Genomic DNA, 144,179 nt, shown 5'->3' on the forward strand with positions numbered 1-144,179 from the left:
TTTAATTTGATAGCAACCTCCACAGGAAAGAGTGTAGCGGTCAACTAACGTTTTACGTTAGTAAGTCACCGTTTGCGGATACCATACAAATGAATCGCTTTGGGAGAAAGATGCCTTTGGTTGTTCCTTGCAGGGATCAACCATACAGACTCCATATGGTTAGGATTAGGGTGGGGGTGGGGTTAGGGCATCTGCTGCTTTCCAATAACTAACTGAGGCCCCTTTGTACAATGGGCCAAATGAATGGGGCATTAGGCACAAAATTGTCCAGGTGTTCTCTTATAAAATAGCAATTTTACTGTAGTAAACGCCACATATATTTAATTCCAAAAGGATTGTTTAGTGTAAAACATGTTGAAGATTAGCAGACAAGCGGTCAATGCATTAAAGTTATCTGCCGGGTTCAATACAAATTAAGCTCAATCGACACCATCCTTTTCTTAAAAAGAAAAAATGGAGGTTACAGTGAGGCACTTACAATGACGGAACCGATGAGTCGCTTCGCTGAGATCTAGTCGGAAATATTTTCAGGCTGCACAAAAGCGTGGAGACAGGAAAATAAATATCAAATTTTTGTCAACACGGGATGTCAGGATGTCAACGAAACAAGTGACCTGCAGGTAAAGACAACAACCAAAACTGTCGTCATTTGGCCACTGATATGTCGTTTTATTAAAGGTCATTGGTAATGTCAAACATGACTTTGACACGATGTCTGACTGCAGAAATTGTATCTCATATTATATTTAACACATTTGTTCTTCATGAACTTCCATTCGTTCAACTTGGATATTAAAGCATGAAGGTACTCACTGTTTAAATTCAATGATCTTTTCATCCTGTTTACATGGGCAGTTCATAAAGAGCCTCGTCTTCAAGCTTTGTTTCACATGCCTTGTCACAGACATGTTGTTTGATGATATTTTCTGTATATATGTAGATATTTCCTCCATGGTGTTTGTAGGGAGGGCAGCAGATGCATGTTCTCTCATGATATGACCACAAGCAAACCTTCAACTATCTGCAAATACTACCAGAGAGGAGTTTGTGCCTATGGAGACAGGTGCAGGTGAGTTGCATCTCGCACATTGTTATTCTGGTTGTGGTTGTGAATTAAACGGGTAATTGTCAATATATGCTGAAAAACATCCTTTGTGTTTCAGTCATGAAAACATTTAAAATGGTTTTAATTTTATTTATTTTTTTAATATATTTGGATTTGGCCTGCAAACACCATTGCCCCCCTTCATGTGGTATACAACTACTATGACTTTTACAGTTATTTATGATTTAAGTTTATTTTTTTCATTTTGTTTTCTCAGGTCATGCATTAGTGCAAGGCCTGACAAGTGTGCAAAATAATTAATTGATAATATAAATAATTTAAAAGAATGTTTGTCCCTTGATTTCTTGTCATTGGTGTTTTCAATGTAACAAATATCTTGTATTTTGAAAATACAAAAAGGTCAAAGTTCAGAGTAGGAAGAGGCTGCTTAAATATGCATAGTGATATATATATATATATATATATATATATATATATATATATATATATATATATATATATATATATATTTATTTTATTTTTTACATCGTTCATTTAATTATGTAATTTGGGTTACATTGTTTAATGTTCATGTGAAAGAATTTGAGATGCACTGATATGTAAACTTTTGGCTGATACAAATACTGATTTGAACAAACTATAGGCTGATAGCGATATTTTGCCACTTCCCTTATTTTGTCATCAGATCACTGATGTTGTTTTACTAAGGAATGCATACAAAATGTATAAAGGAAACAAAAGCTTTTCTAACAATAAATAATTTCATATAGATAGATAGATAGATATAAATATTATTTCCAGTGTCTAAGACTTCTGGTTTCAAAGCATTTTGGAAGGTTTCCCTCAACATGTAGCTTATAGGTAATTGCCACATTCACCACTGTTACGTCGGATTATGGCGTTTTATTTCTGCATTAATGTGAGAACAAGAAGAATAAAAATGTAAAATTACATGTTCTTAGAAGTTCCAACCCTTCTACATATTGTAACTATTGTTATTTCCAGATTGTGCATTTAAATTCACAAATGTTGTTCACAAGAGTTTTTACAAAGTGTTACTAGTAATTAAAGGATAATTCCAGGTTTAATGGAAGTTAAGCACAATTGACAGCATATGTTTAATAATGTTGATTACCAAAAAAAAAAAAAAAAGTTATAGTGAGGCACTTACAATGGAAGTGAATGGGGCCAATTTGTGGAGCGTACAATTTTAACCAAAGCAATTGCATTAATTGTTCTGTTAAAACTCATGTGTTTTTTGAGCTGTAATGTTGTTTGAATCTGTATTTTTAGGTTTTTTTTTAGATTTTTTGACATTACATCGTCATGGTAACAAAGTTGTAAAATTGGATATAACTTTACACAGAAAAGGTTAGTATGTGGTTTAACCAAGCAATAATCATGTGAACACACATATTGCGTGTCTTGTGGCTATACTTTTGAAATAAGTTTGTTTAACGTTTACGAATTGGCCCCATTCATTTCCATTGTAAGTGCTTCACTGGAACCCAGATTTTTGCTTTTTTTATTTTTAAAAAGGTGGGGCAAGTCAAAATAAATTTGTGGTATTCAATATTATGCCACAAATGCTGTCGATTCAGTTTATCTTATAATTAAAGGAATATTCCAGGTTCTTTACAAGTACATTTTCAAATTTGACAGATATGCTGATGGTTTTAATTTGGTCAATAATTGGCCACTAAATATTGGCAGCCGATAGATTTAATTGTATGTTTTATTAATTTTAGTCTGATCAGTGGTGTTTGATTTGTGATTGTATTTGCACCACACACAAAAAAGAAAATTCAGCTTTTAAGATAATTTGTCACTGGTGTTATCATCACTGTTGTAACAACTCTTGCTTCATAATTAAAAATAATGATGTAAAAAAAAAAAAAGTACTGTGATTTCTGTGGTTCTCACAGCGCTGTTATAATGGTCCACTTTTGGAGCATTTGCCATTTTGATGTTTCTCATAAGTAATAGAAAATGGTAGCCAGTAGTCAAAGAGAGTTGGCCCACTTTGTAGTTGCACCAGTGTGACCTCTAACTAAATTTTAAATTTTTTTGCAGTCTGGAGCCCTGCTCGGATAAGACATTTTTTAATTCATATAGATTTTTCATTTAAACTTAACTTATTGTTATGCTGATAATAATTTTAATAAAATAATAAAAAATTTGCTAGTGGTCAAAGACTTGTGGACCCTACTGTATAACTGTAGTGTTGACCAGCTTTGATTTTTCATTTGAAGCTTACCATGTCTTTGTATTAGATATGACCATATCAAACCTGGTCGTGGCAGTGGTCCACCAGCAGACCACCCTAACCGAGCCAGCAGTGTAGAAGCACCAGTGCCAGGACCTTGTCTCCCACCAAAACATGTAAAAAAAACACTAGTGTTGAGAGAGAAAGGTAGGCTTGTGATTCAAATCCAAATTGTTCAAGAGAATCCAATGCTTTTTTTTTTACCCAGACATTTTATGTTTATTGGATAGTTTTAACATATTGCATGACATGCCTTGTTTAGATTTAGTCATTTAGCAAAGTGACTTATCCAAAGTGACTTACAAAATGAGAAACAAGCAATTTGCCATACAAAAGCCAACAATATCCACAGTATTGCTCTGCCAAGTTCTATTCACAGCTGGTGTAGTACAGAAGTTAGCGCAGAAGAAAGACACAAAAGACAGATTTTTTTTTATTCTTAGTGTTATATGCAATGTTGCGATATAAAGAAATGCATGAAATATAGTCATTTGCAATAACATGTTATTTGTTGTTAATATTATCAGTAATAATAAATCAAATTTGATTTATAAAAATGTTTTATTAGTTGTTTAAATGTATTATTCTATTACAATTACAATTATTATACATGTTGGTAATATTAGAAATTATCAATATTATTAATATGATCAATAAATTAATAATAATATTGATTTGTTTTTTATTATTATAAAAAGTTATTATTACTGCAACAATGAAGCTATGTATATCCATAGACCTTATTCACTGTAGCGCCATATAAAACATATTCTATGTTTTGTCAGCGGAACGATCCAAAAAACTAGCACAGGTTATTGAAGAGACTGTAAGTCTATCCCTCAAAGCCTTGTAATTCCTGTCAAAAATTAAAGATGAATTCGGTCCATTACTGTTGCTTTATTGTGGCTTGTATAAACAGCATTATGAGGACATTTGAATTTGTTGTGTCTCTTGTTCAGCTCTGGGCTGTGAAAGCAGTGGTCATGTGTATAGTGGTGAAAGCACGGAGGTTGGGGATTGCTGGGACTACAGGGACAACAATGCTAGCAGCAAACCTCATACTTACCTTGATGCCATCCGCTCTGGGCTCGAGAGTTCAGCCACTGCCAGCCCTCATCCAGACATGAGTCAACAGCCTCAGCTGTGCCCTTACATGGCGGCAGGCCAGTGTCACTATGGCAACAGGTGCCCATATCTCCACGGCGATATGTGCGAAATATGTCAGCTGCAAGTTTTGCATCCACATGACCCTGAACAGAGGGAAGCACATGAAAAGGTGATCCCAACTTTAGCTATGTTCATGTTACACTATTCATTTTGAAAATCCCATTCATTTTTTCCACAGAGAAATGTAATTATAGCAAAAAAAGTTATGATATATGCTTACGAAGAAGCATATATACAGATAGAAGCCTCAAGATAAGTGTAATTTCAACTTAATAGAAAATAAAAAAAATAAAATCACTTTTAATTGCTAAATTACTGGTTAAGAACAACACTACCCACAATCCTGAAGAGAGTCCCACCAATCAGATTATTGCTGCCTTCAAGGGCACCTGGGAAGCTCCCAAGTCTGAAACAAAATATGGATAAAGAACAGAATAAAGAATGATAAAAGCTCTTTTTTTTTTTTTTTTTAAACCAGTAAATAGGCATAAGTGAATACACCTGTAGCACTTTTACACAACTTCTATCATTCATTAATGCTTGGTATCTAGAAATTTGCATAAAACTATCAGCAAATGTTAAAGGGACAGTTCAACCAAAAATGAAAATTCTCTCATTTACTCACCCTCATGCCATCCCAGATGTGTATGACTTTCTTCTGCTGAAAACAAACGAAGATTTTTAGAAGAATATTTCAGCTCTGTAGGTCCAATGCAAGTGAATGGGTTCCAAACCTTTAAAGCTCCAAAAGCACAAAGGCAGCATACAAGTTGTCCTTAAGACTCTGTGGTTAAATCTATATATTGAGAAGCAATATGATAAGTTTGGGAGAGAAACATATCAATATTTAAATCCTTTTTCACTCTTAATTTTCCTCCCAAGAGGTGGCGATATGCACAAATAATGCAAATGCCAAAAACAAAAGGTGAAAGTGGTGATTGGTGGTAAAAAAAGGACTCGAATGTTGATCTTTATCAACAATACTTATTATATTGCTTTAGAAGTCCACTGGAGTCTCATGGATTACTTTTATGCTGCCTTTTATGTGCTTTTGGAGCTTCAATGTTTTAGTACCCATTCACTTGCATTGGACCTACAGAGCTGAAATATTCTTCTAAAAATCTTCAAGTGAGTCTCCCTACACTCTAAGAATGACTTTTGTATATATCGGAATATTTAATTTTTATAAACTTCTGATATACGGTATTTTATACTGATAGTCAGTGCCTGACTGTGAATAGTTTTAGTTACATAATTCGCAGTGCTTCATGGAATGAGCAGTTCATTCCCTCATAAATTATGCGAAGTACACAATCTTGTATCTTTTTTCAGATTTTTTTTATCAAAATACAAGTTTATAATGTTTACAACATGTTGATTTAGTTCATGCCCAAGAACTCTTTATTGAAAAATAAAATCCCTGTGGAGAAAATGAATGGGGAAAATATTGGAAACTGTTGGCCTTCTAACTATTATTGTGTCACATGATTATGATACTGTCTGGTCTCAGGTGTGTATGATGACATTTGAGATGGACATGGAAAGAGCGTTTGCAGTGCAACATAGTCAGGATAAGGTCTGCAGTATCTGTATGGAGGTGGTGTATGAGAAAGCATCTCCGTCTGAGCGACGGTTCGGCATCCTGTCCAGCTGCTGTCACACGTACTGCTTGAGCTGCATCCGTCAGTGGCGCTGCGTCGAGCAGTTCAAGAACCAGATCAGAAAGTGAGTCACCCAGTCCAGAAACCCTGATATTAGCTCTGGCTGGAAAATTAAATCGTGTGAAATAATGTGAGGTCATTGTGTGCAGGTCTTGTCCTCAGTGCCGTGTGGTATCGGAGTTCGTCATACCCAGTATGTACTGGGTGGAAGACCAGGAGGAGAAGAACAGACTCATTGAGGAATTCAAGTCTGGAGTCAGGTGTGTTTTACATGGCTTTCCAGTTTTGAACCAACTATTAAACAGTTATGTTTTTACCAGATTTACCAATATAATTAGAAAAGTTGCATCTAAAGGATCCTAAAGTTTCAATAAAGAATGCAGTGTTTGCTACAGATTCTGTATAATACAGTGGCAAGAAAAAGTTTGTAAACCCTTTGGAATTAGCTGTTTTGTTTTGCATTAATTGGTCATAAAATGTGGTTTCATCAAAGTCACAAGTATAGACAAAACACAATGTGCATAAGCTAACAACACACAAACAATCTTTAATCATAAATAATCTTTCATGTCTTATTGAACACTTTCAATTAAACATTCACAGTGCTATGGAAAAAATAAATGAGGCCCTTTGCTGAGCTGGCATCCTTTTACTGAAACAAGATTGGAGATGTGGGTTAGATCTAATTTGGCTTATAAGAAGCACTCAAACATTTTGAGTTTGCTATTCACAAGAAGCATCTGCTGATGTGGACCATTCCTAACAAAAAAAAGAGATCTCAGAAGATTTTTTGTTGCTTTGCATAAAGCTTGAAATGGTCACAAAGTTATCTTGAAAAGCTTATATATTCATCTGTCCACAGTTAAACAAATTGTCTATAAATGTATACGATATAGTACTGCGGCTACTCTCCCTAAAGTGGCCGCCCAGTCAGAAGGACTCTAAGGGCACATAGCAAGAATTCTAGAGTGACAGTTAAAGACTTCGTTGGAATCACTGGAACTGGTTAACATCTCTGGTCATGAGTCTACTATATGAAAAACTTTAAACAGGCATAGTGTCCATGGCAGGACACTATGAAGGAAGCCGCTGCTTTCCAACAAAAAATTTGCTGCATGCCTTAATTTTGCCAAAGACCACCTTAAAACTTCACAACGCTACTGGGAAAATGTTTTGTAGACTGGCGAAACTAAGGTTGAATTTTTTGGGAAGAAAATGCAGCACTAGGTAAGGAGTAAAAAGGGCACTGCATACCAAAATCATCCCAACGGTGAAGAATGGTGGAGGGAGCATCATGCTTTGGGCCTGGACTGCTGGAAAAATTAATTCCCAAGATATCCTACAGGATCATGTCAGGGTGGCTATGCACCAGATGAAACTCTGTAGAAGTAGAAGCAGGACAATGATCATAAACATCGAAGTAAATCCACTACTGACTGGCTTCAAAAAAATAAAATCCAGTCAGAGCCCAGACCTTAACCCAATAGAGATGCCGTGGAATGACCTCAAGAGAGCTGTTCACACCAGACATCCTAAGAATATGCTGAGCTGAAGCAGTTCAGAAGGAATTTTGGAACATAATTCCTTACAGAACATTGTGCAGGTCTAATCCACTGTTACCAGAAATGCTTGTTTGAGGTTTTTTCTGCCAAAGGAGTATCGACCAGTTATTATATCCATATATAGAGATGAGGTAGATTGCATAAAAGGAAGAGGGGAAAAAACGTTGAGGAAAGACCAAATAGAGATGGTGTTTTGATTGCAGGCAGGGTAGAACTTCACTCTCAACAAAAAAGGAATGGCAATAGTCTCTTGCTGCAATCAATGGCCACTTTCACACATTTTATTTTGTTTTTACAGTACATTTCCTCACCCTCTTTCCAGAGAAGGAGTAGGAACTAGAAATGTTATGAAAACACATGGAAAAGGGTCTTTATTGTGGATATTTATGATAAATTATTTGAGCTGAAAATATTATGAATTCAATAGAGAACACATCTATAGTTTTGATGTTAGGGTTTCATTTTATAAATGTATTATCAGATGGATTACAGAGCTTCATTGTGCAGTGAAATTGAATTGTTCTGCAAAATTAAGTGTTTAGTTGATTAATTGGTTTGAGAGCACTGACTAAAGTTTGGAGAAATGTAAAAAAAACTATTGAGAAAAACTGTAAAGGAATGTACTGGGTTCAATATAAGTTAATCTCAATCGACAGCCATTGTGGCATAGTGTTGTCCTTTTTTTATTTATAATTTTTTCTTTTAAATACACACAGTTTCAAAAGTAAAGCCACAAGACATTATTCATGTTAACGTGATTTTAGTGTAATGATATTGCTTGTGATTGTAAAATGGTATCCAATATTACAACTTTGTTCTCATGATGATGCAACGTGGGTAAAACGTATTATCTGTTAAAAGGCATAACACCAGTAAATCCCTGACTGTATGTCTTGTGGCAATACTTTTGAAAACGTGTGCTTTTTAATGTTTATGTACTGGCCCTTTTTCCCTTCCATTGTAAGTGCCTTTCACTCTGTGCACACAGGACACATCACATCAAAAGCAAATAGCTCTCATTATAATCAAGGATGCTGTTTACACTGGATCTATCTGTCGCACCATGTAGCGTCAACTGTAAACGGTTGGCTTGTTCTATTTCTGACACACTGCACTCGCTTGGTGCTACAGCTCACAGCAGATTGTCCGTGCACCAAACATTCGCTTCTAAGTGTCAAGTGTAGACCGCCTCAAGCCATTGTGGTGATTTTCAGGGTTCCCATGTGTCCTGGAAAACCTGGAATTTGTCATGGAAAAGTTAGTTGAAAATTAGAAAAATACCTAAATGTCCTGGAAAATAATTATTTGTCCTGGAAAATATTTCAGTATAATAGAACTGTTTGACTGTGTTGCTAACAAGGTTTTTGTTAAACATGGTAACGATTAATACTCTGAATAGGAATCAAATACACAAATTATTAGCGTTTTGTCACTGCCGGCGGCTACGCGTTGTGAAACAACATCAATGGCTAATGGCCATGAACTAATCACTGTCATATACTTCCTCTGCTCATCAGCTGTCATCTCCTCTTTGCTCCAGTGCAATAGTTTAAAGATTGATATAGTACAAAATAAAAATTTTGCGTTCCAACATTGTTTTTGTGGTTGACACAATAGCATAGTTTTACACTTTAGACAACAATGACAGTTGGACCATTGTTTTATTGTGTAAAACAGTGGTAGCTTGTTGATTCAGCCTTTACACCTCATGATGTGAATTTATGTTCAATAATTCAACAGAGTCTGCTTATATTGCAGTTACCACGTAGTATGCGGAAAACCCAGACAGAATCATGAAATCTAGTCATAAAAATGTCATTAGCTATAAATGCAGAATGTCATGGAATATAACCTATTTGGATTAAAATGAATGTAAATTGCGCTATGTCGTAGTGTGATAATTAAACTGTAAAAGGCTGTGATGTAATTGAATAAATATATAATCTGTAAATGAAGTGTGCTTCAAAATGAATGTGTGAAGCTGGCTGCTCATACACTGCATACACCTCATTATGATCATCATATGCACTCTTGCTTGTGTAAGATTACAGAAGGCAAAACACTTAAGTGTGCTGCACATACATACAACGTATTAATTAAATTCACAGCTTTATCATCTTCTGGCTGCTCCTATTAGGGGTTGACACAGCGGACCATCTGCGATCCGCATATTTGACTTGACTCAGGTTTTACGCCAGGTGCCCTTCCTGACACAACCCCCAGTGGCTGGGGTACTCTCACTCACACCTATGGGGCAATTTATTCTCCAATTCACTTAACCTGCATGTTTTTGGACTTGAGCACCTGGAGGAAACCCATGCGAACAGAGAACATGCAAACTCCACACAGAAAGGCCCAGTTGAGCCAGGACTCGAACCCAGGACCTTCTTGCTGTGAGACGATAGTGCTAACCACAGAGCTACCATGCCACCACAGCTTTATGGTGATTAATAATACATGTAGCGAACTCCTTATCTGGAGGTAGGAGAATCTACCACCTAAATGCCAAAATAAAAGCTTGATTTAAATGGCGCATGTATTTTTGCTTAAATTTACACTTGTTGAGAACAAAATGTCCTGGAAATGTCCTAGAACTTTGTGCCTTGAAAAGAGTAAGAACCCTGGCTATTGCTTTTATTTTAAATAAAAGAGAGACGATTCAAATTCTTTTTTTGTGGTAATCAAAATTATTCCACAAATGTGTTCGATTGAGTTTAACTTGTATTGAACCCAGAACATTGCTTTATTCTGGGCATTTATTCAGAACATTTCTTTAATTGGCTGGATAAATGTTTTGAAAATGTATGTTTTGCTAAAAGTTTTATATTTATTCCAGAACATTCATCTGCCACCCCTTAAACATCTTTTTCAAAGGCTTCAAAAGATATTCACTAAATTATTTTGGAATTATTGATGTTCCAGACTCTTTTATACTTGCCATATGATAGAGGAGGTCTACAGTGTTCTAATATATGTTGGTATTATTGGGCTGTTCAATTTAGAACAATTATGTTTTATTTTTATCTCAGAATTGCCCACCATGGATGGATATAGAATCTTCTGCTGTCAAATCGGATCTGCCTTTAAGTTCTGATGAGTATAGGTATAAATTTAAAGATCTAAAAAAACATTTTACAATCCTATAGTTCTAAACATGATTGCAGTATGGTATGATGTGATATTTAGGTGTCCCCTATCCTTTTTCTTTCTTTAATCCCATTTGGAGCAATACAAAGTTTAAACCAGGTAGATTAGATGCAGGTTTCAAGATTTGGGCTAATAAGGGGATCAGAAAGATAGCAGATTTGTACCGTAATAATGCTCTTTTGTCATTTGAGGAAATGGTCAATACATACAATATTTCTACAAAACATTTTTTAAGTATCAACAAATAAGAAATTTAATATTCAAATCACAAAATAATTATCTTGATATTTCACCATTGTCTATCTTAGAAAAATAAATAAGAAATTGTTTCAATAAAGGTTTAATTTCATCATTATACAATATGCTGGTGTCAGGATCAAAAGAAGCTTCAAACTCCAAATTAGAGGCTTGGAAATTGGATTGGATGGAACCTTGTAAAGAAGCTCCGACACAAAAAATGAACACGCATCCAAAATTGCTACAATATAAATGGCTCATGCGGACTTGCATAACTCCAGTTGTATTGCATAAATATAATGAAAATACAGTATCTCTGACACTTGCTTAAGATGCAGTGAGTTTAAAGTGATGCTATATCATTGCATATGAGAGTGTGAGGAAGTCGAGAAATTTTGGAAAGATGTGAAAGTTCACTCTTCACGAGAAGATCCTTGATGTTAATATTCCACTATCACCTTTACTTTTTTATTTAATTTATATCCTAAGGAGATTAAGTTAAAAAGAAGGAATATGTATTTATAAACATGGGTATACTGCAAGCAAAACGGCTTATTTCTTTGAACTGGAAAAGTATTTGTGCACCAGATATAGGGCGTTGGTTGAAAGAAATGGTAACAAATATGTCGATGGAAAAGAAAACTTCTATTTTAAGGGATAAATAGAAGATCTTTGACAGTCTGGGGACCTTTCAAATATTTTCTCAAGCATGGTGAATTGGGAGAAGTGTTAATAGAAGATTAAGAGGTAATATCGAAGATTAAGAGGTAATATCACATATTAATGTAAGGTACTGAGAAGTGTTTTTGTTTCCTGTGTTGTTTTGTTTCTGTTTGTTTATTCTTGTTCTGTCTGTTACATGGAAATGTATATGTGTGAAATAAAAATTATATTAAAACAATTAGGAAAAAAAAAAGAATGTACTGGATATTGTTTCATAATCCAGTAATTGATATATGACTATTTTATCTTGCAGTAAGAAGCCATGTAAATACTTTGATCAGGGCAGAGGCACGTGCCCATTTGGAGGAAAGTGTTTTTACATGCATGCTTACCCTGATGGGGCGCGAGCAGAGCCTGACAAACCTTGCAAACAACTCAGTGCAGAGGGCAACGTTCGGGTAAAAAGAACACACACCATACACAAAGATTTATTACACAGCTCCCTGGAATACTTGATTCTGATGGGTCAATTGTGCATTTTGCAGTCAGATATGTTGTGTATAATGACATACATCTAAGGTCTTGTGTCACAAAGAATTTACAACAGGGTTAGGAGTGTCATGCGAAGACAATATGATGAAAGAAGTAATATAGTTTATTATGCTAACCTGTTGTTTTTTCTTGTCGTTTGGTTTTTCAGTTTCTTAACTCAGTGCGTCTGTGGGACTTTATTAATGAGCGTGAGCATCGTGGGGTGCCTGGGTATGAAGATGAGGTCAGTGAACTGGGTGAACTCTTCATGCAGCTCTCAGGGGCCGGTGATGGGAGCTCCACCTCTACATCATATTGATCACGTGAAACACGTATTCGCCTCTTTCATGTCTTAGGTACTGTGTAAAATATCTGGACAATAAAATGTATTAGCAGGCAAGCGTTTCAAGTTTACATTTGAGATGATTTCCTCAGAAGACATCAAATGGTGCATTTTTATGCTGAAGCATATACTACATCTGTATGAGAAACTACTGTATATAAAACACCTGTATCATGTGTAGGCTGCTATATTCTCCTCATCTGCATTAGGATGTTGCCAGGTTGAACTGATTTTTTTAATACAATGCCCAAAGTGGAATGTATCCTAAAAGAAAAATCTTGTGTATGAAGTGTAATAAAGAAATATTGTACAAAATAAAATAAAAAAAAAAGATTGTTGCACTTAGTTCAGATTACAAACATAAGTTTATTATTTTGGGTCTCATGCAAGATCACTTATTAAAAAAGAGTAAATAAATTTTCACCATTCATTACCAGTGACTGAGAATATCTATATTTTAGAATCATTTGGATATAGATACGTCATTTTGGACCGATATTATTAGACTTTAACTCATCTGGTTTAGCCTACTCTTGAATCTGATCTGATATGATCTGTAAACATGTAAACAAGCAGCATACAAGAGCCGCTACTTTCTACTTGAATGGGGAAGACCGAAATCTCCAAAACAGTTTGTCAAGATTATGATCAAAGAACATATCAGCTGTACAATCTGAAAACTCTGGTGTCATAAAATGTGCTTCTTTGCATCAAATTACAAAAAACAAAACAAAAAATGCAATTTTCCTGGCTTGTATACCTAATGGGCATTCATTATCTGTATCTAAAAGGTGATTGGCTCTCACCTGTAATGGGAAAACAGAATTAGTAGCAGGGCTACAGGTTTAGTTGGTTTTAAGTTATTGATTTACATATTTCATATTAAAAGTGTGTGTAAATTTAAATAATTGGAATGAAATTGAGGTTACTTGTTTTCTTGCCATACGGTGCATCTGAAAAGTATTCACAGTGCTTCATTTTTTCCACATTTATTATGTTACAGCCTTATTCCAAAATTGATTACATTATTTTCCTCAAAATTCTACAAACAATACCCCATGATGACAACGTGAAAGTAGTTTGTTTGAAATCTTTGCAAATTTATTAAAAATAAAAATGAAAAAGAAATCACAAGTACATAAGTATTCACAGCCTTTGCCATGACACTCAAAATTGAGCTCAGGTGCATCCCGTCTCCACTGATCATCCTTGAGATGTTTCTACAACTTGATTGGAGATCACCTGTGGTAAATTCAGTTGATTGGACATGATTTGGAAAGGCACACACCTGTCTATATAAGGTCCCACAGTTAACAGTGCATGTCAGAGCACAAACCAAGCCATGAAGTTCAAGGAATTGTCTGTAGATCTCCGAAACAGGATTGAATCGAGGCTCAGATCGGGGGAGAAGGGCTTTAGTCAGGGAGGTGACAAAGAACCTGATGGTCACTCTGCCAGAGCTCCAGTGCTTCTCTGTGGAGATGGGAGAACCTTCCAGATGAACAAACATCTCTGCAGCACTCCATCAATCAGGCCTGTATTGTAGAGTGGCCAGATGGAAGCCACTCCTCAGTAAAAGGCACATGACAGCCTGCCTGGGGTTTGCCAAAAGGCACCTGAAGGACTCTCAGACCATGAGAAACAAAATTCTCTGGTCTGATGAAACGAAGATTGAACATTTTGGCCTGAATGGCAAGTGTCATGTCTGGAGGAAACCAGGCACCGCTCATCACCTGGCCAAAACCATCCCTACAGAGAAGCATGTTGGTGGCAGCATCATGCTGTGGGGATGTTTTTCAGCGGCGGGAACTGGGAGACTAGTCAGGATCGAGGGAAAGATGAATGCAGCAATGTACAGAGACATCTTTGATGAAAACCTGCTTCAGAGTGCTCTGGAACTCAGATTTGGGCGAAGGTTCATCTTCCAACAGGACAACGACCCTAAGCACACAGTCAAGATAACAAAGGAGTGGCTACGGGACAACTCCGTGAATGTTCTTGAGTGGCCCTGCCAGAGCCTAGACTTGAACCCAATTGAACATCTCTGGAGAGATCTGAAAATGGCTGTGCACCAACTCTCCCCATCCAACCTGATGGAGCTTGAGAGGTCCTGCAAAGAAGAATGGGAGAAACTGCCTAAAAATAGGTGTGCCAAGCTTGTAGCATCATACACAAAAAGACTTGAGGCTGTAATTGGTGCCAAGGTGCTTCAAAAAGTATTGAGCAAAGGCTGTGAATTCTTATGTACATGTGATTTTTGTTTTTTTCCTGTTATTTATTTTTAATACATTTGCAAAGATTTCAAACAAACTTCTTTCACGTTGTCATTGTGGGGTATTGTTTGTAGAATTTTGAGGAAAATTATGAATTTAATCATTTATGAATTTTGGAATAAGGCTTTAAAGACATGAATTGTAATTTTGCAAAATATGTAGGAAATCATTAACACCTGCATTTAAATGAAGACTCCAGTAATATCAGTAGCCTTATAAAAACTGTTTTATTCTACATGGAGAGGGTCCGCACATGGGCGCTGCCATGTTAGAATCACATATCCGCCGAATACTACTTGGTTAATCTCAGTAACCTTCCTGTTATTTGACACTTTCACTCATTAACAACGGCAGCCCATGCATTTTTAGTCAAGGCCTTCAGTGTGATTCAAGAAAACACAGTTTCACAATGAATAAGACACCATAATGTATCATACATTACGTGGCAGTCAACTAATCATACCAATTGACATTTTAAAAACACGTCCATGCACGAAAGCCAGAACGAAGGAGGTCTAATAAGAACAAGCGCTCTAATAATATTTTCAATTTAAATTGAGTTGCTTGTGATACATTTAGTTCCGTCAGGGTACATGGTTACTTTTCAAAACTTGATCAGACACTAAATGCTCCAGTAGGCTAATTTACACTTAGAAAACTCCTGATGTTGCTACAACAGTGCAAAAAGCACTTAACAATTTGCTTGAAGTGAAAATCAGCCTCATTTCCTGTTTAATTAATCAATCGCACAATGCAGAACATCTCAAGTTTTTAAACCCATAAAGATCTATTTCTCAGTGGTGATGAGGCAGTGATGACAGCCATCTTGTCAGTAAGATCTTGTGCTCTTCACTTTCAAATTACATACATCACTTAAAGCGTGATTGTGTCACTCAAGGCCAGCTAGAAGGCCTTGACTGGCATATATCCCAGACCATACCCACCAAGAACAGATAAATCAATCTGATAATAATTTTCACATCAATTATTAATCATGGCTGACTGTGAATACTACATTTCTGTAATGCATCCGAAACTGAAAACTGCTGATTTTAAATGATGCTGCACCCAAGCCGCTAATATACAGTGTAAGCCCAAGATGACACAAAGACCAAAGTGACTGAGTGCACCTTTAATGTAATGTTCCATATGTTTTAAAAATTAGGAATTATGCAGGGACAGAGTTGTGCACAAAATTTCAGCTGAGAGACAGCTAATATGTTTTTGGTAATTAAAATAGAGTAATGAAGCATATCAATTGAATTCTATATTAATGTGCAAGCTATATATTTACAGTTTATCAAAAACACATGCACACCAGAATGATGTAAGGTGCCAAGAATAAACAATGTCTCAAATCCAAAAAAGAGAGCTGAAGGGTGAGGGTCAAAATCCCTTGTCTCTTCCGATATATCAATACATATATATATATATATATATATATCCTTTTATATCAATATCTATCTGTATTCTGTTGCTTAACTTCTTTAATAAAGTGATGAATTAACTATATGCATGATCACATAATCAATTCTATTTTCTTATGCATAACTGAAATATACTTTGAATCATATGTGTGTTGAATGCTAACTAGTCTCTTTTAGGAACATTCCAAAGTCTGTCTCTCTGTCCTGCACGTAGGCTGAAGGTCTTTTGGGGATAAGCTTATCTGTGATGCTTTCCAGCCTCTCAGGGGAGGGGGCAGGGCGAATGCGTTAAACATAGGTTCCAGATGTATTCTGTGTTTGATTGTTACCTTTCCATGACTAATTATATGGTTTAAAGTCCTATGTAATAATACCTGAATAGTAGAAGTGTGATTTTCTCTTATTATTTCTTTAGGGAAGAAATGTATGTTATTTCTACCCCTCTCCTCTGCCCGAGGAGTGAATATTTTATCTCTCTGTTTTGGTTTAAATGGCCTGATAACGTTGTGCTCTGGCTCTCTTGTGCCCAGAGAAGAACTGTCGTTCGTCAGTGTTTTGTGTGTGCGTCTGACCTTCTACCCAGGTTTTGAACCCAGGGATGCACACCAGGCCGACTCGAAGACGCCCCGCGACCATCTGCGAGATCACTTCAGATGTAAATCTCGGGCTCGGACGACAAGTGCGCTGATTAATGTTGATAGGCCGCATAGCTGTCTATATGTTGTGACTATGGTCTTTTAGCCAATCAGGAGTAAAATAATGGAATGTACGTCCTTGCAAATGGTATAATTGATGTAAGATTTTTTGTAAGGTACGAGTTGGCTTTCGATCTCCTCGTGAGACTTTGCCGCTGGCTCTACCAATTTCACTGCAGACTATACTTCAGTAAATTTTTGATTCTTTAATTGAACTTCTCGACTCCTGGTCTTCTTTCTCCATATCTGGTCCGGGTCATAACTGTTATACCCCTAACAGTTTGGTGGAGGATTTGGCGGGCAATCACTCCGTGGTGACATCTCTGGCAAATCAGCAAACAAGGTAGGAAGCTTTTATTAATTGTTAGGGCTGTCTGACTGGAAGAGATTTTGAAGGGGAGCGGGAGAGCTTCACTCCAATGAGGCGAGTGAAGAGTAATTTAATTATACTATTGAAAGTATAAGAAGTCGCTGAGAGAGCTGTTAAGGGTTAAAACAGCAAACAGCGCAAGTGAAGCGTGCTCTGTGGGGGCCCAGGTGGGCATTGGTGTAGCACCACCCCGGCAGAGTGCGTCCCTGGACGGGAGGTCCAGTGGCACCGTAAACCTGCTCAATCTCTTCCACCTCAGATAGGGGTACCCCGAGCTTAGTGAATCAGGTAGTTAGGGATTCAGATATTAGGTATAAAATAAAATAAAATACAATAGGGATTGTTTTGCCAGGGATGCATCAGGAGCGGTCCCAAGTAAATAAATAAATTATGACCCGAATTGGTATGGATCAGTATATGTGACCAGGATGTTTGTGAAGAATACTTTGTGGTGTATTGTGTAGAAATCCAGTATTGTTGCTGCTATAGTTAATTTATCCGCGTAAAATATTTGCTGCTAAAATCTTTTCGGTAGTGATTTTCAACTGTGACCAAGAAAAATGACTGATAAAGGGAATTTTCTGAGTAGTTCTGACCAAAACGAGGAGGGCACACGCTGTAAACAGCTCTGCTCTGACGAGCTCAAATCAAAGAAATGTGCACAGCTCATTAAGAAAATGGTCAGTCAGGGGTTTGATTCTGATTGGAACGTCATGCAGCAGATTGACTGGCTGCAGAACAAAAAAGACACTGATAGGGCCAAATATCTATCCGTGTTTGCCTATTCATGGATTTGTAAACTGGGTGGTATACCTTTAAGCCATGAAAAGGCAATTCCAAATATGATGGACGGATGGTCTAATTTGATTGCCCAGCATGATAGAGTGGCAAAAATTATTGGGCAGGAAGTCGGCTGTGATCTGTGTAGTTTGAGTAAGGGTTTCGAGGCTGTTTGTGAAAAGGCAGAAAATGCTGTGAAAAATGAGACAGTTCCCAGTGCTCCATTGGCCCCCACCTTCTCTTCTCAGAGTGCTCAGGCAGCTGCTGCTTTCAGCGCTGCTGATCAGACTGATAATCAGAACGATGGGCCATATGCTGAGGCACGCGGATTGTTGAATGTGGCTGTTTCGCGCCCCCCACCTTATGACATTTCGGAGATTCCTGCCGTGCAAGCAAAGCAGATTAAGCAAAAACCGGGGGTCGGAAATCTTAACTTGTCCCCCAGAGAAATGTCTAAACCCATTGAGACGGCATTCGCCACCCCAATCCGACATCAGGCTTGGGGAGGATTGAATACTGAGATGGGTGCTGGCTGGGAGGATGGTCAATGGGTCAGACTCACAGCGGCTGAGAAAAACAGTTTGCTTGCAGAGTTGGAACCTTTTAAGTTGTATAACCCAAACAAAATTCTATGGGACAGGCTAGAGGCCGTTGCTAGGCAACAGAATCTGGGGATGGCAGATATACAGTCTTTGGTTGAGGGTTTGGTTCCCACCAGCAAATTAAGGGCGGTTCAGATTGCTCCTTTCCACCCCAGAGTCCCCACAGATTGGCTTGAGTTTTGTGAAGCTTACTCCGATTACAAGTTACGCGTGAAAGATATTTTGGGTCGGGGGTCTTTTCCCTGGACCAGTGTGACACAGATTAAACAGAGGGCTGGCGAAAACCCCTTAGAATACATTGAGCGCTTTCGCATAGCCTATGAAACGTACTGTGCTGCAAACAACAACGCAGAAGATCTTGATTCTGCCATAGTGATAGAATCCGCTACAGGCGGATTGAATAAACAATACCGAGACATGTTGTTGAACAGTGCCATTGACATCAGATATTGGGAGGATTTGCTTCGTTGGTGCTCTGTAAGCTGGAGCCGTTTGCAAACATGTGATGATGATGTTAATGTGGGTAAAGTATCTGCTGTGTCAGTTGAAGTGGAAATGAGTCCCCGCAATAACATAACCTGCTATAATTGTGACGAGAGAGGTCACACCTCTAGAGATTGTACCAAGCCTGTTGCCAGATGCAGAAATTGTAACAGAGAGGGCCACATTGCTAGACATTGTCGTAGTGGTAAACAAAACAAAAAAATCACAGAAATGAGAAAAAGGAAGGTCCTAAAAATGATGTTTCTGTCAACAGTGATGCTCCGAAGCTTAACTCTCTGACTACAGCTGAGCTCAAAAAGCTGAGGCAGCTGATAGGGGACGAATAGGGGTCAGCGGCCTCCGGTTCATGTAATTATGCAGACACCCACCCATTCATACATGCGTTGTTAGGAGGCCGGCAATGCCTTATTTTGATTGACACGGGCGCGACTATCAATTACAGATCTCGATCTTGAGATCACTTCTGAAACTTTGTATATAGAAGGTCTAAATGGCACAAATGTATATCATAAATCTGTTCCTATCCCTCTAACCATTTCTAACTCTGAAAAAGTCTATTGGACTGAATTTTGGGTAGGGAAAAATACTGTAGGGACTCTAATTGGTGTTGACATTCTGAAAGAACTTCGAAGCTGATGTTTTGCTTTCTCAAGATAAGCTAGTGCTTGGCTGCAATGAAACAATTCAGCTTATCTCAGAGTGGCCCCCACCATGAGCAGAGATGTGCAGTGGCTGAACCTGCTAGTCTAACTGAAACTCGCCCTGAGTGGAAGTTTATAATTTCCAAATTTCCTGATGTATGGGCAAAAGATAAATATGATTGTGGTTTAGCACAGATTCAGCCACTGAGCATCCCAGGTCCTTTGCATGAAGCCAGAAGACAATATCCTTTGAAAAATGAGACTCGAGGGGGAGCTGACACTGTTGTAGATGAACTATGCAAACGGGGGATTGTGATTTCCTGCTCCTCTCCCACTAACTCTCCCATGTGTTCTGTCAAAAAGCCGGATGGGAGCTGGCGTTTGACCATTGATTACACTTCTCTGAATTCAGTGTCTGAGAAAATGCACCCTCTGGTGGCCAACCCCGCAACTATCCTACACGAGATAGGATCTGAACATTGTCTTTTTACTGCTTTAGACATTTATAATGGTTTTTGGACTTGTCCCCTAGCCAAGGAGGACCAAGGCAGATTTGCTTTCACCAGCAGGGGTCGCCAATGGACATGGAGTCATTTGCCACAAGGTTTCTGCAACTCACCCACACTGTTACATCAGGTACTAGCATCCTTCATCGATCCGGTAAGAAAACAAATTGAATATGACGGATCTGTTGTCCTACAATATGTGGATGACATTTTAATTGCTAGTCCAACCAAGTTCAAACGTTTGACTGCTGTACAGACTGTTTTGAATGCCCTCCAAAACGGGGGATTCAAAGTGAACTTGAAGAAAGCACAGCTAGCACTGCCTGAAGTGACTTATTTGGGGCAAATTGTGGGTGTGCACGGCAGACGCATCACTCCTGAACGAGTTAAAGCTATCATTGAACTTCCAAAACCAAACACGGTTACTGGTCTAAACTAATGATTGTTGATCTGTTTTCCAGATGGGTTGAGGCATTTCCACTGAGAAACTGCACCGCAGATGCAACCGCCAAGATTACGTTGAATGAAGTTTTCCCAAGATGGGGTTTGCCCTTACAAATTGATTCAGATCAGGGTACACATTTTACTGGGAAGGTGATGAAAAATGTCATGAAATTGATGGGGGTGAGGCAACACTTTCACATTCCATTTAGGCCCCAATCTAGCGGATCTATTGAACGCACTAATCGTACGCTTAAAACTTCATTGAGAAAGAGATTGTTGGAGTGGGGGAAAGGGTGGCATGCGGCTGTCCCAGCGATTTTGTTAAGCATGAGAGCCAGCCCTAACAAGACTACACAGCTCAGCCCTTTTGAGGTAATGACAGGTCGCTACATGCGGCGGCCCTGGGATGCCCCCTTGCAACATGAGGGACCATTCGGGCCTTTGAAAGATGCTTTACAAAATTATCTGAAAGCTTTGGATGACAGTCTGCGAGACACACGGGTTAGTGTTAGCACACGACAAGCAGATCGAGATAATGTTGAGCAAAAAGGCATGCCTGCTTTGCCTGAAATAGGTGACAATGTAATGTTACAGCGGGAGATAGTTTCCCCCTTAGGTCCGAAATTTGATGGGCCTTATCAGGTGGTATTGACCACTAACACCTCTGTTCTACTGGACAGGGGGGTTTTGGGTACCGTATGGAGACATTGGTCACAGGTGAAACCACTTGAAAAGTGTAACAACTTACTACCTTGGGATCATTAAATGTCTGTCATGTATGTTAAAATTCTAGAATTCTAGAACAAATGTTTTATCATTACAGATGGCTGAATCCGACGACATACTGAAGCTGCTAATTCTTCAAGAAGAAGTGCGTAGTGAGAGACGACTGAAAGTGAAATGAGCTTTCATCCGATTGGTACTTCCGCTCTCGTTGGTATTTTTAATTCTGATCACTTTATCATTTTTGATGTGGATTCAAATTTAAATTTGGACAGGGAGATTCCATGCGTTTTCAACTCATTGGGATTGTGAGGAGATCGATAACCGTCCATCATGGGTACAATACCCATGTCTAAATTCAACTGAGGGTCTAAATTTAATTCCGACCATGTACCAAAAGGTAAATGATTGTTGTTATCGTCTGAACGGAAATGAGACAGTGACCTATTGGCTTGGTCACTCCCCAAATTATCCCGATACTACCCTCATTATGCAAAAAGGTCAGTGGATGAAGAGTGGAGGCGTTGACCTGTTTGAAGGAGATTTCAGTTCAATGAGCTGGATCCCTGACCACATAGCTCGTGAAAACATGAGTGCATGCTCTATACGAATGGATATGGTTAATCGATATTTGTTAAAATCTAGAAAAGGTGAGAGTAGAGCAGAACGAAGGAGGCGTCAGGTAGCAGATGTGAATGACTCCCACATGATTTTAGGTGGAAAAGCAGTGAAACTTCTGTTATACCAAGTGCTCCTGATCCTCGCCACATCATGTCATACTATCTTCCCAAAGCTAAGAATGAACTTGGTTACAACAAAGTCGTTAAAGATGTAGCCCAAAGCTATATATACAGCAATATTGTGATTAGAGAAGAACCGGGGTCTGATGAGTATCAAACAGCAATAAATGATAAGGATTTGATGAGATGGGGAGTGTTAGTCCCAACTAAATGCCACATGATCCGATGGGACACTAATAGGGCTTACGGTGCAGTCTGTGATAGGTTAGGACGGATAGATAAAACTGACAGGGACAAGTTCGATCTGAATGGCTTTGTCCCTCTCTTGGCCCAGGTACACTAGATTCGATGACCCTTGGAAGGAGACTGCACATGTTGAGCGTTGTTTAGGTAAAGAAATTCAACAGTGGTTTGTTAAGATGTTTCCTCCTGGAGATGTTGATAAATGTAGAGAAATTTCTGAGAAGCTCACCGGTGTGAAGATGATGGAGATACCCTGGGAGGTGTGTAATGCTTCTTTTGTTAAGTCAGGTTACACTTGGGCTAGTTTTTCTGATGTGTTGCACCAGTATGAGTTTGCTAGGAACCTTGCTAACAGAACTGTTTTCAACATGGATCACTTGCATGATTACCTTGAAGATAAATGTTATAATCCTACATCGATGGCTTATAATGTGACAGCATGGATGCACTTGCAAGTGTTTAAACTGAATATTGAAATGATGTACACTCGAGCAAAGACTAGTCTGGTACCTTTAAAGTATGAGGAGCTGTTGTGGGACAATTATAAATCATTTCAGGTGAGGATGTGGCCTCAGTTGTCCGATGTAGCTATTGGAGATGAGTGGTTTGACAGGGCAAAACAATTTAGACAATTTCTGAGTCCAATTCCTTCAGTACAGGAAATCAGAGATCTAGAGTCTAAGACTCCATCAGAGGACTGTGCTAAACACAGGTTGACACACCCCATGGGTCCTGCATGGCGTCCAGTTGATAAGAGTAAGAAAGCTAACGAAGCAGAGCTGTCTCTTTGTGTTGCAGAGTTGAAGCAGAAGACTGAATATTTTCCTCAGTTGAAGGCATAAACAGCTCGGCAGAAATTTATCACTGCATTTCTGGAACAGATAAAAACTAATGATCCATTTGCAGGTTATGAGTATTTGAATTCTGTATGGCTTAAATCTAAGGGCACTCCATGGTATACTGATTCGGAACCTCCGTCTGCTATAGCAGTAGCATTGGTTTTGGCTTTTTTGGTTGGAGCAATATTTATTGACATGACGGAAACAGTGGAGGAATATGTGGAGGAAGCTTGGGAGGAGTTTGTGGCTGCGTCAGAGGATTTGGTCATGGGCGCTGTTAAATATGTGTTATATGCTTTTGGAGCTCTTTTGGGAGTGGGTGTCCTCTGTCTGTGTGTGTGGATGTGTTTTCGTTTATGTTTTTCTTATGTATGCAGGTCTGCTTGCAGTAACTTGAACCCTTCCGAGGAGGAAAACCGACTGAGAAAACTGACGACACGCTTGAAAGAGAAACTTAAGAAGGATAACATCCATGCCCTGTTGTGAGTGGAAGGTGGGAGAGCCTTCGCGTGGGGACTGGGAATTTTTAGTATCCAGCATGTCCACAATGAGGTGAAGAGACAAGTGTGACCCGTCAGGGAAGCATGCGTTACCACTCCACCTTCCGTAGTGACCTCACTTGGTAGACCAGACGTGGCGGTATTGGACCCCACATTGGTCTAAAACGGGGGACTGAAGGGTGAGGGTCAAAATCCCTTGTCTCTTCAGATATATCAATACATATATATATATATATATATATCCTTTTATATCAATATCTATCTGTATTCTGTTGCTTAACTTCTTTAATAAAGTGATGAATTAACTATATGCATGATCACATAATCAATTCTATTTTCTTATGCATAACTGAAATATACTTTGAATCATATGTGTGTTGAATGCTAACTAGTCTCTTTTAGGAACATTCCAGAGTCTTTCTCTCTGTCCTGCACGTAGGCTGAAGGTCTTTTGGGGATAAGCTTATCTGTGATGCTTTCCAGCCTCTCAGGGAGGGGCAGGGTGAATGCGTTAAACATAGGTTCCAGATGTATTCTGTGTTTGATTGTTACCTTTCCATGACTAATTATATGGTTTAAAGTCCTATGTAATAATACCTGAATAGTAGAAGTGTGATTTTCTCTTATTATTTCTTTAGGGAAGAAATGTATGTTATTTCTACCCTCTCCTCTGCCCGAGGAGTGAATATTTTATCTCTCTGTTTTGGTTTAAATGGCCTGATAACGTTGTGCTCTGGCTCTCTTGTGCCCAGAGAAGAACTGTCGTTCGTCAGTGTTTTGTGTGTGCGTCTGACCTTCTACCCAGGTTTTGAACCCAGGGATGCACACCAGGCCGACTCGAAGACGCCCCGCGACCATCTGCGAGGTCACTTCAGATGTAAATCTCGGGCTCGGACGACAAGTGCGCTGATTAATGTTGATAGGCCGCATAGCTGTCTATATGTTGTGACTTTATGGTCTTTTAGCCAATCAGGAGTAAAATAATGGAATGTACGTCCTTGCAAATGGTATAATTGATGTAAGATTTTGTGTAAGGTACGAGTTGGCTTTCGATCTCCTCGTGAGACTTTGCCGCTGGCTCTACCAATTTCACTGCAGACTATACTTCAGTAAATTTTTGATTCTTTAATTGAACTTCTCGACTCCTGGTCTTCTTTCTCCATATCTGGTCCGGGTCATAACTGTTATACCCCTAACAGAGCTCGCACTTATTGCTCATTAAAGATATTTTAATAAATATAAAGTTTCAACCCACACAATAGTCTTCTTCTGAATGCGTGCAAGCTTACCTTTTTTTATTTTTATTTATTTGTGCCCATGTATATACACAACATCACCTACAGTTGGCTAACAATCTATATTATTCTGCGGAAGAATTTTATATTTTGGTGTAGTGTGTGAAAGTGTGTAAATCTAGTTTTAAAACTGTTCAAGTCTTCTACTCTGATTGGACAAGCAGCATTGCAAAAGTGCAGATATTTAGTATATGATGTGAATTTAGAAAAGGGGAGTGATACAAACTGTTAAGTATTTCCATGCTAAGCTGTGGAACCATTTTATTTAGTCGAGCAAAAAGAATAAAGTGATTACCACCCCTGGAGTCGCAAGTTAGAATCCAGGGCATGCTGAGTGTCTCCAGCCAGATCTCCTAAGCAACCAAATTGGCCCAGTTGCTAGGGAGGGTAGTCACATGGGGTAACCTCCTTGTGGTCGCTATAATGTGGTTCTCGCTCTCAGTGAGTTGTGCGTTGGATGCCGCAGAGAATAGCGTGAAGCCTCCAAAAGGAATCGAGCTCAACAAGCCATGTGATAAGATGCTCAGATTGACGTCTCAGACGCAGAGGCAACTGAGATTCGTCTTCCGCCACCCGGATTGAGGCGAGTCACTGCACCACCAGGCGGACCTAGAGCACTGGTCATATTGTGTCTGAAATTTATTTCCTGTACTCCATTTGAAACTCTTGTTTATAGAACCGTGTATAAAAGCAATATCACACTCATAAATGTGCTATTGTACTGAATATCAGCTCGAATGAGAGTACCTGCAGTATTCCGAGTGTCTTCCTTTAAACAAGCCTGGTTTAAACGAGATGGCCTTCGTTGGACAAACTGAAACGGAACGTATCATGGTTGCTATGACAGCACGCCACTCTTTAACAAGTGCGAGCGCTTTGAGTGAGAAGGGAACAAAGTCCCTTTAGAAGGGAATGTATGAGGTACATTTTAGGAGAGATATAATGATGATAAGAGAAAAGACAATTGATTTTAAAGTTGTACTTTTTGTCTAATACTTTATTTTAATAATAATAATAAATAAATATATATTTTATATCTGCACTCATCTACATGAGAATTAACATTTCTTGCCTTTACATATTGGCATAATTTCAATGAAGCAAAGAATTGTGGGTTACGAGTGCCCACGAATTATAAACCTCCTGCGTCCTCCGAATTCCCGTGAAAGGAGGTTGCATTCGAAGTGTCCTAATTTCTTTTCTGAAACGAGACCGCCTCGATGACGTATGCGGCTGACAAATGGAGACATATCCAGCTGCAGACCCGCAGCACCATAGACATAATAAATACATAGACGCCCTATTGGCCGCTTTGGAACGTTGCTGCGATACGTCAACGCGTCCGCCATTTTGCGGAGGGCAAGACTGCGCTGTAATCAAATGCAAGTAAACGGGTGAGTTGCGGTTTTTCTGGATAAAAACAAAAATAACGTTTACATTTATCAACCGATTTCAGTGGTTCGTACATGGTGTAACGAGTACTTGTCATAAAAGTCGGTTTTAAGAAAATATTTAGATTTTCAGGAAATTTACTTTATAATATAAAATATAAGATAAAACTATACTATAAATCATGTCAACTCATGTCTCAACTTTCACAGCTCGCAAGCAAGCTATTTTAGTCTGACTAACTCCGGTGGCCAACTAACATTACTATTACTAATTATATAACGACCAAATACAACCAAAAACAAATGTTCAGTCTTACTTGTGAAAAGTAATTCCCCGAGACCTGTTTTCAATAGTGCGGTGATTTGTACAGCCCCAAGCAGCACATGAGGCAGGCATTTTTCCTCAACTCCCGTTATGAGAGAAATGGGAATGTTGCCCTCCGCAATATGGCGGCCCGTTGACGTACGCTCCAGCGGCCAATAGGGCGTCCATGTATTTATGTCTATGCGCAGCACCACCAGTTTCAGAACCCCACTTTCAGAACCCCAGCGCCAGAACCTGAAGTGAGGGGCGGAGTTATTGACAATGAGACAAGCATGGCGGAGAGCATGGTGAGTTGTGTAACGTTTTTGACATCATGTTGTGAAAAATTATCGCATATATTAAGTTCAGCGTTTATCTGCTAAATATTTAATTTGTGCATAACTTTATCATCTTAATGAAGCTTGAATATGTTGTCATACTTTACTGTATTAAAAAAAAAATTCTACGGATGGTTCGATACATTTTTGCGTGTTGTAAATGAGCCTTGCGGTGACGTTTTGAAGACATCTTGTGAAGGTGTTAAAGTGTTTGTTCCACGTTCCTCTGTTATATGCATTGTTTGTGAGTTAATGTTACCTTATAGTTGAGGTTTTTTTTTGAGGTTAGAGACATTTCGAATGAATGAAGACCACAAGGAAAAGGCCCGCAACAATCTCCTGGAACAGTCAGAAGCTTCCAGAGAGCCCTTTCGATTTCATTTTGTGTTCAGGGATGACATGGAGTTATTTTAGCAAGAATGTAAGGACAAAATGGGCCTGAGAGTGAATTCCTCATTTGATACATTAAGTTTAATTTATACAGGATTGTCATGATAAAATGGGCCTAGGGCCCATGTTTTATTTTACATAAAGAAAAATGCATGCTGCACATGTTCTTGTGAAATAAAGTATATTTTATATAAAATGCCCATAAGTTTCAAGCATTTTTTTCACCATCATGATCAGGAAGTATCTCTCATAATACAATGAAACGGAAAACTATATACAATTATATTACACAAGATCAATGTTTTAAAATGCTTATTGTACTGTACCTTAAAGAATCATTATAACATACGTATAAAGTATGATGTTTCGTTTGTAATAAAAGCAAAGTACTCTCCAAAACGTTAGGTGGCACTACTCGGTTTCGAACGTAAGCTCCGCCCCTCACTTGAGGTTCTGGCGCTGGGGTTCTGAAACTGGTGGTGTAGCCTACTCTCCAAAACGTTAGGTGGCGCTACTCGGTTTAGAACGTAAGCTCCGCCCCTCACTTCAGGTTCTGGCACTGGGGTTCTGAAACTGGGGTTCTGAAACTGGTGGTGCTGCGGGTCTGCAGCTGGATACTATTGGACAAATGCGACCTCCGGAGGACGCGGTCTTCCAAGCGAGAGACTTTGCCATTGGTGTATTTTCTCATACTGCACTCACTGGTTGCCATTTGTATGAAAGAAAACGGTCATGATAGTATGCTTCAAACTAAGATGGAGTTATTTTAAATATAGCTTGTGTGCTTTAACTTAATTTTATTAAAATACAATGGATAAACAATCTGTCAAGTTTACAATTTAATTCTCAATGACAAGCAATAACAAGCCAAAAAATATATGAATCCCTAATAAGTTTAATAATAAAATGGTAATACCCACTCTTCTTTGATTTTTGTAATAAAGTACAAATTAAAAGAGACAACAGGACACAATCATAAAGTGCTCCCCATACCCTCCCCATTTTATGGCGCCTGATAAAAAAACAAGACCAACTTCATGTTCACAACCACACATGGCCATTAGCAGTACTGGTACTTAGGGAAAATATACAACATGCTACACGTCTAGCCATTTTATGAACCACTGATTGTGAAATTGCCTATAAGAAACCCATAAAAATGTTTATGATACTACATATGATCAAGGGGGGTTTGTGAAGTTATTTGTGAAAATAACCATTTAAAGGAATAGTTCTCCCCAAAAATGTTATTCTGTCTTCCATGAAACACAAAAGTAGTAATCAATTCCTGCAGAATATACAGGCTGCTCTTGTCCTTCCAATATAAATGGATGGGGTCCAAGCACAGCCTCATTCATTGGACCAGAGCAGCTTGGACATTGACAAAAATAAATAATTTTTCTGTTCCACAGAAATAAATTCATACAGGTTTGGAACAACATGATGGTGAGTAAATGAAGATAGAATGTTTCTTTTGGGTGAACTACTCATTTAAAATATACAATAAGACTAGACACAACTGATAAAGTCTGAATGATGTACAGAAAGTGCTATTTGCTGTTCTCTCTCTCTCGCTCCAAGAGTTCCTTGGCAACATTTAAGACCAGCAAATCAGAAGAGAGATTAGCATCATTAGGGTCAGCCAGGTCATTTTGGGTGAACTATCCCTTTTACATACAGAATACAATAGACAAAGCAAATAAACAACTAGCACATTAGGTTGGTGAAAAATAAAACATTTCAGAGTGGCCACCAGGATGCTAAATTCATCCACTGAGAATCCATTCATAGCTTGAATATGTTTGAGTCTGTCAACTCGTGTTTCTAGAGCGTCTTTAGCTGAAGTGAGCATGTTGGCTTCACTTGAAGGCAGATGTGAGTGCAAGAGTGCAGACGTTGATGTCTTCGGTGTGTGAGGCTCTGTGCAGTGATGGTTCAGACGCGCTGCGATTTATCTTAGGGAGGGAGTGCTGGAGAAGCTCTATTGAGGAAAGAATCTATAATAGACAGCAATGAAAATAACAATGTCATTAATGACCCACTGAGAAATATTGTACTGTGTGTGCAAATGCTAACACAGAAGAACACGAGGGGGAATCCCTTAAAACAAGAACATGTTTGGGTAATATTTATATTAATTCAATTAAGCCTATATTTAGGACGATATATCAAAAATATTCATAATGTTGATTAACAAACCTTTATTTAGAGTGAATGGTGCCAATCTGTGAATGTTAAAATACTCAGTTTCAAAAGTATAGCCACAAGACGCAAGCAATATGTTAGTTAACATGAGTTTTGTGCACTGACGTGCGGTCTGGGTAGGCAAACTAGGCACTGCCTACCCTGCCAAAATTCAAAAATAAAATGTTTATTAAATAATACACTTGTATTTGTATTTTTACTTTTTATTCTTGTGATTTATATATCCAATATGTGTGTTATTCCAATTGTTTAGACGTTATGATGACAAATGTAGCAGTTACGTATAATCAACTAAAAACAAATGGTAGAATAAGCAGTGCTTTTACGGTCCATTCATTGCAGACGACACGCGGAAAACCCATGTTGCGCATGCGCACTTCGATCCTGTATTCTTTAACATGTACGGCAAAAAGCACATATCTGCTGTGCCTTTTGACGTAAATATGTTATGCCCGTAATCATCTCCGTTACGTATCAGACATGGACCAATTAAAATCGAGATATTCCTGGACATTTGCGTAGCTAACGTCATTACACCACAGCTAGCGTACATGCCTAATCCCCGCCAAATTCAAAATCAAAATCACAGCACCGGCCGTAACCACGGAATTAAGAATTTTTTCCAACTTCCAAGCTCGATTTTAATTCCAAATATGAGTTAATTGCAAGAGGGAGGTCTACGCCAGCCTTAGATGGACTAGTACAGCAAAAGGGCTCAAAAATTATCCGATCATTTCAAACTGATTGGTATGTAAGAAAAGATTGGCTATGTGGCTGTGCTAACAATCAGCGGCTGTATTGCTATCCCTGCCTGCTTTTTTCAACCAGTCAGACTGTTTTGACTTCAGCGGGATATTGTGATTTAACAACCTGCCCGCAGCTTTAACCAAGCATGAAAAGTCGTCAGCTCACATCCAGTGTCAAATTACACTGAAAATCTTTGGAAAATCTCGGATCGACCTTGCACTTGACGAGCAAAGGAAGCTGTATATAACCTACCACAATGAAAAGGTAAAGGATTGTTGTATTGTATCTTCTGTTATAAAGATGAAGATTGCACATAAAAAAATAAGCACATAATGTTGTATAAAATAAACAACTTATGTTCTGTTATATGTTCTGTGTTTTGACTATTTTGTATAATAATATCTAATGAAGATATATTAACAAAATCGTATATATTATATATAAAACATATATAAAATACATATACATTTCTTGATATGCCGCGCTTGTGCGTAACGTTCACTGTTTATGCGCTGTGTGTGTGTGTGTGTGTGTGTGTGTGTGTCTGTGATAGAGAGAGAGAGAGAGAGAGAATACACGATATACATCCTGATTTTTACATTTCTTGATATGCCGCGCTTGTGCGTAACGTTCACTGTTATTACGTATTATTAGCTTAAACAATAAATCAGGTAATCTGGCTTTCATAACTCAGTGCCTAGCCTCTTTAAGACATCACCGCACGTCACTGGTTTTGTGTGATAAAATCGCTTACTAACCGTGTTAAGTTGTAAACAACTTCATTGCCATGAAGACATTACACTGTAAACCCTAAAATGATCGTAAAAACTGAAATAATACACAAGTTTTAACAGAAGAATTAATGCAAGTGCTTTAATAAGTTTCACATTTCTGCCTTTAAAGGAATATTCCGATCATGACACTGGTTAAGTCTTTATTTTTCTACTTTCAATGTCAATGACCGCCCCATCACCCAAGATACAAAGTCTGGGGCAAAATGACACCTGAATGCACAATCACCCATCAGACTCTGCACCTTTAACCAAAAATGCTGTATTTCAACACCCCCCCCCCCCCAAACGCACCCTCCTCTGTTTGGCATCGCCAGCAGGTGGGTGTGTCTTTAAGATCAAGCCTATACAATTTAGAGGGGGCCCAATAGAACCAATGCAAAATCTTGAATTGTATAAGGCGCACACTAGATGCAGTTATTTTTTATTTTATTTTTTTTTTTTTTATCCTAGCCCATTCTCCTCCAAATCCAAATTTAAATCTTTTTCCCATAATCTTGAGAGCGGTCGAGAAATAACAGGGTGTGATTGAACTGCTCTGGTTAGATTAATGGAAAGGCTTTGCAATGGCAAAATAGGTGCAAGAACTTCTTGTTCAATGCAGAACCCGGGAGGGGCTCTTTCAGGTGTAAACGACCAATGAGCCAAATGTCTGAGTCCGAACATATAATAATAAAACTAAATCTTGGGTAAGATTTCAAATAAAAGATATACTCTCAAATTGCTTGAAATAAGAGAGGGGGACATCTACCGGGATAGACTGTAGCAGGTAGTAAAATTTTGGGATACAGTTAATTTTAATAACTTTAACCTTCCCAATCATCGATAAATTTAATGAAGCCCACCCATTTACATCACTTGAAAAGCTATTAAAAAGGGTATTAAAATTTGTTTGAAACACTGGAAGGCACCTGGCTGAAAGACTGTTACTGGACAGTACGCTGTCAGAGCCAAAGCTTTGGATTTAGACCACTTGACTGTATCCTGAGAATTTGGAAAAGGAATTAATAATTCTGTGGAGGCAAGGCATAGATTTAGTAGGGTCAGAGACAAATAATAAAATATCATCTGCATTAAGCAGAAGCTTATGTGCCATGCCTCCCACCACCACCCATGAATAATCATCCTCCTCATCACGGCTGCTAATGGTTCAAGGGCAAGACAGAACAATAATGGGGAAAGACTGCATATCACTGACGGTTGTCACTATCCAGAGTATAATAATCTGAAATGAATCCATTTGTTTGTACCGCTGCTATAGGGTGTCTATAAAGTAACTTGATACAACCAATAAACGTATTCCCAAACCCATACCTTTCAAAAATGTTTAAAAGATAATCTCATTCTACCATATCAAACACCTTTCTGGCATCAAGTGAGATGGCGCGACCAGAGACTGATCATTCGCTACTGACCACATGATATTGATGAAATGCCCAATGTTATCAGAAGAGCTGCAGCACCAAATAAACCTCACCTGATCTATATGTATAAGAGATGTCTTAACTTAATCGGTTAGCCAAAATTTGTACAGCTAGCTGATTCAGGGAAATTGGATGGTAACTTTTACACTCACTTGGCTCTTTGTCTTTAAGAATCAGAATGATCCGGTCTTGAGTCATGGTTGGCGGAAGCTTCCCATTCCCAAATAAATTTCTAACAAAAGTGGAGCCATTTCTGTAGCATAAGATCTAAAAAATTCAGCGGCCTGTAGGCAAAAACTTGGAGGAGCTTGGCGAGGTAATTAAGGTCATCTCAGAATCAAGAGTTTTTTGCTCAGTCATCAATTTAGGGAGTTCTAATGGTTCCACAAAATGTATAATATCTTCATCAGTAGACGAAGACATGGAACTATAAAGATCAAGATAGAATTCATTAAAGGCATTATCAATATAAATGGCCGAGGTAAACATTTCACCACCAGCAGATTTCACAGAAGGAATGGTAGAAAAAGAAACTCTCTGCTTTATATATAGCCAAAAGCTTCCCTGCTTTGTCCCCTGACTCAAAAGTATGACTGTCTTGCCCTGAATAAATAAAACAGTTTCTGCGATAAAATAGTATTATATCTGTATTTCAAATGGGTCAATTCTCTGAGGCCATTAGACGACATTCGGCGCTTCAGCTCTGCCTTGGCACAAGTTCCCGTGTTTTGGATTTTTTGATGAATGAGGCCTACTGTATGATCCTGCCCCTAATACCGGCCTTAAGTGCCTCCCAAGCCATGCCCACAGATGATACTTAGGACCAATTGATCTTTGCAAAAGGGAAACAATCGACAACAGATGAAATGAGGGACTTGGATATAAAAAAAAATCTATTCTAGAATAAATCTTATGGACTGATGAAAAGAATGTATAGTCTAACAGATCGGTTCAAAAGTCGGCAAACATCTGCAAGACCAAGATTTTTGCACATGCTGTGAAGTGTCAGTGTTGCTCTAGGGGGCTTAGACGCCTTTGCTTTGCTTCCTATGATCAAGGACTGAGTCCATCAATAGATTAAAGTCTTCTCCCAATATTATATCATGAGGGGTGATCCAACATCCTTTCAATATCAATTAAAAAAATCCCTGATCATCAACGTTAGGTGCATAAATATTAGCCAAAACCAACCTTTTCCCCTGAATTTTTGCTAAAATAATAATAACTCTTCCTGATTTAGCTTTAATCTGTTTGAGAAATTTGAATTGTAGATATTTATTTATCAATATAATGACCATCCTTCTCATTAGGATGGTCATTGAGCATTAAAAAAACATGCCCACCCCGTATCTTACCAAATTTTTCAGCTTTCAAATGTGTTTTTGAAGAAACCATCACATTTCCTATGCTTAAGAAATAACCTTCCTTCTTTTTAGATTGCTCAAGTCAAGTGTTTCTATACAGATTTTGTGAGGCAAAATTACATAACAGAAAATATTTTGTAAAACAGAACCAAGCCAACACACAGAATAAACACAAAGAACGTGTAGATTAATTCACAGAACTGTCTTGAAGGCGTGTTCCTCCACAAAAAAAAACATTCCAGCTGATATAAAGCAGTTCAGTTTCCTCGGACAGACAAACAAGTGTTACATATGTTCAGTGAGCCAGCTATTATGAGTCCAGCAGATGACATAATAATTCCAATACTCCACAAAAAGCACAAGAGACATAAGCACAAGGGATGAACAGATTCATCCACAACTGTCCCGAAGCAGTGTTATTCCACAAATCAAACTCCAGCCACAAGGCGGAACCAGCACAAAAAGAAACAAAACAGGCGTCTCGGTTCCTCGGATGGTCAAGAGTCAAATTCATTCAGAGGCCGCATAAAAAAATAAAATACATCATGTCGGGAACAAGAAAATATTGTGATTTCCACCTTATGGCCTGTTGAGCAGACTCAGGAAGAGTTCGTCCAGGAATTTCATGATATCTCTGCCCTCTTCATGCTCAGGAATTCCAACAAGCCGTATATTGGTCCTTCGATTCCTATTTTCGAGATCTTCCAATTTTTCCAAAATGTATTCAAGTCTGTTTTGGATGCAGGCAGATTAGCAGATAATTCCCTTTCCGATGACTCCAGATAATCGATCCGTTTGCAACATCTGCCACTCATGACCAACTCAAGAGAATTTTGTTTCCCATCACCACAATAGATCAACGTATTACAGAGAGATCCTCCAAGTCAGCAACAGCCTTCATCAGCATCACTGAGATGTTGGACATTTGACGCTGAATTTCTTCTCCCACTGCGCTTTCCAAATCGAAGGTTTCAGCTAGAGCACGCAAGTGTCTTTTAATGTCTCCAGAGTCTAAGGATTTTGACTTCTTTGCCATGATTACCTCAAAGAGCAAATATGTATCTGGATGTATCGAATCTCACCGGATTATAACATGAAAATAATACAAAAAACTAGCAAAGTGCGCAGAGCTCGTGGCTCATGTGTCTGTTTCTCGCATGCCATCACATGACTCCCAATTGAGCTTAACTTGTTTTGAACCTGGAATATTCAATTAAACCCTCCAAAAATTGGGTCCATTCACTTCCATTATAAGTACTCAAAGCATACTCTATGCAAGTATGTGAACGCAGATGCTAGCACTTGTTATTTACATTTTTTTTTTTTTTTTACAATAAATAGACTAGCCTATTGTTGTTTCAAAGCACTGTTTAAGTTGATAAATTACTATGTTGAAATTACGTGCATAAAATTTTATGCATTAGGCTATACAGGTTAAATATGTCATAAGCACCCGGTTAGGTATCTGACAGAAACTTTACAAAATGTTATAATCATAATATTATTGTTCTGAAACTAATTTTTTTATGAAAAATATAAAACTGAAATATCTTGCTTGCATAAGTATTCAACCCCCACACATTAATATTTGGTCGAGCCACCTTTTGCTGCAAAACCTGCTTTAAGTCTTTTGGGGTACATATTTACCAGCTTTGACAATGTGATTTTGGCCCTTTCTTCTCCGCAGATTTGCTCCAGGTTGTTCAGGTTTGTTGGGTGACGCTTTTGGACTGCAATTTTCCAATAGTGCCACAGATTCTCAAAAGGAATGAGATCAGGCCTTTGACTGGGACACTGTAGGACATTTATCTTTTTGTTCTTGAGCCACTCCAAAGTTGCACTGGCCTTGTGCTTGGGATCATTATCATGCTGAAAATTTCCTTCCAAGCTTCAATTTTTTAGCAGACTGAAGCAGGTTCACTTGTAGCATTTCCCTATATTCCATTCTTCCTTCAATTCTAACAAAATGCCCAGTCCCTGCTGATGAGAAGCATCCCCACCATATGATGGTGCTACCACCACAAGTCACTGTAGGCATAGGAAGTTTTAGGTTTGCTCCACACATAGCGATTTGAGTTTTGGCCAAAATGTTTGGTCTCATCTGACAAGAAAACCTTATCCCACATCGCAGCTGGGTCACTCACATGCTTTCTGGCAAACTCCAGATGGTTTCTTTTTCTGCTTTCAGATGGTACTTTTTAAGTAACGGCTACTTTCTTGCCACCCTAGCATACAGGCCAGCATTATGCATTGCTCTTGATATGGTTTCTTTCATCGGTGTAACCTGGCAGCTTCCACAGCACAGGGGTTGAATACTTATGCAAACAAGATATTTCAGGGTTTTTTCTCCCCAACATAAAACCCAACAAAAACATTTTTTTTTGAGTTCCAGTATTTTAAAATAAAAGATCAAACAATTAAATTTCATTGCACCATTTGTAATTCAGTAAATGCGTTAACTGGCTTGCACACGCTTTTTCAGTTCAACCCACATATTTTCTATCAGATTGAGGTCAGGGCTTTGTAATGGCCACTCCAATAACACAATAGTCACAACTTTGGACATTTTGGATTGCTTGTGGTCACTGTTCATCTGGAAGACCCATTTGCGACAGAACTTTCTTCATGGCTGATGTCTTGAGATGTTGCTTCAATATATACACGTCATTTTCCTTTCGCACGATGCCATCTATTTTGTGAAGTACACCAGTACCTCCTGCAGCAAAGCACCCCACAACATGATGCTGCCACCCGGTTAGGATGGTGTTCTTCGGCTTAAAAACCTCACCCATTTTCCTCGAAACATAAGGACGGTAATTATGGCCAAAAAGTTACATTTGTTTAATCAGAGGAAATTTCTTCAAAAAGTAAGATCTTTGTCCCCATGTGCACTTGCAAACTGTAGTCTTTTGTTATGGCGGTTTTGGAGCATTGGCTTCTTCCTGCTGAGAAGCTATTGTCGATAAAAATGTCGATATAGGACTCGTTTTACTGTGGGTATATATACACTTGTCTTTCTGCTTCCTCCAGCATCTTCACAAGGCCCTTTGCTGTTGTTCTGGGATTAATTTGCACTTTTCGCTTATATAAATGAAGGACACATCACCTCTAAAGTCTTTTGTATCAAATATGATACATATACAAATTTAATGATTATTTTTATTTTGTTTAAATGGTACTAAAAATAGTTTCAGGTCAAAAAACTAAAATGTTATGCGTTATATGTCAGACTTTACAGGGTTAAACTGGATGTGTTATTATTCAGGTAAATTGCTATAAATATATTGACTTTAACTTACTTGCTCAGCAAAATTCTCTTCAAACCTTTGCTCCCCAATAACAGTGGTTGAGTTAAAAGCAAAAACTCACAGCAGAAATGGACAGTTCACACCAATCTTGCTATTGCACCCCTTGTAGCAACATTGAGAATGCAATGTGTAGTTGCATTAAGTTATGAATTGTTGTCTGACACATTTCAGAATGCAACAATGTGTGAAATCGAGCTTGCGTTGCAAGATGCTTCTGCGTATTTGCGTGGAGTACGCTTCGGCCCTTAATGTAATCTTGATGTTTGCTTTTTTTTTTTGAGAAAAGGATGGACGAATATTCTGTTGAAACCACAATATTCCTTTAATGTCAAAAATAATGTCACATTGCAAAATAAACTTAATGGTCCTAAAAATAGACTCTATATGCATTATACAGTAGAATTTAACATTTCTTTATTTTGATTTTGGGGTGAAATTTTACCCTGACATGTTCTTCATGAGATTCACCCAAGAGCCTTTTATTCAACAGCAACAAATGCAATAACACTTGTAAGTAAATTATATTTACCTGTGGAAACAAGGGCCTGTCATCTTTGGACTTCTGTATGCAGTCAGCGACAAGTCTCTTCATGGCTTTAGGACAGCTCTTGTACAGTTTACTGAGATCTGGAGTAAGATAGCCTCTGCCAACCATGAAGATGATCTACATGCAAACCAAAAGGAAGACGTTTTTATTACATAACTAACCCATTAAAAAAGTTTTTTTATTTTCAGAAGAAAATGTGAATGGTGCTTGCCCACGCAAAACACCAGACCACAGGGTGGTTGCCAGGGCGTTCCAATGTGGTTTCTAAGATATTCCAATTTGTTTTTTTTTTTTTACCTATAGCTCATGAGCAACTACAGAGCAAAAGTGAATTTAGCAGGCTCTTTCCTCTAAACAACAGAGCAGTGTTAAAGGCTACACTACCAGTGACCGTGGTTTCAAAATTGACCTTTAGCCTTTGGGCTCCTAAATATAGCAGCAGGGCCCCAGGGTGACTACCCAGCCAGCTCAGACTCGCTGCCAAACACATTTCTGCTGCATAGAAAACCACAGCTGACCAAAGCTTGAATCATGCTCAAGTACAAGCTAAATACATAGCACAAACTTACATTGAATTCAGTGAAAAGAGCGGCCTCATGTATTTGGAGCTAATGCTGTACATTAACATTACCATTTTAAGCCTAGTCTTTATGCAAATAATATAATCAAAAGAAATCTTCAAATATATTTCTGGTAGATAATAATACCTGCCATTTCACATCTAATATATATTTCTTTAGAAGATTTATTTTGATATATATATATATATATTATATGTATGTATATATATATATAACCAGGTTAGCCCATAAATACATTTATGTTTTCAATGACAGCACAGGCATATTCCAGGACGACAATGCCAAGATTCATTGGGCTCAAATTGTGAAACAGTGGCTCTGGGAGCACAAGGAATACTTTTTACACTTGACTTTGCCACCACAGATTCCTGACATTAAGCCCATTGAAAGTTTTTGGGATGTGCTGGAGAAGACTTTACAGAAAGTTTAAACTCTCCCGTTGTCAATAAAAGATCTCAGATGGAAATAAATGTTGTGGTATTGCATAAGGTTCTTAATGTTGTGCAATGTTACATCATCTTTGCCAAAAATGTATGCAATTCTGGATGGATATAAATGAAGTCAAACCACTCCTTAAAGTCTTCTTCAGCACATCCCAAAGAATTTCAATTCAGGTACATATAGGTACTCAGCTTACTTCACTTTATTGCAGCATAACATTGCTGAGCCTAGACCTGACCAATTGAAGCATCTGCTTGCATATCTGCTTATTTAAATCCAAACAGCAATCTTTTTTTTGGCCAGGCAGTGTATATAATGTCTACAGACAGTACCATGCAAAAGTCTATTTTATTTGTATTTTCTTATTATATATTTTTAGATGGTTCTTTATATACATTTTAGACTATCAAACATTCCATTTGCAAATAGAATGGAATAGAACAGGGAGCCCTGGAACAGATGATACACCTCCACACAGCCCAACCCCCTGGTTCATCCTTTGGAGAAATTTCCAAATGCCCGAATCTACCACGATCATCTGTACAAACAAAATTTTCAGATTGATGTCAGGGCTTTGTGATGCGATTCCAATACCTTGACTTTGTTGTCCTTAAGCCATTTTGCCTCAACTTTGGAGGTATGCTTGAGGTCATTGTCCATTTGGAAGACCCATTTTTGACCAAGCTTCAACTTGCTGGCTGATGTTTTTAGATTTTGCTTTAATATATCCACATAATTTTCCTTCTTCATGAGGCCATCTATTTTGTGAAGAGCACCAGCCCCCCTGCAGCAAAGTACCCCCACAACATGATGCTGCCACCCCCATGCTTCATGGTTGGGATGTTGTTCTCTGGCTTGCAAGCCTTTACCTCCAAACATAACAATGGTCATTATGGCCAAACAGTTAAATTTTTTGTTTCATCACACCAGATGACATTTCTCCAAAAAGTACGATCTTTGTCCCCATATGCACTTGCAAACTATAGTGCTGTGTTTTCTTGCTAATCAGCCTTTCAGGTTATATCAATATAGGACAAATTTTACTATGGATATAAATACTCGTCTACCCGTTTCCTCCAGCATCTTCACAAGGTGCTGTTGTCCTGGGATTGATTTGCACTTTTCGCACCAAACTACATTCATCTCTAGGAGACAGAATGAGTGTCTTTCCTGAGCGGTATGATGGCTGTGTGGTCCCATGGTGTTTATACTTGCATTCTATTGTTTGTATAGATGAACGTGGTACCTTCAGGTGTTTGGAAATTGCTCCCAAAGATGAACCAGACTTGTGGAGGTCCACAATGTTTTTCTGAGGTCTTAGCTGATTTCTTTTGATTTTCCAATGATGTCAAGCAAAGAGGCACTGAGTTTGAAGGTAGGCCTTAAAATATTACCAAAGGTACACCTCCAATCAGAAACTAATTGGCTAATTGTCTAAAGGCTTGACATAATTTTCTGGATTTCCAAGATGCTTAAAAGGCACAGTAAACTTAGTGTTTGTAAACTTCTGACACACTGGAATTGTGATAGTCAATTAAAAGTGAAACAATTTGTCTGTAAACAAATGTTGGAAAAATTACTTGTGTCATGCACAAAGTAAAAGTCCTAAATGACTTGCCAAAATTATAGTTTGCTAATATTAAATCTTTGGAGGGGTTAAAATATTTGTTTTACTAACTTCAATCTAAGTGTGTTGATGTAGTGCCATATCGCACTCTTGCTCGTGTGACACACACATTAAAATATTACTGCAATATACTGTATTTTATTATTAAAATCAGGATAAATTAAAATACAACAAAATTACACTGTAAAAATACTTTAATGCAAAAAAACTGTATTCAAATTATACAGTAATGTGAATATTGTGTAAAAAAAACGTATGTCACAAAACATTTTAAGCAAATGTTTATTTCTTATTTCTCTCTTCATATCTTCGTTGAACTCTTAATTACGGGTTGAAAATTCAGAATTGTATGAAAGCTCCAACGGTGTGAAGTCATTGTAAAAAGTACAAAAATGTCAGCAGCCTCAAGTGTTAAATGAAGTTTCAACAAATTGCTGTTTGATATGCCATTGCAATATAGCCAGCATTTTAATTGTTCTTAAACATTTTGCTAGGACATATAGGAGGTTAATTAATGAATTAATGCAGTGATTAAATATTTTTCTGTCATTAACAACAAAGCCGCATGTGGAACATTTTGTCATTGTAAGCATTGCCATAGAAATGAATAATTCCCAGAATCCCAGGACGAGAACGGTTGAGTAAAATCTCAAAATCTCTCTAAAATGATCATCTTGTATTTACATGTTCTTGACAGGTTTCGTGAGATTCACCCAACAATTAAAATTATATTATTTGCATAATTAAGAGCTAGTTGAATGTTTTAAGGCAGGGGTCCCCAAACTACGGCCCGCGGGCCGAATACGGCCCGCCCCCACATTTGGACCGGCCCTCTGAACAATGCCATGCAGAGAAATATTTGTACAATTTAATTTTAAATATGTTTTAATCATATCATATTTGTATTTGATAATACATATTGGCTTTCAAAATAAAATTTCCCTTAGTTATAATTATTAAAGTAGCCAAATTATTTGTTAGATTCACCCGGATTAACGTTCCATCGTGATCGAGCGGGTGCACGCGATCCAGCAAGAAAATTTAAAGTGACAACAAAATGGCCAAACGGTTGGGAAAGAGAAAAGTTGATTCAGAATGCAGGGTATTTAACCAAAAGTGGACAAGTGATAATTTTTTGTTCAATGCAAAGAAATGGCTGTTTGCCTCATCTGTCAAGAAACAGTCTCCATGTTCAAAGAATACAATCTCATGCCGACACTATGAAACCCCCCACAGAGACAAGTATGCGAGTTTACAAGGCCAAATGAGAGCAGACAAAGTGTCGAAGCTAAAAAGTGGACTATCTGATCAGCAAAATACGTTTGTACGGCAAACCCAGTTGAACCAGTCATCCATTCGAGCTAGCTTTCAGGTAGCTAAACTGATTGCAACCTGCGGTAGGCCATTCGTAAAGAAATGTATGAATGCTGTTGCGGAGGAGGTGTGCCTCGATAAGAAAGACGTCTTAAATGCGGTGAGTCTGTCCGCAAGTACAATCACCAGACGAATTGAAGAAATGGGGTATAATGTATATGCCCAGCTGAAGGAAAAAGTGAAAGAATTAGATTTTTTTTTTAAAGTAATGACGTGCAGGACACGGCACATCTGCTCATTTTTCTTCGCGGAGTTAGCTCAAACTAACTAAGTGTCCGAGGAGCTGGCAGCCCTAAAAAGTCTCAAAGGTACTACGACAGGGGAGGATATTTTTGGTAAAGTGTGCCAAACGATAGAAGAGTTGGATCTAGACTGGTCTAAGCTGGCCAGCATCACGACTGACGGAGCTCCTAGTATGGTTGGCGCGTCAAGGGGACTGATAGGACGCATGAATAGAGAAATGGAGGAAAGAGGTCTCATGCCCCCTTTACAAGTACACTGACTAATTCACCAGCAAGCACTGTGCTGCAAAGTTCTGAAGTGGGAATCGATTATGAAAGTGGTGGTGTCATGTATAAACTTCATCAGAGCAAACGGACTTAAACACAGGCAGTTCCAAGTCTTTCTGTCCGAGCTAGAGAGTCTTCTCACGGATATGTGCTTTAAAGCCCGATGGTTAATCTGGGGCAGAGTTGAGGCGTTTTTACGAGCTGCTACCCGAAATCAATGTTTTTCTTCTGACAAAGGGCAAAACTGTCCCAGAATTGATCGACACAAAATGGAAATGGGACCTCGCCTTTTTAACAGATGTGACAGAAATGTTGAATGGCCTCAACATGCAGCTCCAAGGCAAGGGGAAACTAATATGTGACATGTATTCCCACATAAAAGCATTTGAGGTGAAACTAGCACTGCTTGTGGGACAAGTGCAAAAGCAAGACTTCACCCATCTACCTGTTACCCAAAGCCTCTCAGCTGAGAAACCAGTGGTCCCATTCCCAGCTGAAAAGTCAGTGGAAGCGCTGGAAATGCTGAAGGCGGAGTTTGATGTGCGATTCCGTGAGCTACATGTCCACGCTAAAGAAATCCGCCTTTTTCAGAACCCTTTTGCTGCTGACATTGACGAAGCCCTGCCTTCTTATCAGTTTGAGTTGGCTGAGTTACAGAACTGTGATGTTCTGAACACAAGCCCAACAGTCTCATTGAATTCTATACTGCCCTCCCTAACGAGACCTACCCAAACATCAGAAGGAATGCAATGAAGATGTCCACACTTTTTGGCACATATATCTGTGGGCAAACCTTTTCACACATGAAACTGATGAAAAATCCGATGAGATCAAGACTCACTGATGAACATTTGCATCAGTCTTTGAGACTGGCTGTGACAGGAATGGAACCTGACATTGGACTTCTCACCAGCCAGAAACAAGCCCATAGTTCACACTGATTAGCCTAATACGCATAAGTAAATAATTTGATTTCAATAGCAATGAATATGAAAAAATGTCATTACGATAGTAATAATGCTCTTTTAATAGGCTATACAGGTCCTTCTCAAAAAATTAGCATATTGTGATAAAGGTCATTATTTTCCATAATGTAATGATAAAAATTAAACTTTCATATATTTTAGATTCATTGCACACCAACTGAAATATTTCAGGTCTTTTATTGTTTTAATACTGATGATTTTGGCATACAGCTCATGAAAACCCAAAATTCCTATCTCAAAAAATTAGCATATTTCATCCGACCAATAAAAGAAGTGTTTTTAATACCAAAAAAAAGTCAACCTTCAAATAATTATGTTCAGTTATGCACAATACTTGGTCGGGAATCCTTTTGCAGAAATGACTGCTTCAATGTGGCGTGGCATGGAGGCAATCAGCCTGTGGCACTGCTGAGGTGTTATGGAGGCCCAGGATGCTTCGATAGCGGCCTTAAGCTCATCCAGAGTGTTGGGTCTTGCGTCTCTCAACTTCCTCTTCACAATATCCCACAGATTCTCTATGGGGTTCAGGTCAGGAGAGTTGGCAGGCCAATTGAGCACAGTAATACCTTGGTCAGTAAACTTTTTACCAGTGGTTTTGGCACTGTGATCAGGTGCCAGGTCGTGCTGAAAAATTAAATCTTCATCTCCATAAAGCTTTTCAGCAGATGGAAGCATGAAGTACTCCAAAATCTCCTGATAGCTAGCTGCATTGACCCTGCCCTTGATAAAACACAGTGGACCAACACCAGCAGCTGACATGGCACCCCAGACCATCACTGACTGTGGGTACTTGACACTGGACTTCAGGCATTTTGGCATTTCCTTCTCCCCAATCTTCCTCCAGACTCTGGCACCTTGATTTCCGAATGACATGCAAAATTTGCTTTCATCTGAAAAAAGTACTTTGGACCACTGAGCAACAGTCCAGTGCTGCTTCTCTGTAGCCCAGGTCAGGCGCTTCTGCCGCTGTTTCTGGTTCAAAAGTGGCTTGACCTGGGGAATGCGGGGATGTTTCTACTCCAGACTCAGTCCACTGCTTCCGCAGGTCCCCCAAGGTCTGGAATCGGTCCTTCTCCACAATCTTCCTCAGGGTCCGGTCACCTCTTCTCGTTGTGCAGCATTTTTTGCCACACTTTTTCCTTCCCACAGACTTCCCACTGAGGTGCCTTGATACAGCACTCTGGCAACAGCCTATTTGTTCAGAAATTTCTTTCTGTGTCTTACCATCTTGCTTGAGGGTGTCAATGATGGCCTTCTGGACAGCAGTCAGGTCTTACCCATGATTGTGGTTTTGAGTAATGAGGCTGGGAGTTTTTAAAAGCCTCAGGAATCTTTTGCAGGTGTTTAGAGTTAATTAGTTGATTCAGATGATTAGGTTAATAGCTCGTTTAGAGACCCTTTTCATGATATGCTAATTTTTTGAGATAGGAATTTTGGGTTTTCATGAGCTGTATGCCAAAATCATCAGTATTAAAACAATAAAAGACCTGAAATATTTCAGTTGGTGTGCAATGAATCTAAAATATATGAAAGTTTAATTTTTATCATTACATTATGGAAAATAATGACCTTTATCACAATATGCTAATTTTTTGAGAAGAACCTGTATATCACTTGATATGTATAGTGCATAAATAATAAATTAATCTAGCATTAGGAGGCATAATACTGTAAATCCATTTAAAATCATAATAAAATCTCCACAATAAATCACTCCGGCCCATGCCATTTTCTATTAGACTACGGCCCTCCATTATAGAAAGGAAAAATGATGTGGCCCTCATAGAAAAAAGTTTGGGGACCCCTGTTTTAAGGTCCATGATCATGCGATTTCTATAAAATTATACTTTAGTCTTACCTGATCTCGGTTTCCATTCATAGAATAAGGCAATTCTCCTGTCATCAGCTCATACAGAACGATACCGTACGAGTATACATCTGACTGAAAACTGTACGGATTATTGTCCTGCATCCGGATGACTTCAGGAGCCTAAAGCAAAGACATGTTTACTCACCCGCTACTTGTTTTACACAGCATTACACAAAACATTGTTTCTTATGTATAATATTAAGGCATATTGTAGTCTTAATTAGTTCTATATTAAACAATGTCTTGCATAGACATAATAGGTCTCAAATCAGATTCCATATAGATTTAACGCACCATCCACAGAACTGATCCGGAGGGCTGCTCTACTCTATGTGAGCCGCTCCACCTTGCTTTCACTGTGGCCAGACCAAAATCTCCAATCTTCACTGTCAAACCTTCATGCAGGAAGATATCTGAGCATTGCATTAAGGGAAAATATGACTGCTAATGCACAAGCATAAATTAGTCATGTATAGTGGTGAGCACAAAAACAAACACACTTCTCAAAGAAAAATATCACAGTATGCCACAATTGATCGGAGTCAAGTATTCCAAAGAGCTGTTCAGTCAGTAGTCCTAAAACCTGAAAGAAAATTGGCATTTTCGGGTAATGCGTTTCTCCAGAAACAATACGAATAATTAAAAAAAATGGGTTTTAAAAATACCTAAATAGGTTTAATTAGGTCAAAATAATGTTTAATAATAGTAAAATACAGTCAGTGGTTAACATTACCCAGAGACTTGTTATACAACATAAATATATCTTAGATTTAATAACTGGTCGATCCTACTTTGGCAGCAATAACCTAAATCAAGCATTTCCAATAGCTGTGGATTAGACCTGCACAACATTCAGAAGGAATTTTGGACCATACTTCCTTAACAAACTGCTTCAGCTCAGCCATATTATTAGAATGTCTGGTGTGAACAGCTCTCTAGAGTTCATTCCACAGCATCTCGGTGTTCTGACCGGGCAACTCCACAATGTGGATTTTCTTTTTTTTGAAGACATTCCGTAGTGGATTTACTTCAGTGTTTAGGTTCATTGTCCTGCTGCATCAACCAACACCTACGGAGCTTCACTTGGCACACAGCCACCTGACATTATCCTGTAGGATATCTTGATAAACTTGGGAATTTTTCCCTCGATGATGCAAACGGTCCAGCAGTCCAGGCCCCGAAGCAGCAAAGCTGCCCCAAATCATGATGGTCCCGCTACCATACTTCAACATTGTGATGATATTTTCATGTTGGTATGCGGTGCCCTTTTCAACATCATACGTAGTGCTGCGTGTTCTTCCAAAACAATTCAACCTTAGTTTTATCAGTCCACACATTGTTGAGTGTCAAGGTGGCCTTTGGCAAACACAGCAATGTTTTTGTTGGAAAGCAGCATCTTCCTTCGTGGTGTCCTACCATGCCTGTTTAATGTTTTGGAACTGGTTAACATCTCCATTCATAATCCTACTATATGCAATGTTCCCTTAGAATCTTTAGCTGTCAATCTAGTGTTCTTTTTTACTAAATTGAGCATTCTGCTGTGCGCCCTTTGAGTCATCTTGGCTGAATGGCCACTTCTAGGGAGAGTAGCAACAGTACTAAATCATCTCCAATTATAGACCATTTGTCTAACTGTGGACAGATGAATATCTAAGCTCTTCGAGATAACTTTGTAACCCTTTCCATCCTCATGCAAAGCAAAAATGATTGATCATAAGTCTTCTGAAATCTCTTTTTTGTGATGCATGGCCCACGTCAGCAGATGCTTCTTGTAAATAGCCAACTCAAAAGGTCTGAGTGCTTTTCATATGTCAGAGTAGCACTATCACACACCTCCAATCTTGTTTCATTAATTAAATGCCAGGTTTCCCAACTCCTGACTCTAATCAGCTTTTTTTTTTTTTTTTTTAAATCATTAGCCTAGGGGGTTCACATACTTTTTCCAAATTGCACAGTGAATGTTTGAATGAAATATTCAAAACGTACAACACCAATAAAATAATATAAAAACAAAAAAGAATACAATAATTTGTTATTAGTTTAAATAGATTGTGTTCATTGTTACTTCGATGTAGATCAAACCAGATTTTAAGACAAATTTATACATAAATGCAGGTAATTCCAAAGGGTTCACATACTTTCTCTTGCCACTGTATGCAGTATATGTATATATATTTATTTTTTTTTTATATATATTGTACATTTGATTGCACAGAGTCTGATCTGTAGCAAAATACATAAAGTACACAATTCCAAATTTCACATTTGTGTTAGCTCTCTGAATTGGCCTAATAACTGACTTAATGACTGAATAGCTCTTTAAGAATCTATATTACAGGAATAACAGTAAATAAAATGGGCAAATTCTTGGTAAAAGATACTGTTAGACTTCATATCCCGATGGATGATATTCTTTGCATGTAAATAACTAAAAGAGAGAAGACATATGGGGTCATAAGATGTCATTTTCTATCAGTATTATCAGAGGTCATATTTAGTTTTATGACCATGCTGGTAGTAAAAAAACGGTATCATACGTTAACTAACAAAACCTTTTAAATAAAAACACCCCTATTTTGTGCTATTTTTTTCCCTGTTCCACCTCTATTAAAAGGTGATGGTATTTTGCGATCAGAATACAAACGTGTGACTGAAAATATACTATGCTGTCATATACTATGACAATATGCTGTGCTATACATATTAAACAAACTACAGCGGATCTAAAAGCACTAACATTAGAGGTTCTAGTTTGCCCTGGGCTAATACAACCTCAATTCCAAAAAAGTTGGTACAGTATGAAAAATGCTAATAAAACAAAAATAAGTGATTTGCAAATTCTATTTACTCTGCTATATTAAAAGCACTACAACTAAACATTAAATGTTGTTTTACCTTGTGAATTTCATTTTTTTTTTATTTTTTATTTACGCTCATTTCAAATCAGATGTTTGCAACACACTCCAAAAAAGTTGAGACAGGGGCAATTGAAGACTAATAACAATTTGACAAGTTAAAATAACAAGGCAATGTGAAACAGGAAAGGCAATCATGTCATAGTATATAAGCAGCATCCAAAACAGCCTAGTCCTTCAAAAGCAAGGATCATTCGAGACTTGACAATTTGCCAACAGATGCTTCAGCAAATAATCCAACACTTTGAGAACAATGTCCTCCAAAGACATATTGGAAGGATTTTGGCCATATCACCCTCTACAGTGCACAATATAGTTAAAAGTTATAGTATAAAATATTCAAGGAACCTGGTCAAATCTCAGTGCGTAAAGGGCAAAAAGAAAACCACTTATGAATGCTTGTGATCACTGATCCCTCAGACATCACTGTCTTAAAAAACATAATTCATCTGTAATGGATATCATGAACATGGTTTGGGATTATTTTAGTAAACCTTTGTTAGTCAACACCATTCGCCGCATATACTGCCACCCAGCACCCTCTATTCCAGGGACGTCCCAGAATTTTTGGCAGAACAATTTACCACATACCACAAACCACATATTGTCCGAATAAGCAGAGAGTGTGGGTGCTAGATTGGCCTGCCTGCAGTCCTGACTAGGGCTGAAACAATTAGTCGACGTTATCGACAATGTCACCAATAAAAAATTGTCGACAGAAATGTCCGTAGTTGAATAGTCATTTGATCACATTTAATGTAACAGGAGATCACTCTAATGATGTCGCGTGAGAGGAGCACTGCAGTTCACGTCTGACTGAGGAACAATTATGCAGCTCAGTCCAGACACACTCCAAACAGCTTTAGGTGATGTAGATTGCAAAGTATGAGCTAATTATAATGCAAAAATACAAAATAAGTAAATACAGAAGCACTCTCGTTGTGGAATAAGTGGAGCTGCCATTCCGCTGAAGCAAAACTTGCATGTCGAGCATCTTCGAACACCTTGGCATTACATCTTTAATGCATTTATATTTAATGCGTTATAGCTTTAATAAAAGTTAAAATAATATGAAAGCAGGCCATGTAACAACACACTCCGAAACTGGCATTTCTCTGTGCAGTCAGTGCCTCTTCAGAGTTGCGCGAACGTACCATTCTAAAGGGATCTTGCTTTTGGAGAATAGATCATGAATATACTCTGACAGCCAAAAGTTTGGACTAATGTACAGATCACTTGTCATTATATAAAACACAGCTGAAATCCATTTGGTTCATTCAATGAAGCTTAACATTGTCTTTGTGTTTGTTTTTGAGTTGCCACAGTATGCAATAGACTGGCATGTCTTAAGGTCAATATTATGTCAAAAATGGCAAAAAGAAACAGCTTTCTCTAGAAACTCATCAGTCAATCATTGTTTTGAGGAATGAAGGCTATACAATGCTTGAAATTGCCAAAAACTGAAGAGTTTATACAAAGGAGTACACTACAGGCCTTAAAGACAAAGGCTCTAACAAGGACAGAAAGAGATGTGGAGTACAGATGTACAATTAAACAAGAGGATAAGTACATCAGAGTTTCTAGTTTAAGAAATAGATGCCTCACATGTCCTCAGCTTACAGCTTCATTGAATGCTACCCGCTCAACACCAGTTTCATGTACAACAGAAAGACTCAGGGGTGTAGGCCTTATGAGAAGAATTGCAAAGAAAAAGCCACTTTTGAAACAGAAAAACAAAAAGAAAAGGTTAGAGTAGGCAAAAAAAAAAAAAAAAAAAAGACACTGGACAACAGAATTGGAAAAAAGTGTTATGGATCTTAACTCCATTGAGGTTTGTGGGATTAGCTAGACTGTAAGGTGCGTGAGCAGTGCCCGACAAGACAGCCACATCTATGGCAAGTGCTACAGGAAGTGTGGGATGAAATGTCACCTGAGTATCTGGACAAACTGACAGATAGAATGCCAAGCATCTGCAAAGATGTCATTGATGCACGAGGAGGATTTTTTGATGAGAAAACTTTGAAGTAGTTTAAGAAGTTCTGAATATTTTTATCAAATTGTAATAGTAATTTTTCACATTATTAATGTCCTGACTAAACATTGTAATCATTTGAATGCCACTTCGGTGAATAAAAGAACCAATTTCTTTCCATAAGAGCAAAATCTGTACATTATTCCAAACTTTTGGTTGCCAATGTAAGTATATGTCATCTTTACAGAACTCGCAGTAGTAAAGCCAAGTGAAAAAATACACAAACACTTATATTTAAGATACATTCTCTGAAAGCAAGTCTAAATATCTTCTATGTTGCTTCTAAAGTAAATGTATCTTGTTTTAAGGATTTTTAGACAATTTTAATTGGAAAACCAGACAAAAACACTTGATAATTAGTTTTTTTGCAGTGAATTTCTTACCAAATTAAACTTAATAAAAAAAAAAAGTTTTTTCCCTTTAATTCAGTGAATGTCATTTAGAGGCATTTTTAAAAGATGATGTTTGTCCTCTTTATTGTTAGTAAGCACGTTTAATACAACCTTATAAGTCGGGGCACAAGCTGAATAATTGATAAGAGATAAGGACTTTCTTCCCATCCACCACTTGCCTTATCAACAAGGCCCGGTACCCACCCTGACACTCTCCACACTCCACCTCTGGCTCTACATGCCACTGTACTTACTCTGCTGTACTGCTCTCTTTTATTTTTATTCTTACTTTTAATATATACTGTGTGGACATATTTATATTGCTTATATTTTAATAATTGTTTCTTATATTTAGAGAATGTGTGACACGAGCCTACAACACCAAAACAAATTCCTTGTATGCGTAAAAAACATACTTGGCAATAAAGCTTTTTCTGATTCTATTGATTGTTCCAATAATCACAGAATAGTTGAATAATCATTCTAATAAATAGATGCATCAATTATCAAAATAATCGTTAATTGCAGCCCTAGGCCTGACCATCTCCAATTGAGAATGTGTGGTGCATTATGAAGCGCACAATACAGCAATGAAGACCCAATACAGTTGGTAGCTGAAGACCTGCATAATGGATGAATGCGGGGAAATTCCACTTTTTAAACTTAAACTAGTGTCTTCAGTGCCTAAATGCTTAAGTGTTATTAGAAGAAATTGTGATATTTATCAGTGGTAAACACAAGATTGTCCCAACTTTTGCAATCATCTGATTTGAAATGACTGTACATAAAAAAATAAAAATAATAATAATAATAATAATAATAATAATAATAATTCACAAGGTAAAACATATAATGTTTAGCTGTGGAGCTTTCACTATTGCAAAGGGTGAATATAATTTACAAATCACTCCTTTAGGTTTTTATTAGCATTTATCATACTGTCCCAACTTTTTCAGAAATTGGGTTTGTAGTGACACAATATTTGGCTGATGCTGTAGTTTATGCATTTAAAAAAAAAAATTATAATTTGCATTCAGCATGGGATGTTATTAATTTAGCATATTCATGGGTATATTTTGTTAATACTGGTGATACTATTGGTACTGTGTTGGGTAACCACATGTACAATGTGAAAACCAATTGAGAACCACTGGTTCAGACGGAGTACCCTTTATGTAACTCACACTATATGTGAAAAGTATAGTCACTTTACTTATGAAAGACTTACTCCATGCCCTGTGCTGTCTGTCTGGCGATGTCAATCAACTGAAACATCTGGAAGTTTGTCTCTTGTACGTGCAGATGTTTGTAGAGACTATTTCCTTCACACCACTGCGTCACAATGGCCAAGTTTGCCTTGGTCATGTATCCCATAAACAAAACAATATTGACATGCCTGGTCTTCCTGCGATGAAGAAGAAACTTATTCAATAGCATCACTAATGGAGATTGAGATTTCTTGCACATGTTAAGAGTGTTGTGACATGTGGGTTGGAGAAATCTCATGTAAAACCTAATTTTACAAATTTTCCTGTCATTTTACCTGAGAACAGCCACTTCATTGCGAAAGGCCTGAAACTGCTCTGGTGTCGGATCTGTGACTTTTAAAATCTTCACAGCAACATCACCTGAAGGGAGCACACTCATTAAAACAGGGGGGGGGCCTTAGAAAGCAGCTACTTTCTAAGGCAGTACCCAAACGGAAATGCATAAACATTTGTCAATTCTGCTTATTATAAGCGACTTTGGGCTTGTTTTTTCAGAAAGTCGCTTTCAAATATGGGCAGTCGTGGATTGTTTTTTGGGGGGGCTTATTTTCAGTATTGAGTCTGTGGTTTTTGGGCTTGCTGGAGCTTATTACCACTTAGCACAATATGACCCACCACTAAAAGCAGCTGTCAAATATCCCCATTCACAGTTTAAGCTGCACTCTACACAAAGTCTTTCTAACAAGTCAGTCTATTGTCTGCCATATTTGGAATGCTCTCGGGAGGCTATTTCCAGTCATACCAATGCAGCTACTATCCACCTGAATGAGAAAAGACCGAAATCTCCTAAATGGATGGTCAAGATTACGATCCAAGTACATATTTCAAAATCAGCAATAATATCTGACAACTGGTATAATAAATTGTGCTTCTTTACCAGAGTTGTGGGAGCACAATAAAACCACGCTAGCATCCATTAAGCATCTTTGCTCAAGAGAGGCAATGCCAGTTAGGTCACATGTTTTTAATGTAATCAATATTTATGCAATATATCGATTACAATATTAGAACACACAAAATGGCTTGTTTTTTCTTCATAAATGTCAGTTTTTATTTTGCTGGATTATGTTGAATAATTACAAATAAATAGTATTTTAATGAATAATTATAATATTTTTTTTAAATAGCCATTGGAATAAAAAGTGTGTCAACTAGCCCGTGTTGTCTGAAATTCTGGAGAAAAAAATAAATAAATCCCCCTTCCTCCGGCTGGAAAACGAAGGGTCATTTATACTGGGCTTGTTTTTCCAGCCCAAGTTGCTTGTTTATCAGGAAAATTCTAACACCACAGCTCATAAGTCAAGTCACAGAATTTTGAATTTTCACATTTGTGGGTTTGTAACTTGCAGGGTAAACCTCTATAGCGTTGAATGGAAGACCACAGCAAATATAATTTGTGTTCCCATTTGCTCCATCAGCAAAAGAAAAAAAAAAACAACTCGCTCCCGTGAGCCATGATTGCAATGTATGAATTATCGAAGATGTGATTTGAGAGAAGTGCCGATGCATCGCCGATGTCAGCGAGATATCTAGAATGTTAAATATCTGGACCTGTCTGAGACTCAATCACGCAATGTGAAATGTGTTTTGACGGAATACAACTGCACCGTTGACCAACAGCCAATTACAGGTATCAAGAAAGTCTCATTGGACCGAAGAAATGGAGGAAAAATTAGTGGAACATTGGCAGGAGCACCAGTGCCTTTTTGATGTTTCATCTGAACAACTGGGTGGAGAAAGAGAAGAGTTGGTGAGAAATTGCCAATTTTCTTGAAGACAGTCAGGTAAGCAAATGGGTAGATTTTTCAGGAGGTGGTACTTTTTCAAATTGTAACCAATAAAATATATGATTAAAAACATACACATCGTATTCTGAAATGCATAACATATGATCATGCATTTGTGTTCATATCTCGTATCACTTCTCATGTGTACGCTGCCCGGACTCCAAATTACGTTTCACAACAGAGTGGTCGGAGATTCGTCAATAGTGAAATGTTTTGTAATGTGTTCACCGCTGTCGCTGACTCCTCATGTAATTTGAAAACTATGACTCGAATGACCAGACAATTGTTTAATATAAATGGTACCACAATCCGACGTCTTTGAAAGTCATGTAGGAGGCATTAACCAAATTAATTGCATATCAATATTTACTTAGAAATGCCACCAAATAATATATCACCAGATATCTTGTGTATAGTCATTCAAATAAATTATAAATATATAATAAAATCACTGATTCTTGAAATAAGGAACAAAAAGAACCATGTAAGTGAACAGGTTTTTAAAAAAAATGCTTTTCTGAAAATGGACACTTTTATAACTTACATCTTACTGTAATATCAGTCAACTCCATAAGACACACTAAAAGAATGCTATTTTAATTTTATCCATAATAAGAATGTAATGTCTTTAATTATCTAATAATTCACGGTATTCAGTACAGGAGTTAAGTGAAAAAACACATTCTATAATTGGGTTTTTTTTCCTTTTCCATTTTCACACTATTCAGAAAGAAGTTGACAAAATTGAATATCTTTCCATCTTAACCATGTGTTGTGCACTGGAGCCATTTTGTTTTTTACTTAGTTGAAGCTGCCTCTATTACCTAAAATGCCAAACTAAAATGCCAAAATTAGTCATAACAGAAATTATCATAATGGGATTATGGTGTTGACATGTTGAAGCTATGACTGCAGGGACTTAAACATTGTTTGTTTGAAATAAATAAATAAAATAAATGACCAGACTATGAGTCCTACTGGAGCATCCACCATAAGCAGAAAGTGGGAAAGTGTTACTCTGTGTTATAGCTGACCATGACATTGTCTGATTTATTCAGGATTATCCAAAAATCATCATTTTAATTTTAACTGTTTGATATCCTAAATACCCCTACTTTCAGTTGATATTTATTTTTATGAATTTGTTGCATTTTTAAATGCTTTGTTTGGCAGTTAAGTTACAAGTGCTTCCAATGCATTTAATTAATTCTAATGAAATTATTTAAAAATATACAGTAGAAGTAAGAAGTTTACATACAATAAGGTTGAAGTCTTCTAACCACTCCACAGACTTCATTTTAGTAAACTATAGTTTTTGCAAGTCTTTTAGGACATCTACTTTGTGCATGACAGGAGTAATTTTTCCAACAACTGTTTACAGACAGAATGTTTCACTTTTAATTGACTATCATAATTCCAGTGGGTCAGGTGCCTTTTAAGCAACTTAATGATGTCAAGCCTTTAGCTAATTAGCTTCTGATGGCCTAAATGTAGTCAGTTGTACCAGTGGATGTACTTTAAGGCCAACCTGCAAACTCAGTGCCTCTTTGCTTGACATCATGGGAAAATGAAAAGAAATCAGTGAAGACCTCATAAAAACAACTGTGGTTCATTCTTGGGAGCAATTTCCAAATGTATGAAGGTACAACATTCATCTGTACAAGCAATAGTATGCAAGTATAAACACCATGGGACCACCCAGCCATCAAACCGCTCAGGAAGGAGACACATTCTGTCTCCTAAAGATGAACGTAGTTTGGTGTGAAAAGTGCAAATCAATCCCAGAAAAACAGCAAAGGACTTTGTGAAGATGCTGGAGGAAACAGGTAGACAAGTATCTATATATTCACAGTAAAACAAGTCCTATTTCGACATAGCCTGAAAGGCTGCTCAGCAAGGAAGAAGCCACTGCTCCAAAACGGAATAAAAAGCCAGACTACAGTTTGTGCACATGGGGACAAAGATCTTATTTTTTTGGAGAAATGTCCTTTGGTCTGATGAACTTTTTTTTTTTTTTTTACTGTTTGGCCATAATGACCATCAAATCAAGTTTGGAGGAAAAATGGTGAGGCTTGAAAGCAGAAGAACAACATCCCAACCGTGAAGCATGGGGGTGGCAGCATGTAGTGGGGGGTGCTTCGCTGAAGGGGTACTGGTGCGCTTCACAAAATAGATGTCTTCATGAAGAAGGAAAATTATGTGTATATTTTGAAGAAACATCTCAAGGTATCAGACAGGAAGTTAAAGCTTGGTTGCAAATGGGTCTACCAAATGGACAATGACACAAAGCATACTGGTTGAGGCAAAATGGCTTAAGGACAACAAAGTCAAGGTATTGGAGTGGCCATCACAAAGCCCTGACTTCAATCCGATAGACAATTTGTGGGCAGAACTGAAAAAGTATGTGCGAGCAAGGATGCCTACAAACCTGACACCAGTTCCGTCTGGAGGAATGGAGGGATTGAGGAATTCCAGCAGTTTATTGTGAGAAGCTTGTGGAAGGCTACCCAAAATATTTTACCCAAGTTAAACAATTTAAAGGCAATGCTACCAAATACTAAAAGCACATGTAATCTTTTGACCCACTGGGAATGTGATGAAAGAAATAAAAGCTGAAATATATAATTTTCTCTACTATTATTCTGACTTATTATTATTGATCCTTACTGACCTAAGGCAGGGAATGTTTTCTACTATTAAATATTAGGAATTGTGAAAAAAAATAGTTTATATCGCCAAGTTGTATGTAAACTTCTGACTAATAAATGCCCCGAGTATACACATTTCCTTTAGATTTAACTTTTTCAGTATTTATATTATTGTAAAACTCTTGATTCTCTTGAGAAATTTGTACATAGGGCATGTTTTGTCCCTTATCTCAAGAATTTGTGAAATATTATAATTCATAAAATTCATTACATCATATTCATTTATTTTGGCAGTAGACAAGTATTTAGACAGTACAAAAAGGGGCTTCAAGTGTCAAAATATTGTTTAATTATTGGTCTAACAGGGATAGCAATTATTATTAGTAGTAGTATCTTTTGGAACAGCCTTCAAGTCAGATGTGCACCTATGATGCCTCACATTTTTAAACGAAGCTAATGATTCCAATAAAAAACTAATAAAATGAGGATCTTACCATGCCACTTCCCTTTGTAAACTGTGCCAAAAGACCCTGAGCCAATCCTGGAGAGGAAGACCACCTCTTTGGCCTCAATCTCCCAATAATAGCTGGAATCTCTCTTCTCACGAGGACGCTAGTAAACAACACGTTATCCTTACTACAGAGATCATTTGACAAAGTATGCGTTCTACAGTAAACTAATGTTTATATTACTATGTTTATTTAAAATTAGGGATGCACTGATGACAGATGAATCTATACCGTTTGACTGTTGTTGTTGTTGTTGTTTTGTTTTTTAAAAAGTGTTCACAATGTGAATTTTCCATATAGAATTTTTTGTGCTTCAAGTAAAATCAGACACTGAAACATTAAATGTACAATAAAAAATATGGACAACACTTAATCACTTTATCATGGCATAGAAAAGTTGACAAGAATACAAATAAGGAAAAAATAAGCACTGACATTGTCTGATTTAGATGATACTGGAAGCAGATAAATATTGATATAAACAAATAAAATAAAAAATGCTAACACTGGCAGATACAATATATTAATTGATACATTGTGCATCCCTTTTCAAAATTATTTTAAAACTTCCACTTGTATACAGAAACTAATCTGATGATGACATTTGTTTTATTCTTGTATGGTTCAAATAAAAATTACAGTAAAAAAATAAACTGATATTTCCGGCACTTACGATTCTGTTTTTCTCCTGAGTGTTAGTTGAAGGTGCTTTTTCCCTCTGAGCTGGCACTGGGGTTTTCGACCACTCTATTGGGCTTCGGTTTTGAGGGCTTCCTGTGAATTAATATGGCAGGAAGAGAGAAGAATGAGCCCTTATATACAGTGCATCTGGAAAGTATTCACAGCCCTTCACTTTTTCCAAATTTTTTTGTTACAGCCTTATTCCAAAATGGATTAAATGAATTATTTTCCTCAACATTCTACAAACAATACCCCATAATGACAACGTGAAAGAAGTTTGTTTGAAATCTTTGCAAATGTATTAAAAATAAAAAAATACAAAAAATAAATCACATGTACATAAGTATTCACAACCTTTGCTCAATACTTTGTTGAAGCACCTTTGGCACCAATTACAGTCTCAAGTCTTTTAGAGTATGATGCTACAAGCTTGGCACACCTATTTTTGGGCAGTTTCTCCAATTTTTCTTTGCAGGACCTCTCAAGCTCTATCAGGTTGGATGGGGAGCATCGGTGCACAGCAATTTTCAGATCTCTCCTGAGATGTTCAATCGGGTTCAAGTCTGGGCTCTGGCTGGGCCACTCAAGGACATTCACAGAGTTGTCCCATAGCCACTCCTTTGTTATCTTGGCTGTGTGCTTAGGGTCGTTGTCCTGTTGGAAGATGAACCTTTGCCCCAGTCTGAGGTCCAGAGCGCTCTGGAGCTGGTTTTCATCAAGGATTTCTCTGTACATTGCTGCATTCATCTTTCCCTCAATCCTGACTAGTCTCCCAGTTCCTGCCGCTGAAAAACATCCCCACAGCATGATGCTGCCACCACCATGCTTCCCTGTAGGGATGGTATTGGCCAGGTGATGAGAGGTGCCTGGTTTCCTCCAGACATGACGCTTGCCATTCAGGCCAAAAGATTCAATCTTTGTTTCATCAGACCAGAGAATTTTGTTTCTCGTGGTCTGAGAGTCCTTCAGGTGCCTTTTGGCAAACTCCAGGCGGGCTGTCATGTGCCACTGACTGAGGAGTGGCTTCCGTCTGGCCACTCTACCATACAGGCCTGATTGGTGGAGTGCTGCAGAGATGGTTGTTCTGGAAGGTTCTCCTCTCTCCACAGAGAAATGCTGGAGCTCTGTCAGAGTGACCATCGGGTTCTTAGTCACCTCCCTGACTAAGACCCTTCTCCCCCGATCCCTCAGTTTGGCTGGGCGGCCAGCTCTAGGAAGAGTCCTGGTGGTTCCAAATTTATTCCATTTACAGATGGAGTCCACTGTGCTCATTGGGACCTTCAATGCTGCAGAAAGTTTTCTGTACCCTCTCCCAGATCTGTGCCTCGATACAATCCGGTTTCGGAGGACTACAGACAATTCCTTTGACTTCATGGCTTGTGCTCTGACATGCACTGTTAACTGTGGGAACTTATATAGACAGGTGCGTGCCTTTCCAAATAATGTCCAATCAACTGAATTTACCACAGGTGGACTCCAATCAAGTTGTAGAAACATCATGCACCTGAGCTAAATTTTGAGTGTCATGGCAAAGGCTGTGAATACTTATGTACATGTGAATTTTTTATTTTTAATACATTTGCAAACAAACTTTTCAGGTTGTCATTATGGGGTATTGTTTGTACAATTTTGAGGAAAATAATGAATATAATCAATTTTGGAATAAGGATGTAACATAACAAAATGTGGAAAAAGTGAAGCGCTGTGAATACTTTCCAGATGCACTGTATATAGCCCTATATAGAAATCTTCGAGGAACAAGTTAGAACAAACTCTTACCTGATTCTTCACATCCTAATGCTTCCTATAAATGAAGAGAGAAGTACTATATTAACGTATGGAAAATCTGACAGCACACAAAAATTGTTTATCCATAAAGGGGCCATATTCTAAACTTAGGATATAACATAGCTCTGCAAATCAATATATTTCTAATTAAGGGGTCATTTTGAACTGAGTATTGATGTCTTACCCGATAAGCAGCTTCATCAACTGGTTGGGCAGTGCTGACCATGTGGACATTAGGGGTGGATGTGGACAGCACCTTATTATGACTGAGAGAAACACCAGGCAACGGAACGGGGGTGATGTAGTTGAAAGCATTTGGTGTGGAGTATCTGTGATAAGGACTGGAGAAGTGTTTCTGCATCAGTCAGTGAAGTCTTCGCACTTGGTCACAGCATGTAGGAGTGTTACTTTTCTGAAAGGTCTTATGACAAGTTTGAGTTTGGAACCAGATCTTTCCACTGACTGGAACATCATAGGAGTTTAGAATTACATGAGGGTGAGTAGATCACAGCAGAATTATCATTTTTGGGTGAACAATCCTTTTAAATCTTTATTGATGGTTTAAAAAGATCATTCAATCTTAATTGGCTATTGACAAATACCCTTAAACCCTGACAGGCCATTAAGTTTCGCAGAAGTTTCTATGTTCATTCTTTTCAAGGCAGATGTGATGTTGGTTAACCTGCTGGTTATGGAGTAATATTTGTGCCACAATACTGCACACGCAGGATTATATTTTGAGAGTGTATATTTTGAAAAACATACATTACAGTAAGTTAAGCCTTGCAGTATTCCTAGTATGTCTATAATCCATGGGGTAAATATCTCTTGTAATATATATTATATTTATCAAGTGTGACCTGAACTTGGAGCAAAATTCTTCTGAAAAACTTCTGCAAAATTTACACAGAGATGTTCATGGTTGCTGTAGCTACCTCAACTGTCCAATAGCAGAGCACTTGTTAGCAGCTCCTTATAGCCAATCCTGATTTAGGAGGCAGGACTTGTCGGAATACAGGTGGAAAAATCAAGTAAGCAGTCTAAAAGAGCACATGCAGAACACATACGAGACCAAGCAAGATCTTGCACAAGCAAAAATCAATGGAGTAACATAAATGTCAGAATTCTGTGCAAATGTTGACATCAGCACACATTCATACTTTGAGCACAAATCTTATTTTTGTTTGTTCAAAATGATTAATCTTTGCAAGATGATACATTGCTTTGTTCAACTCAATGCCGAGTTAAAGCACATGCAACATAACTTTTTGTGCACTCAAAATATTGTCTTGCGCATGCAGAGCATTTTTGTAAGATCAAAATATCTTGCATGTGCAAAATTATATTTTGAGCACAAAAAATTATCTTTCACGCGGAGAACATTTTTGTGCTCTCAAATTATAATTTTACACATTGTGGCACAAATATAACTCCATAGCTGGTCACTATTTATAACTAACAACTAGTTAGTTGTAAAGTGTCATAAAATGAAGAATTTTCAGATAAAACCAATAACATGGCCATGTCCTTAAAGATGGAAAAATGGACCGGTATAATTAAAAGGTGTAACTACATTTTCAATAACTTTTAAAAGATATCTTTACTGTAAGGAACAACAACCATTACCAAATACATTTAGTAACTATACCTTTTAATACCCTCAATACAAGGAACAAAACATTCGAAAATCCAGCATCAAGATGGCAGCTGGGCATGTTTTAATTTTCATGAGGAATGGTGAACTGTTTGTGTCAGATCAGTAGATATAAGCTACATAGAGAAACAGGCATTTACCTGAAGGGGAATCGAGAGTTTTGCATCCGCCGGGATGATGGGGGAGGGAGGGATGTAGTCCCATTCTCTCCTGGAGTGGGGAACAGCCTGGAAGATGAACACGACAAAGGTGTTTGACACAAAATGTCTCTAAATTGTTTTGAGAGTGCACTCCAAAAATTACAGTACTGTGCCAAAGTTTTAGGCAGTTGTGAAAAATGTAGTATGGTGAGAATGTTTAAAAAAAATTATGCCATGAATATTTATCAAATAGCTTCATGCAAAGTGCAGTATACACAACCTTCTCCAAGGTACACTTGCGCACAGTTTTTGAAAGTTGTTTCAAGCATCTTAGAGAATATCACAGTAATATGAATTTAGTATATGTATAATGTATTCATGTCTTAGACTGACTTGATGTTGAGATCTGGGCTCTGTGCAGCCCACACCATCTATTGCAGGACTCCTTGTTCTACTTCTATTCTATTTGTGAAAGGAATGTTTGAGAAACTAAGATTGATATTTCCTATTGACACATTAAAGCAGAAGATATAAAATAACCATCTTAAGACAAATGGTTTTGTGAAACAGCTAATGTACCTGAGACTTTTGCACAGTACTGTATATTAACAGTACAGCAATCATAGAAACAAATTCACTGGTATGCTGGACCAATAAAGATTGTCCTTATTACGGTCTTTTGCATAATTCTACATTGTAAAAGGACAGTTCACCCAAAATATGAAAAGTCTGTCCTTAACCCACCCTCATTTTGTTTCAAACATATGACTTACTTTCTCCTGTGGAACACAATTTGTTAGGCTGAATGTTAGACTCAGTCACCATTCACTTTCATTGCAAACTTTCCATTCAATGAAAGTGAATGGAAACTGAGAAATAACGTTATATAGGTTTGGAACAACATGAGAGTGAGTAAATGACAGAATTTATATTTTTGGAGATTATATTTATTTTTATAAAGGAGGGCTTTGGGAGGAATTCAGGATGAAGTAACAAGCATCAGAAGAATGGACCATTGTACTATGCATGTCTGATTTTCATTGATAGACATCTATAAAGCTCAAAGTATAACAGGCCACTATGCAAAACACTTTCTGTGCACTTTGGATCTGTGGCATCAAGAGACTTCTCTTGAACTAAATCTACATGTCTATCTTCACTTAAATACTGAATGTAAACACTGATTATGAAGCCTTTGGGGTTATCTAAATGCTACATAAACCCAGGGTTACACAAAATCATCCCATAAATGAATACATGCATATATTTATAATGGAAAGTGTAAAGACTAGGTTTCAATAACTTTTGCCATGATTTTTATAGTCATTACTGGATACAGATTTTTAAAAACATAATTTTATAGACTGCCATCACCAAGAACAATTTATAGACTTTACATGAAAAAAATTATTGTGAGGTAAATTATTATTGTAATCATTATTGTAATGATAAAGACAATGGATGCAAGAAACACTATTTCCTCCTCAATATTTTAACTGAAGCTGAGGTACCCATGTCCCTATTGAACTTCCGAAGTAAAGCAAAGCAGGTTGCACATACATTTTGCTCTGCCATTTCTTTGAATGTATGTCTGCTAAAGGTGGCGTTTCTAGAAGTGGTCTTTAAAACTCACAAGAGCTGTCGAATGTTGCTCCAGTCCACACACATGGTGGGCACTTTGGTGCTGCAATGCTCGTGAAATTTGTAGCCACATGTCTGACACCTAAAGCCGTGTAGGAGAAACTTCTGACATATGTCACAAAAGGCCAACTTTAAAAATGTTTTTCGTACCTGTGAAGAGTCGATGAACAAATTAGACAGATAATTTATAAACATGACAAACACTCAGTTTTAAAAACCTAGAACTACCTACATAGACAACATTTTAAAAAGGTACATCACCCAACAATGAAAATAATAAAACATTTAAATTTGTGTAAACAAAAGTTATATCCCAATGTGCAGGTTAGTCCAAAAGGTTGGCAACAAAATTATCCTGACTTCTAAGATAACTTGTTTTGCCCAAAATCTAAAGCAGAACATATATATTTCATTAAATATCATAAAGCACTGTAATTCGTAACTGTAACAATTTTCTAATACAAGCAATGTACTTATTAGTAGGGTTGCCAGCTTTGGTTAACTGGTTGGTTACATGTCATGGGCTGACATTAAATGGATTTTTCACCCAAAACTGAATATTCTCTCATCATTTACTTTATGCTATCCCAAATGTGTATGACTTCCTTTCTTCTGCTGAAAACAAATGAAGATTGAGGAATATTTCAGCTCTGTAGGTCCTTGGAAGCGAACACTGTGGTACCAAATCAAATCTTAAGCTCCAAAAGGCAAATGAAGGCAGCATAAATGTAATCCATATGACTCCAGTGGTTAAATCAATATCCTTGGAAGCGATATAATACAGTACGAGTAGGTGAGAAACAGATTAATATTTATGTCCTTATTCACTATAAATTCTCCTCCCTTCCAAGTAGGTGGTGACATACACAAAAAATGCAAATCGGCAAAAACAAAAGAAGAATGTTAAAGTGAAAATGGAGATCGATGGTAAAAAAGGACTTAAATATCTGTTTCCACCCTCACTTATCATTTAGCTTCTGAAGATATGGATTTAACCACTGGAGTCTTATGGATTATTTTTATGATGCTTTTATGTGTTTTTGAAGCGTAAAAATTCCGGTACCCATTCACTTGAATTGTATGGACCAACAGAGCTGAAATATTCTTTTTATGTGCCAAGCAGAAGAAAGTCATACACATCTTGGATGCAATGAGGGTGAGTAAATGATGGGTGAACTATCCCTGTAACACATTAATTCATACAGTATGCAATTAAAATTAGTCATAGGATAAAAAAAAATTCTGTAAATTCACAGAACATCAAAAGCAGTATTACACTAGACACTTTTTAGTTTTCCTACTGTGCTAACATTTGGTGCTTTGCAGAGCTAATATTGCATAATAATTATTATGGATAGTATGTGAATTGAGATGTAGGGCTTTCTCCCAACCTACATGGCCTGACGTGTGTTTTTAACTTTTTTTGCCACTGGCACGTTAGAGCCAGCTTTACGGGTCACACATGTTGTTTCGCCAAAAATATTTAGTATCCGTCACTCTTTTGCAAAAGATTTTGTGAACTCATGCGAGCTCAAGGAGAGGACTGGCATGTGATCCGAAGCCTTCTTGGCCAGGAGAGAGAGCCCCGGCCGTGACCCCAGACAACCGCAGCCCCCTGTCCCCACCCACACTCCTGAACACGGGGGCGGAAGATGACGCTGAGGTGTTTCTGGACCTATTTGAGCAGACTGCTGAGGACTGGAGCTGGCCACGTGAGCAGTGGCTGGCCAGGCTCCTCCCGCTACTGTCCGGGGAAGCCCAGCATGCTGCTCAACAACTGCCAGAGGCTAACCTCCTGGCCTACGACGACCTGAAAAAGGCCATCCTGTAGCGGGTGGGTCGAAGCCCAGAGCAGTACCGGCAGCTCTTCCAGTCCCTGAAGCTGGGGAAGCCTGACCGCCCGTTTGCCTTTTCCCAACGGCTCCGAGACACGTGTCAGAAATGGCTGCTGGCGGCGAACTGTGACGTCGTGGAAGTCGTCGATCAGGTGGTACTGGAGCAGACCTTCGTCTACCAAAGGGAACGGCGGAGTGGGTCCAGTGCCACCGCCCGGCGTCGCTGGAGGAAGCCGTCCATATGGCGGCGTACCAGAGGGTGGAATAGCGCTCTTCTCTCTCCCTTCCCCCTGTGTGTTCCCCCTACAATCTCACTCTGATCTCTCTCCAGAGCCCATTCCTGCCACGAGCTCCGCCACCGCGGCCAGTTCCCCGTGCAAGGTGGTGGTGATTGGCAATGTACGGTTCTGTGTGTATAATAGAAAAGTCAACGCGATGTCTAAATTTGATGCGTACCCGATGCCCAGCTTTGATGAGATGCTCGATCGGCTAGGTACTGCTCGTTTTTATTCGATATTAGATTTAACAAAAGGTTAATGGCAGATCCACTTGACACCAATTTCCCACGAAAAAACAGCCATGCCATTCGGATTGCACAAATTTATGATGCTTCCGTTCGGTTAGTTTTAAGTTCAAGATGGTCCACAGAACGGGGGCGCAGATGGCTGTCGCAGACTTCCTGACTGTTGCTAACTGAGTGGTACGCAGTCCGGATGAGTTGGGCGGTGGAGGTATGTGGCAGTGGGGGCGTTGTCAAGCACCCATCTGGAGAGAGAAAACGGTAAGGGCGCTTGCACCTGAGCTAAATTATTTCTAACACCTGTCTCTAATTCCAGTGAGCATGGGGAGAGCGGCATATAAATTGCCACGCCAGCACCACCAGACGAGAGAGAGACAGAGCACAAGAGTCCAGCTGACAAGCTACATGTGGGCTGTTGCCTTTTGTAAGAGAAAGCCGTTTTCGTTGCGCTTAAAGCGTACGTTCGGTGTATAATAAAAAAGACTGACCTGAACAAGTCGTGGGCCCTCCTTTCCTTGAATCTCTACACTTTGTTTCTTAAATTTCCATTTTGGTAAATTTTTACACATTTGTTTTAATTTCCTTGATATTTGGTATATTTGATCAAATGTTTTTTTTTTTTTAGATTTACGATGAATTATGCTCAAGGTTAAATTGGTCTGGAAATATGTTCCTGCACCTTTGATAAAACACCTTTGTTGATCCATTCCATTTCTTCTATTGTCAGGTCCAGTTTTTGTTCAATCCATTTTACACGTTCCGTCGCCATTGAGCATGTACAGTATATTTGCTCAAAAATCCTTACATTACATTCATTGCATTAAGCACCAGAAGCGGCCTATTCAAGAGCAGCTGGAGACAGCGCACCCCCACATACAGGCATGCTTCAGTTTTCTATTTTTTTTTTTTTACAGTTTTCTCCACGGTCCACTCTCTGTTCTTTAGAAAACATGAAATATGCAACCAACTGCATCCCGGTTTCTTTCATCCACTGATATCCAGTAGCAATATCGCTTGAATCCAGGAGCAGTCGCATCAGAAGCAAAGATCACACCACAGTATATATTGTGTTTGCTCCATTTTTGTGCTGTTTTTTTTTTTTTATCTTTTGGAACTTTTTGTTTTCTAGCAAATGAAAATGCTTGTATTCTTCCATCTACACTGCCTGGCCAAAAAAACCAAAAGGTTGCATACACTAATTTTTAGTTTACCTTTGATTACAGCTCACATTCATCATGACATTGTTGTGACATTACAACATAATGCAACGTTACAACCTTTATTTCCTTCCAGAGTTGCCAATTTCTTTGGCCGAGATCTTGTATTTATGGCGGGAGAGTCAAACCACTCCGTAAAATCTTCTCAAGCACTCTGTGGTGGCCAACACAAGTGTGAAAATGATTCCCCATGCTCACTGAACCACTCTCACAATTTGAGCTCGATGAATCTTGGCATTGTCATCCTGGAAATATGCCCGTGCCGTCAGGGAAGGAAAAAAATCCATTGATGGGATAACCTGGTCATTCAGTACATTCAGGTATTCAGCTGACTTTATTTTATTGCCACATAATGTTGCTGAGCCTAGACCTGACCAACCATTGAGCATAAACCCCAGATCATAACACAGACTCCTGAGGCTTATACAGTGGGCACTATGCATGATGGGTGCATCGCGTCATGCACTTCCCTTCTTACCATGACAAGCCCATTGCTTTGGAATGGGGTAAATCTGGAATCATCAGACCACATGAACTTTTACCATTGCTCCACAGTCCAATCTTCCACGCAGCTGTTTATCCTAATCCTGTAAGTTCTCGTCACTTTGTGCATGTGGAAATGCTCTTACTTTCACTATTAAACATAGATGTGTGTTCTACTGTCGATCGTGATCATTCAAGATTTTTTCCACGAAGGTGATGGTTCACCACTAACCTTCCAGGTTTTAATAATGCATTGGACAGTTCTTAACCCAATTCCAGTGATTTCAGCAATCTCCTTAGTCGTTTTCTTACTTGATAAAATAATTGTTGCCAGCTGAATCATATTGATCACTGCAATAATGATCCAAGCACTCTGCTTATTTAAATCCAAATGGCACTTTTCTTTTGACCTGGCAGCGTAAATAGTAGTTACTAAGCCTTTAATGTGAATTTTACATCCCAACTTAAGTGAGACCTCACGCAAATCAAAGCAAAGCCAATAATTTGCCCCTTCTGAAACACAGTAACATAATTTCCACGACCACAGGATACATCTTCCGAAATGGTTTTTTAAGCAATGTGAAGATACACTGCATCAGTTAAGGTTAAAATAATTGTTGCCAATTATGATTTCATGAAACGCATGAAATCACTGCAATAATGATCCAGTCATAGTCTCTTAAGCATCTGCTTATTTAAATCCAAACTGCAACTTCTTTTCTTGGTCACGAAGTATATTTTTATAATTTAATACAAATAACATAATTACAAATTATATTATCAGCTTAACAATGAGTAAAAGTTTAAAAATCAATTTCAGAATTTCCTTACACCAAGATTTTTGGAAATTAATAGTGAGACAAGTCTGCCATACACCTTGCGGCATACCCTTTTTTTTATGACACAGATTAAAATCAGTCAGTTATGAGGTTCAAAATTGTTATGATGCTGCCTTAGAAGCTAGCTGGCTATGTAGACAGAAACAAAAGAAAAAAATAAATCAAGAATATTATTCCAACCCACAAAATTGTGCGTCGTCAGGGGTACGTGATCTAAGACTTCAACCAGTAGCTCCTCTCCCACGAGTGAGGTAGAATCAGTGTTCCAATCCATCCGGCACTTTTTACTAAATAAAAGAAAGTGTTTGCATTAATTGAGCATAGAATGAAATCGGTTATAATATCTTAAAAAGTTGCTTACGACTTCTGCACTGTTTTCAAAAGTATTCTGAAGTCCTATGATAGCAACAGACCAAAATGTAAGGCTTTATTCACTAATAATCTTCCTCTCCAGTGAGCTGTTAACCACTATGCTCAATGAGTCGGATCACTCCAATTCATGAACAAATAATTTCAGACCATTTTTGTGACCACTTTCTGTGTTTACTTTAAAGGTGCACTCAGTAACTTTTGTCTGTGGCACATTGTATAGATTTAGTATTCACAGTCAGCCATGATTACTTTAATCAATGAATGAAAGTGTCAAATATCAGGACGGTTACTGAAATTAAGCAAGTAGTATTCGGCTGGTCACGTGATTCTAACATGGTAGCCCCCATGTGCGGACCCTCTCCATGTAGAATAAAACAGCTTTTATAATTTTACTGATATGGTGGGAGTCTTCATTTTAATGTGAGTGGTCATGATTTCCTACATATATTGCGAAATTATGATGTCTTGAGTCAAACGTTTTTAATGAGGAAAAAATTACTGAGTGCATCTCTACATAAAAAATAAACAAACTGTTGAAGTGTTCAAGGGGAGACTGGTGGCGCTATTGGTGGTTTCAAGATTGTGGATGTCTGGGGGCCTGGGTAGTGCAGCGATTATTGACACTGACTACCACCCCTAGAGTCGCAAGTTCGAATCCAGGGTGTGCTGAGTGACTCCAGCCAGGTCTCCTAAGCAACCAAAAAAACATTTGGAATGGCAAGAGGTTGAGCACATTAGAACATTTTTGGATTTACTATCCCTTTAACGCTTCATTGCATTGCTGGCCTGGGACTTACTGTTTGGTATGTTCTGCATGCAGCTTGAAAACAGCACAGCATTCTGGCTGAAGTCCACGAACTTTCAGGGCTTTGATGAGGCAGTTGTGTAATGTCATGCCTGGTCGCACATTCACCTATTAGACCACACCATTTCAAAAGTTTTTCATTTCAATGGAAAGTAGTAAGAAACAAGCTAAGGGTATATAAATGCAGACATTCTAAATTATGTGTTCATTATCAAATTAAATGTTTCCTGCCTCCTTTCCAAAAGGTTACTGGTGGATTTATCGGCATAGAAATCATAAGCAATTAATTAACAATTAAGTACAATTTTATTTACAGATCAGCTTCTGAGCAAAAACCCAAAGTATCAAATCTGAATTAATGCATCATATCTAACAATAATTCAGTGACACTTGAAAACACTTGAGAAATATATTTTTTTACCTCTAATAAGGTTTTATAATTATACATTGTTGTTATGTTATAAAGGTCTTCAATCAGACTATGACATCCACAATGGGCAATTGGGCAAATAAATGTGTGATGCAGCGGTTTCCTTCAGGATCAAAGCATGTTTAATTTTTCTGGGTAACATGAAGTGGTATAGTTCCAAATATTTACGGTGATAAACCCTTTGGATTTTAGTTTCATGAAAACATTATCAGAAACAAAATTAACCAGTTATAACCAGTTACCAGCATTCAAAAATAACGTTTACACTCCGGAAAGTTTTTAGTCCCCGATTATGGGTATATTTACTAAATTGAAATTTAATAGCACAATAATTAGTAAAGAGACATAAATAAAGCACAATCGTTAGAGGCATCCACCAAATGTAAAATTTGTTTTACGGTCAGTACTATGTTATTCCATCCTCATTATATTGTCTCAAACATTCAAAGACCATGTTCTAAAACAACATTGATTATTTCCAAGTTACCACAGTGCGTTGTTTGTTGGGCAGGTAGACGCGAATTGTGCTGCTAGTTTTTGAGTCTGGGATTCTCCCATCATCCGATAATCTGCGGTAAGGGTAGTTCTTGAGAATGGTGGGAGACATACAAGAGTCTTCAAATACAGAGTCTTTGTATCCAAACCCATGACTGACGCTTTTCCATGCCCCTTGAATATGCTCCATCACAGCAGTCAGCAGAGAACTTCAGCAATCTGCCATAAGAACAAAACAGATATAACTTAAACAAATGTACTTATTAGTGATGTTGCATACTCGTTCATCTTTAAATATCCGATATCCGACTAGTAAAAACATTTGATTTTCCTGTAGTGGGCAACATTGAAACTACTTCTCTCAACTAAATATTGCCGTTAGTTCTTCAGAAAAGAAAATTCTGCCATTATTTAAAGTGACTGTATCGCTTCTGAAGACTTGGAATACAGGTTTCTTTGTGTGAGTGCAAATGTTTTTGTTTGTTTATTTTTTAATGTTCTTATTCTTGTTGTTTATGCATAGTGCTTGTTTTTCATAAGAAAAACATGGTCAAAAGAAGGTTGACATTAAATTCAAAATTTCAAGTAATTGATTACTTGTTTTTTTTATATGTTAGAGTACTCGACTACTCAAGAAATTACTCAAAGTGCCCATCCCTAGTACTTCTGATAAATATTTTGCATCAGTCAAACACAAGTAACAAAATTGTCAAATTATTGTACTGTAATACACAATGTTCAAAATGAATGAATCATCTTTGTGAACAAAATACAAAGACAATGGGTGATTCTTCGATAAAGAGTCTCCTAGGATGATTTTAATCATAAAATAAAAAATATAAATAACTTTTCTTTTTATTTATTGGGTATTTATGTGAAAAACCTGTATTATTTTTTATTTTTTTCTCCAAAGAATTGCTCCTCCCAATACTGCCAACATTACTATCACAACAAGCATTTTACAGGTCTATAGAAAGTTGAATTGATAAAACAAAATTTCTTGATAATGAATATAATGGCATCCATGTTTCTTGTTCACAATAAAACCAGTTTAACCCGTTTGGTGTCCCCTATTTTTAACCAAAGAAATATTATGCACAAGGCAGGTACATTAAATCTCAGGCAATTTTTAGTTCACTGCCATTAACACAGTCGCTGTGTTTTGTTATTGCTCATTAAGCAGCTGCGCACGCTCTCTGTACACCAAGAGAGCAGTGCTGGTGAAAGAAACTACAGTGGAACGAAACAGACTGGAATTTATGAATGAGTGAAGACACATACCTGTTTGCATGATTTACACCAGGAGAAGATACATATCAGACTTGCTATTAATCACATCATTAACAACTAGTAGTTTGGTTCTGTACTCACTAAGTGGAATTTAAGAAAATGCAGTTGTCAATACTTGAATTAATTTGGTTGTAGAATGCGGCTGTCCCTGCTGTAAATGGCAGAAATGTGTGTCAACTAGTGTTGTCACGGTATTTCAAAATTTCAGTAGTCGGTACAAATACCAGTGAAATTTGACGGTACTCGATACCATTTTCGGTACCAAACCAAAACAGGTTACTGAACAACACTCTTTTATTAACAAAGTTAACAAATTAACAGCTGAACTAAGAACAAAAATATACCATTGAGCAACACTTCAAGTTAAATATCGCAACTCATAGAAGAGGCACAGACCACACAGAGAAATGCCAGTTTCTGAGTTTATAGTTATTATATTATATAAATTAACATGAGCTGCTTCTGTACTATTTGAACTTTAATAAAGCTATAACACATTAAAATAACTGCATTTAAGATGTAACGCATGTTTCCTTTAAAAGAGATCCGGCTCCACTTATTCCACAACGAGAGTGCTTCTGAATTTATAATAATAATAATTCCCTAATACTTTGGGGTCTACATAAGATGAAGCTGTGAACGTTTAGAGTGCATCTGGACTGATCTGTGTAATTCTTCTCTTCCGTCAGGCATGAACTGCAATGCTGCCCTCACACTTCATTACAGTTTAATGTGATTTCATATTATGTTAAATGAGATCAAACGACTACTAGACAACGAAAACATTTCTCGACAATTTTTTATTTTCGACGTTGTCGATAATGTCGACTTAAACAGGCGAGTTTTTGTTGTGAGCGTTCGAAGGTTCCCGATTCTGATTGGGAACCGGGTAGACCCAGTACTCGGTACTCTGGTACCTTCAGAATTTCTGGTATCTTAATTTATTTTTGGTTTGAGTACCGACTTGGTACCGGAGTACCGGTATTTTTGACAACACTAGTGTGAACAGAAATGTATTTGTACAGAACTTTGTTAAACAGAGGAGGGACAACTTTTTTTTTAAAGTATTCAAAAGTGCTAATTAAAGAATCAACCAAATACATATGTGTTATCTGTCCATCATTTTCTCATAACCAGTCAACTCATCTACAGTAAGAGCCATCAAACCAAAAAGAAGGTTCTATCAGGTGATTATTACCTATAATTAGTTGTAAAATAGTGTGACAGTGTCATCATGTGTAATGTATCAGGTTGCTATCTGTGGGTCAGCACTTAAACACTGAACATACTCGCTAGCTCTTCTTTGAAGAACTATGTATTTAAGAAAATGTATTTGGGCACCATTTGAACCAAAGTGTTAAAAACATACCAACAGCAACAGGCTAGTCTTAGGCTTTACACTGCAAGGCCTAATGCATAGATCCAATATTTTGACACATATCCGATGTTTACATTAGTGGTCGAACAATATGGCCCATATAAAGAGTGGCCGATGTAGTCCTGTATACATAATACACTTAAGTGACAGCAAATAAAATTTACGCAAAATTGCTGGATTGAAATAAACACTTATTTTACACAATATTCGATAAACAAATTTGATCTCAATTATCTCAAAGGTATAAGAAACAGAACATGTGGAATTATGAACAAAGCTGTCAGTAGATTTTGGAGCTGAATCTAGGCAGAAGGACCACTTCTGCCAAGAGAGCATATCGTGAACGATCACAATACCATTCATGCGTGGCCCACTCTGTGCTATCCTCTATTTGGGCATGCAGTTGCATACACATCAACCTGGTTTCAAATTTTGGATAGCGCAGAGCGGATCACTTGCGCAAGTCATCTAGGCTTCACTCGATATTGCGGCACAAACCGCAAAACTTATGCAACCCATTTGATTTCTACTGAGAATGTTCTACTTTAAAGCACTATGACGTCAGTTAAACACCCAGACAGCAAGACATTCTGAACAGCACTGACAGGAAAACAATGTGCCCAGCACAAACATAAATTACATGGCTTTTTTCTTTTACCCATCACCCTTAATAAAACGTATCATTACAAACTATAAAAAAAATGCTATGGTTTCAAATTAAATGGTCTCTGAGGGGCAATCTATAAGACTTAATTTTTAATACAACTGTGGCAGACGTAGTTAAATCTTCATAATGTATTTTTCAGAATACTATAATTTTTTTTTATTTTTTGAAAGACTGACTTTATTGACCTAACCACATTAATGAGAAGCCATTCATTATCTTGCATGTGTTTACAGTATTACAAATGCCAACATTAAACAATGGAAGAACAATGGTAAAGAAAAGGGCATGTAGAATAAAGGGCCTTTCAAAGGCCACTTTCATACTAATCCATGTAAGTTTGAAACCTCCGTTTTCCGTTTCCAAACGTCATGGTTTTCCAAAGTTTTCGTTAATGGAGAGTGTTTTCAAATGTCAACAGTTTCGGAGGAGGAAAACGCTGTTCTAGTGTGGATATGGAAGTGAGTCGTAAAAGTAGCAAAAATAGTGCTTTTCAAAAGAAAACTAATTAACCCTCTGGGGTCTGACATGCCTTGACACATGATCCTACAGAAATCATTATAATATGCTGATTTTCTAATATGGGCATATTTAAAGTGCATTTTACTAATTTACACCTGAACAGATATTTGCAAGCACAAGTTTTGTTTATGATAATGAGGCAGCATAAACGCTAGTTAAAATATAATCTAAACATTCATATTATTTTTATATCATATTTATATCATACAGCATACAATTTAAATACCTGCTTTTCAAAACAGCATTTAAATGTAACCAAAACTTGCTTATTAGGACATATTTCAATGTCAATACTCTGAATCCTGGCTGGCAAGTCTGGAAACAGTCGTACTGCTGTCACCTGTAGGTTGCTTTTAAGATTTATATGACTATGGATCACATAATTTCTTATTAAAATGGCTGTACCACCGGAAGCCTGCATGTCTTTGGGAGCGAAGGAATTAAACGTTGTAGCTCCATAAAATAAGCTCCGATACCACGACGGTTCGATTGGATAATAACATTCTCCATTACCTGTTAGGAAGAATAGGGACAGTGGGCCTGATTCTGCCTTTAGGGGACGGACTTCTACTATGATGATCACTCTCTTTCATTTCCACATCTCTAATTTGCTTGGTCTTTGAAGTTTCATCCTAGGGTGCTTTTGATTGTGAAGACCTATGATTTGATCCATTTTTTTTTAAATTAGCTTCATGGTTCTCTGTTATTGAGCTCTGATTGGAACGAATGTCATTTAGAAGAGTTTCACTCTTGAGTTCATGTATTCTTTGGGGGAGTATTACTATAATTTGGGGTTTATCTTTTGTGCATCCAGGTAATTTCTGTCTGGCAATCTATTGTTCTAACAGTTTTTTTTGCAGCAGAGGTGAAGGTTTTATTCAGAGTAAACACAGGGACAGCCGCCATAATTTTCTTTGCTTCAAGATAACTGATTCTCTTAGTACATCTGATCTTCTGTATTTCTTTTTTGTTATCCACATGGTACACTGTTTTGATGCAGCTGGGTGGTCACCAGAGCGGTTACAGCATTTAGGTGTTTTTTTACAATCCTCTTTGTCGTGGCCCTCCTCCCCACAGTCGCAACAGATATGTTTGTTGTTGCAGCCATTAGATCCATGTCCATACCTTTGACAGATGAAACACTGCAGAGGGTTGGGTATAAATAAGTCCACTGGAATACTTAGGTATCCAATTAAAAAAAAAATTCTGGAAAAAGAAAATAGTATTTTTCTATGCAAGCATGCACTAGACAGACGTATTTGACCATTGCGCAGTGTCTCACAGTTTTTTCAGCATCTCATGCAGCGACTATGCATTATTAGAGCAGTGTCAAATTAAAAGGAATTTAAAGTTTCCATTTCGGTTTTATTCATTGCACTGTACCCGTTTTAGCCCAAGAATATAAAGCCACTTTTCTAATAGGTCTATCTATGGAGTAGGAAATAAAAATTTCACTAGTCCCACAGTCAGACAATTATAACTGGCTCTATAGAAACAAGGCGTTAAATTTAGTTCAGTTTGATTTCCCACAGCACCCTGAAGTTAAAAATAAACTGTTGAATTCAAAATGTTTCAGGGTAGGGTTGCACCAGCTTTGCGCAAGGTCTCACTTAAGTTGGGATGTAGGTTCACACAAAGAGCTTAGAAACTACTATTTACACTGCTTGACCAAACAAAACAAGTGCCATTTGGATTTAAATAAGCAGATAATTAAGAGCTTATAATTGGATCATTACTGCAGTGATTAATATGTTTCAGTAGACAACATTCTTTTATCAAGTAAGAAAAACGACTAAGGAGATTGCTGAAATTGAAATCTGAAAAAAACTGTGACTGTGGATCAATGGAAAAGGTCATGTGGTCTGATGAGTAGGGTTGTGTGACTGATATATTTCAGTCTGAGAAAAAAAAACAAAAAAAAAACGATAATTGTAAAAACGGTTAACTGGTTTTACAATTATATGCACATTTTCTTATTATGCAACAGCACTGATGCAAAAAAATTAAATCATAACAATTGACAAAACGAGGATGTATTTCTGGGGGATATGTGGATAAGAAAAGCCCTATAACAATAATAATAAATAATGTAAGGTTATTGTGGATGCGCAACTTGTAATTTATGGCATTAGTTCTACAGCATCAGTTTATTAAAGCAATCAGTTGTCTGTCAGACAAAGAATCGGCATCAGTCTCTATTAAAATATGGTCCACAGCATCTCAAAAATAAACCTGTGGACTATACATAATAATGGGAACATTGCTTACAGCAGGCAATTTAAAGTCCAATCAAGACTAAAATTGACATTTATTGATTAATGCAGTGAATTTGTATAAAAACAATGCTTTGAATAATGAGGATGATTTAAGATGCAACTTTACAAGTTTAGTTACTGATAGTAACTACACATAAATGCACCATGCGCTGTCAGCACGCTTAAACAATACAAAAAGTGGCATCTTTAATTCATCATTCAGCTAAAAATAATAAACTTACTAGTGGAGCATCCTGTCCCATTTGTAGAATGATACACATCTTTCTACAGAATGACTTCTGTCTGCTTTGTTTTACATTGTACTTTTTTGATGGATACAAGTCTGGTAGATCGAATTTCTCTTTTATATTTTGGAATTGGTGTGATTAAGTTTCAGTTTCAAGTGAATTGAAAGTTCACATTCAGTTTGCGACACCTGGCCATTACAGCACCATGCGGCCACCATCCACAACAATAGCAACAGCTACATAGGCACAAGATTTTTCCCATTTAGGATTATAAAATCTTATGAAAAACTATTTTATATTAAGCATTTATACATTATATGTACTATTTTTGCTATGTGCAAATAAAGCATTTCACAGTTTTTAACCTTGTATTCTAAATTCTTGCGCTTAAATGAACCGTGATTTTTTTAATTTCAGTTAATAGTAAAACTGTATAAAATCACATCATCCCCATTAAAGAGTCCAGATTTACCCTATACCAAAGCGATGGCCGTGTCAGGGTAAGAAGGGAAGCGTATGAAGCGATGCACCCATCATACATTTTGCCCACTGTACAAGCCTATGGAAATATGGAAAAATGGAAATCATCGGGCTCAAATTCTGAAAGAGTGGTTCAGAGAGCATGACGAATAATTTTCACACATGAATTGGCCACCACAGGGTCCTGACCCCATTGAAAGTCTATTGGATGTGCTGGTAAAGTCTTTATGGAGCGGTTCGACTCTTCATCAATACAAGATCTCAACCAAACATTTATGCAACTCTGGACTGAAATAAATGTTATGGCGTTGCATAAGTTTATCGAAACAATGCCACAATGAAATGTACACCATAATAAAAGCTAAAGGTGGTCCAACTAAATATTAGATTATGCAACTTTTTATTTTTTTTTGGCCAGGCAGTGTAATTTGTAACAAAGTCAGTGCTTAATTTGTTTGCACCACCTGTTCTTAAGGCAAGACTTGGCTAGCAGTATTGCGTACATTTTGACTTATTGCCCATTTATGCCATAGCTGGTGCAACCATCAGTCCATCCATCCTCTATAGCTGCTTATCCTATGAAGGGTCGCAGGTAGTGCTGAAGCCTATCCAAGCTTTCTCGGGCCAAAGGCAGGGAAACACCCAGCACATATGGTCAGTCTATCAAAGGACTAACACACAGACAAACACAATTCACATTCTCAAAACACACCTATAGGATTTAATAAAATAAAAAAAGCCATATCCAGTGTAATCATGAAATGCAATGATATAATCATACATGAAAGTATGCTCCAGATCCAAAATGATGCTATTTTTGTTAGTTAGACCGACTTTTACGGCACATGGACATCGGAGCAACCGGTGTTCACGTTTACCATCGCTAGACACTACTAAAATATAAAAGATTCATGCAACAACGCATGATGATCTGCAGGAGAAGCTATGCAACCTCGGCTTGCTGCAGAGACTAGGCCTCCAGTCCTCGGCATTGTCTGATGCCGGTGACCGGGGGAGAGGACATCATAAGCGGTGTGCGAGGAAGCGGAAGCACGGCAAGAGGGCAGGGGTCCATGCTAGGCTAAAAACAAACCCTAGCCGGCCGGCTCTCCCGTCTATCCTGCTCTCAAACGTTTGCTCCCTGGACAATAAACTGGACTACATCCGACTCCAACAGACTACGCAGCATGAGTTTAGAGACTGTGTCTTTGTTTTCATCGAGACGTGGCTCAGCGACAGAGTTCCGGACGCCGCCATTCAGCTAGACAGGCTCGCCTCGTTTCGTGCCGACAGAAATGCAGCAATGTTCGGCAAGACTTGCGGTGGTGGCTTGTGTGTTTACATCAACACGGAATGGTGCAAGAACTCTGTGCTAGTCTCTAGCTACGGTTCGTCGCTGTAGGAGCTTGTGACTGTTAGATGCAGACCTTTTTATTTACCTCGAGAATTCACCAGTCATAATAACCGGAGTTTACATTCCCCCAGCGCTAATGTTAAGAAAGCGCTCTGTGAACTGCTTGGGGCTATTAGCGAACTGCAGAACGCTCACCCTGACGGACTGTTTATTGTCGCTGGAGATTTCAACCATACGAATCTCAAGACAGTGCTCCCTAAATTCCAGCAGTATGTGGACTTTGCAAAAAGAGGGGTGAACACACTTGATCTTGTTTACACAAACATCCCAGGAGCGTACCGGGCGAAGCCCCGACCCCACCTCGGCTACTCAGACCACATTTCTGTTATGCTAATTCCAGCATACAGACCGCTCGTAAGACACAAAACCGCTCCAGAAGCAGGTGAAAACCTGGCCAGCAGGAGCCATCTCTGCTCTTCAGGATTGTTTTGACTGTACTGACTGGCACATGTTCAGGGAGGCTACAACATATGGCGACTCTACCAACTTGGAGGAATACACAACATCAGTGATCAGCTACATCAGCAAGTGCATTGATGATGTTACTTTCTCCAAGACCATCACCACATGCTCCAACCAGAAGCCATGGATGTCTGCAGAGGTGTGTGTGCTGCTGAGGACCCGAGACTCGGCCTTCAGAGCAGGAGACAAGGCAGACCTAAGAACATCAAGGGCAAACTGTCCCAGGCCATCAGGGGGGCAAAGCGCGCACACGCACAGAGAATCCATAGTCACTTCCAGGACAGCAGCGACACACGGTGTGTGTGGCAGGGCATCCAGGCCATCACAAACTACAGGACAACATCAGTTGCCTGTGACAAAGATGCCTCCCTTCCAGATGCGCTGAACCCCTCCTCCCAACGACCAGGTGCTTACCATGGCCGATGTGAGAAAAACTCCCACGGAAGGCTGCTGGACCAGACAACATTCCTTGCAGAGTGCTTAGAGGATGTGCAGACCAGCAAATCATCACCTCCCTCTGCAACAGGATCCTGGACTTCCTGACTGGGAGACCTCAGTCAGTCCAAATCGGTAACAGCATCTCCACCACCACCATCAGTCCACTGCTGTTTACTCTGCTGACTCATGACAGTGCAGCAATGCACAGCTCGAACCACATCATTAAGTTCGCTGATGACACGACCGTGGTGGGTCTCATCAGCAAGAACGACGAGTCAGCATACAGAGAGCTGGTGCAACGGTGAAGTGTAGAGCCAACAACATGTCTCTGAATGTGGACAAAACAAAAGAGATTGTTGTTGACTTCAGGAGAGCACATAGTGAACACTCTCTGCTGAACATCGACGGCTCCTATGTGGAGATCGTCAAGAGCACCAAATTCCTGGCTGTTCACCTGATGGAGAACCTCACCTGGTCCCTCAACACCAGCTCTATTACCAAGAAAGCCCAGCAGCATCTCTACTTTCTTCGAAGGATGAGGAAAGCACATCTCCCACCACCCATCCTCACTACATTCTATAGAGGGACTATTGAGAGCATACTGAGCAGCTGCATCACTACCTGGTTTGGGACTTGCACCGTTTCGGACCACAAAGCCCTGCAGAGGATAGTGAGAACAGCTGAGAAGGTCATAGGGGTCTCTCTTCCCTCCATCAAAGACATTTACAAAAAACATTGCATCCGCAAAACAACCAGCATTGTGGATGACCCCTCACACAAACTCTTTACCCTCCTGCCATCTGGCAAGAGGTACCGAAGCATTCGGGCCCTCACGGCCAGACTGTGTAACAGCTTCTTCCCCCAAGCCATCAGAATCCTCAATACTCAGGGACTGGACTGACACACAAACCTGTACGCCATCCAACTTTTGCACATGTCCAGAGTTGCACTTTAATTAATTGTCACTTTTTACCTGGCTGCTACCTCAATAACTGCTATGTCCATAGAACACTATTTCATAGTATGTTATGTTTACATTTAGCATTTTAGAAAGTGTCATCTTTTTGCAATACTCTATTACATGTGTGTACTGGTCGGCGCAGCATTGTCTCTAACTGTGCCTATTGTCCTGTTCCTATTAGTAATTGTACTGTCCCGTACTTTTTGCACACATTTGCGCTTTATGTAGAAATGTTATTTAGTCTGTGTAGTCTCATGTGTATTTTGTATTGTATCTAATATATATATATATATATATATATATATATATATATTTTTTTATTTTTTTTTTTAGGTATTTTATTTAGTTGTGTAGTCTCAAGTGGTCCTGTGTTTGTCTTATGTTGTTTTTATGTAGCACCATGGTCCTGGAAGAACGTTGTCTCGTTTCGCTATGTACTCTACTAACTGTAGATGGTTGAACGACAATAAAAACCACTTGACTTGATACTAAATATTAATTAATTGAAATATAATGAACCAAATATTTGTTTGTGTACCTCAAATACGTGTACCTCAGCCACCATGCACTTAACACCATTTTTGACCCTGAAAAACCCTGCTGATAGCGTGTCACAAATCATTTTGGTGGGTGGGCGCAATGCAGACATTGGTGCATGATGCGTGTTTCTCTGTAGTTTCAACCCTTGGCTTCCCATTCAGTTTGTTGCTAACAACGTCTACACTAGATGTGAGCGACACGTCGCGACAAAAGCAAATCACTACTATTATAATAAATAATGCTGTCTACACTGGATGCGAAAGTTGAGTCACACTGAAAGTAAAGGCTGAAACATACTCCAAGTATGTGAATGCAGACGCATCTTGCAACACAAGCACAATTTCACGCGTTGTTGCATTCTGAAATTTGTCAGACTGCAAATCATTACTTAAAAGCAACTATCATGGCAACAGTTTTAAGAGAATATTGCTGAGCAAGTGAGTTAACGTCAATATATTTAAAGCAACTTACCAGAGGGGGGGGCCTAGGTAGCGAGAAAAGATGCTGACTACAAACCCTGGAGTCGCGAGTTCGAATCTAGGGCATGCCAAGTGACTCTAGCCAGGTCTCCTAAGCAACCAAATTGGCCCGGTAGCTAGGGAGGGTAGCATCACATGGGGTAACCTCCTAGTGGGCGCTAGAAAGTGGTTCTCGCTCTCGGTGCGGCATGTGGCGAGTTGTGCGTGGATGCCGCGGAGAATAGCGTGAAGCCTCCACCCGTGCTACATCTCCACGGTAACGCGCTCAAGCCACATGATAAGATATGCGGACTGGTGGTCTCAGATGTGGAGGCAACTGAGATTTGTCCTCCGCCACCCGGATTGAGTGTCATTACGCCACCACGAGTACTTAGAGCGCTTTGGGAATTCCAAATTGGGGAAAAAAATAAAAAAGCAACTTACCAGAATAATAACATATTCAGTTTAAATGGCACAGAGGTTTGAAGGTAACTCTTTCGCCCCCTTGAGTACTGAGATTTGCTCCCACCATGGTAATGTAAGAAGGCACAATAAGCATGTTCAGCCAGATTGTGCGTTGTAATACATTAATTCCAGTTTAAGTCATCAGTAGAAAAGAAGCAGTTTTTTTTTTTTTGCAAAATGTTTTCAACTTGGATCTGGACTGTTTTTGTTCAATTTAGTTGTAAGATATCAGCTAAATTTTCATTCAGTTATTTTTTGGAACCCATTTAATCATTTGTAAACAAATAGTAATATATTATAATTGTAATATAACTCAATCGTGCACCTTTAACTTTTAAAAACTTTCATGCTTTTATTTTGACATTCTGAACTCTCCAGGAAATCCAGTAAGTGTGTCTGTTTGTAGGCACGTTCACAGTAGTTTAATTCGCTTCTTATTCAAATTCTGGTAAAATTAACCTCCGGTGCCATTCTAAATGCATATTATAAGTGAACCGAACTATTGAACATCTACATCTGAGATGTTGTTCGTGAGTAATGCTCAAATATTGCTCACCGCGTGAAGGCTAAAAATAGCCGCGAGTGTGTGTGTAAGCAGCGCCATTCACTGATGCACTGGGGCTGCGCGTGCATTTTATTTATTTACTTATTAAACACAACCTTTTGTAATTCACAGAGCTATCGCACGTGTTCAAGTGGCTTTGAATAAAAAGCATAAGTCGTATGAACTACTTCAATTATGTTTTTATGGTCCTTTCGTAAGGACCATAAAACATTTTAATTTTTTTGAGCTTGACAGTAACAAACATGACTAACACACAGTATCGGATTTGTATCGAGATCGACTGGTCAATACCCGATCCGTCTAAAAGCTTCAGTATTGGAGCCGATACCGATCCAGGTATTGGATCGGTGCATCCCTAGACATGACTCATGAACCTATCTGTCATGTGTGAAAAATCCTGAATTAATAGGAGAATGAAATAAGCGTTTAGAAGTAGATTAGATCCGGGGGTCATGCATTGGCTATTTAGCATGTCCCCATCAGCCTCTGCTGGTAGATGGAACTACACCTTATGGTGGCCAAAATGTATGTTTCTCCAATCATGTCCATTAAAAAATAACCATGTATTTTGACGATTTTATTTCCAAGCAGAAGTATTTCATTATATTATAGCAGATGTTTTACCAATAACAGAGTGTTTTTGCAGAGCTCTTAAAAGTGGTCTAAAATCATTGGGCAAATCATTTTGGTTATACTGCACAAGTTGGTGTTATGCCAGATGTTCATACATTTACAGAAATATATATATTTTTATATACTTTTATATTATTCTCACACAGCAAAGCCAACTTTAAAGTGGGTATTGTAATGTGACTTACAGAAATAGTCCTGCGAAACAGCAGGCCTACAGTTTATAACAAGGACATCTACTAGAATTAATCTAATTCAACACAGTCTTTCTATTATAGTTAACATCATGCGAATAAAGCTCTTGATAAGTCAAGGACAAATAACAACCAAATTATCATTCAAAAGAACACCCAAATATCAGTCAGTTATGTTTTGCATACACCTACAACTGCTTTCCAATTCATAAAATAATTAATTGTGTGAATCTTTTGGGTATGTTTTATTTTTTTAAATACGATTATACATTTTCAAGATATTCAAAAAGAACTATTCATGTTTTTGTTAGGCACACAGTAGATTATTAGGCTAATCCACAAGCAAAAACAGTCAACCAGAACATTTTAAATAAATACAATAGAGTTTTGATTGAGCTTTTTATAGTACCTATTAGCTTTGAGGCAATATATATGCTGAATGTCTGAATAATCTTTTTCTTACAGGAAAATTGACCAAATACTGATAACACTCAGATCCTCTTGCACTCTACTGAATGAGAACTAGCAAGTTGTATATCATGGTTCAAGGCTGTAAATTGGCTAATTTAAAAAAAGGTTTAATGGAGTGTATAGGAAATGAATACATCAACACAGAAAAAAAACTGCACTCATCATGCAAATTTATGTTGTCTTAATAAAATGAAAATGTGGTGAACTGTTCCTTTAAAACTTAAATGGAAATGGGATGGAGAAAGTCCCCACAGGAACCTCAAAAAACACATGAAATATTCACCAGCATGTGCACTGCAAGACCAAGACTATTTCCATTCCTCCTCCGGAAACAATACCTTAAAAAAAGATAATTGTTCCAAACCAGTTAAAAAAATTAACAACTACTTAAACATTCTAATTAATAAGCTTGAATATACTGCTAACATAGACTATGCAAGAATAAATGACAAGAATGGCAACCATCTAGCCATCTGGAATAAAAAACATAAATAAAATACATTTAAATAAAAAAAAAACATTAAGATTCTGATGAAGACAATATTTTCTGGTAACACTAAAAATTGTATATTTTTATATTAGTGAAATACATTAGCATGAACTAACAATAAACAATACTTTTACAGCACTTATAAATCTGGGTTAGTGTTAATTTTAAACTTCTACAAGACATTAATGAACACTTGTACTTGTACTATTAATGAACACTGTGTATCTACTAATTAACAACCAAGATTTAAAAATGCTTCAAAAACTACAGTTCATGATGCGTAATGCATTTACTGTTAACGAATAGAACCTTATTGTAAAGTGCTCTTTATAAGACATTTTGCTAAATGTCATCATGCAGTACATTCTAATGACGGTAGATGGTGAAACTTTTTGGTTGGTGTGATTTCAGTTTCTTTGAAAATTTTTAAACATCTCTCTCTCACCTTAGCCAAGTACATTTATACTCAGTTTTTCACAATTCCGTCTTTATTTCAGCATTTATTTATTTTTATCATGTTCTCAGCGGGTCAGAGGTTTACATCCACTTTGTTAGTATTTGGTAGCACTGCCTTGTGTAAATTGGATCAAACATTTTGGGTAGCCTTCCACAAGCTTCTCATAATAAGTTTCTGGAATTTTGGCCCATTCCTCCAGACAGAACTGGTGTAACGGAGTCAGGTTTGTAGGCCTCCTTGCTCGCACATGCTTTCTCAGTTCGGCTTTGTGATGGCCACTCCAATACCTTAACTTTGTTGTCCTTAAGCTATTTTGCCACAAATTTGGAGGTATGCTTGGGGTCATTGAACAAGCTTTAACATCCTGGATGATGTCCTGAGATGTTGCTTCAATATATCCACAATTTTCTTTCCTCATGATGCCATCTATTTTGTGAAGTGCACCAGTCCCTCCTGCAGCAAGGCACCCCCACAACATGATGCTGCCAACCCCATGCTTCACGGTTGGGATGGTGTTCTACAGCTTGCAAGCCTCACCTTTTCCTCAAAACATAACAATGGTCATTATGGCCAAACAGTTCAATGTTTTTTTTCGTCTGACTAGAGGACATTTTCTCCAAAAAGTAAGATCTTTGTCCCCATGTGCACTTGCAAACTGTAGTCCATTTTTTTATGCCAGTTTTGGAGCACTGGCTTCTTACTTGCTGAGCAACCTTTCAGGTTATATAGAATTCGTTTTACTGTGGATATATATATTTGTCTACCCGTTTCCTCCAGCATCTTCAAAAGGTACTTTGATTATGTTCTGGGTTTGATTTGACCTTTTCACACCAAACTACGTTCATCACTAAGAGACTGAATGAATCTCGTTTCTGAGCTGTATGATGGCTGTGTGGTCCCATGGGGTTTATACTTGCGTACTATTGTTTGTACAGATGAACGTGTTACCTTCAGGTCTGGATGAACCAGACTTGTGGAGGTCCAAAAACAATTTTCTGAGGTCTTGGCTGATTTCATTTGATTTTCCCATGATGTCAAGTGGCACAAAGTTTGAAGTTAGGCCTTAAAATACATCCACAGGTACACCTCCAATTCAGTACACCTCCTATCATATGCTAATTGGCTTAATGTCTAAAGCCTTGACATCATTTTCTGGAATTTTCCAAGCTAGTTTAATAGTCAATTAAAAAGTTAAACAATTGTTGGAAAATTACTTGTGTCATGCACAAATTATTATATGTACTAAACGACTTACCAAAACTATAGTTTGCTAATATTATATTTGTGGAATGGTTAAAATTATTATTTTTTCAATTACTTCAACCTAGGTGTATGTAAACTTTTGACGTCAACTAAAGACATATTTAAAAAAACATTGTATTCAGAAAATTGAAATGCATAACATTATTGTGGCAGAGGAGTTGGCTTTGATAAGATGATACTAAAAGAATTGTTTAATGTATTGCTTACTTGGATATTGTTGAACAAAAGCCAATCATTGGCCTACAGTTCACAGCAAACATTTTACATTTACATTTATGCATTTGGCAGACGCTTTTTATACAAAGCGACTTACAGAGCACTTATTAAAATTTTGCAATTGAATTAGTCAATCAGTCCGGGATTTATTATGAGGGCTTAACTAAGGACTAGGCTTGGGATCAAGGCCTTTTTCACGCATCGGTAATCGGAACATTTTCTCGATGATTATCGATATATATACATTTTTTCATATACAAGTAGGGCTGCTTGTAGCAAAATAGTTTTGTCTCTTCAGACATATTTCTCAACACAACTTTAGTAAACTGTGAGCAACAGGGTTAATTAAAAAGGGGTCACACACCGGACGCGTCTGGTGGATGACGTGGCGCGTTGTAAAATTCTAAACTATTATGCATTTTCTACAAAGGTATGAACATCGCCAACACTCTGTATCAACATTCTAAAGTGTCACAGAGCGCAAGTCGCATAGTTTTCAATTAAATTCGACAAATCTTTATTTACTGTAACATAACTGGATGATATATTGTGTATAATTATCTTTCATAGAGCCTACACAATGTATTTTCAGTAACAAGTATTTATTTTTTATTGGTTTGATAGCTTGAATCAAATTACTATGCAAGGCTACATACAGAGAAATTACATTAAAAAAAAACTTCACGCAGTTACACCAGTTTCACTAACCTTCAAAAACTCATCAACGTCACATTGTTCATTATTGAAGTACAAGCTATCTGTGCCGCTTCAGCTCGTTTTGTGTGTGTGTTTGTGCGCATGTAATCGGACAATGACCGGCTTCAGTAAATGGTATTTCGCCCAACGCTATTACGCCAGACTGTTAAACAGAGGCCAACTGAGTGAATTGGAATGCACTCCAATTGTGCTTCTAATTTAAATGTCCGATAATTGTAATATATTGAGGTCTCAAAAATTCATGGATAAAATAATGTGCAGATCAATAATTTATATTTTATTATTATTATCCCTACTAAGGCTTTGAGCGTATCAATTTGGTTGCATTGTGTAATAAAAATTTTTTTAGGTCGCTGTGTCAAGTTAAATATAGATTAATACTTAGAAAAACACATCTTGAGATCCGAAGTTTGAATTTGAACTTCATCAAGCTGCGTTTTGAATGCAAGAATATGTCATCCTATTGTGCTGTCTGCTGAAGGGTTGATTTTTCTTTGTATAAGCTACGCATTGCCTATACAGCTAAAGTTTTGCTTACTGAACCCTGGAGATAACAGGTGGTACTTCAAGCATTAATTGATCAGGAATACTCCTTATTATGGTCTGGGATAGAGCTGGATGATAAGATTTTGGTCATATATCATAATAGGAGTAATTTTATTTCACGCTAGCAATATAAATCACTTTATGGTCATTTATTTTTAGAAAACCAATAAAAATAGGTTTATAACTCTTATATAAATTTCTCTTTATTTGGAACTTCACAATAGACAAAAGAAAAAAAAAACACTTGGTTTTAAATCAATCATACAATAATGCTAAATTTCTTGAAGAAACTCAAGATCTTCCAAGAGCAATGCAACAAAGAAAATAATGCATAGGTTAACAAATCTAATGAAAATAAACACAATAAAATATTCAATAAATAAACCCTTCTTCCAAAAAAAAATTTAAAAAAAAAGACGACAGAATTAATGTGGTATTTTGGCTTCTATAATATTAGTTTGCATGCTACACTTGGAGGTAATACAAATAGCTTGTATTGTTAGTTATTATCGCTGTGCGAAGCGGTTTGCAGAATAAACTTTCCTGCTCCGTGTTGGCTTTTGTAAACCTACACCACAGATGTTGCACCTGTTTTAATAACAAGCTCCTCTTCATTTTCTTAACTTGTTTGGGAGTCGTCCCATTCTTTGGAAATGCTTATCATGGTTTTACGTAGTCAAAAATGATTGAGTAGCACCACAGATCCCACTTTGCGCTCTTCTGTAAATACCGGGAATACTGCTGGACTCACATGCTCTTTCGTGCTCCAGAGATAGTGTGCACGACACACACATGAATAACATGTGCGTGTAAGATGAGAAGCATATTAAGTGCATATGAAGAGTAAAACGTGAGATGAACGTCACTGAATTTGCTTGGGCGACCGCTGAAAAAAAAAAATCAATGCCATGAAAACCCCATCCATGTTTCTTAAATTCTCTCAGTCTCACGTGAAGCCCTGCCTACCGATAGATAAACCCACACTGCGCACATTTATATTTACATAACACAACATACACGATATACAGTCAGGTCCATAAATATTGGGACATCGACACAATTATAATCTTTTTGGCTCTATACACCACCACAATGAATTTGAAATGAAACAAATTGTGGTGGTGTATAGAGCCAAAAAGATTAGAATTGTGTCGATGTCCCAATATTTATGGACCTGACTGTAGCTAAATCTCAATCGAATGACATTTTATATCTTCAAAATGATATACACTCACCTAAAGGATTATTAGGAACACCATACTAATACTGTGTTTGACCCCCTTTCGCCTTCAGAACTGAGTTAATTCTACATGGTATTGATTCAACAAGGTGCTGAAAGCATTCTTTAGAAATGTTGGCCCATATTGATAGGATAGCATCTTGCAGTTGATGGAGATTTGTGGGATGCACATCCAGGGCACGAAGCTCCCGTTCCACCACATCCCAAAGATGCTCTATTGGGTTGAGATCTGGTGACTGTGGGGGCCATTTTAGTACAGTGAACTCATTGTCATGTTCAAGAAACCAATTTGAAATTATTCAAGCTTTGTGACATGGTGCATTATCCTGCTGGAAGTAGCCATCAGAGGATGGGTACATGGTGGCCATAAAGGGATGGACATGGTCAGAAACAATGCTCAGGTAGGCCGTGGCATTTAAACGATGCCCAATTGGCACTAAGGGGCCTAAAGTGTGCCAAGAAAACATCCCCCACACCATTACACCACCACCACCAGCCTGCACAGTGGTAACAAGGCATGATGGATCCATGTTCTCATTCTGTTTACGCCAAATTCAGACTCTACCATCTGAATGTCTCAACAGAAATCGAGACTCATCAGACCAGGCAACATTTTTCCAGTCTTCAACTGTCCAATTTTGGTGAGCTCTTGCAAATTGTAGCCTCTTTTTCCTATTTGTAGTGGAGATGAGTGGTACCCGGTGGGGTCTTCTGCTGTTGTAGCCCATCCGCCTCAAGGTTGTGCGTGTTGTGGCTTCACAAATGCTTTGCTGCATACCTCGGTTGTAACCAGTGGTTATTTCAGTCAAAGTTGCTCTTCTATTAGCTTGAATCAGTCGGCCCATTCTCCTCTGACCTCTAGCATCAACAAGGCATTTTCGCCCACAGGACTGCCGCATACTGGATGTTTTTCCCTTTTCACACCATTCTTTGTAAACCCTAGAAATGGTTGTGCGAGAAAATCCCAGTAACTGAGCAGATTGTGAAATACTCAGACCGGCCCGTCTGGCACCAACAACCATGCCACGCTCAAAATTGCTTTAAATCACCTTTCTTTCCCATTCTGACATTCAGTTTGGAGTTCAGGAGATTGTCTTGACCAGGACCACACCCCTAAATGCATTGAAGCAACTGCCATGTGATTGGTTGATTAGATAATTGCATTAATGAGAAATTGAACAGGTGTTCCTAATAATCCTTTAGGTGAGTGTACATATATATTGTCATATCGCCCAGCACTAGTCTGGGGACATAATTAATTGCATAATTATTTTAACATGTTAATTTTTCTTAATTAATTGCACTGAATTAATGCGTTAAATCAACAGCCCTAATTAAAATATACTGCTAGTGATTGAAGTGATTTGAGTCCCCTGTTTTCTATGTAAAAGCACTTTGAGTGTAGTGTCAGAAAAGTGCAATATAAAATTAATTCAAAATATATATATTAAAATAAATAGGTTTGTTTTTTGTCTTCATCAAAGCAAGAAATACTTCAGTTTTAAATGTTTAATTGTATAACATAATATCAACATGAAAATAGCACGTTATGACTCTGGCTCTAAATATCTCCCAGTCATGCTCAAACACAGGTGATGTCCAGGAAACCTAAAACCATGAGATTCATCCGCCAGAAGACAAAGAGCCAAAACACAACTCACGTAAAGTGTTCTTTCGCAAATTGCTAGCAAAGTTATGTATTGCAGCATTAACATAAACTCTTCTAAATAACACAAAAAATGAAACAAGTCTCTAATCTTTACATTTATATTGCACAAAGACACATTATATAACAATTAATTTTAACATTTACTCGCCCTGTCCAGTACCATGCAAAGCAAACAGAAATCCCCTGCCCCATTTTAGATCAATTTAATTTCCTGTATATTTAAAGAGAAGTTAATTAAACTCAAAACAATAAAATAATTCAGTTTACTTAAAAGGTGTCTGTTTCATGAACTCAAAACTAAGATAAATTTCTAAATTCTAATCAAGGAAAATGTTTTTTTTACTAATTTGTATGATTACATTTTTCCCTCTTCAAAACAAGTAATTATTTTGAGAATTAGGGTTTACAGTGATATCATTTTGAGATAACTGTAAATAGTTAAACTGAGTTGGCTTGCACTGGTGGGCCACAAGCGCAAAACCAGACGTACACTCCAAGTTTCCCCCTGGACCACTTGAGACATAATAAATGTTGACAATTAGTGCAAGTTAATATATACAAAAATAAAATAAAAATAGTCAAATAAAAATAGAGATGGTGTGAAGGGATGCTGGAAGAATTATGGCTGGAGAGAGGTAAGAGAGCTTATAAAGTACTCTAGCGGTGATTGCAATTTGATGAACGTGCTCCTCCTGAACATTCATTTTAGAACATTTCATGTCAACTACTCATGTACAAAAGATAAAGTGTTTGCCACTCAGGTGAGACAAACAGATAATAGATGGATCATGTCAGGATGGTTAGAATATTTAAATAGTTTCAGAAAGTGCTTTTGAATACAAGACTTTTTGTAGTGTTGAACTCTGTCTGTTTGATAGAAGCCTGTAATCAGTGTTTCTAACAGCTTGTTGCATGAAGAACTTAACGATTCTGTCCTGGCAATGTTGTGCAATCAGATGGTGTGCCTGAGCTGCGGCCGGCACATCATACCATTCATGCAAGTTATGCAGCATTCGCAGCCAAGTCTAATGCATTTCGCACCCATTTGCATGAGGCACAACAATATCCACCTGTTCTCACTCAGTAACTAACTGTGCAACTATGCTGCATACAGCTCGACTGTGTAAATGTAACTCTTGCTGAACTTCTATGAGGTCTTCATTGTTCTGAAATCAGAAACCTGTTGAGCAGGTCTGTGCACTCAGAGACTGCTGATCTGGCCATGAGTGTGCTCTTGCATTGTATGTAATGCTATTACACACGTTACAAATCAGTCTGCAGTAGAACATATGTGGCATGTTGCCCATTTTGGCTTTTGTTTCATCAAAAATATTTCCCAGCATGACAATCCAAAGTAGGGTTTACAAATAGAATGTTCTCTCACGGTTACCAAATACTGCTGGTCCTCAAGAACTTTTGAATGTCATAATATCTGGGTGAAGCTAGCCACCAAGGACCTTGTGTACAGCCTACATAACTACATATACGTGAAAAAAAAACATCCTGAGGCCAATACATAATGAACTAAATTTCAAACTATGCTCATGCCAGTTGCAAACACAACATTTTAGTCAAACAGTTCTACTAAAATTACTAATATTGCTGCACATTTGTATTGGAGATTTAAAAAGCCAAATGATGAGACTGTCATTATAACATTATTAACTACACAAAATGCAGACAGAAGGGTTTGACATGGTGACAATAATACAACTAAATTGTCTGATACTCTTGTTTAGAATGAATGGACTCTGAAATCATGTCTACTTTAATGAAACCCTGCTGACATGTTCAAAACCAGTTCTGTAAATCTTGCATCAGAAAGTAATACTGACAATCCTATAACACAATTAAAAGCATTAGGCAGTAAGTGCTAAATGCATCTTGTGTGCTCTACCTTAAATCAGAGGGAATATCACTCAGCTAATAGGAAACCTTTAAACACTGTACCACAATAACAGCAGTTTGGCTTGGTCCAAATAGACCTGTAATGTATCCATCCATATTCAGTATTTATATTATGAACATTGCAAAGTACAGACAAGGTCAATTATTATGATTTGGGCTATCAAATTAAATCATCAAAGTAATTAAACGTAATTCAATTCAAGATATGTAAAAAAAAAATAAAAAAAAATACTTAAAACACTGTTAACATCTGATTTAACATATTTCCTTTGTTGTAACACAAAATTGACCACAATACTTCACTGACATCTCAAAGAGATGCACAAGGCTATTCCTATACTCTTATGTTTTCTGATTAATAAAAGGTGAAAAGGCACTGAGATTTGTTAAAAGAAAATAGAAGATGTGACACAGTTACACACATCTGCTCCACTGTTTCAAAAGACACATTTAATATCAAAACTTTATACTTTAAACTTACAAAACCTTCTGTCTGGAAGATAAACACTGGCTTCCAAAATATGTATTTACTGACGAAAGAGAGAATACTTTCAGCGATAAAACACTAACGTTTCGACATTTTGCAAAGTAACAAACGCCATTACTAAGAGTTAGTGTGCTTATGAACTTTCCTTTCATTTAAGTTGCTGTTTCTATATAATACCAATATAAATGTATCTGTCTTTGGCTATATAAAATAACGGCTAGATCAACACTAAATTGTAAAACAGATTTAACCTTGTTTACAAACACAATGTGCCCATTAAATTACATTAGCCTACCTATAAACTCCCAATAGAGTCCAAACTGCAAACAAACCAAAAAGTGTGTATACTACTTAATCGGAGACTGGAGGTTTACTCACCAGAGAAAGTTGTTGAATTGTTGATCCGCCATGATTATCGCTGCAGGAAAAAAAAAACCGTGTGACGTTAGAGTGATGTCATCATATTCATCACTGCCAGCGACGCGACAAACTTGAAGAAAGCGTTATATGCGCGCGGACACTGTAGGGGGCGTTCCAGCTTTGTCGCGTCGCTCGCTTCAGTATGGTGCGTCACTTCTTAAACGTCCTGATAGTAAAACTTGAGATCACCTATCTATTGGGGCCCAGCCAGCGATCACCATGAGGAAAATAGCTTTTTAAATGTGTTTTTTATTTTTTTTTTAATGTAAAAATGCAAATAGGATTCTCTGTGTGTGTGTGTGTGTGTGTGTGTGTGTGTGTGTGTGCGCGCGTGTATTTATCACTTTGTGGGGACCAAATGTCCCCATAAGGATAGTAAAACCCGAAATTTTTGACCTTGTGGGGACATTTTGTCAGTCCCCATGAGGAAAACAGCTTATAAATCATACTAAATTATGTTTTTTGAAAATGTAAAAATGCAGAAAGTTTTCTGTGAGGGTTAGGTTTAGGGGTAGGGTTAGGTTTAGGGGATAGAATATAAAGTTTGTACAGTATAAAAACCATTATGTCTATGGAAAGTCCCCATAAAACATGGAAACACTACATGAGTGTTGTTATGTCTGCATCGATATGCTATAATAACATATATTGTTCTGTTGTGTTTCAGAGTAAACACGAGGGGAAACCGGAGACACGTCTGCACTGTTTATAGACTGGTTTTTAATCGGCACATTGCAACATCAACCACCAACAGTACGGGGGTGCCCTCTAGTGGCCATCAGGTATTGTAACATTAACCCAAATACATTACATCTCTCCCTCCTTAATTCAGTCTACCCCGTGTTTTTCTTTTGAACATAATAACCTCCATTTCTTAAGGAATAACAGTTAGGAGTCCACAATTAGTAGACCACCCTCAAGCAATATTAAGTGACATGTCAACTCAACTACTCACTCACAAGTAACACTTTAAACACATTCAACTGTGTATAGAACCTTTACACATTTTATAGATCAAGTCTGTTAGGTGGTTTACGGGTTCTAGCAGGAAATCTTCTCACATTTGGGGAAGAAGCAGTAGCTGGCTCAACAAGCTTGGTTACCTGCTGATCTAAAGCATTTGGTTCGGTGTCATTGGATGTTAAAGGCAGTTCTTGCCCCTTAACCTCCAGTGTTTGTGATGTACTGTTCTCTGATGACAGTGGTTCTGTGGTTTCTGTAATTTCTGGGTGACAGTCTAACATTTGATCTGCATGTCTTTTCCAGCTTTGTGAACAGTCCACCTGAACCGTGTACGACACTGGTCCTGACTGAGAAGAAACAGTACCAGTTTTCCACTTCTCCTCTCCCCGTCGATAATCTCTGACCAGCACTGAATCACCCACCTTGAAGTCTCTGTGTTTGGCATGGAGCGCATGGTAAGAACATTGAACTTTTTGTGCTTGCTCCACAGTCAGTTTCACACTTGGTTTCAGTAGATCCAGCCGTGTTCTCAATCTGCGATGCAAGAATAACATAGCAGGTGTTTCTTTTGTCGTGCTATGTGGTGTATTCCTGTACTGTAACAAGAAAGAGTCTAATCTCTGCTGTAATGGTACTGGTTCTTTGAATGCTTTCAGTGAATGTTTAAAGGTCTGAACGAAACGCTCAGCCAGCCCATTGGTGGCTGGGTGAAACGGTGCAGAGCGAACGTGTTTAACACCATTTGTTTTCAGAAAACATCCAAACTCCTCTGAAGTAAATTGTGGGCCATTGTCACTAACTAGTGTTTCAGGTATACCGTAGCGACTGAATAACCCATGCAGCACTTGAATTGTCTTGGAAGTTGTCGAATCCATCACATGAACTTCTGGCCATTTTGAGTGTGCGTCAACAACTACCAGAAACATTCGTCCTTCAAATGGACCAGCAAAGTCAATGTGGATTCGGTGCCAAGGAGCTTCTGGCCATGCCCAGGGATGTAGAGGTGAGAGACATGGAGATTTTTGATTTTGTTGACAGGACATGCATGTCTTTGATTTTTCCTCAATTTGTGAGTCAATATTTGGCCACCAGATGTAGCTACGTGCTAGAGGCTTCATTTTCACTACACCTGGATGTCCTGTGTGTAAATCCTCCAACACTCGTTGTCTCAGATTTGATGGAACGATAACTCGTTGTCCCCACATCAGACAGTCCTGCATCAGAGAGAGTTCCTCCTTCCTTGTGAGGTATGGTTTTAGTACATTTTCTGAGTCTTTTGCAGATGGAAATGATCCAGTGGATACCATCTCCTTCACACCGACAGAGGATTGGGTCTGCTCTGGTTCCTTTACTGATGTCGCTGCTACACGCTGGAAGTGCATCCATTTTCTTAATGAGGTAAGCGTCCACTGCATCTTTCCTGTCTCTGTGTTGTACAGGCAGTGGCAATCGCGATAATGCATCTGCATTCCCATGGTCAGTAGCACTTCTATGTTGAATTGTGTAGTTATGTGCAGCCAGCAGAAGTGCCCACCTCTGAAGTCTTGCAGCAGCCATGGATGGAGTTGCTTTATTAGGATGGAGTATGGTGGTAAGTGGATCGATGGTCTGTTAATAATGTGAAGTGACGTCCATATAGATAAGTATGAAACTTCCTTACTCCAAAGATGATTCCTAAGCTTCACGCTCTAGTTACGCATAGTTTTGCTCAGGTTTACTCAGAGTTCGGACGCAAAGGCTATGGGTCTTTCCTGCCCATCCGGCATCCTGTGGGAAAGTACGGCTCCCACCCCGTACGGTGAAGCGTCACAGGCTAAACGAACTGGGAGTCTGGGATCATAATGTGTGAGTACACTGGGTGTTAACAGCTGTGTTTTAGCATCTTGAAACGCTTTCTCACACTCCGGCAACCACTTCCATTTTACATCCTTGTGTAACATTGCATTCAGGGGGTGAAGAACTGTGGCCATATTTGGCACAAATCTTGCATAATAATTAACCAGTCCCAAAAAAGATTGAAGTTGGTTAAAATTAACAGGAGCTGGTGCTTCGGCGATGGCATGCAGTTTGTCTGGGGACTTGTGAAGCCCTGATGCATCGATCACATGTCCCAAATACTCCAATGAAGTTTTGAAAAACTCACTCTTCTCTCTTTTCACACGAAGTCCGCATTTCTCCAGCCGACTCAACACAGCCTCCAGGTTAGCTAAGTGATGAGCAATGTCTTTTCCTGTGACCAGGATATCATCCAAAAAACAATGTACACCCGATAGTCCTTGTAACACTTGTTCCATGACACGTTGAAATATCGATGGAGCTGAAGTGATGCCGAACGGTAATCTGTTGTATACAAACATCCCCTTGTGGGTTGTGATGGTAAGATATTTACGTGAATCTTCATGCACAGGAACCTGCAAGTAGGCATGTGAAAGATCTAGTTTGCTAAATCTCTGTCCCCAGCCAGTGAAGCAAACAAATCTTCATTTCGGGTAATGGATAATGTTCTGCACACAGAGCTGGATTCACTGTTATTTTGAAATCGCCACAGATCCTAACATTGCCACCTTTTTTATTACAGGTACAATCGGGTTGCCCATTCACTGAATCGCACAGGTGAAATGATTCCTTGTTTCAGTAAGCTGATCGATTTCTTCTTCCACCTTAGGTCTGATGGCATACGGTACCACTCGAGCTTGGAAAAATCTTGGTTGGGTTCCGGTTTCAGACTTAAGGTAGCTGTATACTTATTGAATGTCCCTAGATCTTCTCTGAATACTTTGGCGTACCTTTTTAAAAGACTGTCAAATGTCCCTTCATTAACTTGATGCACTGCTCGTACAGTTTTGATCTCACGCCAATCTAGACGAATTCTGCGAAGCCATTCTCGTCCCAACAGAGGAGCTGCGTTTCCTGTAACAACATACAAGGGTAAGCGTACGCTTTGTCTGTTTAGCTTGACACGCACTTTGATGACGCCTTCTGGCGGAATGACTTCGCCTGTATACGTCTTGAGAACAACGTTCGTCCGGCGTAGTCGAACATGACTCAGTTTATCTCTGTACAGTTCACTTGAGATAATGGAAACCGCTGCGCCTGTATCCACTTCCATATCTATAACATTTCTCTTTGGACGATTCTGACGACAGAGACATGGCATTTACCTTCAATGAGTTGCTCAAGTGCTGTGATTCTCTAGATACAGCCTCCATTGACATCGCTATATCCACAGCCTTTTTATACGTGAGCTCTGATTCAGTCAATAGTTTCCTTTGTATTGACTCGCTACTCAGGCCACACACGAATCGGTCTCGCAGTGCGTCATTTAGATTGTCGCCAAACTCACAGTGCTCCGCCAGTTTCTTTAACACTGCCACGTATTGTGCGACACCTTCCCCCTCAGCTTGATTTCTTTTGTGAAATTTGAACCTCTCTGCAATCACAATGGGCCTGGGGGTAAAATGTGCTTGGAGGGTGTTCACAATCGCATCATATTCCATAGTCCCGGGCTTAACTGGTGCAATGAGACTACGCAAAAGTCCATAAGTCGACGCCCCCATTACACTGAGAAAAACTGGTACTCTTTTTTCTTCGCTAATGTCATTAGCCTCCACAAAGTGTTCAAAACGTTCAACATACGTAGGCCATTGCTCACTTGCCTCGTCGAATGCCTCGATCTGTCCGATGATCGTAGCCATCCTTTTCGCTCGACCGATGACTCGATAATTTGGCAGTGGGAACTTTATTCTCGTCGCCAATTTATGTTATGTCTGCATCGATATGCTATAATAACATATATTGTTCTGTTGTGTTTCAGAGTATACATGAGGGGAAACCGGAGACACGTCTGCATTGTTTATAGACTGGTTTTTAATCGGCACATTGCAGCATCAACAACCAACAGTACGGGGGTGCCCTCTAGTGGCCATCAGGTATTGTAACATCAACCCAAATACATTACAAGTGTGTGTGTGTGTGTGTGTGTGTGTGTGTGTGTGTGTGTGAGAGAGATTAATATCATGCTTTTATTAATATCCTTCAACAAGTTTATTTAGATAATGTACAGACGGAGGGAGATAGAAATCAAGACACGATGCAGTAATTATTTTTACTCTTATAATGTAGGCCTACACAAAGTTAATTAATAATAAATCAATAAATAAATGGGATAAATACAAATTAGACTCATCCAACGCGCAAGATTTGACATTAAGACAATTTTCTCCGTTGTGCTCGAGCAATTTGGATTCATAGATGTATTATCTTCTGAATTAACAGTGCCACCACTTGGTCATGTAACCACATTACTTCCATTGTATGACCATTGTGTAGACCCATAGTTCACTGCATCAATATTAACAAACATTCAATAGATAATAACCAACAATAAAACATTTTAAAATCTACCATGCCACATCTGGTTTATAATTTGATTTACGATTACGTTGATGTTAAATAACAAAACTGAATCAGCAGGTTCTCTTGTTTAATTTGATATAACATCCATACAATCTTTTTTACATGTTAAAAAGAGAAAATAGAAACAAAATGGCTGATCAGACTGGGTTGTAACATTACTTTACAATATAAGGCTACTTCTACTGGACAGACAAAGATTGTATAAATGGAACAGTGTATAGGCCTACATTTGCCACAGTCATGAGATGGACATCCACATTGTTAGCCAGTTTTTTATGTATTTCTATATTTTTTTTTTGTAGTTTTATTTGCCGTTTTGAATTCAAATGCTTCCTATATGTTTACAGTTTTGAATAAAAAAATTGTAAAATGAATGGCAGTGGTTTGGACTAGGAGTGGTGATGGGTGATGACATAATTATTTTGAACAATTACATTTGATAACCACAATAGATTCATGCACAACATTTTAAATGTGCAACAAGAGCATTCTTTGTACCTGACATTAATTTACACAGTTCGGGGATAAAATGTAAAATTCTAAACTAATTTAATTTGTAGCAGACAAATATGGAAACATTATATAAAGGTTTATGAGAGATAACACAAAAACACTGAGTTCCAGAATGAGTTAGAACACTCCCTGATCTCCACAACATATCTTTTTTCCAGTTAAAATTATACTCACAAGACTCAAGAAGGGCAAATGGAATCCATCCATGTTAGATTATCTTCTTAGATCCAACCATGGGGCCATCAAATTTTGAATACGATCGCTCCTTTTCACTCCCATATTCTCATTTGATTTGAATTCTAAATGTATTCAGTAATTTTCTTATTTAAATAGTGCAAATTTACAAAGAAAGATAACAATTCTGTTGCTTTTGCCTGAATAAATTGGACCAATGTCCTATGTCCAGATCTGCAGCTCTGTGGCATAGGCAAGCTTTCTCGGTATAAATCTCAAGGAATCTCAAATGCACTCAGCTTTCATAGAGACAGAGGTGGGGAGAATAGTGAGCAGGACTTTGTGGCACAGATTTAAGGTATTCCCTCAAGCTTGCATCATCTGACAACAGCACCAGGCTGTAAAGAAAACAAAGCAGCTCTAATACCTGCTATGCAGTAGGGTTCAGTGTGTGGCAGAAAGTTTGTGGTGGGCTAAATTTGAACATGTTTGATAATTCATTTTTAAGTTGCAAGTATGAATTTATGTTTAGTTTTGTTATGTTATATATTAATGTAAGAAAAGACATAAATATTCTGTGCATTTTTTATTTTTAAAATGATGCTTATTAACAACGTTAAATCTGTTTTCTGGTGTCGAAACGATTGCATTGAGCATGCAAACAGAGCAGAAAATCACCAAACCACCTTAACAGTAAGAGATGACCACAGCTCTAAATGTATTGATTCTGGGAGAGAGATACTGGAATGTTCCGTCCCACCAGTAAGTCGACTCCTCTATAAAAGCCTCCACCACAGCGGTATCTCTCTTTCTTTCTCTCTCGATCTACACCCAACCCAACCCACCACTTTGTCTCCTCCTCTGGATGGTGGATTCCTACAAAATAAATAAGTGATATGATGTCAAGAAAAATATGTGCATTGCGCACATACATATATATATATATATACATACACACACATTTATGTTGGTCAGCCATGAGAAATCTGCATTTGTATTTACAAAAATGTATCACATGCATTATTAATTCCCAAATACTAGCCAGAGATGCCAGTAGATGTACCGGCATACATGAATAATTTAGTTAGGTGACTATCCATCCACAATTGAAAGGGTTGCCATCCTTATACAAAACATGTTCACTATGTTTTAATATTGGGGAAAATTACCTATGATAGGCCTACTTTTTCCCTCAGGCATAATGATTTATTTTCTACTATACATAATGTGTATACTGTGTGTCTGTATGACATAGTAGTTAATAAAGTATGGAAGACCAGGGCTAGTTTTTGCGTCAAAAGTCTGCTGACAAAAGTGGTTATTTTCTCTATTTTTCTCCATTGTACGTTGGTTTCACACACTATTGTAACCGAGCGTTCACGTGGAGTTCGCCTAGATACTTAGAAATAAGAAAATAACAAACAACTGCAGCCAGAGTTTTAATTTGTGCTTCTTTCTTTATTAGATAACACACCAGTAGTGGAACAAACCGGACATAAGCACACAACAGAGCAACCATCCTCTGTGCGCATGCCCACTCACCATTTACAGCAAGCTCCGAGGGGATAATGTACAGCACACACAAACATATACACCATACAGTGTATAGGCACTCAATGTTACAACAATTAACTAAATCCAAAATTAAGTCTGTTACATATGCCCCCCCCCCCCTCTCAGAATGTACGTCCTCATTTCAAGAGCAATCAACTTGGTAAACATACATAAATACTCAAACGTATAAAATGAAACAGCAAGCTTAGTACAAGGCACCATACTTTTCTTTTTTTTTTCATAAACAAACTTCAAACAGCCCTGTGAATAGAACGAAGTACGAGTACAACTATGAGTATTTCAACACTCATAAACATGAGTTGCAGTTACCTTGATACACAACAAAGTCATTTAAATGGGAAGGAGGTTTTAAAATCCTCCCTGTCCTGCTCATGTTTGGTTTTAACCCCTTCAATGAACGCAATTTTTAAGGTGAAACACTCAGATCTTTCTGAGAATAAATGCACTCCTCTCCTCCAGATATATCTGACTCTAAGAAGGAGGATGTTGGCAGGGAGTCAGGAACATCGGACAATGTCTGGTTCTGAGACAGGGCAGAAACAGGCAACGTACAAGGCCGCACCCTATTATAATGCACTACCTGTGCTCTCTCATCGGAGTCCAAAGGATTGACGATAAGTTAATTCGATAAGTCAGTCCCAGTTCTCCACACGAATCCATGACTTGTACAATTTTATAAGTCCCTTCCAATGGGATGCAGTTTCATGCGGCTCTCCACTGGGTTGTTCAGCCACACCATGGCAACCTGTCATCCGTGAGTCCAGAGCATGGGCGGGTAACAGTACATCAACGGGGACCCTTGCTTCCCGTCGGTGGGTCAAAAAGTATGTTGTGAAATGAGTGCTGGAGTGAAGCGATGTGTTGTAAGCAAAAGCCACCAGCTTCACATAATCATCCCATTCCCCTCCATAAGTTAGCATAGTCTTAGCCAATTGATCAGTCAGAGTCCTATTAAAGAGCTCGACCATACCATCTGACTTTGGGTGGTAGGGAGTTGTATGTGTCTTTTTAATGTTCAGCAGAAGGCAAAGGCTCTGAATCACCTCTGCCTCAAACTGACGACACTGGTCCGAATGTAAAGTCTCAGGAATGCCATGAATCAATACGTAGTCCTCAAATAGGCAATGCGCCACTGTCTAAGCAGTTTGATTAGGCAACGCATACACATTGGCAAATTTGGTAAAGTAGTCCTCAATGACTAGCACATACCGATTTCCTTTTGTGGTCGTAGGCAGCTCCAAGATGTCCATAGCCACGCTCTCAAATGGCTGAACTGCCTGGGACTCACCCATAGGTGCTCGGTGGACTGGAACAGGACCTTGACGAGTCTGACATGCCCTACACTGCTCACACCATGCTTTGATGTATCTATACATGGAAGGCCAGTAACAGAATTGTCTCGCCCGTTCCCACACACGCTCAGAGGAGAAATGGGCAGAGGCTGGGGCCCCATGTAGTTGCAAAAGAATGTCTTAAATCAAAACAGAGGGAACAACAATTTGGACTATAGGGTCACATGTGAGAGAACAGATGATAGAGGGGCACAACAGTCCATCAATAATTGAGAGATGATTAAACTCATTCCAAAACTTTCTTAAACATTCTTAACCGTCTACTGGATGGCCTTTGTGATTGCTCAACCCAGCTCACAACAGTTTTAATATCAGGATTAGCCTGCTGCATAGCCCTAACATCAGATATATTATGTGATAAAGCCTTCAGAGAAAACGTGGTTTATAAATTGTCAGGTAAGTTTGCAGCAGTTACTTCCCCTGCAAATCAGCAACCTCAGGAGGAACATGGAATGCCAGTTTTTGGTTGATTTGAACTCACCACATTCACTTTCAATACCTCTTTAACACCAGACTCCACCTCACTCAGGTCAGGTGATACAGGACGACGAGACACATCCGCGTTCATGTGCTGACGTCCATCTTTATGCACAATGATCCAATTCAGCAGATCAAGCTCCATAATCCACCTTCCTCTCCTTCCTGTTGGGTCGTCCTCAATAGACATACAGCGAAGCGCCAATAACGGTCGATGGTCGGTGATAATGGTAAATGAAGCAAGTCCAATGTAATGTCTGAACTCTCTTACTGCCCACACAATGGCCCACAGCTCACGATCAAAGGTGGACCAACACCTCTGTGTGGAGTTTGTAAGGCGGGTGCCAGCAAGTCTGGGCTACTCCTCGAGAAAACAAAAGGCTCTCATGAGAATTAATATTTGAACTCTCTCTTGCATATGTAACAGCAACATCTGAGACGCAGCAAACAGTGCAGCTCGCACCTCAATTCTACAGTCTCACCATCTCCCCCTCACTTAAAGCTCACTAAAAACCTATGCAATGTTAAGTGTGTACAAAAAGTAAATATACATGTTTGGTATCATTTAAAGTGTCTCAGTGCACCTGGTAAACTGGTCTCATTCTCCCAGCCATAATGAAAAGCTAAAAGAAGTTATAAAATATGAGAAATGTGGTGTGCCCCTTAAAGGTGTGCCCTCCCTCCATAAAACTACCTCCTTTATGTAAATCTACAGGAATCAAGAACCAATTTAATTACAAATTCTGATCCCACAGTTTTGAACCCCTCAATAGGGGACCAAAATCTAATTATAATGACAGACACCACCATTTGGTAAGCATACTGAATTATCTGGGTTTATAAGGAAAATGGGCAAAAGGTTCGGGAAGTCTGTAGGTAGACTTCCCACACGATCGCTGTGTGTAGTTCTCGTTGCCAGGTAAATATTTCTATAAATTCTTCGATTTCTGAATTGTTGTTATTATATTTGATTGATCGATGATTTCACTCTATGAATTGGATTTAGAATTATTGTTCTATTTAACTGGTCAATAAATTGTAAACATTTGATTTTATTCTAACTGACTCTGAAATTGTTTTCCCAAGCAGATTAAACGATTCGTATGTTACCGCAAGTCTGCGTCAGAATAGTGACGACTAATATTTGGCATCAATTCAAGTGTAATTTGTTTGCAAAGAGAAAAAGGGAATTTCCGTTTAGAACAGCAAATACTGCTTGACCAATCTAAATTCGGGTGTGTCTTACCTCTGTTTTGACTTGATGTTTCTCCAGATAAGTCTACGTGGGAAACAATGCATGGCCAATCCAAAGCTATTACAAGAGAAGTTATGTTGGTCAACTTACATCTGTAATAGTGGCCGTGACCTCTACTGAAGAAAACGTTAAGTTAAATTCAAGTGTATGCAATTCCGTTGGGGTTATACTGAAGTATCTTTGATTGTGTAAACGTGAATGCGACCGATCTTAGGTATATAGCAGTTACCTCTGTTTGATGATCCATAGCTGATGAGCTTGTGAGCGTGAGACCCGCATAAAAGAGAAAACATGCAAGGATCTCAAAGCGACATAGTTTCCTAGTCTGAATGGGTAAAATATAATTAAAGAGTTAAAAAGAATTATCAAACATTCGCTCACTTTTAATGATGCCCAGATATCATTAAAACCTTTTTCATTTATGGAGTCAGATGAAATAACGAGGTAATACATAAGAGAAAATGTATTTTATTTAATCTTGTTGTCTTACGTAAAAGACAGTAACGCACAGAGACATTCACCCGTATTATTGGAGACCGCCATTGGACCGATAAACAGGCTTACAAGTTCAATGCCCTGCTGGCATAAGCAACCACATGTTCAAGACCATCTCTATTCTGAGCAAGCACCGCACCGACGGCCAAGTTGGAGGCGTCAGTATGTATTTTAAAAGGCATGTTGAAGTCAGGCAATATTACTATTGGATCAGATGAAAACACTCCTCTCAGAAAGTTGAACGACTTGTCACATTCAGCAGTCCTCACAAAGGTCACATTCAGCAGTCCTCACAAAGACCACATTCTTTCCAACAAGCTGGTTCAATGGAGCAGCATAATTTGAAAAGTCTTTGACAAATCTTCTATAATAAGAACATAGTCCCACAAATGCCCTGACCTCTGAAGGAGACCGGGGAACTGGCCAGTTTTGAACTTTCTCTGTGTTCCTGGGATCAGGCTGAAGGCCCTTTTGAGAAATTACATGGCCCAGAAAGACTACATGATCTCTGGCAAGGTGGCATTTTTTTGGGTTCAGTCTCAGATTGGATTCTCGAAAACACTTCCTGCAGGCTAGACAGATGTTCATCAAATGTTTTGTTGAAAATCAAAATATCATCAAGATATACCATGCTGATTTGCCACGGGAGTCCTCTGAGGACCAGTTCCATTAGACGTTGAAATGTGGCAGGGGAGTTTGAGAGGCCCATTGGCATGGATCGCCACTGATAGAGCCCCCATCCAGTCGTAAATGCCTTTTCTCCTTTGTCCTCTTCAGAAACTTCCACCTGCCAGTAGCCGTTATAAAAATTGAATGTGCTAAACCACGCAGTGCCTGCCAACGCATCCAATGTATCATCCACATGGGGCAAAGGATGAGAATCATTTACAGTCACACTGTTCAAGCGTCTGTAGTCGATACAGAAATGCCAGGAGCCACATTTCTTTTTCACCAAAACGACCGGTGACCCCAAGGGCTGCAGCTCTTCTCAATGACACCATCAACTAGTAGACTGACTACTTGTCTCTCTATCTCGGCACGTTTTTCGGGGCACACACACGATATGCCCGCTGTTTGATAGGTATCTGTTCACTGGTTCTGATGTCATGTTTAACTAGATTACATTTACCATCATTCTGCATGGAGGAACTGAAGATGTCATTGTATTCCAACAGCAATGCAGATAGTGCAGCTCTCTCTGATTCCGAAATAGGCAACTCATCCAGCAATACAGGAGGTGCTACTCTAGAAGATGTTTCTGCCGCTATATTAACTGGAGCATGAATTAACTGAATGTCCGAGTCATCAACTGAATAAAACTCACCCAGGTGCATACTTTCTTTTAACGAAATGTCCTGTCCGAGGCTTTTGTCAGTCCATTGTGAACAGTGGTTACCATGTGAGCCACCACTAGACTGGAAGAATCTGTCACATTGGGTTCCAAATAGCCAACAAATTCATTCGACAAATGAGCCGCATTAGGTGGACCCACTTTAACTGGTACAACTGACTTGCAGAGGGGCGGTAAGTATATTGTGGTGGCCAGAGACATGTTGCAGCACCTAGGAACAAAGTCTTTGCCTGTAAGAAGAGGCATAGAGATCTCCCACAGTTGTAACTTTGCCCGGCTAAGGTCTAGTAAGGCATGATTTCTCAACAGAAAGTCCCACCCCAACAACACAGGCTGTGTGGTTTCTCTCACCACATGAAATACATGCTGCCATGACTCAGTTCCGAGCTGAAATGTTATGGTGATGGTGCCCAATGTATCTAGCATCTGTCCATTCACGGCACGGGCTGCCACATAGTCCTTCTTCAGTGGGCGATTACGAAGTGCTGGAATAGACATGCAGAGATCTGCACAAATGAGAGACACACTGGAACCAGAGTCCACTAACATTTGAACCTCCACACCTATCACATACGACACAAGCTGTTCCTTGTCAGTGTTCGTGATCTCATTAATGTCTTTTAAAAATGAATTACTGTCATTAGTGTCATCCATTTGAGGGCCCACGGGCAACACAGCTGATGTTTGGGCCGCGACATCAGCTACAGTCCGCTTCCCGGCCCATTGCATCGTTCCCCTGCACTAGGAGACATGAAACGCACTCTGCAATTCCTAGAGTCCTCCTCATAGCTGTTCAGACTTCGAGGACCGGGGCTGGGGCTGCGTCTTGTAGAAAATTTACTAGAGTATGAGTCTTTATAACCACGAAAATCCGTACCTGACTTATGCTCATCATTGTGTTGGAACAATTCCCTCTCAGGTGAATGGCCCCTCCGTGCACTGTCAAAGACACGTGACTGGCATCCACGGCCCCCACAGCAGCATTGGCACATTCCACTAGACTGAGAGCAGCTTCCGTCCCACTCATACATTGCTTTAGGAATCACTTTCGCTTTCAGTACTTGGTTCTCATCACACAAACTTCTCATATCCCTCATTTCTTCTGCCAATCTATCCACTGCTCTGTACAGTCCAACATTGTCCATTCCAGAGTGAACAGCAGCCACTGCCCCTCCATCACTATTACCGTGAGCAGCATTAACAGCCATGTAATCAGTTTTTATCACATCTCTAGCATTCTCGCACCGACAAGCAATTATCACAGCCTCCTCTAAATCGGTTGCTCCTTGTTCAAGGCATTTTGTTCTTGAGCACAGGATCCAGACCAGCCATGAAACGGCGAAACTTTTCGTCCTGTTGAGCCTTATCACCATATTCAGGAAAAGCTTAGTCGACCAACCTGCTGGTTTCAGCTGCATACACCTCCAAACTTTCCCGCGGCGCATGAGAGCGGGCCGATGCCCGCCCTCATGCACCGCGGGAAAGTTTGGATAGGCTAGCTCTGAAAGATCCATAAACTGTCTTTGCCCGAACGCCTCCTTGAGTCTTTCTTTCATAACTGTGTAATCTGCCTGAACATTATCAGGAAAACGGTCCCACAGAAGAAATGCTGCATTGCTCAAACGTGTCGGTAGAATTCTTGCCAGCTCATAATTGTAATAAGCAGCGCCGTCATTCTCTGCAAGCGCCCTGACCACGACCTCGAACTGACGCGCCCAGCATATAAAACTGTGCTTCTCATCACCGGAGAACAGCTCAATTCACACTTGTCTGTTGCTCTTGTCACGTTCCCGTCTTGGATGGAAGTCATACTCGTCCTTACACCACATGATGACCGCCACGCGATGAACTCGCACGCGCTAACTATCTACGAACTTGTAATACTAAGCTTATCAGTTAAACACCCGCCGCAACACTGTAACAGGCAAACGCAAATAAACCAAAACCGCTGCCACCAATGTAACCGAGTGTTCGTGAGGAGTTCGCCTAGATACTTAGAAATAAGAAAATGACAAACGACTGCAGCCAGAGCTTTAATTCGTGCTTCTTTCTTTATTAGCTTACACACCAGTAGTGGAACAAACCGGAACATAAGCACACAACAGAACAACAACCATCTGTGCACATGCCCACTCACCATTAACGGCAAGCCACAAAGGGATACTGTACTGCACACACACACATATACACTATAGTGTATAGGCACTCAATGTTACAACAATGAACTAAATCCAAAATTATTTTGGTTTCACTATTGTCTGAAAAAGATGAAGGTAGATCTTACCCAAAAGGTTAAACAGCATTTACAAGACTAAAGTGTTATTTTCATAAATTTCAGGTTGGGGCTGGTTTTCACAGGTATGTATATGTGTTGGAATCAAAGGTGCAGATTTAGGTAGGAACTGTAGGGACCTGTCCCTATCAACTTTCAGAAAATCGGAAATGACCAACATTTGGGCAATCCTACCACTTAGAAAAAACTTAAACTTTATACTTTGTTTTTAATTTTCATAATATTAAAGTTTCTCAGTATCATTATTTATGTGTAAATTATTGTCAGACCTCTTCTAATGCAGCACATAAACGGGAGTTGTCACAAAGCACCGGTTCCTTTTGTCAGCGCTGTTCAGGATGGACCAATCACAGTTGTATGTGATTTTTACAGTTTAAATATTTTTGTTTAATAATTTTCTGGAGATTACACTGACAGATTTCTGTTTTATTTACAATCCTTGGAATTAATAGATTAATAGATAACACTTTTTATATACAAATATTTCCTGTGCAAGTCAAAAAAGCATCCTACGGTTTTGTGATGAATCAGGACGAGATGGATTCAAATGCAGAAGAGGTTTTTAATGACAGACTTAATACAGTGGGCAAATCCAGAGAAGCGTCGTAAAAACAGGATACAGGTCAAGAGCCAGGCGATCAGGTAAAATAAACAAACAGGCGGAACAGGGCTGGGAAAACAAACACAAGAGAAAACAGAGCTAGAACTATCAGAGTATACAGGAGCTGGTAAGGAAAGCTAACGTGCAAACAATAACCAACAAACTAAAGGTGAACTGGGCAGGTATAAATAGAGTCCCAAAACAGCGCAGGTGAAACTAATATTCTGGGGATTGTGAGCGAGTGTGGGAACTAGAAGACGTGGGGTGGATTGTGGAACTGGATTCTATGACAGTACTTCCCCCTCTTCTGCGGGCGGCTCCAGACGACCGCGCTTGGTGACGAGGAGTTCGACCCCTAGGAAGCGGTGCAGGTCGATCCGGATGCTGAAGGTGGAAATTTTCTTTCAGCTCACGGTCTAAGATGTCCCTCGACAGCACCCAAGATTGCTCCTCGGGTCCATAGCCCTCCCAGTCTACCAAGTACTGCAACTGGCCGCCGCGACATCTGGAGTCTAGCAGAGCCTGGACAGCATAGGCTGGTTGACCACCTATGTCTAGTGGAGGAGGTGGTATCTGAGGGGCCGTAGGCGGAACCATCGGGCTGTAGAACACTGGCTTGAGCAGGGACTTGCGTGCAACTTTGGGCCCAGGCATCCACGGCAGGAACATCACTGGGCTCGGCCTCCCACGGGAACAGAGGTGGTTGATATCCCAGGACACATTGAAACGGGGTGATTGGGTGGATGAACTGACAAGAGAGTTTTGGGCGTACTCAGCCCAAGGGAGGTATGTATTCCAGGTAGTCTGGTTCTGTGAGCAATGGGCTCTGAGATACTTGCCGATTTCTTGGTTCAGCCGTTCTGTTTTACCGTTAGTTTGTGGGTGGTATCCAGAGGAGAACTTGAGTTGGATTCCCAGTCGATCACAAAAGGCGCACCAGAATCTGGACGTGAACTGGGTTCCCCTGTCGGAAGTAATCTCTTCTGGAATGCCAAAATTTCAGAAAATATGGTTAACTATAATATCTGCAAGTTGGGTGGCGTTGGGTAGTCCGGACAAAGGAACTAAATGGATCATTTTGGAGAATCTGTCGATAACTACTAGGATGGTAGTGCAATTGTCTGAAGGCGGCAAATCAGTGATGAAGTCCATGGAGATGAGTCCTAACCGGCCTGGATGAAGTCCATGGAGATGAGTCCTAGGAATGGGTAATGGCTGAAGGAGTCCAGCTGGCAGGCTGCGAGGCGTTTTGGATTGGGCACAGATAGGACAAGATAGAATATAGTCACGAACATCGTCAGCCACAGAGGGCCACCAGAATTTTCTAGAGAGCAGTTCTAGAGTACGAGTGATACCCGGATGACCAGAACAAAGCGATGTATGCACCCATTGCATCAACTGGGGACGAACCACTGCTGGCACATACGTCTTGTCCGGGGGAGTCTGAGGTGGTGCCGGTTCATTCCTTTGGGCACGTTGTATAGTCTCCAATAGTTCCCATCTAACTGGGGCCACTAGGCACGAAGCAGAAAGGATGGTGTCAGGCTCTGTAGGTTGGGAGTCATTGTAATAAAGCCTGGAGAGGGCATCGGCCTTGGTATTCTTAGACCCTGGGCGGTAGGTGACTGAAAAGTTGAAACGAGCAAAGAACATTGCCCATCGGGCCTGTCTGGAGTTTAACCTTTTAGCAGAGCGAAGATATTACAGGTTCTTGTGATAGGTAAATACGACAAAAGGATACCTAGAGCCCTCCAACCAATGACGCCACACTTCTAAGGCCAACTTGATGGCCAGCAGCTCTCGGTTACCAACATCATAATTTTGTTCGGGGGGAGACAGCTTACGGGAGTAAAATGCACAGGGGTATAATTTTGCAGGTTCACCGTGCCTTTGTGAGAGGACGGCTCCCACACCAGATTCTGAGGCATCGACCTCTACAACGAAGGGTTGAGAAGGATCAGGCTGTTTCAACACCGGGGAACAAGTAAATGCATCCTTGAGGGCCTGAAAAGACTGTTGGGCTGATGGGATCCACAATAAAGTTTTGGGTTTACCTCATGTCAGAGTTGTGAGGGGCGCGGCTATCGTTCCGAAGTTTCTGATGAAACATCTATAGTAGTTAGCAAACCCCAGGAAACGTTGAAGCTCCTTCAGCGTTTTGGGTTCAGGCCAGGACTGGACCGCTGAGACCTTGTTGGTCTCCATTTTCATGGTGCCGGCAGACAAGACATAGCCCAGAAAAGAGACAGATGAACGATGAAACTCACATTTTTCAGCTTTGACGAACAAGGAATGTTCCCTGAGCCTTTGTAGCACCCGAGACACATGATCCATGTGTTCAGACAGGTTAGAGGAGAAAATTAGTAGGTCATCAATGTATATGATTAGGAACCGATCGATCATGTCTCGAAAAATCTCATTCATGAAGGATTGGAATACTGAGGGGGCGTTAGCGAGGCCATATGGCATAACCAAGTATTCATAGTGCCCCCTGGTGGTGACGAAAGCAGTTTTCCATTCGTCTCCTTCCCTGACGCGAATGAGGTTGTAAGCACTCCTGAGGTCAAGTTTGGAAAAAATCCGGGCCTTACTGACAAGTTCTAGTGTCGGGTGGATAAGAGGCAAGGGATACGTGAATTTCACCGTGACATCATTCAAAGCGCGGAAGTCAATACAAGGACGGAGACCGCCGTCCTTTTTCTCTACAAAGAAAAACCCTGATGCTACAGGGGAAGTTGAAGGACGAATCATACCAAGGTTTAGTGCCTCATCAATGTAGTCCTCCATCGCCTTAGATTCTGGGAGCGACAAGGGATACACTCTGCTTTTAGGGAGAGAAGCCCCCGGAAGAAGATCAATGGCACAATCCCAGCTACGATGTGGAGGAAGGGCAACCGGAGTTTTAGCAAAAACATCAGCATATGCAGAATACTCAGAGGGGACGGATACAGGAAACTTAATTTCTGGACTTTCCACAGAGGTTGAACGAACAGGTAAACCCAGACAGTGTGAGAAGCAGTAATCATTCCAGCTTGACAGCTCCCCCGTGCGCCAGGAAATATGGGGGTCATGGAGGTTAAGCCAAGGATGGCCTAAAACTACAGAGTCTCTGGGTGAACGAACAACAAAAAACTTAATAATTTCCTCATGAAAAAGGCCCATCTGGAGCGTCAGAGGTACAGTTCGGTGGGTGACGAACCCGGATCCAAGTGGCGCTCCATCCAATGCATTAACTTTAAGGGGCGGCTCAACTGAACAGAGGGGAATACCTAGACTCTGAACCAAATGTTCATCAATGAAATTCCCGGCCGCTCCAGAATCGACTAAGGTTGGAGTAGAGAAACAGACATTGTTAACTGACAACATGACAGGAAGCGTAACTTGCTTTTGAGTAATGCCCAAAATGACAGAGGTTCTGACCTGGCTCATGGAGGACGAAGACTGGGGTCGCAGAGGGCATGAAACAATACGATGTCCTGGCTGACCGCAGTATAAGCACAGGTGCTGCGTTAAACGTCTCCTTCACTCAGCGGGAGTTAGTGGGGAGCGACCAAGTTGCATGGGTTCAAGTTGAGCAACATTTTCCACAGGTGAGGCTTGTAACGGGTAAGGGCGTATGGTTCGTTTGGAACTGCTAGAAGAATGTCTGTATGTGCGATCACGCAACAGGTTATCAACCGAGATGGAAAGCTGGATATACTCCTCCAAATTCAACGACTCTCCGCGGCAGGCTAGTTCCATTTGTAACTGCGGTTTTAAACCACGGCGATAATCAGTTAATAGCGCTGGTTCGCTCGATCCGCTCCCTGCGGAAAGGGTGCGAAAGTCTAAAGCATAGTCAGCTGCTGTACGTGACCCCTGCTCGATATCCAAAAGGCGACTACCTATATCTCTCCCGGCTGCCGGGTGATCGAATACCCTGGCAATTTGGTCACAGAATTGAACATACGAGGATAGAACAGGGCTATTAGCCATCCATAGAGCAGTGGCCCACTGTCTAGCTCTGCCAACAAGCAGGGAGATCATAAAATGAACCTTCTCACTGTCCGAACGTAGATGGGGATGATATTGCAGAAAGACGCTACACTGCATAAGAAAGCCCCGGCAATTATCTGAAGAGCCATCAAACCTCTCAGGAGGTAAAAAACTAGCAGCGCTCGGCAACGTGTCAGGAATTTCTACAGGTACCGGGACAGGTGCGGGTTGAACAGGAGCGGAGGGTTGAACCGGGTTTAATTGATCAGATAAAGCACATACCGTCTGTAATATCTCCTGGATCTGCTGTCCTTGAGCGGTCAATGCCTGGTCATGCCTTCCAACTATAGATCCTTGAGCTGAAATCGCTGCACACATCCGTTCAAGGGAGCCCTGTAGGTTTTCCGCTGAATCCATGATAGTTGGTTGGTTATTCTGTGATGAATCAGGATGAGTTGGATTAAAATGCAGAGGTTTTTAATGACAGACTTAATACAGAGGGCAAATCCAGAGAAGCGTCGTAAAAACAGGATACAGGTCAAGAGCCAGGCGATCAGGTAAAATAAACAAACAGGCGGAACAGGGCTGGGAAAACAAACACGAGAGAAAACAGAGCTAGAACTATCAGAGTATACAGGAGCTGGTAAGGAAAGCTAACGTGCAAACAATAACCAACAAACTAAAGGTGAACTGGGCAGGTATAAATAGAGTCCCAAAACAGTGCAGGTGAAACTAATATTCTGGGGATTGTGAGCGAGTGTGGGAACTGGAAGACGTGGGGTGGATTGTGGAACTGGATTCTATGACAGGTTTGCATAGACCATTGGAGGATTCTGATTTTAGGGCCGATAAAGGACCCTCTTGAGGAAGACACCTTTGTTGTTAACATTTTTATTGATTATTAATTAACACAGAAAAAACAACACATATATATATATATATATATATATATATATATATATATATATATATATATATATATATATATATATATATATATATATATATATATATGCAGGTGCTGGTCATATACAGGTAAAACTCGAAAAATTAGAATATCGTGCAAAAGTTCATTAATTTCAGTAATTCAACTTAAAAGGTGAAACTAATATATTATATAGACTCATTACAAGCAAAGTAAGATATTTCAAGCCTTTATTTGATATAATTTTGATGATTATGGCTTATGAAAACCCCAAATTCAGAATCTCAGAAAATTAGAATATTGTGAAAAGGTTCAGTATTGTAGGCTCAAAGTGTCACACTCTAATCAGCTAATTAATCCAAAACACCTGCAAAGGGTTCCTGAGCCTTTAAATGGTCTCTCAGTCTGGTTCAGTTGAATTCACAATCATGGGGAAGACTGCTGACTTGACAGCTGTCCAAAAGACGACCATTGACACCTTGCACAAGGAGGGCAAGACACAAAAGGTCATTGCTAAAGAGGCTGGCTGTTCACAGAGCTCTGTGTCCAAGCACATTATTAGAGAGGCGAAGAAGGAAAAGATGTTGTAGAAAAAAGTGTACAAGCAATAGGGATAACCGCACCCTGGAGAGGATTGTGAAACAAAAACCATTCCAAAATGGTGGACAGATTCACAAAGAGTGGACTGCAGCTGGAGTCAGTGCTTCAAGAACCACCACGCACAGACGTATGCAAGACATGGGTTTCAGCTGTCGCATTTCTTGTGTCAAGCCACTCTTGAACAAGACACAGCGTCAGAACACAAAAAGGACTGGACTGCTGCTGAGTGGTCCAAAGTTATGTTCTCTGATGAAAGTAAATTTTGCATTTCCTTTGGAAATCAAGGTCCCAAAGTCTGGAGGAAGAGAGGAGCGGCACAGAATCCATGTTGCTTGAAGTCCAGTGTAAAGTTTCCACAGTCAGTGATGTTTGGAGTGCCATGTCATCTGCTGGTGTTGGTCCACTGTGTTTTCTGAGGTCCAAGGTCAACGCAGCCGTCTATCTATTAATCTATTAATTCCAAGGATTGTAAATATGTCATCTGCTAGTGATTTTCATTAGTTGTCAGTTTTAATCATCACAATTAAATTAAATAAACATTTAAAATATATCAGTCTGTGTGTAATAAATGAATATAATATCCAAGTTTCACTTTTTGAATGGAATTACTGAAATCAACTTTTTGATGATATTCTAATTACAGGTGAAACTCGAAAATTTGAATATCGTGCAAAAGTTCATTAATTTCAGTAATTCAACTTAAAAGGTGAAACTAATATATTATATAGACTCATTACAAGCAAAGTAAGATATTTCAAGCCTTTATTTGATATAATTTTTATGATTATGGCTTATGAAAACCCCAAATTCAGAATCTCAGAAAATTAGAATATTGTGAAAAGGTTCAGTATTGTAGGCTTAAAGTGTCACACTCTAATCAGCTAATTAATCCAAAACACCTGCAAAGGGTTCCTGAGCCTTTAAATGGTCTCTCAGTCTGGTTCAGTTGAATTCACAATCATGGGGAAGACTGCTGACCTGACAGTTGTGCAGAAAACCATCATTGACACCCTCCACAAGGAGGGAAAGCCTCAAAAGGTAATTGCAAAAGAAGTTGGATGTTCTCAAAGTGCTGTATCAAAGCACATTAATATAAAGTTAAGTGGAAGGGAAAAGTGTGGAAGAAAAAGGTGCACAAGCAGCAGGGATGACCGTAGCTTGGAGAGGATTGTCAGGAAAAGGCCATTCAAATGTGTGGGGGAGCTTCACAAGGAGTGGACTGAGGCTTCAAATGTCGTATTCCTCTTGTCAAGCTGCTCCTGAACAACAAACAACGTCAGAAGCGTCTTACCTGGGCTAAAGAAAAAAGAACTGGTCTGTTGCTCAGTGGTCCAAAGTCCTCTTTTCTGATGAGAGCAAATTTTGCATCTCATTTGGAAACCAAGGTCCCAGAGTCTGGAGGAAGAATGGAGAGGCACACAATCCAAGATGCTTGAAGTCCAGTGTGAAGTTTCCACAGTCTGTGTTGGTTTGGGGAGCCATGTCATTGGCTGGTGTTGGTCCACTGTGCTTTATTAAGTCCAGAGTCAACGCAGCCGTCTACCGGGACATTTTAGAGCATTTCATGCTTCCTTCAGCAGACAAGCTTTATGGAGATGCTGACTTCATTTTCCAGCAGGACTTGGCACCTGCCCACACTGCCAAAAGTACCAAAACCTGGTTCAATGACCATGGTATTACTGTGCTTGATTGGCCAGCAAACTCGCCTGACCTGAACCCCATAGAGAATCTATGGGGCATTGCCAAGAGAAAGATGAGAGACATGAGACCAAACAATGCAGAAGAGCTGAAGGCCGCTATTGAAGCATCTTGGTCTTCCATAACACCTCAGCAGTGCCACAGGCTGATAGCATCCATGCCATGCCGCATTGAGGCAGTAATTAATGCAAAAGGGGCCCAAACCAAGTACTGAGTACATATGCATGATTATACTTTTCAGAGGGCCGACACTTCTGTATTTAAAATCCTTTTTTTTTATTGATTTCATGTAATATTCTAATTTTCTGAGATTCTGAATTTGGGGTTTTCATAAGCTGTAAGCCATAATCATCAAAATTATATCAAATAAAGGCTTGAAATATCTTACTTTGCTTGTACTGAGTCTATATAATATATTAGTTTCACCTTTTAAGTTGAATTACTGAAATTAATGAACTTTTGCACGATATTCTAATTTTTCGAGTTTCACCTGTATCAGTCTATGTGGAATGAATGTATACATTATCCAAGTTTCACTTTTTGAATGGAATTACTGAAATAAATCAACTTTTTGATGATATTCTAATTATATGACCAGCACCTGTAGTGAATCAATCACTTTTAACATTAAATCCCCCACTATATCCCCTCCCCTATCAAACTCCCACCCCACCCTGACCCTAAAATTTAAAAAAGAAAATACAATAATCAAGTATAATAAAAAATAAAACTAAACTCTAAATTACTCCCTCCAATGCCTCTCCTTGAGATTCCCCCAAAAATGCTAAGTAATTGCCCCATTTCTTATTGAAAAAATCCCTAACTCCCATCCTTCCTCTTGACCCCTCCTCAAAGGCAGCCACCCTCCCAATCTCCGTGCACCACTCAGGGAATGAGGGTGCTCCATCCGACTTCCATCCCCTCAAATTAACCTGCCCACCAATCATCACACTGGTCAAAACCCAATTTTGTATGTACTTATTCTTCAATTTTATGACCTCCCCATCTCCCAAAATACAGAGTCTCGGGCAGAACGAGACCAGTGTTCAAAACATCTTATACAAAATTTGCACATTCAGCCAGAATTCTTGGATCTTACGACACCCCCAAAAAACATGGGTGTGTCAATCAGAAGATGGAGACATCGCCAGCAGTGTCCTTAAGACAAAGCCTATACAATTTAGAAGGCCTCCATTAAAATCTGTGTAAACTCTTAAATTGCATAAGGCGAACCCTTGCATCTCTAGATGCAGACTTGATGTTTTTTAGAATCCTAGCTCACACTCCCTCCTCCATTACAAGAGGAAGACACCATTGAATTTGAAAGACTGTGTGTCTTGGGGATTAAAGTTGCAGGATTTTAAGATGCTAGTATAACCGTGCAGAGAACTGATTAAAAATATCAGTGCGAAAATGGCACGTGGCGCCAGGCAAGGTTTGGACTTGTGAACGACAAGCTCTGTGCACTTTGCTGGTTTTAACACTATTATTGTCATAAACCGGTGAGATTCGATACACTATGTTCCTTAACTGTTCTAGGAAGACAATATGTCAAAGAATTCAAAATCCTTGAGCTCTGGAGTCATTAAAAGACACTTACCTGCTAATGCTGACACCCCTGACAAGACCGTGGTCCAGGGAGCAGATTTGGCCAGTGAAGTGCGGGAAATTCTGAGAGAATTGTTGAACTTGTGTCATGGAAAATCATGATGAATCTCTCTAAGTTGTAAGAAAACTCTCGGAGTCTTGAGTTCCAGATGCCAAAGTTGTAGTTTATTGAACACCAAAAAACACGTGACCGGTCAGCTGTCCGTTCTGGCCTTATTCTTCTAAGTTCTCAGTTATATACCTTTTGTTTATCTTTTACCCATTATCTCTGACCAATGGGATTATTGCCCCCATCTCTTTCCCTCGCCACCAATAAGTTTTATTTCCTTTGTTAATTAAATATTGGTGGAAAATCCCCCATCTATCTATTTTTAAAAAACATACATCAGCTGGTAACTTCACACATTTTGAACATATATTATAGTTCATGGTAAGAACACTTTAACTTAGAAACATTTGTGTAAGAGAAAACAACCTTGTCCTCACCATATACCTTTTACAATAAAGCGGTCTTGTTTGCTCATACACATTATCAAAAGAAAACACCAGCTGTACAGATATCATACATTCAGCTCATTAGGACAAGACACCATTCATATAATAACCTTAAAAGTATCTTTGAAAAGATACATGCCAGCATGAAGGAAACACACCAAGGACTCATATCAGAATACTATTGATTAACAGAAACACATTTTGTTTTTGAAGGTTTTTTAAAGGGATTTTAAGGTATACACCTGTTGTTCAAGGATATTAACCAACATCAACCATTATTTGTGTTCTCTGCAGCATCAACACTTTTAGTAACCTCATATGCTCTCTCCTGGGTCACACAAAGGCCTGGAAACTTATATAAGTATTTTGCTATATAAAAACATACTAGAATATTGAAAAATATACTATACTTGTCGGCAGTGCTGACTTGGAGGATCTTGCTGTAATACATAGATCGATCACTGCCATGGAGACGAAATTCACTGAGGTGGTTACAAGAGTGGGGGAAGTCGAGAAATGGATCGATTATCTGGAGTCATCGGAGAGGGAATTAGCCGCTAATCAGCTAGCGACAAAGGTGGATTTGGAGTGCGTCTGGGATTCTCCCTCGAGGACATGGAAAACCATAACTGGTGGAATAACGTCCATATTGTTGGAATTCATGAGTGATTAGAGTCTTGACATAGCAGGCCATAAGCTGGAAATCAAACAAACTCACAGGGTTCTGGCTCGGCAATCCACTGAGGGAGACAGGCCCAAATCAAAATCATAATTTTCTTGTTCCCAGACTTTGCGAATTTGACAAGAGAGAAACATGCTCAATTCAAGGAATTCTTATCAATGGAAGGTTACTTTTGCACTTGTAACGGTGGCGGCCCCTGTTCTAATTTTAAATAACAAAATTCGGGTGCCAGACAGGTTTAGGCCTGTCAAAAATGGATATCTCGCGCCAGATAGCTCTAAAAGCCACCAATTACATGAAATAAAACAATAACCAAATAGTGTAACAAAGCATAAGTGTATTTAAATAAAGAAAACAGTAAACAAAAAGGCAAGGAGTCAAAGACTCAAACAAAATACCAACAATAATCAAATACATAAAACCCAACAGAACACATAATATAAATACAACCCCACAATAATTATTAAAGTGTGTGTGTGTGTGTGTGTGTGTGTGTGTGTGTGTGTGTGTGTGTGTGTGTGTGTGTGTGTGTGTGTGTGTAAATGTATGCGAGAGAGTTAAGGCAGGAGTTTGTGGATGGTGCACGCTGGTTTCCGGAGAGTTTTGCATGTACCTGTTTGGTGACTGTGGGCAATGCTGCAGGACACAGAGCGAGAGTCCAACACAAGGGAATAAAGGCAAGTCAGAAGAAATCAAGGTATTTCCTGTTGCTTCCACAATAGACCTTTATTTCACCGTCACACTATGAACGTGGAGCTCTTCGGCAGTTGCAGATCCTACAAACCCATGCCACTCCACTCTCACTGAAGTGCTAACAACGGCTATGAAGAGAATCCAGGCCTCACTCTCTGGTGATAAGCACTGTTAGATTTCTCCCCCTGTGGTTTCGGCCTCTCTTCTCCGATCGCGTCCCTATTCCACATCACAGTACGCAAAACAAACTTTCTCCTTCCTCAGCTTGGCACACCTTAACTTCCCATTAAACCAGTCTCATAATCTCTCTTTTTCTTTTTGGGCTTCAACAACCATCTTCCTGGTTACATTTATAGTTGCCTTATTGTTGTCACCTGGCACACTAACAAGCAGCCATTTTAGTTTGTGGTGGTGGTGGATCCTTAAAGGGGCAGTGCGACGTTCTGCTCTGCCACACACTGATGTTCATGGCCAAAATGAGAATAGATGCTAAGAATGGCTGTAAAACATTCACATGTCCACAGCAAGCATTGTCCTTCATAAAGTCAAAGGAGTAAGTTAGTTTCGTTGTAGCCATGTGGGCCTGACTCACTGAACATTCACTTGACTGTTTGAGGATCTGAGTGCCTCTTGTTTCTTTGTGTGCTGGTTCCACCTAGAGGCTGGAGTTTGTTTTGTGGAATAACACTCCTTCAGTGTTGTGGATGAATCTGCACGTTCTTTGTGCTTATACCTCCAATTGGCTGGAGTTTGTTTTGTGGAGTATTTCTTGCAGACATTGGAGTGATTAGGTCATTTGTTGCACTTATGTAGCAGTCGAATGGGCTGGCTCACTGAACATTTGTTTGAATGTCCCAGGAAAATGAGCGGCTTTTAAAAATATTTGTATTATTATTAATTCATTAATTTATGTATTTATTTATTTATTTTTAATGCTGGTTCCGCCTAGTGGCAGGAGTTTGTTTTGTGGAGGAACACATCTTCGGGACAGTTATATGGATGAATCTGCACATTCTTAGTGTTTAGTGTCTCACAAAGTGTCTCACAAAAATCTGTAAAGAAACAGCAGACTTGAGCATTCCTAAGGCAAAGTTGTCACGGGTGGTCTCGTAGGCATACATGGACTGTTTGAATTCAGAGGATGGACGCCAGTTGGCACTGTCGTGCGTGGGGTTAATGCGCACATTTGTCTTTTTTCTTTTTGTTTGTTCTGGGGAAAGTTTGGGGTTTGATTGTTGCTCTAATGTTGGAATGTGGTCTTTATAATTTTGTTTTAGAGACACAATCAATATTTTCTCATATGTCAAAATGTCAAATGTTAATGTGAGTGGATTGTCTCTCTCTCTCCACGTGGAATGTGAATGGGTTGGGGCACCCCATAAAAAGAAGGGAGGTTTTTTCTCTTCCTAAGCAAAAGAAATATGATATAGTGTTGATCATAGTGAAGGACTTCCTGTTGCCGACAGCACACTGCACGAGAGTTTGTTTGTAGCCTGCTTAGGCTGCTTAGCATTGCTTATTCTTATTCTCAAACGTTCATCGTTATATTCATCGTTATATCCTTTGTCGTATTATCGCGTTTCAGCTTTTTCAGGTTTTATCTGCATGTATTTTACCTGTTGCTGCTGGCACTTAGCTAGAGTCTGTGTCTGTAGCCTGCTAGTTTTTTTAGCATCGCTTATATATCTGTTTTCAGCCTTTAATCCTTAACATCTGCCATTTTTAAGCGTGCATCGGGTTTCCCTCAAATTATTCTCTTATTGCGATTAAACTGCTTGCATTTTTTCAGGGCTCACCTGTTTTTTTTTTCTCCTCTGCGGTACACAGATTATTGCATCGATCTCAAAGCACCGCTTATCAAGAACAACCACCACCAACAACAAACAATTTTGTGAGGGATTCACGTCAATCTCAAACCCTCACCGCTCAGGAACAACTAACAACAAACAATTTGCGGTAAGTCATGGCATCCTCTCATGTTATTTCTTCCTGCATTGCATGTCACATGTTTACAATAGCCTCCTCCGTCAGCAGTGAGGGATTCACATGTGATAAATGTAAGGAATTAGTCAGGATGACGGAGAGGGTCAATGAGTTAGAGACTCACATTCGAACACTAGTGGAGGTCAGTGAGAAAGAGAAGCTGGTAGATACTGTTTCGGATGCGAGTAGTACAGACAGCAACACACACACTTTGGTTTCCGGCTGTAGAGCCCCTGCAGCAGTGCATTTGGGTGATGTCTGAGGCATAATCACTTAGGAAAGAGACACCACTCTCCCATTCCTGTTAGGATTTCCAATCGATTCTCCCCACTCAGTGATACACCCACTGAGAATCATGTTGAAAGAGCCCTTGTTATTGGCGATTCTATTGTAAGGAACGTGGAAATAGAGACTCCAGCCACCATTGTTAATTGCATTTCAGGGGCCAGAGCGTCTGACATCAAATCAAATTTACAAGTGCTGGCTAATGCTAAATGTAGATTTTCTAAAATTGTTATCCATGTCGGCACTTTTTGGGGTGGACCTGACCTGCTAAAGAGAGACGGACTCCATCCCTCCAGGGAAGGTGCCGCACTCCTCTCTAGTAATTTGGCTCATAGTCTTAATAATGATATTAATTGACTAACTGGGGCCCAGGTCAGGAAGCAGACAAACTGGTTAATCCGAACGTCTGCTAGCTGCCTTGAGAAATCACACAGATCACATAAATTACAACACATAGAGACTGTATCACCTAGATATTTCATAGAGACTGTGTCTGTTCCCCGAACTACCAAACACAATACCTTCACTAAATAATTTAGAAAAAATGTGATCAAGGTCAAACTCTAACAAAACAAACAAATTAAAAATACACATCATATAAAAATAGGGCTAATAAACATTAGATCTCTTTCTACCAAAGCACTAATTGTTAATGAAAAGATTACTGATCATAGATTGGATGCACTCTGTTTGACTGAAACCTGGCTTAAACCGGATGAATATATTAGTTTAAATGAATCTACTCCCCCAGGTTATTGTTATAAACATGAGCTACGTCTGAAGGGTCGAGGAGGAGGTGTTGCTACAATTTACAATGTAGTTTTTGGTGTTACACAGAGGACAGGATATGAATGTAAGTCTTTTGAACTAATAATGCTTAATGTGACACCGTCAGATATAAATAAAAAAACTCTGTCATCATTTGTCCTTGCTACAGTGTATAGATCACCCGGGCCTTATTCTGATTTCCTTGGTGAATTTGCTAATTTTTTATCAGATCTTGTAGTTACTGTAGATAGAGCTTTAATTGTTGGTGACTTCAACATTCACATAGATAATGAAAATGATACACTGGGATTAGCATTTATCGATATTCTCAACTCTCTTGGAGTCAGACAAAATGTAACAGGACCAACTCATCGCCATAATCATACTCAAGATTTAATTCTGTCTTATGGAGTTGATGTTGATAATATAGAAATTCTGTAGCAGAGAAATGACATCTCGGATCATTACCTCGTCTCTTGTATGCTGCATTCTTTCGATCACTAAAGATAGCTTCACTAATAATCTTCCAGATCTATCTCATACACTCAATAAAGCCCAAAGCCCAGAAGAACTTGATGAAATAACAAAAAATATAAATGCAGCCTTCTCTAGCACTCTTGATATTGTCGCCCCACTTCGATTAAAGAAAATTAAAGAAATAAGCCCTGCACCATGGCACAATGATCACACTCATGCTCTCAAGAGAGCAGCTCGGAAAATGGAGCGCATGTGGAAAAATAAAAAATTTGAAGTATTTTGTGGTGCATGGAAGGATAGTGTCTGTAGATACAGACAGGCACTACAAGCTGCCAGGTCAGCATATTTGAGTAAACTCATAAAATAACCACAACAATCCTAGATGTTTATTCAGTACTGTGGCTAAATTGGTTAGGAATAAAGCCTCAACAGAACCAGATATTCCGTCGCAGCACAAGAGTAATGACTTCATGAATTGGCTAATTGTAGAACGATTTCAAATCTCCCATTTATGTCAAAAATACTAGAAAAAGTAGTATCCTCCCAAATGTGTTGATTTCTACAGAGAAAATAGTATATATGAAGAATTTCAGTCAGGATTTAGGCTTCATCACAGTACAGAGACTGCACTTATCAGAGTTACAAATGACTTGCTCTTATCAACTGATCGCGGCTGCATTTCTCTCAAAGTGCTTTTAGGTCTTGGTGCTGCATTCAACACGATAGATCACGACATTCTCTTGAATAGGCAAGAGAATTATGTTGGCATTTGTGGAGTTGCATTAGCATGGTTTAGGTCATATTTAGCAGACATTTACATTGTCTATGTAAATGAGGAATTGTTAAACCAAACAAAAGTAAAATATGGAGTGCCACAGGGATCAGTTTTAGGGCCTCTGCTTTTCTCCATGTATATGCTTCCCCTGGGAGATATTATCAGGAATCGTGGAATAAGTTTCCACTGCTATGCCAACGATACACAACTTTATATTTCTTCAAAACCTGATAAGATTTCACAATTCTCGAAATTAGCAGCGTGTATCAATGAAATAAATGACTGGATGGCCAGAAATTTCCTTCTACTCAATTCTGACAAAACAGAGGTAATAATTATTTGACCAAAAAACTCTAAAAATAAGCCACTACAATATAATTGGAATTTCCATGGATGTACTGTTACATCATCTTCAACAGCGAAGAACTTAGGTGTTATATTTTATATCAATCTGTCCTTTGAAAATCAAATTACCAATGTTTGTAGAACAGCATTCTTCCACCTAAGAAATATTACTAAATTACGGCACATGCTTTCTGTAATGAAGACTCAGGTTGGTTTGGATCCATATGCGGCTTTATTAGAACAGTAAACTCAGGTCGTACAGGCAATGGTCTGGGACAGGCAAACAGAGTTAGGCAGAGAGGCAGAGGCGTAAACAGGGACAGGCTAATGATCAGGGCGGGCAGCAAACAGACGTGGTACAAGGCAGGCTAGAGTAACTGGGCAGGTGGCTAACAAACTGGAACGGGGAATAGCTAGGTCGGTACATGGATAAACTAGAGAGGTAACTAATAATGCTTGGAAATGTCGCCGGGGCTAAACAAGACTTCGCAAGGAGGGAACAAACAGACGTGATTAAATAGAGTGAGGTAATAAGCAACAGCTGGGGTGAGTAATCAGTATTCGGGTGAATGCGATCTCCGGAGGCTCGAGGAGGAGGCGCCTTCACCCGTGTTCGTGACACTTTCTGTTGCTGATGCTGAAAAACTAATTCATACGTTCATGACCTCAAGACTAGATTATTGTAATGCATTACTGGGAGGATGTCCAGCAAAATCAATAAATAAACTTCAATTGGTTCAAAATGCAGCAGCCAGAGTGCTAACGAGAACCAAGAAATATGATCATATTAGCCCCATTTTATCATCGTTTCGTTGGCTACCTGTTAAATTCCGTATTAATTTTTAAATTCTGTTAACTACATACTAAGCTTTGAATGGTCTAGCTCCGCAGAACTTAAGTGACCTTCTACCACGCTATATTCCATCACGTTCATTACGATCACAAAATTCTGGCCTTTTAATAGTTCCTAGAATATCAAAATCCACAAAAGGAGGAAAATTATTTTCATATTTGGCTCCTAAACTAAGGAATAGTCTCCCTAACACTGTTCGGGACACACTCACTCAGTTTAAGTCTAGAATAAAGACTCATCTATATAGCCAGGCATACACCTAATTTATCCTCCAACCCACAATTAGGCTGCTTTAGCGTAGTCTGCCGGAACCAGAAACATTGATCATGATCTATATCTCTGCAATAAATTGATTGGCATCTATTTTGAAATTGACTTGACTTGAAGCAAAAGTGTGCAAGCCCCCAACAGCAACATTGACGCTTCACATGATGTGTAAATGTCTTGGTCTTACAGATATTTGGAGACTTTTGAACCCATCTGGTAGGGACTATGCATTTTTTTTCATCACTCCATAAGAATGATTCTAGCATAGATTTTGTATTATATCGAAGTTCCTCATTTCATTTGTTGTTGATTGCTCAGTTGGCAAAATTTTAGTCTCAGATCACGCCCTGGGGAGTTTAGAGGTGTTGCCACATACGGAGATAAAGAAATCATATAGTTGGTGCTTTACTGTATCACTTTTGCAAAATCCTGAATTTTGTCGTGTGTTACAATCTTAATCAGTATATATGTGTGTGACAAATTTTAAACAATGTATTCCTGCTAACAAATGATGAATGATGTGTGTAACTAACTAGAAAAAATATGTTAAAACCAAAAACGCTAAAAGGATAAGTGAATGTGAAGATGTGATAAACTGCAGCTGCATTTCTGACACAGGAAATTCTTTAGGCAGGGGAACCTGGAAACAGTCTCTACATTGGAAATTCTTCAGGCATTGGAGCCTAGAATCAGTTTACACGTTGTAAACTCTTTAAGCAAGGATCTGATAAGAGAGAACAAATAGGAGGCAAAACCAGTAATCCGCGGAAAAAAAGAACCAACGGAATGATTGAAACTTATCTCTTAGAATATTGGAGATGCCCCGGCGGCAAAAAAATAAGCCAATCAAAAGAGTAAAAACCTGAGAACAAAGGAATACATCCTGGGTCAGAAATGTAGAAAAGAAGGGAACACTGGAGAAACGGGGTCTTTTTGAGCGAAGCTTACGGGTGAAGCAGACTAGATCCCCAGCTGGCTGAATGATTTTTGTACTTATTCTTTCTTGTTAATAAATACAATTTTTACTTTGAAAACTTGACTTCGTCTCTTCAAAAAAGAACACGACAATTTCAACAAATATTAAAGGCTAAAATCAATGTTTATACGGAGACAACTGGTACTCATTATCCTTTGTGGGCATGGCTTAGGATGCACAGAAGGCAGTTCTTAGGGGTCAAATGCCTCATTTATCAACAAAGTAGGAGAACTAGTTGAGTTGAAGGGAATAATAAAAGTGCTGAGGCAGAGCTGAAGCGCCGAATGTCGATTGTCTCAGAGGATTGACCCGATTGAAATACAGATATAATACTATTTTCTCATGGAAGGTGGAGATTTGGCTATTCAGGGCAAGACAGTCATACTTTGAGTCAGGGGGAAAAGCAGGCAAGCTTTTGGTTAGACATATAAAGCAGGGAGCATCTTTTTCTACCATTCCCTCAGTGAAATTTGCTGGTCGTGAAATATTTACCTCAGACATTGATATTATAAATGCTTTTTACATTTACATTTACATTTATGCATTTGGCAGACACTTTTATCCAAAGTTACTTACAGTGCACTTATTACAGGGACAATCCCCCCGGAGCAACCTGTATAGAATCAATTCCATGCCACATATATTTGCAAAAATATAAAGTATTGCAAAATAAAATAAAGCTTTGCAAAACAAAAAAAGTATTGAGCAAACAAAAAAAAAAAAATTTTAAACAAAAATTAAGTATCACAAACGTAAAATAAAGTATCGAGAGAAAAAAAGAAAGTTTTGCAAACAAAAATAAAGAATTGCAAAATATAAATAAAATATAGCAAAACCCAAGATGTAATTAATTGCAAAAATCAATGACTGTTGTAAAATAATCTAAAGATCTTTTATCATTTTTTATCTCTGCAACAGATTTTTAGGCAGCAATGATTTTGCCACACATCTTTTTCTTTGCAACGCTCCTTTTAATCTGCATTTCCATCACGTGTGAGCTCGTGATACCGTTTTGCCTTTGCGCTTCACTTTTCTCTGCGTTTCACTTTATGGCACTGTTTTGACGTGGGGGTGGAGTCAGGGGATTGGGGCCTGTACAACGGGCTCAGTGATGCCTCTCTGGAAGTTACGTCATTAGCTTGAGACACGGATCAAACATCATGGCTGAGCACAGGCATGCAGTTGGATCTCAGGTATATAAAGTTGATTGTTTAAGGAAACTCATTTTAATATATTCAATGGGGTATACCCGTCAAGTGAATTTTTAAGACAACGGTTTAATTTTGAAGAAAATGCCTGTACTTTTTGTCAAATTGACAGAGACGTTCTGATCATCTTTTTTTCTCGTTTTTCTTCAAATACTTTTTTGGAAAATATGTCTTATTGGTTGGAATCAAAGATTCACTCACTGCCCACTTTTGCTAGGAAACATGTTATGTTTGGAATGCTATTGGACGAGAAAAGAAATGAATTTCTTATTAATGTAATGTTGATACTGGGCACATTTTTCATTCATAAGTCCAAATGTATGAAGACGAAACCTTATTTTTCTGTATTTAAAAGAGAATTGATTTGTAATTTCTTTCCAGCGTTGGAATGTATGTAAAGTAAAAAGGCCCAGAAATTGGCTGGAATAATAAGAGACCTTGAGCTCTTAAAAGAGGAATAAAGAGACCCCTCTGTATTTGTATTTTTTATTTTATACATTTAATTTATTTATTTTATTTTAACTGATATGTGCCTTGCTTAATACTCATTTACCTGTACTTACCAATGCCATTGTAGATGTACATTCTGTTTTTTGTTCTGTTCTTGGTGTTCAATAATAAAAAAAAATTGTTTCCTTTTATTAGCATTAAATGTGCTTTAACAGCGTTTGCTTCAGATAAAGAAGTTAGAGATCAGTTAAAGCGGTGGATTTATTAGCCATACTCGCTAACGTAGCCAGCATCTGCAGTTTATTCTCTCTCAATTGATTGATTCTTATGTTTACTTTATAGATTATAATTGTCTATACCATAGTATGTTGTCTTCTAAAAAAAATGTAAACTCCATATTTAAAAATATATAAATAGATGTTACATTATCACTGTTAAAGGAGACAATAAATAGATTACAAATAAAAAGTTAAAAAGCTTACAAATAAGCATCCCAGGAAACGATCTACAAACAATAAAAAGAACATCACTTATAATGTTAATTGTGCAAAAGCAAAACAAATTTAACAGACTGATTCTTAAGAGTAGGTGCTGATAACCTGGTTATATCCTGCTCTACTCGAGGCAGAGAAACAGCAGGAGAAAGCTGTTGTTGCTGCTGACCCTGAGCTGCCTGAATATGACCGAAGCTTTGAGTCAGAACACTAAGATTCGTCACGACATCTAGATATTCTCTCTGCTAAATGTGACATGGCAAATCAATACATGAGATGACCTAGATACACGTACATTTACTGTGAGCATTGTAAGAACTTAAGTAGCTTGTGAACAGGTTCGTAGAGCAATGGAGGAGTCAGGAGACAGCGAAGCAGGTTTGAAATCAGCACTTTAATTTCTTTCACGAACATACGATGGTCACCGCCGTAGAAATGTAAACATAAACAAAACAATATCACACTCTGTGGAGCTTTCTGGATCCTCTCCCTCTCGACACTTGGCGTCCCTTTAAATGTCTTTCTCCGTATCACTACAACAAGACACAGGTGTTAGAGATAATTACAAACCAGGTGACAAGCCTTACCGCTCTCTCCCGCAGACTGACACACGACCACGCCCCCCATGCATACACATAGCTGTATAACGCAGGGTTAAGAATATAGGGGATGTGAACATTTTATATTTCAAAACTTTATTTTTAAAGACAGAACACATGCACGTTTGTTACGATCGTTTAACTTTTTATTTGTAATCTATTTATTGTCTCCTTTAACAGTGATAATGTTACATCTAAATATGGAGTTTACATTTTTTTAGAAGACAACATACTATGGTATAGACAATTATAATCTATAAAATAAACATAAGAATCAATCAATAGTCCAATCAATTGAGAGAGAATAAACTGCAGATGCTGGCTATGTTAGCGAGTATGGCTAATAAATCCACCGCTTTAACTGATCTCTAACTTCTTTATCTGAAGCAAACGCTTAAACAATCAACTTTATATACCTGAGATCCACCTGCATGCCTGTGCTCAGCCATGATGTTTGATCCGTGTCTCAAGCTAATGACGTAACTTCCAGAGAGGCATCACTGAGCCCGTTGTACACGCCCCAATCCCTTACTCCACCCCACGTCAAAACAGTGCCATAAAGTGAAACGCAGAGAAAAGTGAAGCGCAAAGGCAAAACGGTATCACGAGCTCACACGTGATGGAAATGCAGATTAAAAGGAGCATTGCAAAATAATTAGTAGGCATTGCAAAGAAAAAGATGTGTGGCAAAATCATTGCTGTCTAAAAATCTGTTGCAGAGATAAAAAAGGATAAAAGATCTTTAGATTATTTTACAACAGTCATTGATTTTTGCAATTAATTACATCTTGATTTTTGCTATATTTTATTTATATTTTGCAATTGTTTATTTTTGTTTGCAAAACTTTCTTTTTTCTCTCGTTACTTTATTTTACATTTGTGATACTTAATTTTTGTTTAAATTTTTTTTTTTTGTTTGCTCAATACTTTTTTTGTTTTGCAAAACTTTATTTTATTTTGCAATACTTTATATTTTTGCAAATATATGTGGCATGGAATTGATCCCATAAACCTGGAGTTAGGTGCCTTGCTCAAGGGCCCAACAGTGGCATCTTGGTGGTGCTGGGGCTTGAACCCCCGACCTTCTGGTCAGTAACCCTGAGCCTCAACCACTGAACCAAAACTCTTACCGTCAGAATCCCCCGTAGCCAGAGGACCTTTGAGTGCGTCCGGGGACACAAAGAGCTATCTGGATTCTTCCACGGTGTCTGAATAAATTCCTCGACGACTAAAACACACTCGTGCTTAGTATACAGTTTCTACATGTTCACATGCAAACCATCTTTATGATTTTCGTCAGTGAACCATCACACATGAACTCTTCAGGAGTTTTAGTCTGCTCACTCAACAAAACAAAACTCTTCAGTGTTATTTCTTCTCAATATAACACAGATACGTTTTGAATTTAAACAAAAAATACAGCGATTTACCTACTAATTATCCCTGTTCACAAATGCTCATCTTTTTTTTTTCATCTCTCCTCTCTTCTCGTCTCTCTATATATAAACGTTTCAAAACACTCTCTTGATTGACATGTCAGGGCACGGTTAACATTTACCATGCATCAAAAAAGGCATCATGATGGACATACAAACTGATAGTTACCACATGTTTGCACCAGTACATTTCACACAAACTATATACATTTTTGGGGTTTCCCTCAACGAGCTTTCCCAGGAGCGCTCGGTTCTTTTACCGTAAATATCTTATATAACTATGTTTATCATAAAGTACACCCTCAAATTACAATCACAGTTTATTAGTCAAGAGATATTTTCAACCACAACCCTCATATATTACACTTATGTTAACAAATCTCTCTAACATAGTGTTATTATTTATTAACCCTATTTAACACAGGGTTACAAACATTTTCTTAATTCTGAGATAACCTGGGAGGAGCTTGGCGAGGTAATTCATGCCTTGCCTACTGGCAAGGCTCCAGGGCCAGACAGCTTCGCCGCTGAACTTTTTAGATCTTATCCTACAGAACTGGCTCCACTTTTGTTAGAAATTTATATGGAATCATTAAAGATTGGAAAGCTTCCGCCAACCATAACACAAGCCCGGATCAGTCTTATTCTTAAAACGGACAAAGATCCAAGCGAGTGTAAGATTTAACATCCAATTTCCCTGATCAATCTAGACATAAAAATATTGTCAAAATTTTGGCAAACTGATTAAGTAAAGTTATGACATCTCTTAAACTTATAGATAAGGTGGGGTTTATTTGGGCCACAGCTCCTCTGATAACAGTAGGAGTCTCATCAATATCATATGGTCGAATAATCAGACTCCGGTTGCTGCCATCTCACTTGATACCGAAAAGGCATTTGATATGGTTGAATGGTATTATCTTTTTAAGATTTTGTAAAATACGGGTTCGGGAATACTTTTATTGGATGGATTAAGTTACTTTATAGACACCCTGTAGCAGCAGTACAAACAAATGGATTAATTTCAGATTATTTTACTCTGGATAGGGGCACCCAGTAGGGTTGCCCTCTTTCCCATTATTGTTCTGTCTTGCCCTGGATCCATTAGCAGCCGTGATAAAAAATGAAAATTATTTTCCAGGGATGGTGGCGGGAGCTAGGGCGCATAAGCTTTTACTTTATGCTAATTATATTTTATTATTCGTCTCCGACCCTACTAGATCTATGCCTTGCTTCCACAGAATTATTAATTCCTTTTTTAATTCTTGGGATACAGTGTTAATTGGTCTAAATCCGAAGCTTTGGCTCTGACAGCGTAATGCCTGGTAATGGCTTTTCAGCCAGGCACCTTTCAGTGGCCCAAACAGGGCATGTACAGTATTTGGGTATTTTATTCCCAGCTGATTTGATTTGATTTTGACCCTTTCATAAAAAGGTTTTTGAGCGATGTGGGCAGGTGGGCTTAATTACATTTATCTTTGGGAAGGTTAATGTTATTAAAATGAATTGTTTTCCAAAATGTAACTACCTGCTACATCCTCTCCCTATAGATGTCCCCCTCTCATATTTCAAGCAATTTGATAGCATAGTGAAGTCTTTCATTTGGAATGGTAAACATCCCAGATTACATCAATAAGCTGCATAGGCCAATTGACAAAGGTGGGCTAGGCCTACCCTAGATTTTGTTTTATAATTATGCATTCGGTATTAGACATTTGGCTCATTGGTCGCTTCCACCTGAGAGAGCCCCTCCCTGGTTTTGAATTGAAAAGGAAGTTCTTTACCCTATTTCGCCATTGCAAAGCCTTTCTATCAAACTAACCTGAGAAGTTATGTTACACCCGATATCTCGCATTTGCACTTGGTATGTACAAAAGTACATACCGAGTGTTTAATTCTGACATTTATTTAAATGTTACCTCGAGCATATGGCTTAACCCACACTTATATATTAATATAAGCGTAATTTTGTCTTAGATTCTGTATTTTAGGAAATGGGGCAGTCATCAATATAGAGAATAAACACATAAAAAATTGGATCCTAATCAGCATCATGATTTCCAGAAAGATAGTTTTAAGAGGATGGAAGTCGGCTGGAGATGGGGAGGGTTACATAGTGGTGGTGGTGGCGTAGTGGGCTAAAGCACATCATTGGTAATCAGAAGGTTGCTGGTTTGATCCCCATAGCCACCACCATTGTGAACATGTCCTTGAGCAAGGCACTTAACTCCAGGTTGCTCTGGGGGAATTGTCCCTGTAATAAGTGCAGTGTAAGTTGCTTTGGATAAAAGCATCTGCCAAATGCATAAATGTAAAACATTTTTGGAGGACTCTCGGGGAGGGGCAGTTGAGAGAGAGGTGTAGTGGTTAATGTGTGTGATTATTATATATATATGAATCAATAAAAACATGAATATCAGTGAATATTAGTTAGTGTTCCTATTAGGCATGTGTGAAAGGGTCGAGCAAGCAGCTCATCAAAATCAGTCGGTCTACATCAGTGCAAGAAATGTTTTTTTAATATTTTATTATGTATATTATTTATGTAATAATCAGTGGAAACATGTCGATTCTATACACACACACCTTCAATGTTCAAGGCAAAACTACACCCTTGGTAATGCATATTTGACACACTAATCTGGGATTTATCACATTGCATAATCCAATTAATACATTTATCGTGTATCACATTTTTTCCTCTGTATCATGCAGCCCTCAGTTCTAAACCTGTTTATTCTTCAGAAATAAAAAGCAAGGTTAATATTTAATGTGTTATGGCAGAGAAATAGGAAATTAGACTTGCTATATAAAGAAATAATGTTATTTAGCCTACCAGACTGACCCTCTCACATTTTCTTAATAACAACATTTTAATTATTTTCCTCCTTGCAAAAATGCCACCACAAACTTTAAAAACCAAACGGACTTGGTTGGAATTCTATAGAACATATTAATTACGATTTCTGTTGGCGAAAACAATTAATAATTTCTGTCTTTTACATTTTACAAATTTGATGAAAAGAATGGGCAATTTAGTGTTTAAATACCGTTTTGCGGCCCTCTTCAGCCAGTCGCGGCCCGTTTGGCATTATCACCGCCCGTTCATCCCCGTTTCGCGGCCGGCCCACGGGGAAACGTCCTGGTTTTCCCCATGGCAAGTCCGCCCTCGATGGTGACTATGTATAAATACCTCTTGTGCGTATGGCACTGAACGACTAATAATTAAAAAAAAAAAAAAAACACAAATCTCTCTATGGGGTAGGCCTATGTAATTTTTTTCAATCATATTTCTGAAATCTAAAATACGTGTCTTTATCAAACTAAAAATGGATGGAAAGACACGTCTTTTGTAGAAATTAAATAACTGCTACATCGCGTGTCTTCATCATTTTTATTTTCATTTTAAAGCAACAGAATTTAAATGATATCCACATTAACAGCAACAGCGCATGAACGTGAATCCCGCGAAATCTGCTTTTGATCTCGCACTCGCACTCCTCCCTTGACTGCAGCCGTCTACTCTCGTCTACTTTAAAGGCGAGTCGTTCGGCATCTCAAATGAACCTAATAAAATGTATATGTATGCATGCATATGTTTGGGTTTGACGTATCACATTGTCGCAGCTCGTTCTGTATGGCGCTTACTCCTATGGCGCTTACTCCGTGCCAAAATCAAACATTCGACCGACCGACCGACCGATCGAACGTCTATCCTAACGTCTATCCGAACGTCTTGTACTTTTGAGCGTCTTACCGAGCGGGTTGACCCACGTGACGACCTGACGTGACGTCAACGTCTTGAAAATTGCAGTTTTTTAACCATGCAAGTATCCAAGCTAATGTGTAAAGACTATAAATGGACATTAAAGGCAATACATATAAATATTGTACCCCTAAAACAACACTAAAACATTTCTCCTGAATCCTGTGCATGTGAGGCTATGTGTTTTACTTTCAAAGAGCAGAAATACTGTAGGCTAGCCTATATACAGTCATTCAATAGGCTTAATTTGACCAATATAATCATTTTAACTTTTTATTGTTCATTTTATTGCCCAATGTACAATGTTCTCACAGTCCATAAAAGAAAGCACTCCCAAATTAATAAATGTAGCCTTTCATTTAAAAAGAAGGTTTTCATAAATATATATTATATTTATATATTTGGAAATACAGATAGACTTAGCCTATATAGAATATCCATTTATACACACACACACACACACACACACACACACACACACATTTATATTTTAAACTGTTGTGACCTGTGAATCTACAGTTTAAAATATTTGCAGAACTTAAAAAAAAAGCTAAGTACAATTTATTGTAATAATATTGTTACTGAAAGTTTTATATAGCATAATTAAAATAATTTACTTTTCCAACAAATGTTACAAGTCCAGTACTGTCATGGTGCTCTTCGGTCACTTTTGACCAAACAATTTTCTGTTTTGAATTTTAAAATTCACAATTATACACAAATGAACTGGTAGAGCTATTACCACACAGCATAATTGAGTCAGAAGACTGAAATAAGAGGTGGAAATGAGATCAGATCCAGATGGATTAAGCTGTGATAAAATATTTGCTGTTTATTTTTTATTTATTGATTTTTTTCTGTTATGTGTAACAAAATGCTTTCTCTGTATTCAGGTTTGACTGTAATAATAGCCTAATGCAAATATATGTTTTTTATTGACTCTTGTGTGCAAGCACTGTTTGATTTTGAGCACAGATAAAATGGTTTTGAGTCTTTTTTTTTTCTTTTTTTTTTGAAAGAAGAGTCAGATGTTCTCTGAATGTAGTTTGAAAATGTGGTTTTGTGTTTAAGGTTTTAAAAAAATAATGATGTTTCCAAGAAATGTGTTTTAGCAATTCAGGAAACCTAGGCTAATATATTAAAAACATTCATACTATTTTTTATACACAGATATCACACAGATAACAAACTAATAAAAAGTTAATCTAATCAAGCATAATCTCAGTCTTAATAAAATTACTAAATTATCATAATCTTTCACAAATAGACATCATAAATGTTAAAGTGGAAAGGTTTATTTAAAAATTTTGTATAACAGTTCTAATATTACATATAGACATAGTCAGCTGAATATACTTTACTTTGTAATTAAGGTTCATTGATTTTCATGTCTGCCATATAAACAATGAGCCAAAACGAAATTATTGATCATTTTCATAAAATCATATGTAACACGTTCCTACGTGTGCTGACGTGTTGTTAACGCGTTCCTATGGCGACCGGTCGGAAGTGCGAGTAACCGATCGTCATCCCAACGTGTTGTTTACGTGTGAAGACACGTTGTAACACGTTTGTGTTTTTCTTACCTTAGTTTAACTTCTTAGGCTTCTATTGTGTCCTCTAACTAGTCCACATTTGATTAGTGCAATGGCTGATGGCTTAGAAAGTTATGTGCGGTGTAGGCTATTATTAAAGTTAAATATAGCAGAGGCTAAATATTATTGACAAATCTGGCATGCTTTAACGGCTATTTCGGAAAAGCACGATATTATACATAATTTTTATATATCTCCCATTAAATCGGAAGGTTTAGGAATAGATCTAATTTCGGAATGTGTCTTATTTAATAGAAATACGCTCTACCATATTCAAATGCAGCGAAAACTGCAATCAGTATCCCATCTGCTTTGCCTAAATTCAGCAAAACTTCTGGAGCATTGGGTATTAAACTGGTTTCAGAAAACCTGGACAATACATTTAGAACTTGTTCAATTCTTATATAGACAAAGTCCATGTCCTCATGAATGGATGCCAATCTACATTTAAGGTCGAGTAATATGTTGGAGACCTCTTCCAAAAATTCTTGGGGTAGCTGTCGCTCATCTCTGAAAAAACAAGACAGCATCACTGTTTTTAGACAAATATTACAAATACATGCAAAACAAACAACCTATAGCAATCTTAGGCCGCTATGTCATGGCTGATAGACAAAGGAAGAGGAGATGTGGATCTAAAAACAGGTTCTATGCTTAAACAAAAACAGAGAAAGTAATCCATCATGAAGCAAGAAAAAAATGCAACAGCTTCACATAATATAAAGACAACAACCAGTCAAAGATTTAAATCAAAATAAGGGTACATTAACACGTGATTACGATAATTCAAATATAAACAGGTGTGGAACACAATGAGTAAGAACTAAAGCAAACTGGTGACTAATAAGATCAGACAAAACAAGAACTAATAGAAGAAAACAAGAACAAAGAAACGACAGGGCAAAAATTAATACAAAATAATAGTCCTAGAACACGCACAAAAAAAAAAAAAACTTAGCTGTGTTTGGGATTTTTTTTATGAAGGTTTCAAGCTGGTCCACGCTTTTCAGCTGGGGATCACTCATAACAACTTGAACAAGGAATACCAAATCAAACAAGTAACAAGACTTACCCTGATGAACTGGATTGGTTCATTTTGATAGATTTTAATTTCGCCCAAAAAAATCCAATGTAGGCTAGTTAGTGAGCGGAATAGGTGCAGATTCAACGAAATTAACGCAGCAGGAGACAGACCTCCCCCCGCATTGGTCCGCAACTGGAGTAATGGGCGTGCAAGAGGTCTTTACAATTGGTCGCGAAAGCTGCCTATATTCCACGCAAAGACTTAAACTTAAACACCTTTGGCCTAAAGATTAAAAGGAAGAGATAAATTCAACGTAGACAAGTGTACTGTGTATTGATAATCTTATCAGACCATTTCTCTTCGTTAACTGTAAAATTGGCGAGAATAATATAAAAAATTTTTTTTTGAAAGTAGCCTAGGCCTATTCTTTCTGCATGGCATTTTTTTTTCTTCTTATAGTTCAATAATCAAAATTGTTACGTTAGGATGGCTATTTGTGTCATGGTGCTAAAACAAGCCTGCTGAGACGCTCGTGTTGACATGCAAGTTAAATTTATTCTCTTAACTTCTCACTATTTACCATATCACCACAAATAGCGTAATCAAATAACCAATTTACAAAGCTATTATTTGAAGGATACAGATTTCTCTTAATATAACAGTTATTCAAAAATATTTTTTTGTCTGCTTGCACATGATTGCATAGCAAAATATGTTAGAGCGGAGATATGTTTTACTTGTAATACAACTATGATTTACAATGGCATGTTTTTCTTTTTAGTAAAAGTGCATGTAAAAAATAACATCAATATTTTGCCTGATAAGGACAAATAGATATGGTTGATAATAAAACATTTACCAGAGAATTATAAAAATCGCAGATTAGTAACAACAGTTTGAACATGCGCTGCATGTCTGTCAACAAAAATAAAATAGATTATATTTCATCTATAAAAAAGTTGTTTCATTTCAATTGTTTCCAATAAAGAGCTGCAATCTCTATGGATGTGATATAAATGCATTTTTAAGTTAAGTTTAAGGGTAAGGGCAGGGATTAGTATTAAAATCATGCTTTTGTATTTATGACATCAAGGCTACTTTATTTGTTCATAGACGGAAGTAATTTAAAATGTTATTTGTGTATTGTAGGCTAGCTAGCCTACTTTTCAGTAGCTATAATAGGCCTACAGAGAATGTCCGTAGACGGGCTTTAGCCTACAGCAAAACTACAGCTCATCCAAGGATATTTTACGGAGCTGTCAACACTGGAAACTCCGACGGCATGCAGTCAGTTGACGAACACCCAATTTATAAATAAAATGTATGTTATTAATAAATTGTATACTATTATCAATGTACAAGACTACAAGTTTCGTGCTTGTGTTTCCGCCCGTTTTATTCGTTGCACCCGCTTCGGAAAATTGCATTATCTAATTTAGATTAATCAATATTCAGGAATTGGCCGGGTTTTTTTCCCCTCCAACGTGAATAAGAACCGTGAAAAAAATTGCTTATACAGAAACATAAATTAAGATTAAGATAATTATTATATATTATAATGATTATATAGCCTATTATATATATATATTAGTCTCTAACATACTATTATTAGCACTCTTTCTAATGTCAAACTATGCAATCTTTCAGAAGTCTTTATAGGCCTACATTAACAAGGATTTGGGACGATTATAATGCCATGCTGCAAACCACTTTAATAATATGTTTACAAGATGAGAACAGGAGAGACAGTGAAAATTCATGTTAGAAACAGTGACCTGTCTCTCTCTCTGACAGAAGAAATGTATATATCAGAGTTCATCTATCAGAGTAGCCTATCCAAAACTATCAACAGCTTGTTATGTTACAGTAACTCAGCCCACGAGTCAGCGGAGGCAGCAAAGGCAATTTCAGAAGGAAGAAAACGAAATCATGAACAAAGTCTATTGAATAATCTTAACTGCGTCTTTCTCAATGTGTTACCAATGGTAACTTACCATGAAAAGTGAATGGGCAATTAATGACAACATGGTCCCATATGGCATTGAAAACTTTTAAATTAAAATCATTTTTCTTATATCTTTTAACTCTTACTTGTAAAACAATATATCAGACAATATATAATTAATCAGTTTGACAGAAAAAAGCTTACCACTGTATGTATGTACAGTTACAATAGGTGAGTTTGGTGTTTGAAACATTAGAGTCATGAAATACAGAGAAAGTCATGATATACAGGTGGTATCTTTTTCAGTTCATCCCTCAGAAAGACTTAGAATAGGCCTAGCCTACAACACCTTTTTTTCAAAGGCTTATTCAGGGAAGTGCAGCAGAATGCAGGAAATGGTTGAGTATTTTAGGTAAAACATCTGTATTTAGTGCCTTTCATGTCCATTTATAGTTTTTACACATTAGCTTGGATACTTGCATGGTTAAAAAAACTGCTATTTTCAAGACGTTGACGTCACGTCAGGTCGTCACGTGGGTCAACCCGCTCGGTAAGACGCTCAAAAGTACAAGACGTTCGGATAGACGTTCGGATAGACGTTCGATCGGTCGGTCGGTCGGTCGAATGTTTGATTTTATGGCGCTTACTCCGTGCCAAAATCAAACATATAAAGACTTCTGAAAGATTGCATATTTTGACATTAGAAAGAGTGCTAATAATAGTATGTTAGAGACTAATATATATATATATATATATATATATATATATATATATATATATATATATATATATATATATATATATATAATAGGCTATATAATCATTATAATATATAATAATTATCTTAATCCTAATTTATGTTTCTGTATAAGCAATTTTTTTCATGGTTCTTATTCACGTTGGAGGGAAAAAAACCCAGCCAATTCCTGAATATTGATTAACCTAAATTAGATAATGCAATTTTCCGAGCGGGTGCAACGAATAAAACGGGCGGAAACACAAGCACGAAACTTGTAGTCTTGTACATTGATAATAGTATACAATTTATTAATAACATACATTTTATTTATAAATTGGGTGTTCGATCAACTGACTGCATGCCGTCGGAGTTTCCAGTGTTGACAGCTCCGTAAAATATCCTTGGATGAGCTGTAGTTTTGCTGTAGGCCAAAGCCCGTCTACGGACATTCTCTGTAGGCCTATTATAGCTACTGAAAAGTAGGCTAGCTAGCCTACAATACACAAATAACATTTTAAATTACTTCCGTCTATGAACAAATAAAGTAGCCTTGATGTCATAAATACAAAAGCATGATTTTAATACTAATCCCTGCCCTTACCCTTAAACTTAACTTAAAAATGCATTTATATCACATCCATAGAGATTGCAGCTCTTTATTGGAAACAATTGAAATGAAACGACTTTTTTATAGATGAAATATAATCTATTTTATTTTTGTTGACAGACATGCAGCGCATGTTCAAACTGTTGTTACTAATCTGCGATTTTTATAATTCTCTGGTAAATGTTTTATTATCAACCATATCTATTTGTCCTTATCGGGCAAAATATTGATGTTATTTTTTACATGCACTTTTACTAAAAAGAAAAACATGCCATTGTAAATCATAGTTGTATTACAAGTAAAACATATCTCCACTCTAACATATTTTGCTATGCAATCATGTGCAAGCAGACAAAAAAATATTTTTGAATAACTGTTATATTAAGAGAAATCTGTATCCTTCAAATAATAGCTTATTTGTAAATTGGTTATTCGATTACGCTATTTGTGGTGATATGGTAAATAGTGAGAAGTTAAGAGAATAAATTTAACTTGCATGTCAACACGAGCGTCTCAGCAGGCTTGTTTTAGCACCATGACACAAATAGCCATCCTAACGTAACAATTTTGATTATTGAACTATAAGAAGAAAAAAAATGCCATGCAGAAAGAATAGGCCTAGGCTACTTTCAAAAAAAATTTTTTTATATTATTCTCGCCAATTTTACAGTTAACGAAGAGAAATGGTCTGATAAGATTATCAATACACAGTACACTTGTCTACGTTGAATTTATCTCTTCCTTTTAATCTTTAGGCCAAAGGTGTTTAAGTTTACGGCCCGTCTTTGCGTGGAATATAGGCAGCTCACGACCAATTGTAAAGACCTCTTGCACGCCCATTACTCCAGTTGCGGACCAATGCGGGGGGAGGTCTGTCTCCTGCTGCGTTAATTTCGTTGAATCTGCACCTATTCCGCTCACTAACTAGCCTACATTGGATTTTTTTGGGCGAAATTAAAATCTATCAAAATGAACCAATCCAGTTCATCAGGGTAAGTCTTGTTACTTGTTTGATTTGGTATTCCTTGTTCAAGTTGTTATGAGTGATCCCCAGCTGAAAAGCGTGGACCAGCTTGAAACCTTCATAAAAAAAATCCCAAACACAGCTAAGTTTTTTTTTTGTGCGTGTTCTAGGACTATTATTTTGTATTAATTTTTGCCCTGTTGTTTCTTTGTTCTTGTTTTCTTCTATTAATTCTTGTTTTGTCTGATCTTATTAGTCACCAGTTTGCTTTAGTTCTTACTCATTGTGTTCCACACCTGTTTATATTTGAATTATTGTAATCACGTGTTAATGTACCCTTATTTTGATTTAAATCTTTGACTGGTTGTTGTCTTTATATTATGTGAAGCTGTTGCATTTTTTTTCTTGCTTCATGATGGATTACTTTCTCTGTTTTTGTTTAAGCATAGAACCTGTTTTTTAGATCCACATCTCCTCTTCCTTTGTCTATCAGCCATGACATAGCGGCCTAAGATTGCTATAGGTTGTTTGTTTTGCATGTATTTGTAATATTTGTCTAAAAACAGTGATGCTGTCTTGTTTTTTCAGAGATGAGCGACAGCTACCCCAAGAATTTTTGGAAGAGGTCTCCAACATATTACTCGACCTTAAATGTAGATTGGCATCCATTCATGAGGACATGGACTTTGTCTATATAAGAATTGAACAAGTTCTAACTGTATTGTCCAGGTTTTCTGAAACCAGTTTAATACCCAATGCTCCAGAAGTTTTGCTGAATTTAGGCAAAGCAGATGGGATACTGATTGCAGTTTTCGCTGCATTTGAATATGGTAGAGCGTATTTCTATTAAATAAGACACATTCCGAAATTAGATCTATTCCTAAACCTTCCGATTTAATGGGAGATATATAAAAATTATGTATAATATCGTGCTTTTCCGAAATAGCCGTTAAAGCATGCCAGATTTGTCAATAATATTTAGCCTCTGCTATATTTAACTTTAATAATAGCCTACACCGCACATAACTTTCTAAGCCATCAGCCATTGCACTAATCAAATGTGGACTAGTTAGAGGACACAATAGAAGACTAAGAAGTTAAACTAAGGTAAGAAAAACACAAACGTGTTACAACGTGTCTTCACACGTAAACAACACGTTGTAGCGCAGCCACATAAGGGATGAATATTTATATCGCTGTTAATTACCCTAATTATGCTTGTAAGACAGCTGTTATGGTCTAACTATTCTTCCTGTGTTTATTGCCAACATATAAGTGGTTGATATCCCATTTTACTCTGCGAGAGTTCTGTCGCTAAGCTCCAGGAATTCCCATTGACGTCACGCCAAATCAGCTGGGTGATTTTTTTCCTCCGTTTAAATGGAGCCGGAAACCGGCGTTCAGGAGCTGACACGTTGATGCTCAAGCGATCGATCGCTGAAAAACCTCCGCCAAGGCTGTTACAGACTGTGCACAGAAAGACACTGTGGGATTATCTTTTTTGTTGATTTTTCACCTTTGGATTTCGATCACAGAACAGCGCTGCTTCACATCGAGCTCACGGACTTAACACAACCACCGGTGAGGCCGATTCAACGCACACACACACATAAACAGGACATTGTACGGGACTCATAGTCATTTCATCTACTTTTCATTTATCATTTTTGTTTTTTGCTTTCTTGTTTGTCTTTTGTACATTTGTATATATATATATGTCTGGATTCACTTGGATGTTTTCTCTCTACTTATTGTAAATACACTTTGGGTTTAAATCGAATTATTGTCTTCCTAGCCTTTTATTTTTAAACTTCATCACCATACAAACTTGGGGTCAAGACCGTTTTTTTTTTGTGTATCATCACCTATAAGCTAGGCTGAGCGTTACATATTGGTGGCCCGTACGGGGACCCATTATTATTATTATTGTGTTTGTTTGGGGCGTGTTTTTTTCTCTATCTCTCTTTTTTTTACAATTTACAAAATGGATGTGACAAATGTTGATTTGGTGGAAGTTCCTGATGAAAATATTGATAACTCTGTGAAATCTGGAAATGTCCAAAATGATATTGAACAAACAGAGGTGGATTTTACCACAGGTTCATTTGTAACCAGGCGTAATCCGCCTGAAGAAAGAACTTCAATGATTAGTTCATTATACATGTCTGACACTGAACAATCTGATGATGATGATGATGATGAAGGTAGCATACTGAATATAGGTATGGTACAATTGATGCATACTGACTTGACTCAATGTAAAGGTAATTTATTGGCTCTAAATCAAAAATTACATACTTTGGAACAAGATTTCAAACAGTCAATGGACAGTACATTGAATAGGGAAGCAAGCTTTAGGCAAGCTGTGGACTCTAGCTTGGCAGGGTTGGAGGATTACTTCATGAAGGCACTGGAAAAATTAGAAAAGGCTGTAACAGATTGTTTTCTGAGGAGAGATGCAAAATGGGAAAGGCAAATGAGAAAAATGAGGCTCACTAGCACTCCCACACTCTCCAGATTACAAGCCTGTTCACCAGATTCCTCCCATTTTTCCACTGTCCGTCAACCACTGACCCCAGCTCTAGTATCTAGAGAGAAAATTTCCACTCATAAATCGATCAATGATACTTATGTTGTTCAACCTCAAGTGCTTGCTCGCCATCCTAATGTGCTTACCTCCTCTGTAGTGGCAGGTGCATCCTCATTCTGTGCCCGTCCGCCTATCCGAATAGAGTTCCCTTCTTTTGGAGACTCCTGTGAGACGGCGGAGGTGCTCAACTTCATCGAGCAATGTGAGAACTTCCTGGAGATCCGGCCCCTTCCCTGTGCTGAACTACTAGGAACCTTAAGTACGGTACTGAAGGGACCCGCTCTGAGCTGGTGGAAGGCAGAGAAGGTCAAGGTAACGGATTGGAGGTCCTTCAAAAGGCATTCATGGCTGCTTTTCTCCCAGACGATTACCTCTCAGAAGTGGAGGAAAAGCTGAGGACGATGGTTCAGCAGCCACGACAACGTCTGAGGGACTTTGCCTATGACTACCGGGCCTTATGTCTGAAATGGAAGCCAGAGATCTCTGAAGAGGAGCTAGTGAATCGTATACTGAACAACATCAACCCCAGAGTCGCCGGGTGTATGAGGGGAACAGTTAACTCCGTTGAACACCTGGTGAAAATCGGATCCATGGTGGAAAAGGACTACATGGGAGCTAAAGACTACTGGCAGAAAGTGGGAACTCAGAGCAGCAAAGAAAAGACCAACAAGAAATCTGCTGAACGTACCTTCAACAAAAACCTGGCTGGAGTAACACTAGCTCAACCCCATCCAGTGTCATCTCTCCTTGTGGTGCCTGTAAAGGTAAATGGCAAAGAAGTGAAGGCAGTGTTAGACACCGGTAGCACTTACACTTTAATGCAAGAAAACCTGTGGAAACAGTTGAGAGGTGAGATTCCATCAGTTGTTACCTTCAGCCCACAGAGGTTCATTATGGCAGACGGAACAATTCACCAGTCCAGAGACCTGCAAAGGATTAGGTTTCAATGGCATGACCATGAATGCAGTATGGATACTTATATCCTAAAAGACACCCACCTCGCATTTCCTCTTATTGCTGGTCTGGATTTCCTGAGGGCCACGGGAGCCGTCCTGGAAGTGGGACGAGGCAGGTATGGGTTAAGATCTGACAAAGGATACACTTATTACCCTTTCTTGCCATCACAGATTCCAACAGGTCCAGCCAACCCGTCTGGTCCAGTTCTTTCTCA

At 38.6% G+C, this 144,179-nt stretch overlaps 2 protein-coding genes and 1 long non-coding RNA gene across 4 annotated transcripts; 2 read left to right on the forward strand and 1 right to left on the reverse strand.

The window, feature by feature from the left end:
- The first annotated feature begins 497 nt into the window (after positions 1-497).
- LOC127626048 (E3 ubiquitin-protein ligase makorin-2-like) lies at positions 498-12,969 on the forward strand. Of its 2 annotated transcripts, none has more exons than XM_052101573.1 (8): positions 498-620; positions 941-1,069; positions 3,340-3,479; positions 4,292-4,608; positions 6,010-6,224; positions 6,310-6,420; positions 12,083-12,227; positions 12,470-12,969. In XM_052101573.1, the coding sequence occupies exons 1-8, from the start codon at positions 595-597 to the stop codon at positions 12,617-12,619; spliced, it is 1,233 nt and encodes a 410-aa protein (XP_051957533.1). In that variant the 5' UTR covers positions 498-594; the 3' UTR covers positions 12,620-12,969. The 2 variants fall into 2 exon arrangements, with proteins under 2 accessions (XP_051957533.1, XP_051957534.1); XM_052101574.1 differs by having other exon boundaries at positions 558-620; positions 965-1,069.
- Positions 12,970-27,698: 14,729 nt separating this feature from the next.
- Positions 27,699-92,787, reverse strand: LOC127625900 (RAF proto-oncogene serine/threonine-protein kinase-like). Its single transcript, XM_052101344.1, has 17 exons — positions 92,680-92,787; positions 69,866-70,092; positions 68,941-69,056; positions 67,956-68,058; positions 62,870-63,027; positions 61,237-61,323; positions 59,627-59,783; positions 59,434-59,458; positions 57,647-57,747; positions 56,959-57,076; positions 52,305-52,389; positions 51,990-52,166; positions 47,804-47,850; positions 45,717-45,835; positions 45,411-45,542; positions 38,017-38,151; positions 27,699-29,645 (listed from the first exon to the last, which is right to left on the reverse strand). Exons 2-17 carry the CDS (start codon positions 70,061-70,063, stop codon positions 29,508-29,510), a joined length of 1,896 nt encoding a protein of 631 aa, XP_051957304.1. The 5' UTR covers positions 70,064-70,092; positions 92,680-92,787; the 3' UTR covers positions 27,699-29,507.
- A 609-nt stretch (positions 92,788-93,396) lies between these two features.
- Positions 93,397-120,818, forward strand: LOC127626364 (uncharacterized). The gene is made up of 4 exons (XR_007968441.1): positions 93,397-93,503; positions 93,988-94,139; positions 97,499-97,613; positions 120,690-120,818. It is a non-coding gene; the product is annotated as an uncharacterized LOC127626364 (long non-coding RNA).
- Positions 120,819-144,179: the final 23,361 nt, after the last annotated feature.

The sequence above is a fragment of the Xyrauchen texanus genome, chromosome 32 (assembly GCF_025860055.1).
Source record: "Xyrauchen texanus isolate HMW12.3.18 chromosome 32, RBS_HiC_50CHRs, whole genome shotgun sequence".
NCBI classification, from domain to species: Eukaryota; Metazoa; Chordata; class Actinopteri; order Cypriniformes; family Catostomidae; genus Xyrauchen; species Xyrauchen texanus.

Excerpts from the sequence above, each read along its gene's own strand:
- LOC127626048 (XM_052101573.1), top strand. The coding sequence starts at position 595 with ATGTCAACGAAACAAGTGACCTGCAG. Across the intron at positions 1,070-3,339 it reads GCCTATGGAGACAGGTGCAG|ATATGACCATATCAAACCTG; the intron begins GTGAGTTGCATC and ends TCTTTGTATTAG. Across the intron at positions 4,609-6,009 it reads AGAGGGAAGCACATGAAAAG|GTGTGTATGATGACATTTGA; the intron begins GTGATCCCAACT and ends GTCTGGTCTCAG.
- LOC127625900 (XM_052101344.1), bottom strand. The coding sequence starts at position 70,063 with ATGGAGCATATTCAAGGGGCATGGAAAAGCGTCAGTCATGGGTTTGGA. Across the intron at positions 63,028-67,955 it reads CCCTGACGACGCACAATTTT|GTACGAAAAACATTTTTAAA; the intron begins GTGGGTTGGAAT and ends GACTCTTCACAG. Across the intron at positions 61,324-62,869 it reads AGCAACATTCGACAGCTCTT|GCTGTTCCCCACTCCAGGAG; the intron begins GTGAGTTTTAAA and ends TTCATCTTCCAG.